The sequence below is a fragment of the Panthera pardus genome, unplaced genomic scaffold (genome assembly GCF_024362965.1).
Source record: "Panthera pardus isolate Hobbes unplaced genomic scaffold, ASM2436296v1 HiC_scaffold_15, whole genome shotgun sequence".
Classification (NCBI taxonomy): domain Eukaryota; kingdom Metazoa; phylum Chordata; class Mammalia; order Carnivora; family Felidae; genus Panthera; species Panthera pardus.
In genome coordinates, this window is record NW_026526710.1 from 61,535,074 (window position 1) to 61,679,252 (window position 144,179).

Here is a 144,179-nt window from a genome sequence, read left to right on the forward strand (position 1 = left end):
CTGAATATTTTTGTATCCTATGGGCAGAGGATGGAAGAAGAAACCCGAAGATAATGAAGAAGGGATGGTTTAGAATAGGATTAACAGGAAGGGAGACAGAAGGGAAAGATACCGAAGACACAAAGTAGCTATCACAAAGAAGAAAATGGAGCAGAGGAAAATGTCAAGTCCATGTTTGTCCACTTGGAGTGAGCTTAGGTCTGGTGTGGAGGGAGTTGGGGGAGGAAGGAAAGGTTGATGCACACTCTGCATCCCAGAAAGCCTCTGACAGCCAAAGTCCACAGCAGATTCTTCCAGTCTAAAAGGACCACTTGGAGGCATCTCAAAGTAAACCAGGAAGCTCCTTCCAAACCTTTACCTTAAAAGGGAGGGAGAAGGAGGCCTGGAAAAGATGGATGTTAAAGTGTAGTCTTGGGAACGCAAACATTGGGTCACAAAGAACTCAACAATTGCCGAAATCAAGGACAAGTACTCTGGTACACAAACCTGGTAACTTGCATTTTAGAGACAGAATTAAACCAGCTGAAACAATTTCAAGCCCCGCCCCAAGTCCTGTCAATCATCCCCTCTCCATTCTTGATTGGTCAGTGCAGTGCAAACGCTCTGGCTTAAACGGGCTTATTTTAGCATTGATTGGCATGAGAAAGAATCCAATGGTGCCCAGTGATTGGCTGACCTGTCTAGGCTCCGGCCAATCCTGAAAGGGGCGGGCTGGTTAAGCGTCAGGTTCCCCCAAGCAGCTTTCCTTGGAAGTACTGGTCAGCCCAGTGACTGGCCCTTTTCTCCTTTCCGGCCCTAATACAGTAGCCGATGGAGCTTTCATACCAGACCCTCAAATTCACGCACCAGGCACGGGAAGCGGTAAGGAAAGCATATACAAAAAAGAAAAAAAAGGAACCGTACCAGGAACTCCTCTCCCCTGTTGCTTCAGGCCGATTCGCGTGTCTCTGGTTGCTATGGCGACAGAGTCCCCAGCCGAGTGGCGCAAGCGCAGTGAGGGACGGTAGGCCCCACTGGTCAACTCCCGGGGCTGGGCTTGAGGTGGTGATGGGGATAGGATGGATCCGGGACAGGGGCGGGTTTGGGAGTGACTACGGGTTTGATGAAAGGGGCCGCAGTTTGTGATTGAGGAGACGGTTTGGTATTTATTAAACAGGCTGCCTTGATGGGTGAGCGGGTTTGGGGGAGTGGTCAAAATGAAGAGTGTTGAAAAGCAGGACAGCTCTGACCTGCGAGCTGGGACACTGGGTTCTGGTCCTGATCGGCTACTTACCGAGGCCGAGGGATCTTAGGTATTTAGTTCCCCCCTCGGGCTTGAGTTACCTTATTTGAAAGTAAAGTAAATGGACTATAATCCTTTTCACACGAAGATTACGTGAACTTTACAATACGTAAGTGGTTTCTGTTGTATCATCTGGTAAAAGGCCAGCAGTACTTTCCACAACAACGCACATGAATTGAGGACATAATGCCAGGCACTGGGGAGAAAACAATGTTTTGGTGGGGACAGAGGATAAATAAAATTAAGTTAAAAAAAATACTGATGGGGGTGCCTGCGTGGCTCAGTGGGTTAAGCGTGGGACTCTTGATCTCAGCTCACGTCATGATCTCACTGTTGGTGAGATCTAGCCCTGCTTAAGGCTCTGCACTCTTAGCGCCTGGGATTCTCTCTCTCTTCCTCTGTCTCTGCTCCCCCCGCTCCCCACAGCTAACTCTCTCTCAAAATAAATAAACTTAAAAAAAAAAACAAACAACTTATACCTGGGCCCCACCTCTAGAGATTCTGATTTACTGATTTGGGATGGATTCTGTGCATCGACATTTTTTTTTTAAGCCCAACAGGTGATTACAGTGTGTAGCCAAGGTTATGAATCTCTGCCCTAGTGTGTCCCACTTTTTAAAAATAATAACAATACAAAAGATGACGTAACCCTCTGTTTGGCCTCACATTCGCCTCTACCTACCAACCTCCATTCCATTCCAGCTTCTGGAAAAGATTGGTGACGCTTGGTGTTGCTACTGCCTCACGTCTGGATTGTGCTCAAGCCCATTTCAATCCAGCCCAAACTACCCACATCAGAGCCTTTTGTGTTGTCTTTTAATAAAGCGGATTCCTGGATCTCACCAAGATTTACTGAATCAGAAATAGTTTGGGATAGGGTCTTGAAAAGTGCCTTATAAACACATACCCAGGTTTAAAAACCACTGCCCTCCGATTAAGCTTCCCACTTCTGCTCAGGTCCCAGCCTCGCACAGGGTTCTGTGGTGACAGCTCGGAGCTTTGGAGCCTGCCTGGGATTCTGTGTCTCTCTCTCTGCCCCTCCCCTGCTTGTGCTCTGTCTCTCGGTCTCTCAAAAATAAATAACCATTAAACATAAATAAAACCCGTTGCCCTAAATAGTCTCATACATTTTCATGATTTCCAATGCCATCTATATGCCCACAACCCCCTACTACCCAAACTGACTCTAGACTGGATTACTTTGCTGGGCCCCAAGCCCACATAGCGTCCTAGAAGATGGAAATACAGAGAGGACAATGAATCAACAGACTACTTGACAAATCTTGTGTCATGTGTCTGCATCTTAATTTGTTCAATATCTGACTTTTTGCCTTCTCTTCTAAAACCTGTACCTTGGTCTACTTGGGAATGTGAAACCAACATCCACCCAATTGCTCAAATCAGAATTCTCGGAGTATCCTTAGCTCCTTCCTCCTAGTCCCTCCCTTCTGTCCTCTACATAAGACAGCAGCAAACCTTTTGTTCCACTTCTACAATAGGTCTTTAATCATCCCTCTCTCCACGGCTGAGAGCCTGACCCAACCACCATGATTTTTTACCTGAACCACTGCAACAACCTCCTAACTATTCTTCCCATTGGTTTTTGCCTCCCTCTAGTCCATTCTTCATCCAGTGATCTTCCTAAAATCGTGTCACTCCCTGGCTGGGGTCCTTTTATTGGCTTTTCATTACCCTTGGGATAAAACCCCCGAACTTTGACATAACCTACAGAGTACTGCAATGATGCGGCCCAACTTCCACATCCAGCCTCTTCCTCACCACTTTCCACTTTGCCTCCCACAGCTCCTTTGATCTGTGGCACGTTCTCTTTGATCTGACATGTCTCTGAACTCCATATACTCTGTACCATACAAGTTAGTATTTAATTGTGATTAACTTGTTCCTATCTGTTTCCTGCCTGTAACGAGGCCTCTCCAACAGAATTCATGTAACCTGAAGGCACACCCAGTTTTATTTTTTCGTTTTATTCCCTAGGTGGTGCTGAGAGACATATTTAGGTATGCCCATTGGTGTCTCGATTTTGCAGGGGGTGCAAGTGCAAGGAGTTGTGATTAGTTGTGTCTGCAGAAGGAATAAGGTGGAGGTGGGTGCGGCGATCTGGTGAACCGGATATAAAAAGGACTGTGTGTCCACAAGGAATTTTGATCATCTACATCATCTACTATATTAGGACTTCCAGAATACATGCTTTTTATCTGGCTGATTTTTATTGTTGTTTCAAATATATATATGTATGTATACATATGTATATATATATTTATACGTATATATGTTGTTCTGAGGTCTTCGATTTCTCCAAGAAGAAATCCTCTACACTTTCCTACAGGAATGAGGGCAAAATAAGCATGATTGCCATTGTTGTAGGAGTTAAGCAGGGAAAGGCAGCTATGTGGAAGGTGGGGGTTTCTCCTCACTTAATTACTTATTACTTATACTTAATTACTCCTTCCTTAATTACATAATTGGGTACTGGAGCACCTGGGTGGCTCAGTCAACTAAGTGTCCAACTCTTCTTGATCTGGGCTCAGGCCTTGATCTCAGGGTTGTGAGTTCAAACCCTGCTTTGGGCTCTGCACTGGGCATGAAGCCTACTTTAAAAAAATATATGTAATTGAATACTTAATTACTCTTTCCTTCCCAAAGTTTATCCGGCTGTGTTTCTCCTCAGGATAAATGTCCAATCTTTAGCCAGGGGAGGGGAGGGATTGTCACCTGACTGGGGTGAGGGAGGGAATCTCTTATACTGTGTTCAGCCTGCTCCTCATTACTTCTGTCCTTAGAGGTGCCTGGTGACTCCAGAAGTAGCCAGTGCCATGAGTTCCTGTAATTGTCTAGGGCTCTGTCATACTTATGTGCTTCTTGTTCACTACTTTCCCTACAGGTGTCGGTTTTCTTTGATTTTGGTTGTCTTTGCTTTTGTCTTTTTTTGCTCTTTTTAAAAAATGTTTATTTGTTTATTTGATGGCGGGGGAGGGCAGAGAGAGAGAGGAGAGGGAGAATCCCAAGCAGGCTCCATGCTGTCAGCACAGAGCCCAACATGGGGCTTGATCTCATGAACCGTGAGATCATGGTCTGAGGCAAAATCTAGTCGGATGCTCAACCGACTGAGTCACCCAGGTGCCCCTCTTTGCTCTCTTAAGTCAGCAGGCATTTATCTATTTGCTTTCCATATGTCAAATTTTTTTATTTTTTATTTTTTAAATAAATTTATTGTCAAATTGGCTTCCATACAACACCCAGTGCTCATCCCAACAAGTGCCCTCCTCAATGCCCATCACCCGCTTTCCCTCTCCCCCACCCCTATCAACCCTCAGTTTGTTCTCTGTATTTAAGAGTCTCTTATGGTTTGCCTCCCTCCTCTCTGTTTGTAACTTTTTTTTCCCCTTCCCTTCCCCCATGGTCTTCTGTTAAGTTTCTCAAGACCCACCAATGAGTGAAAACATATGGCACCTGTCTTTCTCTGACTTATTTCATTTAGCATAATGCCCTCCTGTTCCATCCACGTTGCTGCAAATGGCAGGATTTCATTCTTTCTCATTGCCAAGTAGTATTCCATTGTATATATAAAACACATCTTCTTTATCCATTCATCCATTGATGGACATTTAGGCTCTTTCCATAATTTGGCTGTAGTTGAAAGCGCTGCTATAAACATTGGGGTACATGTGCCCCTATGCATCAGCACTCCTGTATCCATATGTCAATTTTGTGGTCATAACTGCTTGCTGTCACTCTTCTAGGGTCTTTGTCCTTTTCCTTTTCACTCATTTCTGCTCTAATCTTTATTATTTCCCTCCTTCTACTGGCTTTTTGGACTTTGTTCTTCCAGATCCTTTAGATGTAAGGTTAGGTTGTTTATTTGAGATTGCGAGATTTTTCTTGCTTTTGAGGTAGGCCTGTATTGTTATAAACTTCACTCTTAGGACAGCTTTTGCTGCATCTCGCGGATTTTGGACCATTGTGTTTTCATTTTCATTTGTCTCCATGTCTTTTTTTGATTTCTTCTTTGGTTTCTTGGTTGACCCATTCATTGTTTAGTAACATGTTATTTAGCCTCCGTGTATTTGTATTCTTTGCAGATTTTTTCTTGTGATTGATATCTAGTTCCATAGTGTTGTAGTTGGAAAAGATGCATGATGTGATTTCGATCTTTTTTAATTTACTGAGATTTGTGGCCTACCGTGTGATCTATCCTGGAGAATGTTCCATGTGCACTTGAAAAGAATGTGTATTCCGCTGTTTTGGGATGGAATGTTCTGTATTTATCAGGTCCACCTGGTCTAATGTGTGGTTCAGAGCCACTGTTTTCTTGTTCATTTTCTCTCTGGATGATCAATCCATTGATTTAAGTGGGGTGTTAAAGTCCTCTATTATTACTGTGTCACTGTCAATTTCTTCCTTTATGTCTGTTAATAGTTGCTTTATGTATCTGGGTGCTCCCATGGTGGGTGGAGTCTTTGTTCTTGACGGATCATTGTGTTTTTATTTCTTTATCATAGTTTTAATGTGGTTTTGGGAGGAATAAAAGATAAATGGTCTCTAGAGCATTTTTTATTTTACAGATATTTATTGAATACCTACTGAGTACAATGAATCACAGTAGTTGCTTTTGCAGGGGTTCAGAGGAGTGAATATATAAAATCAACTAATATATGATTCATATCTAAAAGATAACTTAGGGGTGTCTGGGTGGCACAGTTGGTTAAACGTTGGACTCTTGATCTCAGCTTAAGTCATGATCTCACAGTTTGTGAGTCTGAGCCCCACATCAGGCTCTGCACTGATGGTAGAGCCTGCTTGGGATTCTGTCTCTCCTTCTCTCTGCCCCTCCCCTACTCATGCATGCTCTCTCTCTCTCTCTCTCTCTCTCTCAAAATAAATAATAAAAATAAACTTTAAAAATTTTTAAAAATAAAAAAAGATAACTTAATTTTTTTGTTGGTTTCAAGTTAGGCATTTGTCATACATATACTTACGTATTCAAATTTGGTTTTAAATACGGTTATTTCTTTGGAAATGGTAGGAGCTGATGGCTGAGCATAAGAGAGTTAGACATTTTTGAATTCATATCCTGGTTTTTACTTAACACTGAGGTAAATACTTAGTAAACACTTAGCGCCCAACATGTATCAAACATGGTACTGAGATATCCATAAATGGGAGTATTGACCGTTGATTACCCTTAGAACATGACTCTTCTCTTGGTTTGCATGATACTACTACTTGGTTTTCAGTCTCCTAGCGTTCTACTTTCCTTCTTGGCTTCCTCGATGAGCTTCTCTTTCTCTGCCCCTTAAAGTCTTGTGCTTTAGGATCTGAACTTGCCTTTCCTGGTCAGCCTGTTTCTCAGACTTGATGCCTCCTTGATGCAGTAAGCAGACATCACCACACCTCCTTTTTCCCTGGAAATCATAATTGAATTCTTCCTTGTTGACCCCTTTCTCCCACCCCAGGAGACAATAAGCTCCTTAAGGGCAAGGACTCTGGCAAGTTTCTTTCCTGACAAGCACACTGGTCATGCCTTTTCAGCGCTTCTCAGTCCTTAACATACACACTAAACACTGAGATGTTTTGAAAATGCTGCTTCGATCCAGTAGTTCTGGGGTGGGGTGTATGTCGTGAGCTCTCGTGTAATACTCTTACTGCTGGTGATCTTTGGGTAGCAAAGATCTGGGAATGGAGAATTTGCTCCGATTCCATTTTAAACGTAGTGTTTAATTGAAATAAGACTGTTTCCAATCTGTATGCCCCTGCCACTTTCTTCTTTCCGACTTGAATTTAAAGTCCTCTAAAATGTGCTAAGGGCAAGGCACCTCCAAGGAGCAATTGCTTCAGTGTTTTTAATTTGACCACACGTTCAAAACAAATAAACAGTAATTGGTATCAGTGCACAAGAATGCTTTTGGAAAGCCATAATTGATCCACACATTCATGTGTGACACAGAATAATCCTGAAGCAAAGTTAATTTTATTTATTCTCATGTGTCATCATATGTACTTTTCAAAAGTTGTGACTTTGCGTCTGTGAGCCTTTATATTAAAAATATCTACTCTAAGTGTTAGCTAATTAATGAGGTGGTTGACTAGGTTTGCAAATGAGTGTTGTTAAATGCCTTAGCTTTTATTAATTGCATGGGCCCCTAAAAAAAAAGAAGAGTAATTGAAAATTTAATTACATCAATGTTTTTCTTCAAAGAACTGAGGCGTATTAAACTTTAAATGTTTAAACATTTAAGCATCTATTGAAATACCAATAGCTATAAACAATGTGCAGTTCTAAATACTAATTAAACAAACTCTAAATCACCATAAAGCTAAGCTGAATTTTAAGTAACTTTTATGTTTTAAGTGCTCTTCTCTGCTCTTACATAAGGAAGATTAACCACTTCACTGCTGACCACTGCTGCAGCCTTGTGGGTATCCTGTAAAATGTGGTGGCTGCCGTGGGACCACGTTCTTTCTGAACTTGGGCCAACAAAGGGAGACTAATCAGACAACCTGGAACACTTTGCTGATGTCAGATGGCTACTCTTGGACACTTGTTTTTGTGTTTTATTTCTTTTTTTAACCACTAAAAGAGAACATGAGAGTATACAGATATGAATTTGTATATTTGATGTCTTGGGTTAAAAACACCCTTTCCTTTGGAAAAAATAACATTTATCAGGTTTTATTTTTAAATGTAAAAAGTATATATCTCACCACCCAGATAAAGCTTGTAGGCATTAAAACAATTGATATAGCCTTCTGCTTTCCACTGTGATAGCCTTCCTGCTGTACAAAGCTAGAAAACTGGCCTGCAGTTTATTTGTATTATAGATGAATAATCTGTTTTCAGACAGTGAACAATGTGCTCATGAGTAAAGGCCTTCCGCTTGAAAGAAGTAACTGGGTTCTGGCCCACACGGGAGTATCTATGCAGAGCACAGATGAGACAGAAAGGAGTTTGGGGAGAAAGGGGACCAGAGAGGAGGGTCTATGCAAACAAGTTGCTCCATATTTCTGAGTTTGGGGCTGAATACTAAGCTGTGCATCCATCGGGTAAAAATGTACAAAGCTGGGGGGAAACCAATTACCAGGGAACGATAAACTGAACACCTACCTACCGGTGCTCATAGAACCTCCTTATACCATTGAAAGCCATCTTAATGTCAACCAGCCTGAGTGGAGAAATGTTGTGGACCAGCAGAGCACTTAGCTGAGATTCCGGGATTCTGTGCTAAACCAGCCCTAGAGCAAGGCTACTTTAGATATATCTTTCCTAACAAAGCTTAAATACAAGACATGATAAGATCAGACTTACCTGTAAGTAACTGAACTATCTGCCAAAATAAAACTCAACACACTTAAAAGAAGACAATAAAATCCAGATATTCGCAAAGACTGACATCCAATAAAAAACTACTAGCAGTCATAAGAAACAGAAAAATATAATAAAACCGGGACAAGCATCAGTTAACAGAAATGGGTTTAGAAATAGTAGAGAAGACAGCATTAGCAGACAAGGACTTTGGGGACCTCAGGAAAACATAAAGAGGAAAAAACCAGAAGATACAAAAAGAATAAAACACAACTTACAGAGTTGAAAAAGATGGTAATTTTAATCTAAAAGACTCACTGGAAACTATCTAAACCACAGCACATGGAAAAAGTCTGAAGAAAAAAATGGACAAAGCCTCAGTGACCTGAAGGACAATGTCAAGTAGTCTAACATATGTGCAGTTCATAGCCCAGATTGGAGATGAAGATGAGGAAAAAATATGAAGAAACCATGGCCAAAATTTCCCCATAAACCCAAGAAACTCAAAAACTTGCAGGCAGGATACACATTTGTTGACTGTGACAAAGCCATCTGCTACATCATAAGCTGCCCTTGGAGACACCCATGTGGCAAGGAACTGAAGGAAGCTTCCAGCCACTAGCCGACAAGAAACTCAAGCTCAGAGTCCTACAACTCATAAGGGACTGAATTCTGCCAACAGCCATAGGGGCAGAAGGAACACATTTGGGTGACAGAAATGTTCTACGTCTGGGTTGGAGTTTTGATTACAGATGTGCACACATTCATGGGACTGGACACTTGAGATGGATGCATTGTACTATATTTAAAGGATACCTTAATAAAGTTGCTTTCAAAAATGGTATAAAAATGCAGGGGTGCCCAGTGGCTCAATTAGTTGAGCATCTGACTCTTGACTGCAGCTTAGGTCATGATTCCAGAGTTGTGGGATCAAGCCCCACGTCAAGCTCTGCACTGAGTATGGATCCTGTTAAAGATTCATTCTCTCTCTCTCTCTCTCTCTCTCTCTCTCTCTCTCTCTCTCCCCCTTTACTCCCTCCCCGACTTGCACTCTCTCTGTCTATCTCTCTCTCAAAAAAATACATAAATAAAGGGGTGCCTGGTTAGTTAAGTGGCCAACTTTGGCTCAGGTCATGATCTCACAGTTTGTGAGTTTGAGCCCCACGTCAGGCTCTGTGCTGGGAGCCTGGAGCCTGCTTCAGATTCTGTGTCTCCCTGTCTCTCTGCTCCTCCCCTGCTTTCGCTCTGTCTCTGTCTCTGTCTCTCAAAACTGAATAAACGTTACAAAATTTTTTTAAAAATTAAAAATGGTATAAAAATTCAAACAGTATTTAACCAAAAGGTATATAATGAAAAGTAAATGCCTTCTTCCCTACTCTCTACCCCCCTGCCCACTTCTGGTTTCTCACCCTGTAAGAAACTATCATCTATAGTTTCTTATATATCTATTTAGAAATATATTTACATGTCATACTGCATATATATTTATATCTTTTTCTTTTCACAGAAGAGATTATTTTCTTCATTCTGTATTTCCCCCTTACTTTATTACATATCTTGGAAGTCTTTCCACAAATATTTATGGAGAACCTGAATGAGATACGTTAAGTTCTGGGGATATAGTGGTGAAAAAAAAGACACTTCCTCTACCTTCATGGTGATTATATTTTAGTAGGGAAGGCAGCTAACTGGTAAACATAGGACCCCCAGGAAAGGAATTGCTGAAACATAGACTAGCCATACGTCCAACTTCCGTAGGTAATGCCAGACAACTTCCCACAGTGGTTATATCAGTTTATATTGCCCTTGCAGCGCATGAGAATTCCCATTGGTCCACACCCTTATCAATATGTGGTATTACCAATTATTTTTCCTTTATGTGTCCTTGATTACAAATGAGGTCAAGTACCTTTTGTTTATTAGCTATTTGGAGATGTCATTTTGCAAGGCACCTATTTTTCTTGTCCATTTTTCTATTGGGTTACTTTGTCTTTTTAATTGATTCTTCCGGGGAATTCACTATGTATTTGTATATTAATTCTTCCAAATGTTGATATTTTCAACATACCAAAATGTTCTCTTTTATGAACACAAATGCATATTTTAATAAAAGTCACTTTATTTATTTATTAAGTTTATTTATTTCTTTTGAGAAAGAGAGAGAGAGAGTGCTAGCAGGTTAGAGGCAGAGAGAAAAGGAGAGAGAGAGAATTCCAAGCAGGCTCTGCACTGTCAGGGTAGAGCCCAACACGGGGCTGGAACTCACGAACCGCGAGATCATGGCTTGAGCCAAAACCAAGAGCCGGTAGCTTAACTGACTGAGCTACCCAGGTGCTCCATAAAAATCACTTTATTAATCTTTTCTTCTACAGTTAATGTTTTTTTTTGTACCCTTAGAAAATCTTTTCCCTATTCCAAAATCATGAAAATATTCTTTTATATTATCTTCTAAAAATCATATTGTGCTCACATTTAGATCTGTAATCCATGTGAAACTGATTTGTGCGCGCACACACACACACACACACACGTCTGTGTATAAGGAAGGAGGTAGGACATACAATTTTTCCAAAAGCATTTACTGAAAAGATGTCCTTTCCAACACTGTTCTTCATCCGTGTATATGCAGAATTGTTTCTGGGCCCTCAAGTCTGTTCCACTGGTCTAGTTGTCTATTTCCTGGGCTAATACCACACTGTCTTAATACCTATAGTTGCATAATCTCCATATCTATTAAATCAAATACTTCTACTGGTTTTTTTTAATTAAATGGTTACTATTATCCACAAGACATATTTATATATTTTAGAATCAACTTGTCAAACTCCACAAAGATTGCTGGACTTTGATTGGGATGGAATTGAATCTGAAGATAAACGTGAGGAGAATTGACAATTTAAAAATAATGAGCCTTCTGGTCAATGCCTATCTTTTTTCTGACAACATTCGCAATTTTTTTTCAGGAGCAATATAGGGTTTTCCGTGTATTTGGTCCATCTTTTGTTAGATACGCTTTTAGTTTCTTGATACTATTGTAAGTGGTCACTGCAAATGGCTTCTTGTGTTTTTAAACTTCATTTTATGTTTATTATTGGTATGTAGAAACGTAATTGATTTTTGTATGTTGATTTTATTTGAGCAACATTGCTAAATTCATTCATTCATTCTAAGAATTGTTTGTGGATTCTTTTGACTTCTTTATTTACACAATCATATTATCCATGAATAAAGACAGAATTAATTCTTTTCAAATTCTTACGCCATTTGGTTTTCTTGCCTAAACTTCCTGGTTTAGACCTCTATTATAATGTTGACTAGAAGTGGGGATAGGAGGCATTATTGTACCTGAGGGGGGAGACACTAGCAATCCAGGAACATCTTAATCCAATTTCGGGGACTGAGATTTTTCTGAGCCACATAGACAATGGGAAACTGAGCTTGGGCAGCTTAACTTCTCCTTTGTCCTTAGCCCTGAGTCCTAGGACTGAGTCCTCCTTTATATTTTTTACCAGCGTCCCCTATTATGCTGTGTCCTAGATTCCAACTTTTGCACCTATAGCACCTTGAGGCTGTCAAACATACTACTCGGCATCTTAGTATCTTACAGGCAGGCAAATGTACTTGGGAAAAAGTGGCTTAAATGTCTTGGTTATGTCTGTGGATTAATGAATACACGTACATACGCAGGTAGATCTACAGGGTAATAAAATCCTATAAGTGAAGTTGTTATGTCCAAGAGTTTTTATATGTGTATATTTGGCATAGGTGCATCTGTAGAATAAAGTTCTTGTGGAACTCAATGAAAACCATCCAAATGAGAGCATTTTTTAACCATCCCCATTAAGCTTGCTGTAGCAAAGGAGTCGGGTACCGTCCCTTGCATGTATTTGGCAGAGAATCAAAGGCAGGCAAGGGAGTGGGAAAGCTTTGCAGTGAAAAAAAGGAAGGCTTCAGGTATTTTCTGATTGGAGGTTGTTGACTTGGGGAAAGCTGGAGGCAGGCTACCCAGAAGCAGGGTACCTTATGTACCTGATTTGGACAGCATATTTGGCTTTCTCTGCTCTGTCCTGATTTGGAAGCTGGGGGCAAAAATTGTGAGGCTGTCAGTTGTTGACCGAATCCTGACCGTTCTGGGCCAATTGCTACAAGAGGCTGTGATTTAGTTTCCTGGACTGCTTGCCGTGGAGGCTGTGGTTCGGTGTTCTGGGTTGGTTGCCGCAGAGGTTGTGGTTTGGCTTCCTGAGCTTATGTGGGTCTGACCATTACCCATTTATATATTCAGTCTCTTATTCTAAAAGTGATGTTTCTGTACCAAAGAATGTATGCTTTCAGCATTTTGCCTATTAACTCCAACAAACGTTGTATCAATTTACACGTCTACTAATAATGCATGATAATTTGTTCTAACACAGCAGGCTGTTCTTTTGAACTTGACTCATCTAATAGGTAAAATTTTGTATCACATTATGTTTTTCATTTGCATTTTTGTAAGATTGAGCATCTCTTCATAAAATTAAGAGTCATTTGTGTTTCCTTTCCAGTGAACCATCTTTTCCTATGTTTTGCTCATTTTTATAGCAAATTGTGGTCTTTTTTTCCCGCTGATTTGTGAGAGCTTATTATATATAAAGGAGGTTGGCCTTTGAATGTTTAAAAAAAAAATGTAAATCTTTCCCAGATTGCTGTCTTTTGACCTTGTTTTTGATTTCTAAAATTTTTATGTAGTTAAATTTATCAGTCTTTTTAATTAATGGTTTCTGGGTTTGTGTCCAAGAAAGCCTTATTTACTCTGAGATTAAAAAAAATAATCCCATGCCAAGTAGTTTTATGTATGTATGTATGAACAATCTGAGAATACTACTTATTAAAACAATGTCTTATTGTTTACAGAGGGGCTACTTGACAAAACTCTAATTGATCTTAAAATCCTCAGTAAAGGGGCGCCTGGGTGGCTCAGTCGGTTGAGTGTCTGGCTTCGGCTCAAGTCATGATGTCACAGTTTGTGGGTTCGAGCCCCGCATCGGGCTCTGTGCTGACAGCTCAGAGCCTGGAGCCTGCTTCGAATTCTGTGTCTCCCTCTCTCTCTGCTCCTCCCCCACTCATGCTCTGTCTCTCTCTCTCCGTCAAAAATAAACAAAAACATTTAAAAAAAAACTTTTTTTTTTTTTTAAATCCTCAGTAAAACTGAGGTTTCACGTGTTGGGAATTCTGGAGTATTCTCCAGGCGGGGAGGCAGTGGCTGTGGCACATAGGTTCTCAGGTACAACCTTTGCAAACTACAGGAGTGAGAGTCCCGAAGTTTCCGCAAAGCAAGAGCCTCTGGTCTCCCGGGGAAGTGCCATCTCAGAACCCCCGCCGCCCTTGTCTTCCCCACCCCAAATTCCGTGTCCAAGGCAAGTCTCAGCTTATGTGGGGAGAATGTGTTCTTGAAGTCTAACACTGGCTTGGCTGTCATCTGGGCACTTTTCCTGGCGGGTTTCCACGGCCCAGTGGGCACTGCGGGAGCTCGGGCGGTCGCAGGCCGTCTTCTCTGAGAAGAGGTTAAAGCTGTCCCTCCGTCACCGCCGCCGAGGGCATGGTGTGGTGCTAGCTTGATCAGCGGCTCCTCCGTGCAAACGTCTCCCGGCTCCTTAGAACATCAGTAGGGTGCTGGGCCACCGGCTTGAAAAGGACCAGCCTTGCTGGTCAGCCCTAGGGCTTATTGGCCCGTGCAGACCCCACGTTCATTGTCAGCCCCCACAGCCACCACCCTCGGGCCTCCTGAAGCTGCACGAACATCGCCCACCACGCCTCACGCTCTTCTGGATCTTCTCATTGGTGTCAATGAGTTTTCCATAATTTATCGATTTCTTCAACTAGCACATGACTGTATTTCTGTATGCCACATAGCTGATCGGCATAAAATCTCCAAAATGGGTTCAGGAACGGAATGTGTGGCTCCTCCCACTTCAAAGATCCATGTTGTTTTTAAGTATCCGGATGCACTGGTGGTACCAGGTCATCATTTCGTGGAGCTGGGCACACTTGGGACCACAAAACACCTGCATCTTTGAATTCATTCTGCGTCCGGTAAATCCAGCTTCTTCCTCTTCCTGGGGTGAAGACAGCGCTTCTTGCTTTGGTGGGAAGGAGCACATCAATGCAAAGACACGAGAGGCTGGTAACGGGCCTGTGCCCTGGGTAATGGGAGGTCTGTCAACACTGGTAGTGAGTCAGCAGGGACCTCTTTCAGCCTGGCCCGATGGGCTCCAGACGGCTGTGCCTTCCCTGACTTGTTTTGTTCACCTGAGGTCATTTCTGAACCGAGTCCAAGTTTTCACTAGTGCTTTTAGGGTCATTCTGAAGTCCTTTTTCTCAGAATGCAGTAGCTGAAGTTTTCAGTCTCCCCCTACCCCCACCCCCACCCCAGGGGCGGTCATAGTTGAAGCAGGACTCAAAAGACACAGTGGGTGGCTGCAATTCATCATCCAGATCTGCCTCCTCAACTTCAGGGAGGGAGCCCATTGGCTTTCTATCCAAATTAAAAGTTTTTATTTTCCCTTCCTGAATCCTTGGGTTGTTAGAACCTTCTCTTTCGCCTTGGGCAACAGGCCTCCTGCCCACTTTCCAAGTCTAAGCTGTCTAGACTTTGCTTGTTTTTGTCTGATTTGGTTTTCTCTGAGCCTTGCGCTCTTGCATCTTAAGGCGGTGCAGTCTGTAGCAACCACGATGGAGTGAACACTCGTGAAGGCAGTGGCCCCTCTTTCCTTCTTTCTGGACAGCCCTACAGAGGGCGTTTCTTCTTTGTGTTGTCTTGGGAGAGAGGCCTTGGGCTTTCCTCCCTGGAGGAGGCCTGGCGTGATTTCTGGCCGAGCAAAGCAGAGGACTTCTCATGTCCTTTGGCACCCACCAGGACTTTGTCCCTTTGGGAAGACCGGTGCCCCTTGCTTTGACTCACAGCCCCTTTCCCTTGGGGCCACCCAGGTGGCATTCTTGGCTGTGTCCCCGTCTGTCCTGAGAGGCACCAGAGTGGCCTGGAGAAGGCCACTGCAGCATGGGCCTCCGACAGGGATCTGTGCTGGGTCCGGACAACTGCTGAGGACCCGCAGACAGTGGACGGGACAGCGCGTAACCAGAAGATTCCTGTTCTCAGGGCTAAATTGGAGCAACGCTGTGGCTCTTCCCATCTCCTCTCACGACTGTGGGACACCGGGTGGGGCCTCTGGAGCTCGGAGGCTTTTCTGTGGTTTTTCTGTCTGTGCTCAGGGCCGTCTGATCGGCCGCTGGAGGCTTTTGCAGGGTTGTGGCCGGTCTCCCTCGGTTCCGGCCTCCTAAGGAGCGGTTCCAGGACGCTTTGGGGAATCCTCTTCTCCAAAGCAGGCTCAGTGTTTGATCCATGGGAGCCAGCCTCTGCCCCTGGGCCACGTCCCTGGCCAGGCCGCCGGATTGCTGGTATTTGTGCAGGCGACTGACTGTCCCGCCACCCTGGTCTCGGGGAGCACAGCTACTGAGTGGAGCCAGGCAGAGTCCCTTCAAATCTTGTTGCAGCTTCTTCGGGTCAGGGCCTGTGGCTGGCTCGCCTGCAGCTCCTGCACCACGGGGTGCCCCGACCTCTCTGCCCTTGCTCGGGCAGGGCTCGTGTGCCACCTCTGGCCCCATGCGGACCTGGCCCGGACCAGCGTGCCCTGGAGAGCTGGGCCTGCAGCCTGGGCGTGCCCGGCAGCCCGGCTTCTGGTCCTCGGGGTGCGGAGCCAGCGCAGTGGCCAGCCCAGCCCCGGACCCTGACCCTGGCCCTAGAAAGACCCACCCACGCTCTCTGTGTGGGCTGTGGACCTTTACCCCCAGGAAATTGACTCCTGTAGGGGGTCCCTGGGCCCCCTGCCCGGCTCTGGTCTGGTCCCTAGTGCCCTGCGCCTGCTGTTGACGACCTTTTCTAACCTCAGCTTAACCCAACAAAACGGGTAATACTTCCCCCATTTTATGAATGAGAGTACTGAGGTTTAGACAGATCAAATTAACTTGCATGTGGTTACATAACGGAAAGAGGTGAAGCTGGAACCTGAATCAAAGTAGTTTAGGTCCTGGGTGAACACACACCTCTGAGTAGGTGGAAGAATTGAGGCCTAGAGAGAGAACGGGAATAGTTCAAAGTCACACAGTTTAGCCCCGTGAGGGCGGTAATAGTTCCTACATCTGGCTTGTCCCCAAAGTGGTGTAGGACACAGGCATCGAATACATTCTTGAATGAATGAATAGCCATTTGCTCTGACCACCTGAACATCGGCAGTAAAGCCTGAGTCAGATGAGCCTGAGCCCGACTCCCCCTAATTATCCTTGAGGGCACTTACCCTTATCTTAGAAGGACTACATTTTATTTAGTTTTTATTTGTTTTTATTTATTTATTTGAGAGAGAGAGTGCAGGGGACAGGGGCAAAGGGAGAGAGAGAGAGAGAGAGAGAGAGAGAGAGAGAGAACGTAAGCAGGCTCCATGCTTAGTGCCAAAGCCTGATGTGAGTCTCCATCCCAGAACCCTGGGCTCATGACCTGAGCTGATATCAAGAGTCCAACACTTAAGAAACTGAGCCACTGAGGTGCCCCTGCACTTTATTATTACTACTATTACAACTAAAACTAATCACTTAATAGTCTTAACTTAAAATGGCAGCATTGATTATAGCTCCTTTGATTGGATTGGATCCAATTAGATCCTAGTCAGATCTCCAGGAATGCATCTGGCCAGACCCCTTGCCCAAATCAGGAAAGCTCGCTGGTTGCACTTCCTTTATCTTTTTATATTTAAGGTTTTTAATCGCTTGAACAATGCTATGGGTATATGTTTTATGTATTATTCAACTTTTCCTTCACTTTCCAGTTGTCTTAACATTATAAATAGTAGTTTATTTGTAGTCTAGATTTTCCCCATCATTTTAGGTTTAAAGATACCCCAAGTCTTAGAAGTTATTACATTTAAGAATTCCTGACAGTTTTTATATTTTCAATATTCTCAGTAGTATCAATTGGCAGTTCTAATGTTGCATGATTACTTCCATAATCATAAATCAAGTGTAAAGACATGATAGGTAATGAAGAGAATAAATAAAATAAAAACACCACATTCCCACAACCCAGAGACACTATGGTGGTAACCAAAGGTGAACCTTAGTGTATATCCACACACCCCTCCAGATCCTTTTCTATGTGTATACAGTTACACACACACACACACACACACACACACACACACACACACACACGTTTTATCAAAATGAAATCATATAGTAAGTACTGTTCTTTAACCAACTAGTTCTCTAACCAGAGAACTTAGACAGTTCTCTAACTAGTCATGCATTGTATCTGGTTGTCATAGCCCTTAAGTCTCTTTGCATTGCCACAGCCCCCACCCGTACTTTCTCTATTGTTCTCTTCTTTTCTTTTTTATTTTCAACGGCACTGACTTGTTCCAGAAACCACGAGAACCGTTCTGCAGAACATCTCCCCTCCTAGATTTGTCTGATTGCTTCCTGGAGATCTCTATCTCTGAGGCTCGATCCCTGGTGACAGAAAAGTTGGTTCTAAAGGCTTGATGGATTTACATCAAATCCTTTCATTTACCTCATAGGTGATACTGAGAACTTCACATCGCACATGTCAGGGGACTGATATCGCCTTACTGTGCCCGGCAGTCTGATCTCCCCATCGTGCAGCTCTGTTGCAAGCAGAAAGTAGCCTGTGTGAGCATGGGCTTCTGAAAAGAACACAAATATCATAATTCCGCAATCTGGTTCAGTGTTGAATAACAATGGCACCGTGTGGCATGGAAAGTCTTCTGTGTTTCAGTAGACTTTATACTTCTCTGAAATCCCAAATTCCATCACCAGTTCATACTCGGGATTAACAAGTGTCTCTTCTCATGGAACACACTGTTCCTGAGCATAGCTGACCAGTTCTGACTTTGTATTAAATATAATAAATGTCTCCCCTGGATCCGTAGACACTCTTTTGGTAGTTCTAGTGCTTTGTCAAGTTGTACAGTGTTTGAAACTTAGCAAGTTTCCTGGTACAAACAGGAGGTAATCAGGAAACAAACAAAAAACAAATTAGAACCTATGGGTATATATTCAAGCTTTTAAGTGAATATCAGATGCAGGGACTGTAAAATAGAACTATAATAAAAACATTTGAAAGAAGAAATGTGTCCTTTTTAACTGTTTGTTTTTGAGATGGAAAGCTTAATGCAAAATTTGGATCTTATTACAGAAATTGAAACGAGCCCATGCAAATTAATCTCCATTGCACCCGTAAAAAAGAAATTAAAAGCACTAATGTTGCATGTGGTGTATATACAGTAACATTTCCTAAATATCTTCTGGGTCTAAAACTAGGGATGATATTCAATGCTTCCTTTTCCTCAGGCTACAGTATCATAGGATTCAATTTTGAAACTGATAATGGAGGCATTTTTGTTGCACAATTGCCCACAAAGGAAATGAAGGAAGAAGAAAACAGCCAGATCATTGAAGCAGAGACAAATGAGATACCTCCCGTTCTATGTTCACTTCTGGTCCTCCTTTCTTTGGTAGACAGAAATTAATTGAGCATCTAATTGTGTCCATTTCAGGGGCACACCATCTTTTACAGTTTAAATTGGCCATTTGTTGATGGTCCATTCTTAGTTTTTTCATTCAGAAGACAACTTTCCATGCTAATTTGAATGGCCGGAGTATAAAGATGTTACAGATCTGGTAAACTTTACACTTTTAATTAATAACTTTATAAGACCACATTCTGTATTTCAAGTGATAGCACATCTTAAATATTTAGCATTAGGTATTTAAACAGTATTTTCTTATACCTTTTTTCTGTTCTTACTAAATTCTGAACTACCACCTAACTTGTTTCAAAGAAAAAGTTGAAGTATTATTTCCAGGCCCGGAGCCCCCAAATACAAGCCGTTTCACAATCTGCATAGTAGGAAAGCTCTCTGTGAAGCAGCTTCATTACCAAACAGAATTCTGAATCACTGAACCAAAGGATGCCCCTGAATCCCCATCATCTGCCATAGACATCAGGACTATCTGCCAAACTTTGTGATTCTGGCCAAAACCCCCCGGAAATACTCTCAACTAGTGCTGGGATGGCTACCATTTTCCAGGAATGAAATCAAACCCCTGAACAAGCCTCTCTGATAGGTTATTTATATTCTTTGAAGAATATGGCCAACGTTGCCCAGATCAGCCTAGGGTCCAGAAGTGCCTCCCTCTCAAGCATTAGACTTTTGTCCTCCAGTTCAGCCTGATCGCCCATGAGTTCACAGGTCAGTGGGTCCACTGTGTAAACAACACTCCAGGGAATCCAAGGGAGATAATTCTGACAAATCCTCCAGCTCAAGTTTTGTCGGGGTGGCTGTGAAACCAAAGGCCCTACTTATGGATGGAGGACGAGACGATTCCTAGGTTTTTCAGCCTCTGTGTATGTGAGGTGAAGTGAGGCAGGTGGGGTCTGTAGTCACAGGGGTGGGCAGCGTGGTGTGGAGGAGGAGGTGCCTCTGGGTGACTTTGTATGGATCTTCCCCTCCCTGTGAATGAAAACATAGCCCTGCACCCCATACCTACCAAGCCTGGGCAGGGAACCCGGATGTCAGAGTGGCTCTCTGCCAAGGTGGTGGATGTAATTCCTTGGCCTAGAAATTTTCTAATCTGTGAACAGTCCAACCCAAGTGTTTGCTTTTTACTTGCCCACGTATTAAATTTAAACAATTCATATGGATTGGCACTTAAGTAGCCGTGTCCCCATCCCATTCCTGTGCCCAGAGGTAATTACATATCTGGGTTTTATTCCTTACTTCTTCTACGAGTGAAGGATTGTAGGTGTGTATGTGATTTTCCCCTTTACAGCATGTCTTAGAATGAGGTAGATCTACAGATGCTGGAACTGGAAGGTTCACAAGATACATTATTAAGTGGTGGGAAGAGGCAGGATGCCCAACAGTGTAAATAAAACTATCCTGTTTTCATAAACTTTAAAAAAGTTGCACATAGGTATGTTGGTAGGTATGATATGATATTCTGAACGATTACACAAGAAATTAAAATAGTGGATAGAAGGAAGAGGGAATCTTTTATTTTTATTTTTTATTTTATTAAAACAAAATTTTTTTAAATTTATTCATTTTGAGAGAGGGCGACACACAGCGAGCAGGAGAGGGGCAGAGAGGGAGAGAGAGAATCCCAAGCCGGCTCTGCGCTGTCAGCGAGGAGCCCCATGTGGGGCGCCAACTCACAAACACAGGGATCATGACCCGAGAGGAAACCCGGAGTCAGAGGCTTAACCGACTGAGCCACCCAAGGTCCCCAAGAATCTTTTCTTTTTAAACCGTACTGTTTGAAGTTTTTTTGTTTATCAAATTTAATTCAGGCTTGTGTTTCAAGCTTTCTTGCCCCAAGCAACACAATATTTGGGGGCGGGGGGGTGGGGCAGTGGTGGGTGGAGCGAAAACACGACGGGCTCAGAATCTTTACTCAGCCGTGTAAATAGATCCGGCTCATTCTCCCCACCGGTGCCTTGCTTTCCACAGTGAGCTTGCGCCATGACTTATTTAACCACTGATGGATGTCTATAGCCTATTGCTATTTTTTTGCGAACACAAATAATGTTGTATTAAACATCCTTGAACATTAATCACTGTGCATACATGGACTATTTCTACGATATAATATAATTGATCTTCTACAATGGAAATTGCTAGGAGTGGAATTGCTGGGTCAACGAGGCTGTGCGTTTTTCATTTTGATAGATTTTGCCAATTTGCTCTATAAAAGGTTTGCACTAGTTTACATTTCCACCAGTCATATGTGAGAGCATATTCTTTCAGACCTTGCCAGATCTTTAAAAGATCTTTCTTTTAAAGAATTTTGAGGGGGGAGCGTGGGACTCTTGATTTCTGCCCAGGTCATGACCCCAGGGTCATGGGATTGAGCCCCACGTTTGGGCTTGGGGCTGGGCATGGAGCCTGCTTAAGATTCTCTCTCTCTCTCTCTCTCTCTCTCCCCCTCTCCCTGTCCCCCACTCATGGACATGCACACACATTCTCTCTGTAAAAAAAAAAAAAAAAAGGAATTTTTGTTTTACTGAAAGAGTCTTATTTTTGTCCAATGAACTGAAGAAATATTAACAATATTTAAGGTGATTTCTTCAACTTTTTTTTAAATACTTAAAAAAATTTTTTTAATCTTCATTTATTTTTGAGAGACAGAGAGACAGAGACAGAACATGAGCGGGCGTTGGGGCAGAGAGAGAGGGAGACACAGAATCCAAAGCAGGCTCCAGCCTCTGAGCTGTCAGCCCACATCCTGGCACGGGGCTCAAACTCACAAACCATGAGATCATGACCCGAGCTGAAGCCGGAGGCTTAACCAACCGAGCCACCCAGGTGCCCCTAAGGTGGTTTCTTCAACTTTTATGTGCATGGCCCATGATGACAAAACCAAAAAGTATACAGTAAAGGGAAATGTCTGCCCAGAGGGTTTTGTGTTTTCTTTTCTGTCCAGCACACCTACCCAGTGCTCACGCTGGGCTCGCTGGCTGGACATAGCTGATTGATCAGAGCACATAAAGGAGCGCCAGTGGTCGCCCCATCCCACGACGGGACCCGGGACCAGGACCGGCCCTGGCACTGCCGCCAGGGTGGGGAGCAGGCTCTCACAGCGATGTGGGTGATCGGCAGCTCTTTCTCCCCACCATTTCCATTTTGAATCACTTTAAAATGTTGCACAAAAGGATTTCTATTTTCAGTCAGACCATTTGTTTTGTGAATCAGGGTAAAAAAGTTACTCAAATTATTTACATTCATTTTAGTCTTTTTTTTCTCTACCTCTCTCCATTTTTTTTTTTTTTTTGCATTTTAAAACAGTCTTATTTGAGATATAATTCACATATCAGACAACTCACCCGAGGTATATTTACAGAGGTACACATACAACCATCACCACGGTAATTTCAGAACATCTTCACTACCCCAAAAAGAAACTCTACATCCCTTAACTGTTACCCACCCCATTCTTCCATCCTCCCCAGCGCTCCCATGTCCCACTTTTTTTCTTTCTTCCCTTCTTTCTTTCTTTCTTGCTTTCTTTGTGAGTTCTATGCCCAATGTGGGGCTTGAACTCACCACCCTAAGATCAAGAGTCGCATGCTCAGATCAACTGAGCCAGCCAGGCGCTCCCTCCCATCCCCTTTTAAAAACATCCCTCTCAAGATCTTTTTCTGTTCACCTAATGAGTTTTCTGGCTCTACCCAGACCTTCCTTTTTAGGAAATCTAGAGCTATCATCCAAACACAGTGCGGTGTGTGCAGTACTGAGGAACAGAAGCAAAACGCTCCTTAGCTAATTTTTCTCAGCATCCTACTCATAAGAGAACATGTGCACCTGTGCACGTTTAGATTAAGAAGTGCATGCTTCCAGAGTGAAGGATGGAGAGACTCTGAATTATACGAACAAGCAACTAACAGCTGTTGAGCACCCACCAATCACTGACCCTGATACGGGCACAGCACCCCACAGTCTGCAAAAACACTGCCCAGTTGGAAAGGGCACTAGCCAGTGTCCACTGAAGCGCCTCTGAGAACGTGCATGGCTTTCATGGCTCTTTAGCTCCAATCCTTTTTTTTCTCAAAGACCTTTACGTACATGTGAAATGGATTAGCTTCATTTACAGCAGGAATCTGACTATTCAGAAATTAAAAAGCATGATCATCCTACGAGACACAACGCTCCTGGTGCAGCAGGGAGACTGACTTTTTGAAGGAGGTCTAGCCAGTAATTGCTTCGAAATGGTCACTAAAATTGTGGGATTTTAGGTTTGAGGAATTGTAAGAGCCACCACTTGTGTGTTACCATGTGAGGTCAGCTAAGAAAGACTGTTTGGTGACCACAGTTGTTTGATTTTAGCAAATTTGGCAGTTTTTGGCAAATTAAAATAGCAGTTTCTCTCTAGTCTGTAGTCAAGGTGTAGGGGTGGGAGCAGAGATTGACGAGAAGGGGGTTAAACCGGGAGGAACTGATGGAAGAACACTGGGTTCTGAGCTCAAGTCTGCAGGCTTTGAGCAAATCCCTTACTTTATCTGGATCTTAGGTTCTTGAGACTCAATGATCTCCCAGTACCTTCTAGACTTCTAAAATTCTGAATCAAAACCCCAAGCCTGAACTTGAGAATTTTTCTACTTAGAAACATATCCTATCAATCTTATTACTGTTTCTCTAACATGTGGTTATATCTTTATTTGCAAACCTGATTTGGACTGAATTTTGCGATGATTGTCATTTTTTATGCGAATAATAATTTGGAACTAACCTAAATTTCATGAAGTGTTCCCCTCCTAATACACTAGATGGCACTACAAGCAAGTCAAATCAAATTACAAAAAAAGCAACAAAAAAACAAAAACAAACAAACAAAAATGGAGTGGGGGAGGGGGATAGATTTTGACTATCAGAGTCAAAGTTACTAAATATGGTAAATTAGAAAAGCTTCAGTCTTTATCAAGAGTGTTATGTCAACATCTTCAGAAAAATGAGCAAAAATGGCCAATGTTGAATGTCTTAAGATCAGGAAAATGTCATTTTGTGTAGTGACTTTCAATCTGTTACTGTGCCCCAACTGTAAGACATTTTAGGTTGGGTCCCAACCCATATACACACACGCTAAAGCAACGGAAGCTCCATAGGGCAATCCTAAGCCTTCTTCCCTGGCGTGCATTCTGAGACCATTTCTTTTGCACTGAAGGAAAATGCATTCCTTGGAAGAGTGGGGAAAGTGTATGTGACACATTATCTGATGTATTTGATGGTGAACAAAGTGATAGGAGGGGACTTTAGAGGTGTGTTGCTGTTTGAAAATTAGTAATATGTATACAGCCAAGCTAAAAAAATGAGGCAATTATTCATTCTAAGAAAAAATAATGTACAGAAATGGGTAAGTGCTTTCTGACTCAGCAGTGAACATTATTTACATGGTCATAATAATGTAAGCACTGAATATTGATATAAGTGTAGCGGGGAGGGGAGGGTGAGAAGTTGGATGGCAACGTAGTTCTCATCTACCTTAACAGGATGTGAACAGTTAATGCCTAGTGTTCACGTATCGCAAAACAGTGATGTATTTAGAAACATGGAGGTGAGTGTCAGAAGAAACGGCTAAGCTAATTAAGGTTGTTGCCTGTAGCGGGGAAGTGGGGAGTGAGGTAGTGGAGTGGGGGCACAGTCTATTGTTTTTTGTTAAAAATTTATGGGGGTGCCTGGCTGGCTCAGTCAGTGGAGCATGAGACTCTTGGTCTCGGGGTTACGAGGTTGGGCCCCACGTTGGAGGTAGAGATTACTTAAAAAAATACAATCCTAAGAAAATTATAAAAATAAAAATTTATAGTACTATATTATTCAGCCTTAAAAAGGAAGAAAATTTGGACACATATTACAACATGGATGAACCCTGACAACATTATGCTAAATGAAATAAGCCAGACACGAAAGGACAAATACTGTTGAAGTGAGTCCACTTACATGAGGTACGTAGTAAAGGCAAATTCTTAGAGACAGAAAGTAGACTGGTAGAATGGTAGGCGCCAGGGCTTAGGGGGAGGAGGTTAGGGCGTTATTGTTTAATGAATACAGAGTTTCAGTTGGGAGAGAGAAGAAAGTTCTAGAGATGGATGGCAGTGATGGCTTAACAACAATATGAATGTACTCAATGCCACTAAACTGTACTTATAAATGGCTTAAATGGTAAATTTTACATTATGTATATTTCATCATAAAAAAAGCGATGTAAGAAAAAATAATTTATAATACTGTTTGATTCTTTTTTTAATGTTTATTTATTTTTGAGAGAGAGATAGAGACAGAGTGTGAGCAGGGGAGGGGCAGAGAGAGAGGGAGACACAGAATCCAAGCAGGCTCCAGGCTCTGAGCTGTCAGCACAGAGCCCGAAGCGGGGCTCGAACTCACAGACCACAAGATCATGACCTGAGCCGAAGTCGGCTTGGATGCTCAGCCAACCAAGCCACCCAGGTGCCCCAATACTGTTTGATTTAAATAACTGCACACATGTTTTAATTGTATTACATTAATTTTTAGAAAGCTTCGGATGAATGTCTGAAAGTCTTTATACATGTCATGAGCGTGTTTATTTGGGCCACCGAGGGGCCTTTTTTGCTTTTATCCAGTTCCTACCTGTATGCTCCTTAGAAAAAGATGTCAGGTAAGTTATTCACAAATAAGGGAGGTATTACTGAAAGTAGGTGTCTTATGAATACATTTCAGGGGAATTTGAGATACCTGATACCTAAACACAGCACACGAATGCTGAATAAACGTACACATGCATCGAGTTTGAATAAGGACATTATTACGCAGGAATTTCCGTCTTCTGGCCTCTGCTGCTCTCAGTGGGTATGCTAAATGTTTGGCTGTGTAGTCACCCGCTGAGTGGCTTGTTGGAACTCAAGGCCACTTTGTGCTGGGACTGGGCGCGTCTCCGGGTGAACCAAAGATGCTGTGCTGTCAGAGCTGATTTCTAGCTCACAAGTTTCTCTTTACCATCACCTTCCTTAACCTGGCCCAAACAGGAGCGTGTATACTCATTTCTTTGCACTTATAAGCAATAAAATGCCAATTAGCTTGGCAGGAAGAAGTTGACTAGTAAAGTGCAATTCTAATTTAAATCACTGTACCTTCAGTGTACAATTGAGAAGGCAGCTCTAAGAAGAAAACGACAATGGAAAATAACTTTACATATCCTTAGAGACGTTGAACTGCCTTCCAGCCTTTAAGTCATGCTTCTTGGTTTTGACAGGTTACATTTACCTTCGAGGGTTTATTGCTATAAAAAGAGTGTTAGATCTCATTGTTGTCCCATCTAAATTCTCCTGTTTGTTCACAGTGTGAGAGGAGAACAGAAGCACGACGAAAAAATCTTCTTATTTTGATTCTGCATTATTTAACACAAGAAGGGTATGTTCTGTTTCAAAGATTTACAGACATGATTCCTCTCTTTGTCTGACCTCCACTTTTCTAGATATACACTTATAAAAATAGCTAATAGAATTTATTTTTTATAGCAGTTTTATATTTATAGAAAAACTGAGCTGAAAGTATTCAGAGTTCCCATATATTGGGAATCCCCCTATCCTAGCCAGTCTACCCTGTTACTGACATCTTACATTGGTGTGGTACGTGTGTTATAATTGGTGAACTAATCTTTATATATAAATATCTGTGTGTGTGTGCATGTGTGTATGTAGATGTACCTATATGCATATGTGTGTATATATACACATTATTTTAGAGAGAGGGTGTGAGCAAGGGAGAGGAGCAGAGAGAGAGAGAGAGAGAGAGAGAGACAGAGAGAGAGAATCTTAAGCAGGCTCCACACTCATTGTGGAGCCCAAGGCGGGGCTTGACCCTATGACCCTGGGATCGTAACCTGAGTTGAAACCAAGAGTCTCATGCTCAACGGACTGAGCAGCCCAGGTGCCCCCAATCTTGATATATTATTGTTAGCTAATGTCCATAGTTCACATCAGGGTTTACTCTTGTGTTGAATGGTTCCATGAGTTTTGACAAATTCATAATGTCATGCATCCAGCATTGTAGTATTACATTGAATAGCTTCACCCCTAAATATCCCCTGTGCTCTGCCTGTCCCTGTCCCCACCATCAGCAACCTAGATTCATAATTTTATGGCCTCATTGACACATATAGTTCCATTATGCATTTTGAAAACTCTAACAAAGCTACCCAGTCATGAGATACGTTCCCTTTCCCATTCAGGTTTCAGGCCTATCAAATCAGATTCCCAGGGCCCTACAGCAGGCTACATACACAGAGATCACACTCTTATTCCTCAATTCTCCTTCCCTCAAAATAAAGGTATTGCATTTACTGGATGACCTATGCCCCCCTTTCTTTTCTGGACAATGCCATTCAATAACTGGCAGGGGAGGAAATTTGGAAGCATCTGAGTTTGGCCACCTACCTGATCTGGAAACGTGCAAGCCTTTACAATGAAGGCTGCAGATGTGCTGGGTTTTATGAGGAAGAGAGCTCATCCACTATTTACTTTCCAGTTTCCTTTCTTTCCAGGTTTCATCTAGGAAGAAAATACTCAGGTTTCAGGCTTAGGGCTTGAACTTTCAAGTTAGAGCAGCAGTTCTCAACTGGGGTGATTTTGCCTCTTGGGGAGCATTTGGCAATGTCTGGGATGCTGCTAAACATCCTTCAATGCACAGGACAGCATCCCACAACAGAATTATCCAGCCCTAAGTGGTAACTGTGCCAAGAAACTATCTCAGAAAGGAGAACCACGAAAACAAAAGACAAAGAAAAGTCAGCATAGTTTATCCCTTCGACTGTGTATTTACAAAGCATGCACTTCCCCTGTCTGCCACGAGATGGCCCCTTGCATCTCAAATCAATGAAAATTCTAGTAAAATTGACCATTTTCCTGAGACCTGCTGGTAAAGGCACTTAGGAGTGTATGTCAAGATGAAAAGTAAACTGTAGGTATTTTTAAAAGACATATCAATGTTGGAAAAGCAGACCTGTCTTTAACAAAAGACCAAGGATTTATCCTCATCAAGAGGCTAGGTTACAGTGAATTGGATTAAACAACCAGAGAAAAGCTTTGTAGAGATGGCAAGGTGAGCTGGTCTAGAAAGATGTGGAGAAGATGGATAGACAGACATGATGCACAAGGACATCGCAGGCAGGCTCACGGAGAAAGAAGAGGCATAAGTGGAGAAAGACCAGAGTTGGGCTGTGTGTGGGAGAACAAGTGAGGTCCGACAGTGGAGGATCACAGCTGCTGCTTCGAGGACTACACACGCTGCTCTCTGGGTCTGAGCACCCGTTAACAGCCTCCCCATCTCTCCCACTATGTCATGCTCATTACTGCTCACTCTTCTTCCTGACGTCCCATCCTGTCACTCTGTTGGTTGAGAACCTCTAGTGGCTCCTCCAGCCAACCTCATTAAATTCAGATTTCATTCAAGCTCCAACAATGTAGGAGCAACACACAGAAGCAGTTTTGTTCCCCGATTAATTAGTTTGGGATCTATGAGGCCTACTATCATCTATTCTTATAATTTTTGTGTAAGTCAAAAGCCCATGATCCTGGAAAGAGTTCAATATAATGTGATGTGAGTAAAGACTACAAGCAATCTATAGTGTATCTTCTCACACACACACACACAAATAATATATATAACATACATATATATATATATGCATATATATGGGTGTGTATATACATATATAGAGCTTTACAAGTGTATGTATGTAAGTATATATGTATTTAGTCATTAAAAATGTTTGGAAAGATAGGCAAAGGTAGTGGAATTTTCTTTTGACTTACCTGTATTTTCTAGTTTTTTCTCAAATGAGCATGTATTACTTAATACTAAACAAAAATTATTCATAGGAAAGAGTTAGTTTTTCTCTCTGTAAAATGGGGATTAAGACACAGTATAGAAGCCTGATGAGCCATCAATGTATAGAGGCTGACTGACTACAGCCAATTGATGTTTTGCAGTTTCTTTAAAGTTTAGCAAGGTCACTGGAAATAATCATGGCAACCTTGTTTAAGAAAGTTCAGTGTTCCAACTGACCTGAATCTGGTGAAGGGAAGAGAGCATAATATAAAAGAAAGTTTTCTCCTACCTTCCCAGATTTGAATCAAACAGGAAGAAGTCTATCCTGAGGCAGAAATTCTTAATCCAATGTCCTTGGATGAAATTGTATGCTGATTTGGGCATATTTGCCCATTTTCCAGGAGAGTCTTTGGTTTCATAAGAAGTTGAGAACTAAGATTAAAATGTGGAAAGTCTTTCCACTTTCAGAGGATTGGGAGACAGAGCATTGCTGAGACCACAACAGGTTCAAAGTGACAGTGAAGAACCCCGGTGAAGATCATGCTTCCACCCACAGTCACCGGGTAGTGTAGATGTGTGACTGAAGAAAAATGACCAGAAATAACATGACCCAGCAATGACTTCTTCTTATACTCAATCTCCTTGATGATATTGATCAACATATTTCTGGAATTTCCTTCAGAACTCATGACCTATGCTTTTCAGTTGCCACAATCATGGCACATCTTGCCTCTTGGGCTTAAATTTGGGTTTAACAATTGCCAGATGTTATCTAAAATTAATGCTGGTGAATAAACAGGTAATCAAGTTGGGCAAATACTCAATTTTGGCTAGAAATGAGAAAACACAGGACATTTTCTTAGTCGATTTACTTATTTGACTTCTAAGCACTTCCAAAAATGTTTTGAACAACGATTGCATCATTAGAATAAGTATGTAGCTTCAACTGCTTTGAAAAACAGTACTTGGATATACTTAACATATGTGGGCTCCTTCTATAGGCAAACCTCGTATATTGTAATTGTCATTGAATGTACTGCTTAATATAAGCTTAATATTTGTATTGAGTCTCTGTGGACTTGTAATGCCTGTTTGCCTTTATTCTTTTTACCCAGAGTTAATTTCTGTTGTTGTTTTTTCTTCTGTGAAATGGCCAGATATATCGATGCAGCCAATGCTTTGGAGCAAGAAACTAAACTGGGGTTACGACGCTTTGAAGTCTGTGACAACATCGACCTTGAAACTATTTTGATGGAATACGAGAGCTATTATTTTGTAAAATTTCAGAAATACCCCAAAATTGTCAAAAAGGCATCAGACACAGGTACATGGCTATTTTCTAGAAATAAGGTTTTTTCTCATCTTTAAGATTAGTGTTTCTTCCTCATTTTATTCTCAGATAGATGCTACTCCCCCCCCCCCCCCCCCCCCACTGAAAGAATAGACCAGAAAGATTGTATAGCCTGCATCAGATCCTGTACAGAAATAGAAACATGATCGGTCAGGCAGTGATGTCCCTTTAGTCACGGTGGCATTTGTTTGAGGTATGTGTGTTTTAGGACAATGAAAGCAAAACCCCAGTGCATCACAGGTGCTTTTTAGAAGACCAACGTTACTTTCATTTCTTTAAAAATGGAAAGAGCTGTTGGAAGAGGATAAAAGACAGAAGACTTTTTGTTGTTGTTGTTAGGAAGACCTATTATCTATCTTGAAAATAACATGAAAATGAGTATTGGTGAAGCTAATAGCTCATGTATAGATAATGAAATGCTTTTGAAAGCCATCAATCCAGATAATGATCAATAGAATGCAAAGACCCAGTATAGGTTAGCAGTCAAGGAGGCTGGCTGGAGGAAAGATCTAAAGCGAGGGCCCTATGTTTTGTAGTAACATTGACTTGGAAGTCTGTAAGTGGGGGAAGTAATTATAAACCAAGGGAGATCATTGTCCTGTTTACAAGGCACTTGTTAAGCCACAGACTTTAACATTTCATGTGGGGACCAGGAAACCAAGAGGAATGTCAATTAAAAATAGCCGGGGGCGCATCTCTGAGCTGGAAGGGATATTTATCTGAGCTCCTTTCCAGGGCAGAGTTCAGAGCTCCCTGTCCTTGGCTGGTTGCTGGGTCTGGGTTTGGGCAGAGAAGCACTGACTCCTGGGCCACCAGGACTATTATTGACACGATCCAATTTCTAGATTGCTGGTTCTGATTTAGTCTGGAACCATATTCTCCTGGGATATTAGACACAATGTCTTTATTTTAAGGTAAACTGGCAGAGTACGACTGGTAAGTGTTCATGCAATCATCCTGGTGTCCCATGGACCACAGCAAAATGGTGTCAGGTTCATGAAAACTTAATGTAATGGTAACCGTAAAGTTGGCCCACACTGAAGTTGCCACCAGGTTCATGGTCTCCAATTCAATTAATATCTAAGGGCTCTGGGGTCTTTCTCCATGCAGAAATGCTTGGGAAACATGGGTTTCTTTCCTTCTGCTGGTAGTTTCACTTCTTTCTATATGAGAATAGCTTAGAGCTCCGGGACCCCACAAGGTTATAGCACAAATTTTGAGAACAATGTAAAAGGGCAAACATATCTGAAAAATCACTTTCTCTTAAGAATTAAATTCATTCCTTTTCCTCCAATATTTGTTTTGCTACAGCGGAAAATAATTTACCACAAAGAAGTGGAGGGAAGACCAGAAGGTAAAGTGAATGGTAATTCCTCTTGACCAACCCAACTCTAAGAGTTTGTGGGATCCCTTTCCAGAAGATTCTCCAGCTCGGTTCCCTATCTGTCTACCAGCAATTGCAGATTGTGATCATGTGACCTTAGTGGGCCCAGCAATGGGTTCCCCACACGTTACAGACGTCCAAGACATGAGCCAACATCTATGGGTTCTCCTGGTTTTACCACAGATAATTGCATTCACTAGTGCTCTTTGAAGGCTATGTGCTATGAAGAGTACGGACCTCAGAGATTGCAAGACCCAGGTTCAATTCCTGGCTCTGCTCCTCACAAGCTTGGAGCAAGTTTCTGACACACAGTGAGGTCCCCACACGTAGCAAGCACCCATGCATGCCTCATGATAATACTCTCAATAATGCTCTGCCTGAGGCTAACTTTGTTTTGTACTATTCTTTAGGAACAATTTTATCGTTTTGACCAAAGCATTATCCATTTATTTACAGTTTCCATAAAGCTAGTCAGACTCTGACAACAAATGATAACTACTTTTGAACCAAAAAAGCGAGGAGCATTTAAAGAAGCCAGCTTTAGCATGCATTTGGGTTCTGATTATGTTTCAGCCACGTATTCATGCCTGGAACTTCCCCAGCATTCCTTACCTAGGAGAACATTCCAGAAGTGAATGTCTTTCGAGCACTCTGCTTCTCTTCAGGGAGGCAGCTTGACAGCTTGGGTGTCCTCAGCTCGTCTCTAAGTAAACGTTTGTACGTGGCAGGCGTAAAGGTCAGACAGCAAATGGCTGGAGTCAGGAAGGATAATTAGGAAAGTAATGAATGCTGTTTGTTTACAATTTTGTAACTGAAGACAGCTATTGAAATGAAAGGTTGTGTCATGAGACTGGCTATTAACAAATGAAAGTGCCTTTTCCTAATGCTTGCATTTCACACCAGAGAGCAAGCTCCCAGTTTACAGATTTGCAGATAACTCAGTGGAGGAAAGTTTATTTAATGTGATGGATAACAGAATTAGGATGCCAAAAAATCTGGACAATTTGGAAGATGGGCCCAAAATAACACGATGAAATTTAATGAAATGAGGTGTAAGCTCCAACCAAAGACTAATGACAAATAGCTCCCTCATTACAAAATCAGGGACCTAGAAATCTGAGTTCACAACAGATAAGGTGTGAGGGTGATCACAACAGTGTGATGTGACTGCTAATGTGGTCTCGGGCCTCACAGATAGAAATACAGTGTCCCCAAAATAGGAGGTGACTCTGTTGTGGTCAGAAGACTGTGGACAAAGGAAAGGTGACCAGGATGAGGATGAATCTGGGAGCCAGGTAACCTTAGGAATGATTGGGGCAACTGGAGAGGGTTAGCTTGAAGACTGGAACCCATGGGGAGGCGGTGCCCCTAGAACAAGACGGCACCAGTCTTCACCCTCTAAAGAGGGACTGAGCCTTCTTTGTAGAATTCCACAGGGCATACTCAGGAGGGGCACCTAAAATTATAGCGGGGTGGATTTGGTCCCATATTAGGATGAATTTTACAATCATTAGAGCTGACTGGGAATGAATCACATTGCTTTGCACATTAGGAACTTGTCTCTGATCGTGTTGAAGCAGATCTGTGAACCACTTGCCTCCAAAGGGAAATAAAAGCAGGAAAACAGATTCCCTGTTCCCTGTCTGCCCTGCAATGACGTTAGGCAAGCTTCACTACATATGTATATATATGACCTCATTGCATTTAAATCAGTGCTATTCATAAGGGTTTGCACTTGTAACATGTTTGGTATTCATTTCATAGACACTTCATTTTTGTGCCAGCCAAAGGCCTGAGGGACAGACGTTTGTATTCCTAGTTTACAGATGAAAAACAATGTTCCGAGAAACTGTCAGCTGTCCACCTCTTATGATACCCACCCCAGTGGGCCAACACCGGGGTCATCATGTGTGGACGCTGGCGTTATTATTGGCATGGGTGGTCTTTTGCTGGCTAGGTGTTTATATTAGATACAACTCCTCCTTTCCCAAAAAGAAATGGAGAAATAGGTGCTCTCTGAGACCCCTTAGGACAGGGGAGAAATACTTCCAGCAAAACTCCTGCAAACACATCTTACACGTAAGGACAAAGGAATGGAGAAAACCCAAACAAGTTCAGATGTGGGACTTCACGGTCTGCCCCCTGAGCAGTCCTGCCTCTCTCTGATGTCATCTCCTATCTACTAATTTTCCAAAACTGAATTTCTCGTTCCAAGGACCTAGCGAACAACTTTATTTTACCTTTATATTGATGCATATGACACATATACAGTCAAATGTCCATATACTCTCGTAAGCGCCACCACCCCAGCCCCCCAGCAGTCTCTCTTCCCAATCAATGCATCCCATCTCCAAGAGAGGTAGCCACTGTCTGGCGTCCAGACCCATCAATATGTTTTGCCTTAAGTGAACAATATTTGGTGAAAATCTGTTTGGCAAATATGAAGATCTGTGACAACAGAGATGAGGTAAGGGTTGCTTCCCTTGCACAAGCCCCTTCGATGTTTCAGTATACGGGCTGCCGAAGTGAGCACCTTTCCATGTTGGCTTTATGCAGCCTGATGAGAACTATTTTAAGTACACCCAGCACACTGGATCAAAACTACAGGCAAATCCCTAGGCTTCCTCCTTCCTCCCCACAACGTGACCCCTGGGCTGCATACTGTTCTTTAAGGAAGGTGGGAAGAAACGTTGGAAAATGCTTGCAAAAGTCATGTGTTCTTAGGAATACAGAGCTATCTGCAGAAGAGCTGGAGCCAGGTGGCTTGAAGGGAAAATGAAGAGGGGGTTGGGGGCCTCCAGGAGGAGGTGGACCCTCTAGCTTGCTCTTGGAGGAACCCAAGGGGTAGAGTGGAGCAAGTCAGAGCCAGGACGGCCAGGGTGTCAGGACAGTGCAAATGGAAGGGCCCAATGGTGCCACATCTGCACATCTTTGTAGAACTCTTTTTAAGTCGGCTACACAGGTTGTTTAGTTACCTCAAATTAAATGGTTTGAATAATTTCCTCCAGGGTCTTTGTTCCCTCCCCTAGGGTGATGAGCGACAGTTGTCAAAATCTTCCCAAGATCAGTCAGCAGAGGCCGCGGTCCAGAATCACGGTGGGGAAGCCAGGGGATGCCAAATCCGTCCATAAGGAGCATCCTAAACAGGTCTGGATGGCTTTGCTGGTATTGGTAAAACTGCAGGTGGCTGAGAAATAGCCCTGAGAAAAGAGTCACATTTATTCATTTTTGTGTGATTTTGTTACATTGTAGATTTTCTTCCAGTATACTGAATTAAAACCACAAGCAAATCTCTAGCCTTCCTAATGTTTCTTAATTCGAGTGGAAAGTCTCCTTCCTTCCGCCAGCCTTCCCCCTGGTTGGAGTACTGGGAAACAGTCCTCGAGGGGTAAGCCCTGGGTCCAGTCAGAGCAGGGGGCTGGTTGCTACAGAGCTCAATCATCCCATTTGAGGTAATTATAGGTGGCACATCTTTCCTGTCCCAAAGCACATTCCTGGACTCTTAAGACTAAGTCAAGGACGGCCTCAGGAATGGCTGGGTTTCTCCAAAACACAAATGGTTGGTCTTCACTCCAGACCTCCCCGCAAAACAATCTTGGGGACAGGGTGGTCAGCAAGAGGACAGAGCCCAGCAGGCGGGGGAAATCAATGGCTTCTAACTCAGGGGATTCATACCTCCAACCTCTTGGGTCAGAACAAACATACCAGGTTTCAGAGGAAAGAGAACTAATGGAAATAGTGAAAAAGAATGGGAAGAAAGAGGGTCAGAGATCCCTGGCAGGGGAGAAAGGAGTCCTCGTGAAACTCAATTGTCAGAAGGAACCTCTCACTCTCGAGGAGGTTGTACACTTCTGGCCATTGCAGTCTGGCTCAGGTGGAAGGGAGCCGAAGGTGGTGCAGGGGAATCCGCAGGAAGCAGTTGACTGTTGACTCAGCTCCACCTCCAAACTCGGCCACCCCTGGCCTCAGATACCTCGTTATAGGAGAACAGGCAAGCCAGTGTGAACGGGGATGGGTTGAGGCACAACGGTTTCCTCCACCAGAAAAGCTGCTCAAAGCCTGTAGCTTCTGGTGACAGCTCTTCCCGTATGGCACAGGCAGACAGTGAATTCATCTTGTTGGGTCTGCACAGAAGTGGCCGAATGACACATGAGGTTCCCGTTTACTGAACTGATACCCAGTGTGTGATTCTGGATGCCGGAATAGGCATTTCCCACCAGCATGTGGAACTTGCTTCCCCAGCTGGCTTCTTGCTGTCTTCCTCTTTCCCCAGGAGCCTGTCAATAATACTCCCATGGAGGGCGCTGACTTTGGCTTGAGTATATCAGGAATCCCCAAAGGCAGCGGAGAAAACGTCCGCCCACAAAAAGTAAGTGGCATTCGTGAACCTAGAACCAAAAGGGGGCATCCCTTTTCTTTGTAAAAATGAAAGTAAAAAAGGCTATTTTTGTCAAAGAGGAAAGCTAATAGGTGACGGTCAAAGGCTGGCTGTGCGGTGAACTGAGAGGAGCACTGGATGAGGATTACAGCCCTGGTGTTCCAGTCTGGTCTTGAAGGATGTGCCCCACCTCGAAGAAGCTCAGTCTCCCTATTTGTAAACTCAGGAGTTTGGAAGAGATGGCTTCCAACGTCACTTTCAGCTTAAAAATCCCACGACTGAAATGATCAGCATGGGTGTTCTGTATTATTGAAGGGGTTATGATGGCCTACCCATTCTTTCTTCCCCCACTGGTGGTAACTGATGAGTGATGGCACTTTTTCTCCATGGAGATGTGGCTCTAGGCTTACATGTCATTCCATGTGAACCATGAAACCTCAGTTGAAATAGGGTGGGTCTTATCCATACTAAATATTTCTACCCCTTTCATAATGAACCTCATTTCTTGATTCAGAAATAACCGTTTCTCAAACAGAGAAGACCCAGATTGGGTGGCTGTAGGCAAAAGGTAGGTTAAAACCTGTCCTTTGGAAAGGTGAAGCAGTATCAACACCCAGCAGGTTTCTCTTGATTGTAACTTCTGGGGTTGGGTGTCTTTTTAAGAGTCATCTTTCTTCAAGCAAGTTCTCAAACTACAGGACTTCAGACTTACCCCTGGCTGGTTCTTCTGGGGCGAACTAAACTCTGACTGTGTGTGTGTTTGGAGGGGAGGCTGGAAGCATCTCCCTGGAAATTAAGGGAGCGCTCATTGGCTTGAACTGGCTCCTTTTAAGGTCCTCAAGTATATGGGTTCTCTGTCTCTCTCTCTCTCCCTCTCTCTCAAAAATAAATAAACATTAAAAAAATTTTAAAAAGGGGCGCCTGGGTGGCTCAGTAGGTTAAGTGCCAACTTCAGCTGAGGTCATGATCTTGCGGCTTATGAGTTCCAGCCCCACGTCGGGGTCTGTGCTGACAGCTTGGAGCCTGGAGCCTGAAGCCTGATTCGGATTCTGTGTCTCCCTCTTTCTCTGCCCCTCCCCTGCTCACACTCTGTCTCTGTCTCTCTCAAAAATGAATAAACATTAAAAAAATGTTTTTAATTAGAAAGATATCATAACGAGTGGAGAATGTTAGCATAGTGTCCAGCACATAATATACACTCGGTAAGTGCTGGCTACTGCTAATTACTTTTTTCTTGCATGCATCCTTCCTTTCTCCTTCTGCCTGCAGGGGAGATGAGGTGGCATTGGGAGGAGTACGGGAGGCAGATATCTGGGTTTAAACCTGGCCTTAAGTCACTTGTTAGCTGGGACTCTACTGAGTGGACAATGTACATGGTGGTTAATGGGAACTATCATCACTCTCCTGATGATGAGTTCTTCCTGTGTGTGAAATGTCGCAAAGGATGAGACAATATAGGGGAGCCAGACCTGTAAGGAAGCATATGGCATGGCGTCAGGAACTGAAAAATGCTTGTGAACTTTTATTCAAACCCACTTCATTCTAAGGAATTTATTTCAACTTATTTTTTCTTCTAGAGTGCCCAACTTGAGGAAATCATCTTGTTCATTATTAGTGCGGGTTCTTTTTATTTTATTAAAAAATATTTTTTATTTTAGAGACAGAGTGAGCACATGTGAGCAGGGGAGGGGGCGGAAGCAGAGAGAGAAAGGGGCAGAGAGAGAGAAAGAAAGAGAATCTTAAGGAGGTTCCATGGTTAGTGCAGAGCCTGACATAGGGCTCAGTCCCACGACCCCAGGATCATGACCTGAGCAGGACTCAAGTGACTGAGCCACCCAGGAGGCCCAGTGCAGGTTCTTTTCAAAGCTTCACTTTGTGTGTCCTACATACCAAAGTACATAAATGTGTCTTGATTTACAGAAGCTGAGCTATTGAGGATTGTCTTCTCTTATGTTTTAATGGTGTAAATAACCATTACTCCCTTTCAGAGCCAAATCATTGACTTCCGAGGGCTGCTCACAGATGCCATCAAAGGAGCAACCAGCGAAGTTGGCTTGAACAGCCTTGACTGTAACCCAGACCCCTCAGTAAGTGGCTAAGATGTGACATTCGTCTTGCAAACTACCAACATCAGGACGAACTTTAGAAATATAATTTTGAGTCCAGAGAAATTTTGAGATCAACTCAAAGGTCACAGCTATCTGCCACCGTTTATGTCACTGAGATCTGCATCCTGTTTTGCTTTCTAAGTCATGAACAATATTGTAACGTAAAACTTTCTGTTCCCATCATCAGGAACGATTGTTGAAACCTCTGAGTGCATTTATTGGCATGAATAGTGAGATGCGAGAATTGGCAGCCGTGGTGAGCCGGGTAAGATCTGATATTCAATTCACAAATTTACGGAGGCGGATCGGGGCTCCTGGAGCATTGTGGGCTGCTTCTTTTATTAATAACAATAAATATGATCATTTATTTATAAAGTGCCCCCACTTGCAAAGGCACTCATATTGTTTAGAGGCACAATAATGCATGATAAATAAATTATAGAATCATAAAATTACAATACAAAGAGCCCACCATCTCACTACAGAGGCCAAGAAAACCAAAAGGGAAACAGACTTGGAAGGCAAGGGACAGGTGAAAGGTTTTAGAGCAGAGCCAACAGTTAAGGAGAGAAAGCCTCTTAGAGAAGGAAAGAGCATGTCTGTGTCTTGTTTAAACAGTCAAAGTCTAGAAACAGAGATATTGGGAGTCTGATGATTTCATAATTGGAAATTTCCATGAAAAACAAGATTAGCAGGAAAGAGCTTATCATCCAGACTACTGAATTTCAAGCTTGCCCTTCAGAATTTAAAGGCAGTGGAGTCTCATGGTTAACGATACCGGCTCTGGAATCAGTTGACCTGGATTTGATTTCTACATCCTTCTTTTTCTAGCTGTGTGACTTTGGGCAAGTTCCTTGGGAAAGAATAGATTCCTGAGTTATAGGCTATTTATCTGATATCCAGCGATCTCATATTTAATGAAAGACTGCAACCTAGGCAGACTCGGAGAGATGTTTAATATGTTCCAAAAAATGCACAGCTATTCTGCAGTAATTAAGGGTTCCCCAGCTCTGGCTGTTCAGTTCCGCAGCTGTTACCACACCTATTAGGTGTCAAGCATGCGGTGGGGGCTGGAAACACAAAGATGAACAAATCGGACACAGTCCTTGCCTGAAAGAGTCTCTCATCCCATGGGTAAGGTGCACTTAGAGAACCCAAAGGAGGGGTATTTTGTGCCAAAGGGTGGGGAAAGCACTAGGGAAGAAGATACATAAGAAATAGGCACGTGAAAAAGTAGAAGAGGGAGGGTGGAGGGTTCTGGACCAAACACACCGTGAAATCGTACTGCTTTGAGCTGAATGAGCCCCAAGGAGTGGTGGGGAATGGGGTTGCAGAGAGAGGCCAGAGTTCCTGAGCTAGGGGCATGGTGAGCACTAGCCCGGAATTGGAAATTGTCTGGAGGACATGCGGAATCTTTGAAAGGTGTCCATCGGGAGAATGGGCTACTCAGATGTCCTGATGACAGTGTGGTGGATGGAGATCAAAGCAATAGAGATAAGGAGACCAGCTCTCAAGTTATTGCCAGTGAGAGAGGATGAGGATTGAGCCAGGCTGTGGTAATTCGGATGCACAAGAGAGCAGAGAAAAATATCCTTCTTGTTACTGTTTCTGCAAAAGGATACCATAACTAATGATAACGGACGTGTAGAGGAGACGTGGCCTGAAATGATTCCACCTGGCATCTTTCCTACAGTGCCCCGGGAAGTAGTCGTTCAGTCCCTGCTTGAATGCTTACAGTGTTGGGGAGCTCACCACCTCATGAGGCAGCCCTGTTGAGTTCTGACTGATAAGTTTTGCGGCTATGAGGAGGAACTTCCCATTGGGAAATTAAATACTGCTATGTGGAACTCACTGTCAGCTCTAGAAGAGGGCAAGGAATACTGCTTTTATCTATGGCTGCTTTGAATTCCAGGGTAGATCAATCCCCACTGTGTGCCAAGCTTCTTCTAAGAAAGTGTGGTAGTAAGAATGTGAGTGGCTGGTGGGCTAGCAGGCAGATACACTGTCTAAAGACAGGGAGGGTTCTCCCAAGATTTTGGAAGATAGATGTGCTTTCTCTGCCATCCCGTCCAGGAATGGATTACGCCTAAAATCACTTGAATGAATAGTTTCTCTAATAAAAGTTGTCACCCCTGGCAGAGGGATATGGGGAGACAGGCAACAGGGGTGGGGGCAAAACATGTCACCAGCATTGAAAACGTGTGTTTTTGAACCATGTGCGTGCATTGTTTATTTAAAAATTAAATACACATAAAACTAGTTTCCAGATTGTTCTGTAGTCACTCAGAATGACTTGAAAGAGGGAGCTTTTTCTTTTTTTTGATGTAACACACTAGTTACTCAGTTTGCCTGAAAGAGCTCCTACTGAGAAAGGCCCTGAGTGACTGTTCCGAGGTGGCGTGTGAAATTGACGTTTGGAAACTTTAAATGAATTATCAGTAAAACCGGCCTTAATTGATTGCCCCAGATGGTTGCTACAGGGCTCCACAAGGAGAGGGCAAACCGCACTTTTGCCTGGTTGTTGGCTTCCTTGAATTTTGTAGGAGCAATTGCTCCTGATGGAAAGTAGGGGTGATCACTAGGGAAAAAGAGAAATTGGTTTCAGAGGAGCATGATCTCTCTTAGGCCACAAATTAAGAAAGCGTTTGAGAGATCAAGGAGCAAGGGGAGCCAGGCACTGTCTAGGAACTATGTTTTGCAGTAAAAGCCAATGTAATTTGAAGGCATATTCTGTAGCCTCTTTGATTACAGCCGTAAATCAGCACGGTTTGCTATTAACTGAAGACAGGTATAGTCCATCGTTAGGAGATTTTTTTTTCCCTCTTAAAAGTACCATATTGTATCGCCAATATCTTCTTCAGGGAAAAATCACTGAATATGTTCATGGCATCCATTTAGTGAGCTAGCCCATAATTACAATATGTATATATACGTGTATCTAACATGAAAAGTTTTTATCACCTTTCCATCCTATTGTAAGTCAAGTATTCTGCTGCTCCTGTGTTTATTACAGCTGTGGAGGAAAACACTAGTTTTAACAAAATGATCAAATGTGCATTGCAGGACATTTATCTCCATAGTCCAAATGTAAAGTGGAATGACATTATTGGACTCGATGCAGCCAAGCAGTTAGTCAAAGAAGCTGTCGTGTACCCTATAAGGGTAAGGATGGGAAGCCTCGTGGGGGTATTTCTGTTCATTATCCATTGGACAAACTGTATGTCATGCACCCATCAGGAAGAGGACAGGATGTTTTTCTGCCATCAAGTTAACTTTTTGCCTGTGTCACAGTATTTGGTTAAACGCTGCAGTACCAAGGCCCAGTCCGTTGTAGGCAATTTGGAATCATGTTACATATCGGTTCAAGGCAGGTGTCTGTTCAAGTGATCATTTAAGATCTAAGACTCTAATATATATGACTTGCCAGTTGCTATAGATAGGTTCAAATTAGCCTGCCTCCCTAAAAATATACGTATTATAGCAGAAATACCTCCTGTAAGAGAGGGCCTCTCACTTTGCTTCTATACATCTTACCGCCTACCCTCCCCAATACCCACATCACCTGGGGTTTTGCTTTGACCGGTTGTAAGGACTAGACAGCCCCTTCCAGGGCACCAGCAGGAAAGCCATCATGTTGTGCTCATTGCTTATTCCTGACAAGTCTTTGTGCAGAGTGGTTCACTAAACAGGAAAGAAAATAGAAAACCAGGACTTTCCATGGTGGGTTTACAACTGTGGTACTGAGAAGGTCAGTGTACCACAGAGCTCTGGCTGTAAAACAGACCACCCCAAAACTTCACACCTTAGAAAACAACAATCACTTACTTATGTGCGCCTGAGGGGGTATGCCGTTTGGGCTGGGCCCAGCAGGGCCAGCTCATCCCTTTGCCACATGATACTGGCTGGGCTCACTCCCACATCTGGGGCATCAGCCAGGGTGGCTGGGAAAGCTGGAATAAACAGAACGACTGAGACTTCTCCACGTGCCTCTCATCCTCCGGCAGGCAGACCGAGTCTTGTTCCCATGGTGACAGAGGGTTCCCAGACAGAAGCAAGAAAGGGCAGGTCCCAATCCAACAGCATCTCCCACGTCTCTTCTACTTGCTGATGTCTCATTGGCCAAAGTCACAAGGCCAAGTCCAGATTCAAGTGGTGGGAGGAGCTGCAGATAATTTGCGGCCATTTTCTGTGATCTTCCCCAGTGAAGATAACAAATTTATTGTATTGAATAACCTACTTATTATTACCACTGAGCCCATGCAGCCCCTGATTTTTGGCTGCTTCTATTCTAATGAGACAAAAATCAATGAATTTGGAATGTCTTTCCCCTCTCTTTCTTTCTGTGTTCTGACATGGGAGTAAAAAATATGCTGGTATCCAGAACTAGTGGAAATTTATTCACCCTTTCCTCTGAATGGCTCTACAGTACAAGTCTTCTGGAAAGGATAGGACCTCTCATTGAAACTCTCTGGATGTGTTATCTCCATAGTATCATAAGCTCTGTGTGTGATGACATCGAGATTTTGACATTAGCATCAGCAAGAAACTAATAGCTAGTTATAATCATACTACTGTTTTTCCTTCTTCCTTGTTCTCTGTCAACTCTACCTATGCTCCAGATTGTCTGAATTTGAACTAACAGGAGAGAATCACTGAAGTTCATGTATGTCCTGTTTGGAGTCAGTGTCTCATAATGCATTCAGCACCAAGGTTCCCAGCTTCTAAATCAGGCTTCACCATAGCTTCATGCCTAATTCGCACACACCTTTGTCGGTTCTGGTGTTTATCTTAAAGGGCATTCCCTGTTCACAACATTCAAAAGATTGCCAAATACCCTGTATATAGACCCCTGGGGGAAATGATGTTATGTATGTAGGCAATAACTATTGTAATGGAGAAGAAAAGTACCCACGTATGCCTTTCTTTTCCTTAAAACAAAACAAAACAAAACAAAACAAAACAAAACAAAACTGCTCTTGTAAAAAGCCACAAATATTAAGCCACGCATTCCTATCAAGTGTGAAAGTCAACCTGGGATAAATATGATGTAAATAGAAGCAGCCAGCCTTAAAAAAAGGCTGACTCTCTGAATTGTGCTGTGTTTCACTCTGGCTTCATTCGATTGCGCTAAGGGTGTGTAGGCTGACATACGGATACCAAACCTCTTCTTTGTTCCTTGTTTCCATAGTACCCACAGCTGTTTACAGGAATTCTCTCCCCCTGGAAAGGACTGCTGCTCTATGGCCCTCCAGGTAAAGGAATCTTTCTGTTTGGGTCTTGATATTAAGTGTGTGTGTGGATGACGACTTGTCCTGTCCTCATTCAGCACTGGGGCTAATGACCGCTAGGTAACCATCTCCTTTTTCACCGACTTCTTGTGACACTGACTTCTATCTGTTAGCAGAGGAATGGAGTTCAAGTGTTGCTCACAATTCATCCCCATGTGTCTCTAGGTACAGGGAAGACTTTACTGGCCAAAGCTGTGGCCACGGAGTGCAAAACAACCTTCTTTAACATTTCTGCGTCTACCATTGTCAGCAAATGGAGAGGGGATTCAGAAAAACTTGTTCGGGTAGGAATTCCTGATTTTGTTTTTTCAGAATAAATGCCAGCGAATACAGTGGTACAAAATGATGTTAGAGCTTATTTGTTTTTAAGTGATTTATATGTTAGAATTTATCCCGGATCTTGATTACTAAAAACCCAGAAGATGGATTGATTGACTATTATAGGTGGATATTAATCCTGTCCCCGTGAGCAAAACATGATGTCCTTTCCTTTGGGAATTTGACCAATGGTCCTTTTGTGATTCATGTAGCTTAGGAATGGAATCTGGGGAAAAGGTTGTTTATGAAGTGGAATATTTTTTTCTTCATTCAAGAAGCATTTATTATTAAGCATGTGCGGTATATTCAGTTAACATTTGAGAGGCTGCTACTGTCTGCAAGTCCCTACACTACATACTCAAAGAATCAAGAAATTTAAGACAATTATTCTTTCAGATGGTCTCAGCAACTTTCCTCCACAGTGCCCCATAGCCTTAGAGTTTTTTCTCTCCTTAGGAGACAAATAGAAAGTATATTTTATAGAAAATATAATGTAACATTTTTTACTATACTTCCCAGTTATCTTATGAGAACACCTGTTTATGATTTACTCCTCAATGTAAAGTGGGTCCTTCTCAGAAATCCTGTTAAACTATTGAATTCTGTAGAATGACTGGCAAGTAATCGATACTAAGTAAATGTAAATACTATAAATTTTCTGAAAAGAAATTTACTCTAAAATATTTTGCTTAGGTTACATTCCCTTAGATGACTTATTTTCAAAATATTATGGCTTACTTGGAAGTCATAATAGAATATTTTTATAGGATTGATTTACCTAAAATGACCTATTATTTATTACTTTGATACTTTTCTCAAGTTACTTCAAATGTGTAAGTTTTTATAAATTCTTCCTTTGAATGAGCAGGGGAGGGGGCAGAGAGAGAGACGGAGAGAAAGAATCCCAAGCAGGCTCCATTCGGTAAGCACAGAGCCCGACGCAGCTTTGATCTCATAAACTGTGAGATCATGACCTGAGCCAAAATCCAGAGTCAGAGGCTCAACCGACTGAGGCACCTAGGGGCCCCTATGAATTCTTATCACCCCATCGAGATTGTAATTTGTGGAAATCCATGTTGACATCTGTTTCTTTGTTCTTTGAGTCTAACTTAGTGCCAGGTCCAAAGATAGGGTTTGAACTCACCTGTTCCTAAATTTTGGGGTTCCATGTGATTCTAGGTAGCTTGATTTCAATGAGCTGAAATCCAACTAACTATACAATCATCAGCCTGAAGATTTTTTTTTTTTTTTTTTTTTTTTTTTTTTGTCAGCTTATTTTGCCATCTCTGTTATTTCTAGACCTCTTTCTCTGGTCTGAATTTTCTCCTAAATAGTATTCTCATATATAATAGTTATTTTTTTTCAATGTTTATTTATTTTTGAGAGACAGAGAGAGACAGAGCTTGAGCAGGAGACAGAGAGGGAGACACAGAATCCAAAGCAGCCTCTGGGTCTGAGCTGTCAGCACAGAGCAGGACATGGGGCTCGAACTCATGAACCATGAGATCATGAGCTGAGCCGAAGTCAGATGCTAACCCAGGCGCCCCCGAAGATTTTTTTTTAACATTCCATTTCTATTTGCTGCGGAACACTAAAACTCTTAGGAGATGCCCCCAGACTCAGTTTAGATTCATCTCCTGTCATGAAAAAGTGGTGTTTACAGCTATGCGCACAAAACACTGCAAGATGCTCAAAGAAAGATTACATTATATTCTCTGGACAGGACTTCCTTAGACAGAAGAACAAATTCAAATATTTTGTGAATATCCTTAACAAAGATTGAAACTACTAAAAGAATCGTCTTGTTTCATGTGGGATAGCCAGAAAAGTCACTTAACAAGAACTCTCTATTCTGTGTGAGCATTTTATTTAACCTAAGTTTTATTCTGCTTCAGAATTATTTTGTTAAAATTCTAGGGGTGAGGAAATGATTCCTTCCTCAATTTCTCCCCCTCCTTTCCCATATATTTTAAAAATAATTCGTATTTTTGAAAAAAAAAAAAGATACAAAAGGGCATATAGACCCTTGAACCTTCTCCCCAGGGGCCACTGCTACAGTTGCTAGTGCAGCCTTCCAGAACATTTATCATATTTATATAAATACCAACAACTGCATCTCTATCTTCCTTCTTCACTAAATGTCAGTAGGAACGTACTACACATATCCTTCTATAACTTTTGTTTTTGTTCACACTTACCAATATAACTTGAATATTGTTCCACACTATTATAGACAGAACATGTTCTTTTATGAGTCTGTATCAGATTTCATTGCATGGAATGTTCATTGCAAAATGTATTTAACCAGTCTCTTCTTAATGGCTATTTCTAATGTAAACAACAGTTAGGTTGTTTCTAGCCTCCTGCTATCATGAACAAAGCTACAGCAGACAATTACCATATCCATGTCCTTGCGTATATAGTAGTGTAAGATGATTTCTCTTAAGTAGAAGTGTTAGGTCAGAGAGAATGAAAGATCACTGATTGCCAAATTGCCTGACAACAGGGTTGCACCAGCTTCTACACCCATAAATGGTGTGCGTGTTTGCTTCCCCCACCCTGGCCAACACTGTGTAGCACCCGAATTTAGAAATCTTTGGGGCACCTGGGTGGCTCAGTCAGTTAAGCGTCCGACTTCGGCTCGGGTCACGATCTCGTGTTTCGTGAGCCTGAGCCCCGAGTCGGACTCTGCTGACGGCAAGGAGCCTACTTTGGACCCTCTGTTCCCCTCTCTCTCTGCCCCTCCCCTGCTTGTGCTCTCTCTCAAAAATAAATTAGCATTTAAAAAAATCTTTAAAAATAATAAAAAAATCTTTGCCAATCTGATAGTGAAATTAATATTTCAGTGCTCAAATATGCATTTAACTCTGAATGAACTTGAGCATCTTTTTATAGGTTTAGAAGATATTTGTATTTCCTTTTTTTTCTGTGAAATGCACTTTTGGTTTTGGATATTTAAAAAAAATAATTCAAAGGGAAAACAGATAACCTCTCCTAACCTTGAGGGATCTCATCCTCTATCGTCTCAGAAATTCTTTTCTGAGCTCTTGGAAGGATCCTCACCTGGAAAATCTTGGTCATGCTGTCAAAATCTTTACTATGAAGCTTTCAGATAAAGAGAACCCTTCAGGACCTTCCTCTACATCAGAGAAGCTTTCCTACCATTTGTTGCTCTTCCTATTCCAATTAAAGAGTTATTTATAGGGAACCCTTGGGTTATGTTCCTCCCTCCCCTCCTAATGTTCATGCCTCCTAGGAATTGATGCTATTGAATAGTTGAGTGGTCTCTTTAGCAAATGCACACACCTGTTGGTGCTTACATCTTTCAACACCCTCCCCCACCCCCACCCCTAGTTGTATGATTTAACTTCCTCCAAGTACTTTTGAAAATTTTGGACTAATGCTTCCAGCGCACTTACCTGGAGTTCTATATATTCTTTGGCAGTGGGAAGAGCATTGGTATGGTCAATATGGAGACACAGGGTCCGGATGCGGTTCTCCTTCCAACTGGGCGTTTGGTCTCATAATGCCCCTTGGTCTCTCTGCACCTTGGGGAGCACCTTAAAAACATGTATGGTTCTATTAAAGAGTTCTGATATTCCACTTTTCATTGGGTAGATTGCTGCTATTGTAATCACCCTTAATATCAGCTGTATTGGGCTTTTCTTTTTGTGACAAGGAAAACAAGTTGCTTGCTTCTAATGAGCGCGTCGCTATCGTGTCTAAAAGGCATTCATGATGAGTGTCCCGGTGTTGACACTGTTCTCTCAGTTCATTAGGCTGAGCCAACTGTCTTGGCTGAATGAAACAGGATTCTGTGAAAGGAAAATACTTGCTCATGAGCATGGGTGCACCACACGTACAAGCAGTGATGAAAGTGAGGGACTTCCCACTCAGTGACGGGGAGACCGGCAAGGGGTAACCTGCCACTACCCAGGAAAACACAATCTGGCCTTTTCTGGGCTCTTCTCCTCTGATTTGTTCTGTGATACTTTGCTAGCGCTAAGTGACATGGAGAATAAATCCCCTTTGCCTATTAAAGAACCTCTATTCTTTTCTAAGTCTCTACTGCTTTCTCTGATCAACCAGTGAAGAATTGTATACGATGCTCAAGAGATCAGTTTCAAGGTTAAAAAAAAAAGCTCTAGTTTTTTATACTCTTTTCATCACTACCACATCTCCCTTTAGAGCTCTTTATTTTGTTTTTATATGTCTGTTCTTTTGCTGGCTGTTTTCCTGTTCTTGTTCAGTCTATAATATTTTATTCTGGAATGGAACATTTTATTCAATTGGGAATTGCCTTAAATTCCCTCAAAGTACCTGAACCTACCAAACAACAGTGTTTGGAGTGGTATAAGGACCCCGTGGAGTAATTTGGGGAGCAGAAAGGGGCAAAATTCTTCTTGTTACCCATAACTGGAACTGTATTCTTCCCCTACAATTCTTCCTTCTGAGAATGACCCTCTCTCATTGTCCTGAAAGGTTGAGGGAAAACCATTAAATGACTTTACATATTCCAAGGCTTTTTTGTCCATACGGAACATGTTATTGGCAGGGAGTCTCGGGGGCTAACTAACCAACTAGAGCTCAGGTATTGAGTTGTAGCTTAAGCTCTCCCATTTATGATTAGTAACCTTGAACTAACCACTAACTCTCTCTGGCTCTAATTTTGTCAAGTGATAAATGGAAATAATTGGACCGTCCAACCCCATGGGGTTGTGCTAAGGAGTAATGATTATAAAGTTATTAGGAAAGAACAGAGTGCAGCATAAATACTTAACATTACAGCCATTCTAAGCTCTTAATCTCTGGGAGCATCTGAGAACTTTAACTTAACTATATGAATTTGAACATGTGGTTGCTTCTCTCCCACCCAGGTGTTATTTGAACTCGCCCGCTATCACGCCCCCTCCACCATCTTCCTGGACGAGTTGGAGTCAGTGATGAGTCAGAGAGGCACGGCTCCTGGGTAACAGACAGGGTTTTTTTTTTCGGTCATCACTTCTCCCCTCTTGTAAGTGTGTTTGATGGTCGGAAGCCCATCGACATTTACCAGCAGAATGAGCCTATTAATAAGCCCACAAATTTTCTGCAGACACATGGAAAGGTCTTTAAATTAGATCCTGTTAACTGAATAGCTGATTTAAGTAGTTTTTATAACCGGAGGAAATGTCATCCTCCCTTCCCCCTTTCCCCACAGAGTGGTTTTCGGGCCTGAAGATCACCCAGCCCCACGATCCCAGGCTGCCATAACGGTCTTGCTGGCTCAAAATAGCTGCTCGTGACCACCTCCTCTGGAGCCAGAGGGGCTGCCTGTGGGGAATGGGGCTGCAAAGGCCAAGTCCCAAGAGGTAGCCCTCGACAAAGTGTGTGAGGCCAGGGAAGTCACCACTTTTCTGTGACATCAGGTGGTGGGTCAGCCTGTCTGATTTTAAATATGTCACATATGTTACCTCTAAAGATTAAGTGTCCACTAATGTCCCCAGCAGGAAAGAACACATCTCAGACTACAGTGAGCCGTGTGTGTGTGTGTGTGTGTGTGTGTGTGTGTGTGTGTGTGTGTTTTAAGAAACTCTTTCTGTCTTCATCAGAAGTATTCTTCTTTGAAACTTCTTACTAAACCTGGCTTGGAAAAACAGGTCTCTGGGAAATCTCAACACAGCGGCATTTACTAATGGCCTCTCATGGTCCATCATCAAGGCAGAACTAATAGTAATAAAAAGCAAATACTTAACTTCTTGGAAGTACAACTATAATTTATGAAATTTTACTTCTTGAAAATCATTTTCCTAACAGGGAAAAGCAACCATTAAGATACACCCAGGATGCATGGGATTGATGGCATTGAGGTCAATGGGACAATTTCCATGGCTTCATGGGTGCTTGTCAGCCTCAGGCTAGATGCTCTGCCTCTCTATACAGGACCTGACAGGGGCAGACATGCACCGGTACCTGGATAGGCACCCACCAGACCACCTTAGTGGTCATTCTGTCTGCAAAGACCCAGCCCACCTGGCCTGCCCTACCAGAGTGAACTGTGCACTCGTTCTTACATTCACTTTGTCAATCTCCGTCCCCGGGGTTTCCCACAGCTTTGAATGGCTAAATTGGAAGCTTTATCTCCTGCCTTTGACTGTACTCCGAGTTTTACACTGAATGGCAGCTTCCTTGCCTGGAACTTGACCCCTAAAACTAGAGTCAGGGAATAAAGGCAGGTGCTCTGAGAACTTCCTGGGTCATATGAAAAGAATAAGTATGGGTAAATGCTAAATAAATACATAACTATACTGTGAGACTGTCCTTTCTCTTGGGAAAAGGTAGTTTGACAGTGAGTGGTACAGTTCTTAACAAAAACACATACCTAACTGATGCTGCCACTACACATGCCCAGAGAGGAGAAGTTGAATGTCGTGTTGTCCAAGAAAGGCATTTTCTGTCCTTTTAACTCAGTCTATACAAGTGAAGAGGAAGGAGAGCCTGCTGAATATAGTCCGGATTCAGAGCCAGTTTAGATTGTTAGGTCCTGTAGTGAGCTCCTTCATGGCGGGAGGGTCTTTGGCTGCGGTGGAGGTGGGGCTTAGAGGGTGAATCTGCACAGCAGACAGCCCCAGCAGGCTGTGCAAGGAAAACATAGTCTCCGTGTCATTATCGTGCCTCTTATTAGAAGAGAATGAAACAGATTCAATGCAGTAGCTTATCTCTCTTCTTCAACAGATTATATCCATAAATTATATGAAAAGAACTATGGTGTATAAAAGCACTTTCATGCCTGCTGTATAAACGAAAGGATTATTCTCAATTATCTGTCTTTACAAAGGGCAAATAATACTACTACAGAGAGACCCAGCCCGGCTGCGTTCAATCGATTAGTAGTACTATCTGCCCTTTAGTTATTTTCTAGTTCACTGCCAATATTTGGTTTTCTTTTCAATGTCGTCATTATATTCATTTACTTCCTTTCTCTCACTCTCTATGTGAAAATAATACCAAACTACTCGTTTCCTTCAACTCTCCTACGAGTGGCTCCCGGGAATGAGGCAGGGAACCTGTTCTACAGGCACTGAATCAATGTTGTGAGTGCCACTCTTGTCCTGGAAGCAAAGACTCTGTCCTGGGAGAACCTCACCTCTGTGTCTCTCTGTAGGGGAGAACATGAAGGAAGCCTCCGGATGAAGACAGAGTTACTGGTGCAGATGGACGGGCTGGCTCGCTCAGAAGATCTCGTGTTTGTCTTAGCAGCTTCTAACCTGCCATGGTAAGAGATCTTAGTACATTTTATTTATTTTTTTTATTTTTTTATTTTTTATAATTTTTTTTAACGTTTATTTATTTTTGAGACAGAGACAGAGCATGAACAGGGGAGGGGCAGAGAGAGAGGGAGACACAGAATCTGAAACAGGCTCCAGGCTCTGAGCGGTCAGCACAGAGCCCGACGCGGGGCTTGAACTCACGGGCCGCGAGATCATGACCTGAGCTGAAGTCGGACGCTTAACCGACCAAGCCACCCAGGCGCCCCGATCTTAGTACATTTTAAATGCATTTCCATGAGACACTGAGTACAGATGAAGACGTTATATTGCCCAATTTGGGCAAAGTCTCAACGTTTGGTTCCAGCCCTGGAAGATTAATCTGAAGTCTTTCTTGGTCAAGGCCTCAGTCCTTGCTATCTGTACCATGAAAGAATCTGCCTTAAAAGAAGGAACATAAGCCAGGCCTACCACTAGCAATACTTAAAATGGACATTTTGAAGGGTGCCCGGGTGGCTCAGTTGGTTAAGTGTCCGACTTCAGCTCAGGTTATGATCTCATGGTTCGTGGGTTCATGACCCATGTCAGGCTCTGTGCTGACAGCTCAGAGCCTGGAGCCTGCTTCAGATTCTGTGTCTCCTTCTCTCTCTGCCTCTCCCCCACTCATGCTCTGTCTCTTTCTGTCCCTGTCTCAAAAAGAAATAAACATAAAAAAAATTTTCAATGGACATTTTGAGTTTAAAGCCAAATTATTTACTGTATTTATGCAGGGCTTTGGCAGAGAACTAATACAATGCTAAAATCTTTAGGACTCGGGAATATTCCAGAAATAATATGTTTATACTTTAACAGTATTAAAATCAAACTTTTTTTTAAATTAGGAGGAAAACCTTTAATGTTACATAGTAAATAGGAAGCTAAATAATCTCTAATTGAAAATATAATCTACTCTCTGAGTGTTTTATTCAAGCTGTATCCCAGAGTGGTTAAAGAACAATTCTAGAAGTAGAATTGGGAAATAAGAGATGTTGACTAGGGAAAAACTATCTACTTGGAGAGTATATTTAAAAAATAACTCTAATTCCTTTATAGTCCCAAGAATATTTTCACATACATTATCTCTTTTGAAGCAGGTAAAACAGGAGACAGATAAGGAAATGTTGTTCTTCCCATTTGCAGGTAGGGTCCAAGGTCAAGGAAGGTCAATCCACCCAAAGTCAACAGCAAATCTGCAACAGAGCTGGGACTTGTGACACTGTTCCCCCACCCCCACCCCATCCATTTGTGTTTCTACATTCAAAGATGAATGTTGTGCGTGCTGTTGTGCATGCTGGTCATCTAGGCTCCCAAAGAAGTCACTGAAAAGAGATGATGACATTCATGTGGAATCTGTTATTTTAAATATATTCCTAATTTCAGCCTGGCTCCACCTCCCCTCAAATTTATAAGACTGCCCTAATCCCTAATGTGTAAGGTGATCAGCATCTTATGTTTTCATGATAGAGGCATTTATATACAAATATTACAGTAGAGTCCAAACAGAGAACTATCATTCAAATAAACGATTGCGAAATGCCTCCGAGAAAGACCTCTGTTGCTTCAGCTGTTTGCAGTGGGGTTGGTCATAACCACATTCCTCATGTCCCAGGGTGACTGTGGAAGTCAGCTGGGGAGGGTGTGTGGAAACTGAAGCTTCGTGCATGACTCCGGGACCGTCTGTGCCCCCCAGGGAGACCTACACATTTTCTAGAGGGATAGAGAAACTTCTACTGCCAGTGAACATCTAGGGTTTTGTTGAGGAAGTTTCTGTGCTGCCACAGGTCCCCTGAGGTGATCATTTTCGTTAAACCCCACATAAAATGGTCTGAGAAGAGAAAAAAAAAAGACAATCAAAAATTAAAGAAGCTTAGAAGGGCTTTTCTAAAAGAATTGCCCCTCATTATGGCAAATGGCAAATACACACATGCTTTTGGGCTTTGCTTGCATCATTACAACGTACCTTTGGATCCAGGGGTGCCTGGTGGGCTCCGTCAGTTAAGGGTCAGGCTTCGGCTCAGGTCATGATCTCGCCCTTCCCAAGTTCCAGTGCCGCATCGGGCTCTATGCTGACAGCTTGGAGCCTAGAGCCCGCTTCACATTCTGTGTCTCCCTCTGTCTCTCTGCCTCTCTCCTGCTCACTCTGTCTCTCTCAAAAATAAATAAACATTAAAAATTTTTTTTAATTAAAAAAGATATGTTCTTTTGGATCTGTCCTTGAGCAATGCTGGGCTCTAAAAAAACTTTTTAGTATGAAAAACTCCAAACAGACACTAAAGAAGAGGAAAAAGCACCATTTCCCAGTTTCAGTAACTAACATCTTGCCTGATTGATATAATCTATTCTTGCCCCCTCCCTCATTTTGCTGCAATGTTTTAAAGTATATTCCAGATTGTCATGTTACTTCTCACAAATATATTTTACTATACATCTTTTTGAAAAGGACATTTTCGGCACGTCTGAGTGGCTCAGTCAGTTAAGTATCTGACTCTTGATTATTGGCTCAGGTTGTGATCTCACGGTTTGTGAGTTCAAGCACCACATCAGGCTCTGCATTGACAGTGCAGAGCCTGCTTGGGATTCTCCCTCTCTGTCTCTGTCCCTCTCCTATTCATGTGCTCTCTCTCTCTCTCCCCCCTCTCAAAATAAACACTGAAAGAGTAAAAATAAAAAAGGACATTTTCTTATATTACTGTACAATGCCATTATCACACCCAACAAAATTAACAGTGATTCTTCCATATCATCAAATACCCAGTTTATATTCAGATTTCCCATATTGACCCAAAATGTCTTTTTAGAATTGATTTGCTGAACTGGTATCCAAACAAGGTTTGCATTTTGTAATTGGTTGTTCTCATAAGTCTCCTTTAATCTAGAACAGACTCCCCCTCCTCCCCCCCCTTTTTTCCCTTAGTTACCACTGCCTTGATTGCTGCCAGGGAGACTGTCCTGTAATACATCTAAATTTTCTGAATTGTGCTCATCATATCCTTTAATGGGAAAAATAATATTTAGAGACTGAAACCTCACAATTAGGGGTGCTCCTTGCTAACTGGGTTATCATTGCTTCTTGGCCTTTTGACTGGGCAGAACTAGGGAAATACACAGGTTTGAAAAGCGGCAAATAATGAATCCATACCAGTATTGCTCATTCAAATGTGAGATTACAAGAGTTTTAGTGAAATTATTTGATTTTATAGCCATAGCTTTTCTCTAATTGGGAAAATCATAGTTCTTAACATTAATACAATTAATATTCACCTAATCCTAATATGTAGATAGATCTATTTTGTATTTGTGTGTGTAACAGAGTTTCTCTGTAATAATACCAATACTCTCAGGACAGCAACATTTTGATGAGGAAAATGGTACACACGTGGCCCAGGATGGAAGTGCTAATTTGGGATGTCTCAACGTCAGCACTATTGACATTTGAGGCCAGTTACTGACATAACTGTTGGCTGAGGGCGCCGCCCTGTGCATTGTATGAGGCCCCCAGCACCCCTGGGGTTTCCTCACTAGATGCCGGTAGCATGACTCCCCATTGTAACAGCCCAAATTTGTCTTCAGACATTGCCAAATGTTCCCTGGGGGGCAAAACTATCCCCGGTTGAGACTCACTCAACAGAAGTAAGTGACAGGCATTATATAGAGACCAACTGTCACATGCCCCACAGGTGAACTCATAAGGTTTTTTGTTTGTTCTTTCTAACACCATAAAATAAGTGAATTTGGTTTACACACACAAAAGGTGGCATATCGTATAAATTGGTCTGTATCTTGATTTTCTTTTTCTTAACCAAATATTCTGAACATAAAGTTCTTCCTTATTCCCTTTATAGCTGTGTACGTTCCATTCTGTACCTCTGATAATCTACCCCAATCACCTGACGATGGGCATTCGGGTTATTCCTATTCTTGCTATTATGAATAATGTTACAGTGAGTAATGGTGCACATATACCACTTTGTGTATTTGCCAGTATATCTTTGGGATAGGTTCCTGGAAATAGAATTGCTGGGTCAAAGGGTTAATGTGCATGAAATTATAGTAGAGATTGCCAAATTTCCCTCCATAGAGGTTGTACATTTTGTATTCCCACTAGTGTCCTGCTTTCATTACTTACCATTAGAGTGAGAACATTTCCAAAGTCATTAAATAATTCTTGAAAATTGGATTTTGTAATGGCTGTCCAAAATTCCCACATGTGAATATACCACAATTTAGTTAATCATTCCTTTCCTATTGAACATATATGATGCTCCCAACTTTTTCTCTATTATAAATAACACTGAAATGAACTTCCTTGAATCAAAATCTTTGACCAAAATTTGGTTATTTCCTTAGGGCAGATTTCTGGAATTAGGATTACTGTGTAAAAGGATAAGGATGTTTTGTAAGTCCCTTGCTACATGCTGCCCAGGTCCGTTTATGAGGAAATACTGCATTTTTATCAAGGCTTTGGGACAGACCTTTATCTTGGCTTTAGGGTCTTCCATGAGGGAATAAAATCATCTGATTAAAGCACACTGTCCTTCTGGGGGAAATAACTAAATCATACCAAACTATTTAAAACCCGATCTTAAAATCCCAGAAGAAATTCTTCATGGTTGGTTAGTGGTAATGCTCATCTGTAGCATCTTTCAGGGAACTAGGCTACTGTTTACTACTCGCTAACTTATCATTTTCCCTAGAGGAGTACATTCTGTCCCAAAGGGTTCGTCATTTTCTCCCTTCTCCGCAGTGAGATGGCGTGCCCCATCTTTTATTCAGTGCTTCTTCTCCGAGGAGCACCTTCGCTCATCTACACTCTCATAGGACAAGAAGGAAGCAAGAAATAATAGTACATCTGTGTCACTAAGCCAATGAGTGAATAAGCAATGTGAATAAGCATTGAGAAGAATAACAAATGTTGCATTTGTAATATTATCATTAAAATAACAGCCACGTAAGAAATATTTAGTGAGCACGATTGGGGCTAATTTGACCCGCCTCAGTTGTTAGGTATTCACAAACTCAGACCGAAGAGTCCAGAGGGAAACAAAATACTGAACAGGGCCATTAAGGCAAATGCTATCTTTAGATGTCTAGTTAACTTGATGATAGTTTATACAACTAAGGTGTGAAAATTTTATGTGTGAGGTATGATGAAACTCATCTCTTATTTACCATTGCAGAAGGGCTAGAAAATTCATTATCCCTCTTAAAAATCAAACACTGGGGGCGCCTGGGTGGCGCAGTCGGTTAAGCGTCCGACTTCAGCCAGGTCACGATCTCGCGGTCCGTGAGTTCGAGCCCCGCGTCAGGCTCTGGGCTGATGGCTCGGAGCCTGGAGCCTGTTTCCGATTCTGTGTCTCCCTCTCTCTCTGCCCCTCCCCCATTCATGCTCTGTCTCTCTCTGTCCCAAAAATAAATAAAAAACGTTGAAAAAAAAAAAATTAAAAAAAAAAAAAAAAATCAAACACTGAGTATGACCAAATTTTGGATTAAAAACAAACAAACCCAAATCCTAATATTCAGAGGAAAGCATAAGATCCAAGAGATTATTGCACTGGGGATGTGCAAGAACTTACCTATGTAAACTGATTTCTTCCTGTATGAACTGCCTCCTCTCTGGCGTGATATTTCTTTAAAGTGTGTGCATGTGATTGAAGAGCTCAGCATACAGAACCTCAGTTCCTTCCACAATATCTTCACGCATTTCATAGGCTCCAGGGGAAAGTCTCATGCCTTCACTATCATTACCCTCTGGATCAACATTTCTCTGAGACTGGTCTGCCACAGGTCAGCATTATCCCCCCCCCCCCCCAAAAAAAAATAGATTCTAGTGATCTAATAATTTCAAGAGATACTGAATTACAGACAGTTCAACTGGTTTCCCCCATGACAGGACTACTCAGTGTCTTTAAGACGTCATTGGGTATTGTGACTCTCCAAAAGTAGCTATGAGAAAGCAGGACTTTCCACACGTATATGATCCAAGAGTCCTTTCCTCAAGGAGCATCTTACAAGGCCAGTGTTCCATTTGAGAATGCTCTGGGAAACAGTGCTTTGCCTGAACTCACTCTGATCTGATGACTGCATCCTTCATTGTAACTGCATTCAGTCATGCTTGCAGGCTTTTTATCTTTCATTGTATTTTTGTGTCTACCAGTGGTCAAATTGTTTTGCTTGAAATTGCTTCTGTCCACACATAATATCACTATCCCATGCAATAATAGTAAGTCCATGATCCTCCACATGAGGTTGATGAGTGATTCCAACACAAGCAGGAAAGAAGTGTGTGGTGCAGGATTTGGTAGGTGCAATGGGGAAGGCATGGGACTGACTGAGCAGGAGATTGCTAGCAGTAACCTTGCCCTTGTCCCATTCACACCTTCCTTAGTTTGCTTGGTTCCATCAGACACAAATCTTTTTCAACCTGGCCTATTGGGCGTTACTTTTTCTTCTTAATGGCACAGGCTGACACATGAACTATATATATTTTTGAGTTTATTTTGAGAGAGAGCGAGTACGCACATGTGAGCTGGGGAGTTGCAGAGAGAGAAGGACAGAGAGAATCACAAGCAGGCTCCACGCTGTCAGCGCAGAGCCTGACGCGGGGCTCAATCTCATGAACTGTGAGATCATGACCTGAGCCAAAACCAAGAGTTGGACGTTTAACTGACTGAGTCACCCAGGCGCACCTGAAATATAGTTTTAAAACCAAATTTTATAAATTACTCAGTTGGTTAAGCCTCCGACTTCAGCTCAGGTCATGATCTCACGGCTCGTGAGTTTGAGCCCTGCGTCGGGCTCTGTGCTGACAGCTCAGAGCCTGGAGCCTGTTTCGGATTCTGTGTCTCCCTCTCTCTCTGCCCCTCCCCTGCTTGCACTCCGTCTCTGTCTCTTTTGCACTCCGTCTCTCCAAAATGAATGAACATTAAAAAAAAAAAATTTTAAACCAAATTTTACAAATTATAAAATTAATATAACTGTTTTATAGGAAATTTAAGTGCTAGGGAAAAAGTACTCATAATTTTACCACTGTGACACAAGTATTATCATCTTTGTATATACCCATCTGGTGAAAATGGTTTGGTTATTTGTTATCATTTATTGCCTGTGTAGCTTTCTGTGGGAATTTTTTTTTTTTCCCCAAAGGAGGAAAGGAGTTTTACTGTTTGGGCTATGCAGAAAAGTAATACAAATTCATAAAATATTTTATATGCCTCAGTATTGCTTCAGTGAATAGTCCCCTGTAACTGTACCTTGGAAAGATATCTTTCCAGAGTCTTGTGTGTGTACAGGATATACGCACATACACAAAATTAAAAATGTGATCATCCTATGGATGCATATTATTTTGTTAGATGGCCTGTTTTTCTTCTTTCTTTCACTTCATAGATTGTGGACCACTTTGAAAATCTACCCAATCCCATACAGAATTCCACCATATGGGTGGGCCATAATTTATTTGATTTTTCTTTTCTCTTGAGGGTTTTAATATGGCATCAGCCTGTTGAGCCATGCTCTTCCTACCATGACTCAGCTCCCAGCTCAGCCCCACAGACACACTTAGGTGGGGGGGCAGTTTTTTCTTTGGTGTTTGGCTGGAGTAGGGCAGGTATTATCAAAAAGGTTTTCTGCCCTGACAGACCTCCTATTCACGGTCCCTTGGAAAAAGAAAATGGCCTTTTGTCTGTGCATGTTAGCAGTGTTGGGGCCCAGGCTTCTCCAGCACCCCATCGGGGGTATACGAGAAGCAAAAAGAAAACCCAGAGAAGCCACTGCCACGTGATCCCTCAAGTCCTGAAGTGCCTAGCCTGTCCTCCCTCTTTCCACCGTTCAGTGTTTCCCAGTGTTTGTCTGCTGTATCATATCCAGAGATTTTTGGTTGTAAGAGGATGGGCTATTCCATCTTGGCCAGAAGTGAAAGTCTCTTCTCGTTGATTCCCTTTTATCTTTTCATACATCTCAAACACATCTATTTTATGCTCCAGATGAGTAGGGTCTAATTCTGTTGGATGGTGACCTTACATCGAACGAAGCGGACTCAATCTGTGGGTCTTTCATGTGCCCTTCCAGAGAAAATTTGTATTTGACTGTGTCAAGCTTTCGACCACTTGAAGCTAATTCCTCAGCTTTGGGTTTCTTTGATCACGCCAGCGAGGGTAGGTCTGTAGTTCTTAATTATATAGGCAGACTTCTTCCTACCCTCATGTGCAGATTTCCTGTTCCTTCCTTAGTAGTGGGCATGTTTTTCTAACCCACCCTTTCATAGAGGATGTGCCCTCGTTGTTTTATGTGATGGGCCTTGATTCCACCTCCCATCTTGAATGGGGCCAAGGCCTTCTGTGTTATCCCATGTGTAAACTTTCAAATCTAAACCTTTTTGTAACTAAGAGGCAAATACCTCAAGTAAGCCACAGCTTCAACTTCAACTGCTCAGTGTTGATTTTCAGCTTCCTCTTCATTTTTGGTCCTCAAGAATTTGGCCTTGCTTCCTTATGGGCTCATTCACTGTGTATTCAGAAAGTGTTTCCTATAATTCATCATTTTTAAAAAAATTTTTTTAATGTTTATTTATTTTTGACAGAGAGAGAGAGAGACAGACAGACAGACAGACAGACAGGGTACAAGCAGGGGAGGAACAGAGAGAGAGAGGAAGACACAGAATCCGAAGCAGACTCCAGGCTCTGAGCTTTCAGCGCGGAGCCCGATGTGGGGCTTGAACTCAGGAACCGTGAGATCATGACCTGAGCTGAAGTCAGATGCCCAACTGACTGAGCCACCCATGCGACTCTAATTCATCATTTTTAATGGGGCTTTATAACAAGAGATTTCTGGATATCTAGAGTTTTTCATTTTGTTGGAAACAGAATCTTCCCATTCCACCCCCCCTCAATTATTGATAATATATTTGTTGGCAAGAGTAATGGGAATATATCTTCTTCATTGGTCTTGTGGTAATTAGGAATACTTTTCATTCTTTATTATAAAGAAATGATGCTCTTAACCCAAATGTCAGTAGCGCATAAACTGAAACAATTGCTCTAGACTCTACCACTGGATCTTCTTGTGTCGGGCTTGTGAGCTCAGTCTTGAGAATGAGCAGCGGAGTCTCTGGAGATAAGAGGCCCCACATGGAGACTACATCTTTCAGTTCATCTTCAAAAGCATTGCCCAGCCAAGTGAGTTGGATGAACCATCCCCCAAAATCACTGTTTCCCTTATTTTCACTGGAGATGAAAATAGAAAATTTTATTCCCATTGCTCCAGTTGATGTTGATTTTCTCTATTAATTAGAACAAATGACTATGCAATGCTAATTTTCAACAAAGCATATAGACCTTCATAAATAAATGCTGGGCTTTAAGGAAGCAGATCATTTTAGATGAAGCCAGTAGCCCTGCACCAAGAGTTCATGCATTCATCCAAATAGTATTTATTGAGCATGTATTTTGTGTATTCTGCATGATGGATGGATGGGGAATTGAAGAAATATGGTCCATGATCGTTGGACTCTGGAAGTTGGCTATCTGATGGGACAATGAATGAGATATAAACACAAATAATGAGACGGGGATATAGCCAGTACTATGTGAATGGTACAAACAATAAGTAAAATAGAATTTTATAGGGAAGAGGCAATTTCTGATAACAGAAAATTAACATTTATTCATTTTTGAGAGAGAGAGACAGAGTGTGAGTGGGGGAGGGGCAGAGAGAGAGGGAGACACAGAATCCGAAGCAGGCTCCAGGCTCGGAGCTGTCAGCACAGAGGCCGATGCGGGGCTCGAACTCGCAAACCATGAGATCATGACCTGAACTGAAGTCGGACGCTTAACCAACTGAGCCACCCAGGCACCCCTGATAACAGAAATTTAAAAGAAAAGCAAAAGCCTTTATGGAATAGGGCACACTTGAACTGGGCTTGTAAAAATGACTTGGCTCTTGGTAGGCAAAGTGGAAGAAAATAGCTTGAGTAGCAGCTCAGGTAGGATGGCAAAAGGCGGATTCAGAGAACAGCAAACAGCCCAGTTTGGCCCCAGTGGGAAATGCAGATACAAGTCAGCTTATGTGGGGTTCTGGGAGGGAGGCAAAGTAACCTTTAATGCTTTATGCACTGGCTCCCCATTCTCCACTACAGAATACTGCATCCTTACCCTGCCCTTCGGGCCGCCATGATCACTCCACGTCGGTCATGGACGTTCTGCAAAGACTGCTTACAGAACTGAAGGTTCCTTTCCTCCTACCATGCTGAGACAGTTTGAACTTCGTATGTTTTAACTATTGAACGAGCGAAAAAGAACTAGGCTGTTTCCAAATTCTGTAAAATTTGGAATGATCTCTGTCCCAGGAACCACACGGTTTACCAGGGGAGGAAAAAAAGCAAAGAGCCGGGGAAAGGCCCTGAAGGTTTGGCACAGAAGCTGGGGTGCTCAGGTGCAAGGCCTTGGAGCCCAGGTAACTGTCTAGGAGGCCGGTGAGCAGAAGTCCAGCAGCCAGGGTCTGAGGCCTGTGAGGCTTTGCTGTGTCTCGCGTCACTCTTGCAGTTTGCTTTGGCCTTCTGAGGTGATGAAAGTACCAGATAATCCAAGTAAAGGAGACATGAGAACAGAATAGTCAAAAGTCAAAATGTAAGAGCTGAAGGGAGTGTTTTCTGCTTGCCACACGTTAAATTTCTTCATATAAATATATTGGCAGAAAGAATAATTCCTGGGTACATTCCATTTGTCCTTTGTTTCCTCCCTTGTATGATTATATTATTATTGATGTCATTAAAAGTGCATTCATCAGACCTGGCTGTCAGAGAGTTGCACTTATTTTGTGCCCACAAGTAGTTTTGAGGTAAATCTCTTGCTTTAGGGCATTAGCTGATCAATACAGACATCTATAGTGAGGTATTGTTTTCCCGCCTCCTGCGTGACTCCATTTTCCTAAGGCATTCTGGGGCTCTGGTCTTCCTTTCAATCAGAAGTCACTCTAGATGGGATGGGGAGACCCAGGAGGAGGTACCCGTACAAAAGAACCTTCCTTCTGCAGTCCCTGCCTTTGCAGAAGGGGCAGCTGGTCCAAGTAAAGGCCTTGAGAGAAATACGGCAACTGCTTATCACCCCCAGCCCTGTGATTTCCTTCAGTGTAGTCTCTGTTCCTTGTTGGGTTTTAGTCTGATCTCAAGTTCCAGCTTTATCTTTGAAGTTTACAGGACCAACATCCCTGAAGTCCACGGCCAGAAGCTCCCTTGTATTGCCTTTAGTTACTTATAAGTAGGGAGTCTGTCTTACTAACTTCTGTGTATCGGAGACCTAGCAGCGACAATACACTTACTTGTCAAATGGTCAGTGTTGCTGAACTGAATTCCTAAAATGTGAATGTCGTGGTTTCTCCCCTATTAAATTATCCCTCCCTCCCCTCCTTTCCTTTCCCATGCACTTCACCTGCTCCTCCGATTCGGCCACCACACTCTGCTGTCTGAATCCACTGTGGATTCGTTCAAACATGCCAGCTCTCCTATCAATTTCATCTTCTTGGAGACATGTCTGCCAGAACCTTCTTGCCAACACCACACTGCCCTGATGATCCTCTGTACCCAGTAGATCAGGAGACCCTGGGACCTCACCTCATCATCCTGGAGACTTCCTTCTGTTTCTTGAATCCCACGTAGCCCTTTGGTTTGGTTTACCCTCTCCCTTTGGTCTTCCAGCACTTTCCTGATAAAGGGTGCAATGGTAGGTAAATAGGCTTTTAAACACTTTTAGTGTTGAAAACATCTTTATTCTATCCTCTAACTTAATTGTTTGATCAAGATATAAACTCCTACATTGGAAAGTATTTTTCCTCAGAAGTTTGAAGGCATTGCTCTATTTTTTTTAGAAACACTTTTTAATTTTTTTCCAAATTTTTATTTAAATTCTAGTTAGTTACTCTATTTTCCTTTAGTATCTCACATTGCTGATGAGAAGTCTTATTACTGATCCTGTATATGGAACCTGTTTTTTTCTCCCTGGAAACTTTTATGCTCCTGTCTCTGTTCCCAAGGTTCTGAAATCTCACCTTGACATGAGCTGGCAGTCGACTTGCTGTTACTATACTGGCATCAGACAAGTCCCTTAGGTACAGGCTCTGGAGTCTCACTGTTTGGGTCCAAATCCACTGCTACCATTCACTAGCTTTCTGACCTCAAGCAAGCTACTCAATCTCTGTGCCTCAGTCTCCTCATCTTAAAATGGATATAAAAATAGTACCTACCGGCACCTGGGTGGCTCAGTCGGTTAAGTGTCCGATTTCAGCTCAAGGTCATGATCTTGCGGTTTGTGGGTTGGAGCCCCGAGTCAGAGCCCTCTGACGGCTCAGAGCCTGGAGCCTGCTTTGCATTCTGTGTCTTCTCCTCTCTCTGCCCCTCCCCTGCTCACACTTTGTCTCTCTCTCTCTCAAAAATAAACGTTAAAAAATTAAAAAAAAAAAAATAGTACCTACCTCATAGGGTTGTGTGAGAGTCTAAAGAGTTAGTATCTGTACAATGCTGAACCCAGTGCCCACCGCTTAGTAAGTACGACTGAAGCAACAGCCTATATTAATATCTCAAATGCAAAAAAACAATTTCCTAGAGTTTTCAAAGTTTCCTTGACCCTGTGCCTTAAATAGAAATGTTGGCCTTGAGAGGGGGAATGGCTGGGGGGTGGGGGTGGGGGGTGGAGAGGGGCTAAGTTTCTGACGTAAAATGAATTTCAACAGAGTGAGGCTGATAAAGAACAAAGCAAATACAAAAAAGAAATAGGTAATTGTTACTGCTGGTAAAGCACTCCCGGACTATAGATTCTCAGCTCAGGACTGGAGGAATAACAGGTAGAGGCAAGACAGAATCTTTAAAGAAATCTGGTCACCCCCCAAGTTAGGATTCACATATGCTCCCTGAAAGGGTATTTTCATTTTTCAATTTAAAAGGGCAGAGATTCACGATGAAGGTAAGAAGAATGCGAAGATGCACTGGAAATTCTGTGTTTTTATGAATGAGAAATATCTGGTGATGATGCTTTCACTGTTACTCTCTATTAATGGATAAACCAGAACAACGTGCAGGCATTTCCTAATTTTTATACCTAGGAAATCAAATAGATGTTTCCCTCAATTCTAGGAACCTGAAATGTTAACATATAGAGAGTTCACAAATTCACACTCAAAATGATGTGTTAATAGGAATGGTAATTCAAGGTAACCAAAGAGCCCCAATTAATGAGGGAAAGCTCAATTTTACATAATAGTGCCAAATAATACATTTGGAATGAAAAAAATTTTTAATCACTGTTTTGCACCACTCTCGTGAAATAACCAATTCAAAGATCATTAGCAGATGCTAAGGCCACTAGTTGAAAGGGGATAGGGAAAACGGTATTCACCTGGTGCCAAAGTATTGTACGTAGAATTCTTACTACTTGTGAAGAGATGTTTACAATGGAGCTGTCTATGGTCACGAGGTGATCCCAGTAATTAAACACCACACCACGACAAACATGTGGATCCCAAAGTAATGAATATGAACACATAACAACTGTGAAATACACTAGCCCAAAATCATTACCCTGATTCTAATTAAGCTTTTAGACCTAAATTCCATCTTAGAAGACAAAGAACAGACAACCAGTTACACGCTATGATGAGGAAAATATCAGCAGAGTCCAGAATGTGGGATATTCTACAACTAGCCTCACCGTGGTCAAGGCAAGGTCCAAAGCAAGGGCAAAAAGACTGGATTAGATTAGAGGAGATTTAAGGGAGATAACCAAATGTAATGCATAATTCTTGACTGGATTTTGGTTGGAAAAGCTCTAGAAGATATTTTGGGGATCACTGGAGAGATCTGAATATGGAATGAGCACTAGACATATTGTGTGATGTGTTAATTCTGTTGGGTGTCATAATGATATTATAGCTATGTAAAAAAAAAAATGTCCTTATTGGGGAAAATGCATGCTAAAGCATTTAGAGGTGGGGATCATGATGTAATCTACTTTGAAATAACTTGGCTGGATAGATATGAAGCAGATATGGCAAAATGTTAAATGTTGTTGAATCAAGATGGAAGGTATATGGATACCCATGTTTTATTCCACTTTTCTATTTGTTTGGAAATTTTATATTAAGAAGTTTAGGGTGGGGCACCTGTGTGACTGTTGGCTGGGCATCTGACTTTTGATTTTGGCTCAGGCCGTGATCTCATGGTTCATGAGATCAAGCCCCACGTTGGGCCCTGTGCTAATAGTGCAGAGACTGCTTGGGATTCTCTCTTTCTCCAAATAAATAAATAAACTTAAAAAAAAAGTCAAAACAAAAAGAAATTTAGGGAAATGGCCTGCAAATACAAAATTGCATAAACCTGGCCTGACAGTGTTTTGGGAGGAGCAGGCGTGAAGGACTCAAAGGGCCACATTTGCGTTGAGCACCCTGGAAGGACGCTCTTTGAGTTCAGCGGAGCAATGAAGTGAGACAGTCGTTCGCTCCAGAATGTAGGAGAGTTTGGGAAGAATTAATGTACTTCCCAGAGTGCCCAAGTTATTGTCAGGAATAACTCACTGGCAGGATCAGACTGAATAATTCATGGTACAACTACAATGGGAATATTCAAGTTCAGTTGTTAGCTGGATTTTTCCCCCACCTAAAATTATCTCCTTTACATGAGGTATTTCAGGGATGTATTTTCTTTTTTTTTAACCAATTCTTTCACCCAAACAACATGAATAATTGTCCGATCCATTCAGGTATAGATGTAGAGTAACAGTTAAAATGCGGAATTGCTTCCTACAATGCTACATTGCTCTTACAATATAGTTGTCACTTAAGAAGTGAGTTGAGGGGCGCCTGGGTGGCTCAGTCGGTTAAGTGTCCAAGTGTTGATTTCAGCTCAGGTCATGATCCCAGAGTCATGGGACTGAGGCCCTCGTAGGGTTTCATGCTGAGTGTGGGGCCTGTTTGGGATTCATTCTCTCTCTCTCTCTCTCTCTCTCTCTCTCTCTCTCTCTCCCTCTGCCCCTCTCCCCTAGTCACGTGCACTCTCTCTCTAAAATTTAAATAAATAAATAAATAAATAAATAAATAAATAAATAAAGTGAGTTGACTGCTCCAACTGGTCCTCTGTTTCCCACGTGATCTCAGGGAGCTCGACTGTGCCATGTTACGCCGCCTGGAGAAGAGGATTCTGGTTGATCTCCCCTGCCGGGAGGCCAGGCAGGCCATGATCCACCACTGGCTGCCCCCTGTGAGCAGGAGCAGAGCCCTGGAGCTGCGCACAGAGCTGGAGTACGGCGTGCTGAGCCAGGTAAGCTGCCCTGGAGGGAGCATCTGCAGGCCAAGCAGCCGCCACACGAATCTTCTGGGCAGGGTCTTCTCGTGAGCTGTTTGGGGCATATTCCTTGAGTCACTTAGAAAAGACCCACGCTGCCCCAGAAATGCAATGGACCTCTTGTTCATGAGAGTAAGCTCTCTGTCCCTTGGAAACATTCAAGCAAAGAGAAACAGTGTGATGTCGTGGGAACAGCATAGGGTTTCAACTCCGAGAATCAATGGTCAACTCCTGATCCTGCCCCTTATTAGCTATGTGGCCTCAGGGAAACCACTTACTCTCTAAGCCGGTTTCTTCTTCTGAAAAATGGGCAACCGATATGCCGCAAAGGATTACTGTGCTGATGAAACAGAAAACTTTTACAAATGGAAATGGGGGTACATGTCTGCTACCCCCACTGTCACTGGTATCACTGCCTCCTGAGTGGACACTTGAACACGATGTTCTCAGATTCCTCAAAGGCAGGTATGATCTTTTTTACCAGAACAAAAGCATCTACCAAGTTTGATCATGCTTGGATTTGAGCACAAGGGCCCATGAGGTTATCATGGGCAGGCTAGTCCGGCATCTTCGAGCACGCAGTGGATGGTGTTAGGAAGTTGTTAACTGCCCCGTTTCCCAGGTTACCCAAACATATAAGCAGCTTCTCTCCCTCCAGGCTTTATAGATCTGGGCATCTCTGTGTATGTTCGTGGGGGACAGAAAACAGATTCCAAACAGGGGCTCCGATACCGGGTCTTGCCTATTGAATGTAATCGCCACCAGTGTTCTGCCTGCTGACCCATGGCTGGTTTGCGGCTATTTCAGGAGACTGAGGGCTACTCGGGCTCAGACATTAAGCTTGTCTGCAGAGAAGCAGCCATGCGGCCTGTGAGGAAGATCTTCAGTGCACTTGAAAATCACCAGTCAGGTACGGTTGGGATCACAGCAAAGGTGATCTGGGAGAAAAAATTGTTTAAAAAAATCCAGCTTTCACCAGCAGATGGAGCCTTGCTCCTGTTCTCGGTGGCTCTTGGCACCTGCAAACATTCTTTGGTCAAATTGCCCTTCATGTACTCAACTCGTTTCTCCTCTGGTGTTCTTTTGGATCAACTTTGCCCCAGATAATAAACTCCTTAGGGCTGGGGCTTTTATTTCTCTGGCAAACTATGATGCTGGGCTGGATCCATCTGCAGCACTATATAACTATTAAACACTACTTTGATAGTGATACATTTAAGTCATATTTTTTCTCTGGGCTGCAGGAGCCGAGTCGCACATTAAAGAATTTCTTCCCCAGCTCTCTTTGGGTTTGCCTTTTGCTGCAGTAACCATTAGGCGTGCTGCATTATGCATTGTCTTGAAAAAAGGTCTATTAGCATCTCAAGAGCACTGATCACCTTAAGGTCATACGCTGTACTGTTACTGCTGTGTTTTTATCTAGAGAGCAGCAATTTACCTGGAATCCAGCTGGATACGGTGACCACTGCCGACTTCTTAGATGTGCTAGCTCACACCAAGCCTTCAGCAAAGAATCTGACTCAGAGATACTCAGCCTGGCAAAGTGAGTTCGAGTCCGTATGAAATCACATTTATCCCGACCCGGCCACAAAGACAACCAAAGAGGCTTCCTGATTTATTAGTGTAAGCGGGAGAAGAACATAATGATTGGAATAGAAAAACTTATCCTTGAAGACCGAATTACTTTGAACAACCGTACTATTTTGGAACTAGGATATATTTTTGTCAATTTTTCATGACTGATGCCAGCAGTATGTTGGAGTTTCAATTACAGGTGTATTTGCGATTAGTCACGCAGTGGAGACTTTTCTCACAGATGGACTCTGGACAATTTCTTAGTGTTCCTTGTTTGCGAATTGGTATTTTCATTTTGAAGACAAAGATGTAGCTTGGGAAGTTGTGTTGGAACGTACAGAGCGGCTCTGAGCTGGGGAGCCAATTAGAAGCTAAGCTTGACGGACCATCTGACCAGCAGATGGGCTCAAGGGTGGTTAAGAATGGGTGCAAGAAAGGAAATGTACAGTCTGTTTCCTCTGACAACATCCTGAATCTCCTCTGTTCTCCCTAACTCTGACCCCAATGAGTATTTTTTTTCATGCTTATTTATTTTGAGAGAGAGAGAGAGAGAGAGAGAGAGAGAATGCGCACACAAACACGGTGTGTAGGGGAGGTGCAAAGAGGGAGAGAGAGAACGAGAGAGGGAAAGAGAGAGAGAGGGAGAGAGAGAATCCCAAGCAGGCTCTGCGCTCAGGCCAGAGCCCAACATGGGGCTCGAGCTCATAAACCATGAGATCACGACCCGAGCATAAATCAAGTCGGACACTCAGCCGACTGAACCATCCAGATGCCCCAACCCCAACCGGTTTTTTCAGCAGCAAACCCCCTACCAGACGAGTTCCCACCCAGAGAAGCTGCTGATCCACTTTAGAACGGGAGCCTCTCTTTCCATTGCCACAGATCATCTTCAGTGGACCCAAAGCTTAGGATGGGGAACCCAAGATTCTAGAGGAGTTGTCCTGAGTCTCCCCTGCTCTTGGACTTCTCCACATCTCCTTACGGGGTTGTAAAGAGTTGGAAGCATCTCCCTCAGAATCTCACGATCTGAGGCATCTACTTCCAACTCCTGATGGCTGTCACTAAGTGACATGGCGCCACCCCTCTTGCCAACCAGAACTTACCTATGGTAGTCACCTTCCTCCGTTTCCCCTCCTTGCCTCATTTTCTTCATCCCTGCAAGGCAGACTCCTCCTTTGAAGAAAAACTTCCAGGAAAAGGGACATTCGGATAGCTAAATATTCCAAAGGACTTTACCCTAATTTGAAACAAAAACCAAGCATTTGGGGGGGGGGGGTACTGATTATTTTGGGCAGAATATTCTCAAATGCCTTTTACAATGTCATTTCATGGAAAATATAGTCAAACTGAAAACATACCATATGTGACGAATCAAAAATAAGCAAAAAGATCTTAGTATATGTGAAACTTTTAAACTTCTTAATGATCGTGAAGGTCTTACACGATGCAACACTAGTGATACCCCAGATGCAGAAGTCTTTAAACTAAATGGCCTCAGACTGCTGTACTGCTGAATTTCCAGCATCTGCTTTCCACGCTTCGGGTTGTCTTCCTTGTCGGGCTGTCAGCTGACATTTCTTACAGCTGTTAGTCCATTCGCTTGTGGCCGCTACCATTCTTTCTGATCTCCTAAAATCTCAACTGGTCGGGACCTCAAGTGTTGTTGCTGATTTGTCGTGGTTGGGAAGTAGATAGGTTTGGGTGTGTGGACTTAAGAGTCAACAGGTAAAGGGGGCGGAGGAGACGCCCCTGTGGACAGCATGCTTTGTGACAATGTTTGGCCCCTTTTAGCTCACTGCTCTTCCCTTACTCCATTCAGGGGAAGTGTGATTTTGCCACCCATCGCAGGAAATACACACAACCACCCCCCACAACAGCGGACCATGCACTTGACACACCTCTACATCCTTCCTCCGTCTCCAAGTTCATGCTTATTAATACCTCCATCGTATTCAATCCTCCTCTCCTCTTTTCCTTGGAAAGTTGGTCTCTAAATAATCATGCATGTGTGTTTTCAGGTCACGCTTTTATTTCAGTGGCTTTATCAGTTTTATATGCTACCTAATGACTTCTTGCTTTGGAGGAAGTGAAAGGTAGCTCTTTCATCACCCCGCTCTGTCCCTACCAATACATGTCTTTCCCTACCATCACCAAATAGTAATAATTTTAGGTTACTTCAGTGATCAGTACTCCTAGGAGAACTGTATACTGTTCATGCAGGCCCAACTAGTGAATCAAAATTACATTTCCTTTTTTGTGGAGTTTCGTCTTTTGGGAATTAGTAACTGCCTTGTTTTATCGTTTGCTTCATTTTTGAAGTACTTATTTTGATTTTTTGCAACACATGCTCCTATCTGTCTCATCTTGTCAGATACCTAGCAGTATTTGTTTCCAAATGGCCACATATCAGATCAACTTTTGATTCCACCCACATATGCTCTGGTCCTAGAGTTGTAAGGGGAAAAGAACCAGGGAACCATTATAGAATAAGCAGAGATGTACCTGGTCCCGTCGCTCACCCTGGCTCACCCCCACACCCAGCCCACTATCCTTAAGGCCTTAACTTTCCTCGGTCCACCCTTCCAGAGATAAACTTCCATTCTCCTGGCGTGGCTGGGGTTCTCATCTGGATGCTCAGAGTGGGGAGGCTTTCCTGGGGCTCCAATCACTTTGTTTACCAGCTTCAGACTAATTCCTTGCTTCTCAACCCTCACACCTCACCTCCTCTCTACCTAGTGTCTCCAAGCCTTGGATCTTTGAGGTTCTACAGGATGACTTTTGATTGCCTTTCTTTGCACTGATTTTAGTTATCAGCAACCCATCTATTTTCCATCCTTCAAATTACTATACCCTCTCATCCACTGGTATCTCTTCTTGTGGGCTGTCCTTGTGAGTTTATACCTTCCTTATCCCTTAACTTTCATTTTTAGTGGGGCTCTGAGATAGAGAGACCAACTAAGACACACGACTAATTTATGTTTAGAGTCTCTTATTATTTCAAAAGTATATTAGAAGTGTATCCAAGTTTATAAGGATATAGGAGCCTGGCCTGGGAGGAAAATTTAACTTAATCCGACATGTGGTATTTTCTCCCAACGCAGAAGTCACAATGCCTATAGGAACTCAGAACACAGTAACATATGGGTAAAGTAAGTTGGGTGGAAGATAAGGAAGAGGTGGGAACTGTAATGGAGAGAGTGAGACTATCTGAATGACACAGCAATGGTGCAGCTCCCACTGAACCCAGAAATCTGGACCCAACATTGCCACGTCTTCCAATCTTCCTAGGAAAACCAGTGGTCATCGATCTGCATTTGAGATCCCCTGATCTTCAGATGTCAGCAACTAAGGTTAACTATCTACCTTTAGAATTCATGGCTTGTCCCCACATTTCATTCGGGTCACCATCAGAAGCCTTCCCAGATGGGCTCTACTTATCTAAAATTACTCCCTCCCTCTTCTTCATCACTTAGCCATAGATGTATTGTATTACGTAGGTGTGTAGGTTTTATTGTGTTAGCCCTATGGTTGTGGTACTTTTTTCACTGTTATTGAATGAACAAAATGTTCTTTAAAATGAGTACTGTATCTGCTTTACAGGCTAGAAGCTGTGATTACTGTCCCAAGGCACTTAGCTCACTGCACATGACCTCTTCTACGAGAGGACTTCTACAAAATATCTTGAACTTGTCACAGCCCTTGGGACAGTTCAATGTATTTTTATATGCTTCCGTTTCCCAACTAGAAGACATGCATCTTAGGAATTGGGAGCTACATTCTACTCTGTCTTCCTCTGTACTTTATCCACAGTTGGCATTTAATAATTTGGTTTCCTCAGGCACATTAACCAAAGAGAAGTTGAGATGTGTAGGACATGAAGGTAAGCACTGACAAAAGGTATTTAAAATTGTTTGATTTTAACACATAATGTAAACGATAAATGATTTCTGGTGCTCTCGTGCTTGCTCTGGTTGTCCCCTAAAGAGAGCATGCTTTGGGGTACTAGGCCTTGATGGCTGACATAACAGAAGGTCAGCAAAGGTCCTATGTGTTTGTGCTGAAGAAGAGTTTTTATGACAAGTCAAAGGAAACTGATAATGCAAACATGGGTTTATGCAAGCAACTGCCAATATTAAAAAGGGATTTTTTTTATCCCTTTAAGGCAGGGTATTTCAGTGAAATAGAGGAGTGCAGTTTTAAAAATTCTTTACTGTAAGGGCCCAAGGATTTCAGTTCCATGCTACGCGAACAACCACTGAGTGCAAACTAAATGAACACAACCCATGTAAGGTGTGGTGACTTTCGGGTCTAACGCGGTACAACAATTTTTGAATGTGGGGTTAAGGGTGAGGTGATGGCACTATCCTTCCAAGGGCGTTCCTGACATCCAGGGCTACAGGTGTTTGGTGGCTCGGACAGATGTACAATGGTGGGCAGGAAGAGCTACGGTGAGACCAGCTGATTCTGGAGGTACGGAGAGAGGTAGTGGGGCAGCTGTCCGTGTCCACCACCAGACTGCTCTGCCCTCTTCCACACCTGGCATGCACCTGGCTGACAGCAGAAGCTCAGTAATCCTCCCCTGACAGTGGGTGTTCTCTACTACCTTTTCCAGTCCCCAAATAGGCCTAGGAGAGGATTACAGTAAAGCTGATGCAAACACTGTCTTTGAGGTCATATACCATGGGGTAGCTCTTTAAATGGGATGGCTGGAAAAAGAGGTCTTTTAGATACGTCAGTTATTACATCTCCTCCAAGGCAGACCACCCCGCTGTGCTGGGAATGTTTACAGTAACCCAGGTCTAAAATAAGAGTTTTATTTATCCTCACGAACCTCCCTATGGACAGGTCAGTCAACAAACCCTATATAATGTTTGTTAAATAAATAAAACATCAAACAAAGATTTTAATGGCCTATACGGCCAAACTAATATGGAAGAAGGAAGCCATTTCTCTTGGCTGGGGGCCTTATGCTCACATGGTCTTATCCATTCCTGTCATTCTGTTTGATCCCTGACCCATCAGTGATGTCTACTTCTTTGCTTTAGCTCTAGTCTGTCTCCAGAGCATCAGATCCACTATTTCCAAGTGTCTGATGGGACCTCCCCCATAGGCAATGAGTCTAAAATGAGACTTATTTTCTCCTCTCTACTCATAGCTGTATGTCCCAACATTAAATTCCTATAATATTTACAGCTGGTTTGTACTGGTTCCGTAACCATCTGAGTGCCCGTGTTGCAGGAGATACAATAAAGAATGAGACCCAGTCCTGTCTGGTGGGCAGAAGGGACATGTGAGGACCAACATATAATCTAACAAGTGGTATGAGGGCAAGGAGGAGGGAATGCCTCATTCCACCTGCAGTCAGGCGGACATCAGAGAGGAGGGCCACTGGAGTCCGAACAAGGTCTTGTATGTTCTCCCTAGCTCCTCCACGAGGAAGTTTCCTCAGGGCAAAATCCTTGTCTTATACACGTGATTATTTCCTAGCACGGCACTTAGCACGTAGCACCCAGCAAACACTCGATGGTGCCTGGGTCAACGAATCACTCACCCAGGGACCCAGGTAACAGGCCGAGGTTGAATACAGCACATCCCCCAGGTACCGGGCAGCACACTCTACCTGCTGCTGAGCGGCTCTCTCTGTGCCTCTGCGCGTGTGGTTTAGACGGAATAGAATGTCTCTCTCTTTTTGAATCCTCAGGAAGACTTTCCCCATTGAACCAACTGTAGAGGTGAATTCTATCAACCCTTACCAGATTACCCGGTGTGGACAGTCCTGCTACACCTGCGTCATCGTCAGTGCCGAAACCACACAGCACTCAGCATCTGTCCGATTCTACTCGATACACCGGTCAGGCGTTTCACCCCCACAACAAGCCTAAGTGGTGGGTGCTGGCACTGTCTCCACTTCACAGACAAGTCTAGGTGACTTGCCCACGGACCCAGCTCGTTAACTGCTGGCTAGGCCCCCGAACCTCTGCTCCTGGCCATTCCACTCACGCCTCCGATCTGGGGCGGCAGGCCCAGCACATGTGCTTTGCACTCTAGGACGTTTAAGTACTAGGTCGGGGCATCTGCAGAAACAAGAACAGAGTGATCGCCAAACCACCGAAAGGAGAGGGAGCTGCCATTTATTTAGCTTTGCTCCCTCCCATCCAAGACCAAGCTGATCTCTAAACAAGCATCAAAGCCCGAAACTCATTAACATCAGTGTGTGCTTCAATAAGGTGAACACCACAATGATGTACAATTACATGCTAATAATTCAATGCCCAAGAGTCCTGTAAAACAATTGCAAAGGCCCAGGATTATCACAGTATGCAAATGCACTAGGAAAATCATTACCTACTTAGTCCCCTTCATTTTGGTGGGCTTAACATGAAAAGAATAATCCATGCTACAAGACGAGATTTCATTTTACAGCTGTAGTAACCAAGTACATAAAAGCTTGAATCTGTCCCAATAGCTTCTAAAAGATTTTTCCCATAGTGTCAGAGGCAAAAATAATGAAATCTTGCAAATGTACAGTTAATAGGACCCTGGTGGACACTAACTTCAAAAATGCATGGTCTATAAGACATTAAAGGCTTGATTTTAGTTTCTGCACTGTTCCTGTTAATAACAATGTCTAATTAAAACATCTGTAAAATACTGATAGTTTTAATTTTACATAAAATTTCCAAAACAACTGTTACACAGTATAATAGGTATCTGCAATGAATAGGTTATTAATGGAAATATTATTTTAAATTAAAATCAGGTTCTAAATTTAAATTAGTCATCTCTGGCTAATGAAGAGAAAAAGAAGTCACCCGTGCTGGGAATAATACAGGAGATAATCTAGTTTTCAACATCCGTTAAAGCAAATTCACTTGATCACTTGGGCTAAAGGACAATTTATTTTGCTTCTTCTGACTTGTACTCCACTTGGCACTTCTGATGGATTTCGCAGCTGAGCTCAATGTTAAAACTATAGCCCGACACACTATTTTATAATTTAAAAAATGCCATTCACTTTTATTCACAATCTGAACACTCCCCCCTCCCAATGTGCCAGTGAGGAGACAGCAGAGAACACGACTCCCTGCAGGAGAGTCCCCCTCCCAGCCCTGCCTAGCCTGATGAATATTTTAAAAGGAATGACATAAAATCTCAGCTTTCCCTTTCTCTGGGTCTCATCTTCTTTTACAAAATAAAACAAAAGGGATAAGCAAGGTTCAGTGGCTGGCTGCAATTCAATACCTTTCTTTCTAATTAATGCACAATAGAGGAGGGTTGGTCCATGTCTATCTATGCGGGCGTGGAGCTGGGGAGGGATTCATTCCAGAGTTGCTTCTGATTCACATAAAGGATCACAGTAGATGCCGCAGGATGTGGTCCACAGCATGAGGGAAGCTCTCACAAGTTAAGTAAGGAGGTGGATTAATTTTTTCTTCATCTGCTGCTCGATATTTTCCTGAAATGAAAGTAAAGCCAGTGAGCAAAGGCTACTGTTAGGAGGCCATGTTAATCACATCCCATGAGCATCTGGGCGGCCACGGACCACCCTGGCAAGTACTAGAGAATCGGGCTCCACATCTCCCAAAGCATCTCCTACTGAAACGTCAGACGCAATGAGGCGATTCAAAGAAATATCACATCCAACATTTTCCCAGGACTCTGGTCTTTCACAATGGACACTCAAAGGGCCTGGGTCACCTGGCGGCTGAGGTTTCCTTCAGATCTCCACAGCTGGTAAAATCATTTTCTTCCCCACTAGCCCTAAAGAAAGGGATGATGGTGGAATCAATGCTTTTCACTGGAAGCCAGGACACCACAGAGCAGAGGCCCTGTCAGCTCCTGAGGATAACTGGAAATGGCCTGTGCTCCTGCCACACAGGGACCCTGTGAGCCTGACAAATGAATGCCCAGGGGTGGGGATGGAAAGTGACAGATATGCACAGGCCTGGGCCAGGCCGGATGGTCTGCCCAGCAGGGCACCGCGGGGCAGGTACACTGCCTGTGACTCCCCGTCCCTCCGGCTCTGGAATGCAGGACACACAACTGAACAGCCTTACAAGGAGAGGAACCTTCCACACAGCGGTCACAGAACTTTTATAAATGTCAACCAGATGATGCACGGTCCCTCTTTAAACATCCTTAATGGGTCCCAAATGCCCTTCAGGAAGAACCCAAATCCCTACTGCTGCCCACCAGGCCCTTTGTCATATGGCCCCGGCATCCCTCTGACCTTAGCATGTGCTGCTTTCACAAGACTGCAGTCCTAGACTGGACCTGGCTGTCTGAGGACCCTCACACCTGCCGTCCCCTCTGCCTGGAACACTCTTCTCACCTGGCTGTCTCCCTGATGCTTCAGGTTGAACACCATATTCCCATCCCAGTTAGACCTCCTCCTTGTTGTTCTCTCTCCGCACCCTGTTCCTTGCCTCCACAATATTTACAAGTTGAATTATACATTTATCTGTTTAATGTCTGTATCACTCCTAAGACGGAGTTCTCTGACAGCAGGGGCCATGTGTGTTACATTCCCCAGTGAGTTCATTCCCAGCACTGAGCACAGCAACCAGCACGTGGTGAGCATGCCACATTTTTTTTTCCTTAAAAATAAGAAGGAAGGAAGGAAGGAAATGCAGAACACTGCTTCAGCTGAGGCCCTGGAGACAAGGCCAAGTGTCCTGTAGCCACACTGGCTGCCTTGTTGCCTCCACACGTCCCCCTTCTCTTTGTTCTCTCATCCCTTTTTCTGTGATCTCTGCCATTCATCCTTCGGCACCTTCCGGGCAATTTTCCATAAATCCAGCTCCCCTAACAACAGACCCACCGTTTTCTACAATTCCTGCCATTTTCTACAACTACCTCTTCAAGAGGATTTGCCCAGCAAACACAAAGCCGAAAGATCCCTTGTTCCGCACCTCTGCACGGTGAAGACGCTTCCTGCCTTGTCTTACTGTGAATTCTTACAGAACAGAGGCAGCATCAAATGTAGAGGTAATGAAGATCTACCTCACTCACCTTAGTGTCCTCAAGGCACCTGTTCACAGCATGGGCCACACAGAAAATTCTGCTGCTAGTTTTTTCTCAAGCTTAAGTTCCATGAAGTATAAACTCTTGCCATGTTTCTACTTGGTCTCATCCATGAGTCAATGACCGACTACTGCTCATACCACCTACTTCCTGGATCCAGAGGCTAAGGGCAAATATGTGAAAGTCAAGTTTCTCAACCATGGAGATAAGCGCTTGCAGAATGCTTCTGCGGTCTGGCCCTGCAAGTGGGGTGTCTACAAAGTACAAATGGACACAGTGGCTTACACAGGTGTGAGAGTTCCAGCACCTCAAGTTGTGTCTGGCGTACAACACGTGCTCAATAATGTGGGCCGAGGGCGTGAAGCTGGCCATGTCACTCGAGCCTGCCACATTCACTGTGGCACTTGGTGCTCTCCTGGGTGGATAAATGACGAATGGAGGGAGAATACAGGAAGCCGTTTTGATGATGTTAGATAAAGACTGGCCCTGTCCTTTCTAGGTGATTGTTTTACATGCTAAACAAATCAATTTTGTGTAAGACCAGCCACAGACCTTTACTAACAAACCGCTGGGCAAACGTATCCTGAGTGTCTACCGTGTGCTACTCACTGAGAAACAAAACTGCTCAAGACTATCCACAAGAAGCCCTTCTAATCGAAGAGGTTAAAATCTTTATGATAATTTTCAACACCGGGAGGCCTACTGGTTGTTCACATGCATGGAGTTCAAGTTTATCAAGGGAGCCAGCTGTTTTGTCTGCTTTTACAACAGTGGGCTCACCTGGGATTTTTTCTGGCCAGAGATGAACAGCGCAGACGGGCCCGTTTCCCTGCACTGGACATAGCTGCTTTACTGGTTACACATTTTCAATCTGATTATGTCACGCTGCTGGCTTCTCTAAGCTAATTGGGTGCCTCTGTGATAGGCTGATCACAACCAACTGGCAGTCAGAAAAGAAGGGACAAGCTGCAGAGGCCAGCCAGGGGAAGGGGGAGCAGGGACTACGAGACACTGGTGTGGGACGGTTTTGACACTTCGTGTAAATCCTTAATTACGTGACCTAAAGAAAGAAAATGCTCACGGGACTAATACACAAGAGTAAAAATAGTTACCTGAAGATTTCCTCAGTGACCAGAAAATAAAACAGTGAATGGCAGGAATTTGGAAATTAAGATGTAGGGAGGGATCACAAGAGTGAGGACTCTTCTGGACTTGACCTTGATACCTCCTCTGTTTTGCTTACATCAAAGGGCAGTAATGTTCCCGGGACAGTGCTGATCATTTTGACTGAGAGATGTGAATTCTGGAGTGACCGGTGTCACCCTCTGCCAGGCTCCAATGCCTCCCTCCGGAGCCCTGGCACAGCCTGTGCTCTTTGTTCACGCGGGGCCCTGCCAAATGCTTCTTGTTCCTTGGGTGCTGCAGCTAGGTTTTCTTGCTTCTGTTTTTAAATTTAAAATAGCTTTCCTGTAGCCACATTTCCTTGAATAAATGTCAGTCAGGAGGAAATGTACTTTTTCAAAAAAAATTTCTGAGTTGCAGCTCTTTTGTTAAATATGACACCCGGCAGATGCACCTGCATGGCTGGTCAGGGCAGGCTGAGGCCAGGACCCAGGACACCGAGCGGGACCACTGTAGTCATAATTCTGTGTCAGCCGAGTCCTCCCCGTTAAGGTCTGCTTTTCCTTAAATTTACTTTGAGGGACCACAAACAGTATTTCTAATTTTGGTACAGGAAAAATAGTTCCTAAGACGGTAAGTTAAAGATAAAAACTTTTTGTGTAATTTTTAAAAAATGCAAACATTAACACAAAGTATCAGATCCCTCAGCTCACCTGTTCCTCAGGAAACCAACTTTATCATCTTCTAGCTGACACCAATAAAAAAAAAATTTTAAAAAGATACTTTCATAGAGCATCACCATCAGTGGTCTCTGGTCCGTTCCAATGTGGTGATTTGTATATCCAGAAAATCATATAAATGCTACCTGTCACCCAGCACGATAGTTACCTCTGGGTAAGTTGCAAAATGACCTCTCAACTCTCTCTGATCTTCTTAATTTTGTGCAGCATGGGCCCTCCCACACTGTCTTTTTCCCCTGAGACCCAGAGTCCATTTTATTTTTGCTTTGTGACAGAAAGACAATTACAGTGCCCCGTGGGCTTTCTCATTTCTGCAAAGACTGTTCTTTAAGCAAGTGTATTTTACCATCTGTTTTAGAGAAGGCTTATGTAGAGGATACATACCAGTTTTTACTAAGATACCCAGCATGCCGACATTCTGAGCCCCACCAACGTCATCCCTGCAATCCTAGAAAAGCATAAAGAAAGCATTTAGTTCACTGTCTTCAGTGAGCTCGACAACAAAACCCTACCAATTGGCTGATGGATTAGGCTGGGATGGCCAACCGTGAGCATTTTTTTCCTTAAAATACAAGAGAGGAAAAGGGGGAAATCCACATGGAACCAAGGGAAGTGTTACAGAGGTGGAAAATGTACAACAGAATACAGCAGTAATTCTAGGGACCAAACACAAACAGCACATCTATAGTTCATATTTTCTTTTCTTTTTTAAGTTTATCTTTTTTGAGAGTGAGTAAGCATGAGCGGGAAAGGGGGAGAGAGAGAGGCAGAGAGAGAATCCCAAGCAAGCTCCACGCTGTCAGCCCAAAGCCTGACGTGGGGCTCGATCCCATGAGCTGTGAGATGATGACCTGACCTAAAATCAAGAGTCAGATGTTTAACCACCTGAGCCACACAGGCACCCCACAAGTTCATGTTTTCCACATGGACATCTGTCTCCTCTTAAAACAGATCATAGGAGAAAACATTCTATCCATTTGGCAGCTTTGAAGGTAAATGATCCACCTGCAGATAGTGAATGGACTAGGCTCAGAAGTCAGCTTTTCTGCTGCCCATGTAGCACACTATGCTTACTTTCCAGCTGGCCCTCCCTCACAGGTGGATTCAAGCCAAACCAGAATACTGAGATTCTCGGTTATCTCCACCCTTGGGGCTAACAGATCAGTTAGAAAAGGGAGCTTTCTTTGCAATTCTTACCCAAGGTAGAGAGGAATATGCTTGGTTGACTGAGGATAAACGTCAGGAAATAAAAATCCAAGGGCTGGAAGATATATCAAGAAAATCAATCTTGCCATCTCATGTCTTTATGGGACTTTTTACAGACAGGATTCATTCAAGACCATGCCTGAAGAAAAGTTTTTTTCTCAAAAATCATTAATATTCAACAACAGACCTTGGAAACGAGTTCTAGAATGTCAAAATCTCTACTCAAGGTCTAATTTAAAACCTTCCGTTGCATCTAAACTTGCCATAGTGAAGCGGCAGAGAGAGGGGAGAGGAAGAGAAAGATGAAGGGAGGTGGGGAAAGTGGACAAGGAAAGGGAGGGAAACCCACCGCCTCTCAGGTAACAACAACCTGCACGCCGCTGAACAACGGCCATCACATGCCCTTGCCATCTCCCATCCTGTCCCAATACCGGAAACTCCTGGGATAGAGAATTCTGACATCACCACGTCTTCAGACACACATGTGCCTAGGAAAGTCGGCTACTGCTTTGCCAAGGGGGAAAGATGGGGCTGAAAAGATGGTTTCTCAAAGCTACATCGACTTTAACGACCACCCTATTCAGGTTCAGGTGAGTGAATAGGGAAGTGGAAGAGGAAATGAGGCCCACGATACACCTGCACCATCACAAGTCAAGAAAGCAAGGGATCTATGGTTTATTTTGGAGGGAGTCCAGAGCCTGCAGTTTACCTCCAGCTGGGCCACTAATTAGCTGTGGGAATTTAAGCTTGAAGCTTCACCTCTGGGCTTCAGCGTTCCAGTCTATCAAATGAGGGGATTTGGAACAGACAACCTCGATGGTCCCTTCTAGCCCCTAAAGCGTTTATTTAAAATTGAAATCTAATCCTTGCCACCGACTTGCCACAAGCCAATGTGCTTTCTGGCTCTTTCCTCCTCATAGCACACATAGAAAATAATGTTTTCCCAGGACACTGGGGAAAACTGACAAGGTGCTCTCCGGCCGGAGGTCACTGGCTAGAGCCTACGATCATCCAGGGTCAGCTCTACCACTCAGAGGGCTGAGGTAATCAATATCTGTAGCTATTTGTGGCACGCTGATTGGGAAGTTCGTCCATAAAGCATATACTAGGAAAAAAAAAATCAATAATGGTAGAATTCTTTAGGTATACGTTGTTCTCTGCGTAAGTAATACTCAAAAAAACTGAAATTTGTGTAGAGGTTTTCTTCAAAAAGACATACAAAGCATTTAATTGACTTGCATTAAATGGTCTTTTGGATCGCACACATCTCACCACACTGTGAACAATGTCAGAAATAATCAAAATTTCAGTTCTTTAGAAGAGCATCACTATGCATCTACGGACAAGCCTGTTTATAGGTAGGTACCACTTACTACCAGCTGGTATCAGCAGTAACAGAGTCTGTGTGGCTTTCAAAGCAGTGCTTTGGAGTTGGGTCTTCCCAGCATGATGGGTGAGCTCAGGGCATTTCCTGGCCTTTGCTACTTACGTCTCCTATCATCACGGCCTCCTCAGGTTCACAGCCAGTGCCCCGCAATGCTTCCAAAAAGAACGTTTTCTCTGGTTTTCCCACTACTGTGGCTTTGGTGTCTGTGGCATACTCTAAAGCCATCACGAACGGTCCAGGCCCCAGGGCCAGGCCATCTTTCCTCTTGTAATACCTGGCCTTGTGGATTGCGATCAGAGGTGCCCCGTCCAGGAGTAACCTGGGGAGACAGAGAAAATGGAAATTGGCTAAAAGCAAGGCTTTTATGACTGGAAAAGAATGTCAGACTCACAAAGTGGTTTTATTCACACTCACAGAAACAAATAGTTTCTTATTAACTTTTAATGACTTGCTGTCTTCTAATGAATTCGCTGAGAACTGCTGGGAATTACACTCAGATACGCACAAGAAAGGTGATAGATTATTAAATTTGGGATTGCTTCAACCTTTTACCTTTAGTGGTTTCAGACACTTTACCCAAATCACCAGGGAGAGAATGAAGAGAAGTAAAGCTAAATAAGACACTCGAGGGAAGAAGCTTAACTTAATGAGACAAGTTGTTTCAACCTTCCCTAACGGTAAGTGGGAGGCTCTTGAGCCTTTTACAATCTGACACAACTGTTGCCGCGCTGACACATTCTGGAAGTATCTGGATTTCTCTTTACTCCAGAATGTAAGTTTCCTTCTAATAAAGAAATTTAGAAGAGCACTTTACAAGGACTTTCTGCTTGTACCTTTACCTCTTCGTTGTACCTCTGACTGCTTGGGACATTACTTTGCAAATGAGGCCATGAACACTTTGCAAATGTGTTCCCTGAAGAACACACCAAGTGCCGAGTCCCTTCCTTTGTCCTGATTTAGGACAAATGCTCTCAGGCCAACGAAAAGGGCAGAAAGAGTTTTCCCAGTCTTTTGAGAACCAAACTCTACATAGAGCTAAGGAGCCTCATTAGTGACTCAGGCAAAACATAATCCAAGAAACCGCACCAGCTTCTTCGTACTTCCCTCCCAACCCCCTTCCCCAGACACCCGTCACCGTCCCGACAGTGCAGCCTGCAGTCAGGGACACAGCAGAGACTGTCACGCACACAGTCTCATCTAATGGGATGCGGGGCAAGATCTATTTCTTCAACTGCTTTTAACCAATGTAATAAATGATCTCACTGGCTTAATTTACTTTAAGCCATCTCCTTAGTTAAAATATTTAGTATGTCCATCGAGGAGGAATTCATCACGTCTTACCCTTCACAATTATGAGTAATTAAGCGCTCAACTATGAAACTGCTAAATTATTCTTGTCAGTGGGCACAGAAATGCCTTCCTGTGGGAGATGCAGAATTCAGACATTTATGATTAAATATTTTATTAAGTAAAACCAATACTGGACTATTACAGGGCTTTACTGTTAGTTACTATGAATTGTTCACAGCATAGGATAGATCCTCCAAATGTATTCGCTAAGTATTAATACAAATTTACTTCTTAAAGCTGATCTTGAAATCCAATGGTTAGGAAACCTGATAAAGCCACTATGTTGGCCTTAAAGAAACACTGCTGATAGTGAGATAATAACGGGTAATTTATCTATCCCCTCCTCTTGTCATCCTACCCCCAATCCCATTTATTTGCTACTCTACCACGGAACTGGAATTCTTTATGCAACAGACCTCAAAATTGCTTTCCACTGATATAGCTAAACTAAAAACTCATTTGATTTAGCTTTGTTAATATTTTATTATATATTAACTGGGGATAAGACTTATCAGCTTGATTGATGTGTGTACTTAATTCCCAGGCAGTACTTTAGTGCCTTCCCTGGAAGGGCTGAAACTGTGGGTTCGTCCACATCTCTCTAAATGGGAACTGGTTCTTCACCAGGCTGGAGAAGACAGGCATCTCGCAAGGAAGTGGTGCCTGCTTCTAGCGTCCTTCTCTGCACAACATGAGCTTTACTGAATCTCTGAAGAGCCCAGGTATATTCAGGATGGCCTGAAAGGTAAATGTTTTCTAGGACACAGATGAAAAGATATTTATAGTTAAACATTAAAAAAATATCAAAAATAGACACCCCAATACTTGTACACTTTCTAGACAGGGGAACAAATGGTTGGTTGCTTTTGTAACCACCAGGAATGCATCAGCAATAAATCTGAGAATTTTCTGTCTATATCTAACTGTAAAATTATTGAGGTTCAAGAAAAAAGGGAAAAAAGGCACAAGGAAGGCCGGATTTAAAAATCTCTGGCTGGGTCAGAGTGGCTAAAATGAACAACTCAGGAGATATAGATGCTGGAGAGGATGTGGAGAAACGGGAACCCTCTTGCACTGTTGATGAGAATGCAAACTGGTGTAGCCGCTCTGGAAGACAGTGTGGAGGTTCTTCAAAAAATTAAAAATAGATCTACGCTGTAACCCAGCAATAGCACTGCTGGGAATTTACCCAAGGGAAACAGGAGTGGTGATGCACAGGGGCACTTGTACCCCAATGTTTATAGCAGCACTTTTAACCATAGCCAAATTATGGAAAGAGCCTAATGTCCATCAACTGATGAATGGATAAAGAAATTGTGGTTTATATACACAATGGAATACTACTTGGCAATGAGAAAGAATGAAATCTGGCCATTTGTAGCAACATGGATGGAACTGGAGGGTATTATGCTAAGTGAAATGAGTCAGGCAGAGAAAGGCAGATACCGTATGTTTTCACTCATATGTGGATCCTGAGAAACTTAACAGAAATCCACCGGGGAGGAGAAAGGGGGAAAAAAAGTTAGAGAGAGGGAAGGAGGCAAACCATAAGAGACACTTAAATACTGAAAACAAACTGAGGGTTGATGGGGGGTGGGGGAGAGGGGAAAGTGGGTGATGGGCATTGAGGAGGGCACCTGTTGGGATGAGCACTGGGTGTTATATGGAAACCAATTTGACAATAAATTATATTTAATATAAAAAAATAAAAATCTCTGGCTGTTGGGGCACCTGGGTGGCTCAGTCAGTTAAGTGTCCAACTTTGGCTCAGGTCATGATCTCACGGTTCATGGGTTCAAGCCCCGCGTCGGGCTCTGTCCTGACAGCTCAGAGCCTGGAGCCCGCTTCAGATTCTATGTCTCCTTCTCCCTCTCTGCCCCTCCCCTGCTCATGTTCTGTCTCTCCATCTCTCTCTCTGAAATAAATAAACATTAAAAAAAAAAAATCTCTGGCTGTAGGGGCGCCTGAGTGGCTCAGTCGGTTAAGCATCCTACTCCTGATTTCAGCTCAGGTCATGGTCTTGAGGTTCATGCGTTCGAGCCCCGCACCGGGGTCTGCACTACATTGCGGAGCCTGCTTGGGATTCATTCTCTCCCTCTCTCTCTCCTCACCCCCTGCCACTCCCCCACCTACATGTGCTCTCTCACACCCTCTCTTTCTCTCTCTCAAAATAAATAAACTTAAAGAAAAAAAAAAGGAAAGATGGGATCATATCCCTTCCACATGCAGAATCCCTCAACAACTCTCACTTCAAACAGTATAAAGCCCAAAGTCCTCACTACAGCCTAAGTCCCTGCCTTGTCTGACCCCCCGTCTACATCTCCAGTCTTAAGTCACCTTCCCTATCCATGGTTGTGTACCAGACACAATCATCTTTTCTCACTTAAAAGAAAATGTCACTCTGTTGTGTTTCAACCCATATACCCAGTGTTCCCTCCTCCTGAAACAGTTCCCCATACTTTCACAAAGCTATCTTCTGCTCACTCGTCAGGTCTCAGCTTCAACGTCCACACATCAAGGAAACATTTCCAACCTCCATATGTAAAGTGGACTTCCTCCTTGCCTCCAATCTCTTCCCTCATCACCCTTTGTCCCCTGTATCACTTCCCGTATAAACTATAGTTTATAGTCCTTACTCAACTGTGACTAGTCTGTCTTCCTCACTAGAATATAATTTCCACCATGCCCATCAGTTTTGCTCATCATGGTATCTCTTACTTCCAAGACGCAAACAAAAAAAAGCTCCGGCACCTCTCACTAAATGGCTACTGAATAAATTCATGGATGAAGCCCTGTACGTCTGAGTGTCTTGATTTAATATGCAGAATAATGCCCACCATCTTGGGGAACAGAGATGATATATGCAAACCTTTTCAGAGTATCTGTCTGACAGTAATGGCAATTATTTTTCTTCATAAATACAGGAAGTGTGGTATCTATGCTATTTACAATAGGTAACAGCAAATCACGTCATGTTTGTGGGCCTCAGTTTCTTTTCAAATGAAGAGGCTGAAGTAGATCGGGGGGCTTTTCAATCTTGGCACTACTGACCTCTTGGACTGGAAAATGCTGTTGTCAGGCTGTCGGATACCCTGTAGGACATTTAGTGGCATCCCTGGCCTCTGCCCGCTAGGTACCAGCAGCACTGCTCATCCCCAGTTGTGACAACCAAGAATGTCTCCAAACATTGCCAAATGTCCTCTGGGAAGCAAAAATGTCTCTGGTTGAGACCCACTGGATTAGACGATCACCAAAGTACTGACACTCCCGACTGACCCGAGAAACACCAACTACCAAAAGCTCAAATTAAAACAATAGTAAATCGTGAAATATATCAAAGGAAAAGCTCATTAACAATTAACGGAAACCTTCAGAATATCTCCAATGTCATACTGCCACAGTAACTGTCTCATTAATAGCAGGTTACCTACCATCACCACTTCTGTTTAGTACCGCAGTTGGGGTCCCAGACGGAATAAAGCAAAAAAAAAAAAAAAAAAAAGAAATAAAAACATAAAGATTGGTAGGGGAGAAGGAATACTCTCATTATCTGCAGGTGCCACAATTGACTATGTAGAAAATCCAATCCAAAAGACTCTCCAAATAACTTATTTTCTTAGTAAGTAAATATAAGATCAGTAAATGCAAGGCTAACATACAAAAAGTCAATTATACCTCTGTATATTAGCAACACCACTTAAAAATGAAATTTAATAAAATGCCATTTATAACACCCTCAAAAAACAAGAAATAAAAGGATTAATTTAACAAAACATCTAAGGCCCATACTGTAAAAACACTGCTGAAAAAGCACAAAAATAAAACCTAAGTGGAGATACATTCCATTGTCATAGACTGTAAGAGACATCATTGTTCAGATACCATTGTAAATGCTACCCCAATTCATAGATTAAATAGAATCCAATCACACTCCCAGTAGGCTTTTTTTGTGTGTGGAAACTGACAAGCTAATTCCAAACTTTATATGGAAATTCAAAAGATGTAGAATGGCCAAGACAATTTTAAAAAATGTTAAAGTTGGAGAATGAACACTACTGGATATTAAGACTGATTAGAAAGCCAGAGCATTGAGACAGTATGGAACAACACAAGTGTAGATAAAGAATCTAGAAACAGAGCCGTACATCTATAGTCACCGAATTTATGTCAAAAGCACCAAAAGCACCACTGCAATTCTAGAATAGAAAGAATGGGTCTTTGCAATAAATGTTGCTGAAACAACTGGATATCCATATGGAGAAAAGTGAACTTTTACCTCACATAATTCACAAAAATTAATTAAAATAGACCCCAGATGTATTCGTTAAAGGTAGAATAACAAAGCTGGTAGAAAAAACCTCAGGAAAATATCTTCATGACTGTGGGGTAGGCAAAGATTTCTTCAGCAGAATAGAAGAAAATATTGACAAATGGGACTCCATCAAAATTAAGAACTTCATGTCCTCATGTGATTAGACTTCTCATACTACTAACAGAGGCAAACCACGACAGGGATAAGACAGCTGCAGTACATATGTCCAACCAAAGACCTGTATAAAGAGCTCCTATAAATCAGTAAGAAAAATACAATCCAGTCAGAAAAGGCCAAAGATTTGAACGGCACATCACAAAAGCTATCCAATGGCCAATAAGTACGTGAAAACGACATTACTCATATGGGAAATACAAACTGAAACTCAGTAAGATACCACCACCCACACCAAACAGAACAGCTACAATTACATAGACTAGCAAGACACTGATGAGAATGGGGAGCAAGCAGAGCTCCTGTTGATAGCTAGTGGGAACATATGACCCGGTACAATCACTGTGGAAAGCTGTTCGGCAATATTTACTAAATCTAAACAAGTGCTTATCCTATTACCCAGCAATTTCCTTCCTAGATAACAGACCCAAGAGAAATGAGCACATATGCCGCCCAAAAGACATGTAGAAGAATGTGCGTAGCAGCTTTATTCATAACAGCCAAAACTGGAAACAATCTACATGCCATTAATGGTAAAATAAATAAACAAATTGTGGCATATCCATACAATGGACAACTGTACAACATAACAATAAAAAAAAAAAAGAAGAAAACAAAACTAAGTACTGTTACATGCAACAACCTGGGTGATCTCACAAACACACAAACATGCTACAATTAGATGATTTCATTCATATGAGGATCAAGAACTGGTAATACTGACAGAAATCATGGTGGTTACCTTACGGAAGAGGTAGTGTTGACTGGGCTAGGGAGCCTTCTAGGGCGCTCTAAATGTTCTGGCTCTTGATCAGAGTGGAGGTTACACAGTTTGGTCTACGTGTAAAATTTTATTGAGGGGCACCTGGGTGGCTCAGTCGGTTGAGCATCTGACTTCTGCTCAGGTCACGATCTCGCAGTTTGTGAGTTTGAGCCCCGCGACGGGCTCTGTGCCGACAGCTTAGAGGCTGGAGCCCGCTTCGGATTCTGTGTCCCCCTCTCTCTCTGCCCCTCCCCCACTCATCCTCTGTCTCTCTCTGTCTCAGAAATAAATAAACATTAAGAAAAATTTTTTTTAATTTTATTGAGTTGTATACTGACAATCTGTGCACCTTACTGTGCCTGTTATACATCCAATTTAAAAAATCAGTAATATATTCATGTGATTTACTCACCTGAAGCTTTTATTTGGAGCAGCAAGAGCTGCCCTGACCATAAAAGAATCTCCCCAGTTGATTAAAAAAGAAGAGTAGTTAGTGACTCATATTCAACTCAGTTCTGTATTCTGATTTTCAAACTGGCATATAAAGTCCTCTTGCATATATATATATATATATATATATATATATGTATGTGTGTGTGTGTGTGTGTGTATATATATATATATATATAATGGAATGCTTTACATAACTCATGTTCATAAGTCTTAAACAATTTCTCACCTCCAAAGTGTTTTATTTTTATAATCTGGACTTCAATTTAAAAAACTGCATCATAGGGGCGCCTGGGTGGCTCAAGCGGTTAAGCGTCTGACTTCGGCTCAGGTCACGATCTCACTGTCTGTGAGTTTGAGCCCCGCATCGGGCTCTGGGCTGACGGCTCAGAGCCTGGAGCCTGTTTCAGATTCTGTGTCTCCCTCTCTCTCTGACCCTCCCCCATTCATGCTCTGTCTCTCTCTGTCTCAAAAATAAACGTTAAAAAAAAAAATGAAAAAAAAAACTGCATCATAATCGGCCCTTTCAAAGCAGAAAAAGCCCACAGAAATATTCCTACTTTACGCCCTGCTGCCACATCGTTTTGGAACTGCTCTTATCCAGGGCTCCAAACACCTAGAAAAAAATTCAGGAGTTACTGTCCAAATGCATTAATATCTGAGGCCAGTATTGTTCATTTTTTTCTTCCCTTTCTCTTCTTCTCTTTCTAAGGAACTGAATATACCGGAGTAAACGTCTTATTTCCTTTCTTAAGGAGATGGGGTGAAGAAAGCAATTCAATATTTAACAAAAACCGTTCACAGCAATAAGAATCTCCTCCTCCAAACCAAAAAAAACTAATTTCTACACCCCTTTAAGACTTTTTGGGGACTCATGTACCTTGCAACAATTATAGGAAAGAAGTCATTAACAAAGTCCTGAAACATTATCGTTAAGCAGCCTGCATCTCTGCATTTACCTGTGAAAGTTGTGATGTCACTTATCTCCAGTGATAAGGACATCTTAATAAGCTCCTCTAGAAGCTCCAGGGCAGCTGCGCTTCATTTAGGGGAAAAAAAAAAAAAAAAAAAACTTTAATTTTTCCTAGTTTAAGCTATTCTCTATAATTTTTTCCCCAAATTCCTTTGACCCAGCAACGATACTTCTGAAAACAATCTTAAGGAATGAACACGAATACTGCTTAGAAAACACGTTCTCATTTTTTCAAAACTAACTTTAAAATCCTGGAAATAACTAATGGGAAGCAGATGGCTACACAATTTATTGCACTTTTTAAACCGGGATATGCTGTGGGACTCAAACACATTTTGGAAGACTACTTAAGAATATAGAAAAACAGGGTGCCTGGGTGGCTCACTTGGTTAAGCATCTGACTCTTGCTTTCAGCTCAGGTTATGATTTCATGGTTCATGAGTTTGAGCCCTCCCCCAGGCTCTGCACTGAGAGCATGGAGCCTGCTTGGGATTCTCTCCCTCTCAAAATAAATAAATAAACATAAAAAAAAAAGAATACAGAAAAACATGTACAATACATCGTGGGGTGATTATTTTTTTTAATGTTTATTTTTTATTTATTTGTTTTTTTTACTGTTTTATTTTTTATTTTTTTTTTGAGACAGAGAGAGACAGAGCATGAACGGGGGAGGGGCAGAGAGAGAGGGAGACACAGAATTGGAAGCAGGCTCCAGGCTCTGAGCCATCAGCCCAGAGCCCGACGCGGGGCTCGAACTCACGGACCGCGAGATCGTGACCTGAGCTGAAGTCGGCCGCTTAACCGACTGAGCCACCCAGGCGCCCCAAATGTTTATTTATTTTTGAGTGAGACAGAGAGAGAGTGTGTGTGAGCAGGGGAGAGGCAGAGAGAGAGGGGAGGACAGAGGATCCGAAACAGGCTCTGAGCTGACAGCAGCAAGCCCGATGTGGGGCTCAAACTCAAGAACCCTGAGATCATGACTGGAGCCAAAGTTGGACGCTCAAAAGACTGAGCCACTCAGGTGCCCCCGTCGTGGAGCTTTTAAAAAGCAAGTTACCACACAGTGTCATACATTCTTATTTTTATCTAAATATTTATGTGCGTGGAAACAAACGGGCTATGTGCTAGCGTGTTAACTGGGGTTCTCTTTAGGTGGCAGGATTACAGGTAATTTTATTTATTCTTTTTTCTTTTTTGAACATTTAAACTTTTCTACAATGAAGACATATTACTTTTGTGCTTTTTTTTTTTTTTTTTTTAGTTTTGTCACTAACTTCAAGTTAGGTTATTAAGTGAGCTGCTTGCCCAGCAGCCTTTCTCCTCATAGAGATCATCAAATTTAATTATAATTGGTCCATTACTACAATGCTCAAGCTTTGGGTTTCTAACTCAGATCAGAAGATGAAAAAAAAACCTTGCTACAAGCTCATACTATGGCTGGGAAAATGAAGGAACTAGAGCTTTGGATATTTGCGTTGATGACTCATATAATACTACCAGAAGATGAAGAAAATTGATGATTATGTACCATATAAAACACGCAAAATACTACTACATACTGTCTACGGATACCTGTGTATGTGGTATAAGTATAAAGAAACGTATGACAACGATAAACACAAAATTCATAACCTTGGTTACTTTTGGGCCTTGGGCAATAAAATTGGGGAGGGATATGCAGAGGATATCAAATGTGTTGACAGTTTGCATTTCTTAAACTGGTTGACAGGCATATGAGTGTTCATTATATTATACTTTGTATCTTTTAGTAGGAGACAAAAGGGGGAAAGCCACCAACGGCTCTTAGGATTTGAATGTCTTACAGAATCCAAACCCAAATCATATCTACTCCTTATAGGTGGTTCCTATCCTTCCCCAAAATCAATTCTTTAAATTCAGTGTTCTCAATTTCATTCAGACATTTAACACACGTTTGTAGACAGACTGTACTGTGCATTTGTGGGGGGCGGGGAAGTACCCATTCAAAACACAGTAAATAAGAGGCAGTGTAATGTGGAAGGTTGATGTATCTGCCTGAGGGCAATATGCCCCTGAAGCTGTTATTCAAGGCAGCTATGCAATGGGGTTTAAAATCCAATGCTTATTCTCATTATCAACCTGAATAGTAATTTAGCTAATCGGTGGTTCATTTGAGATGTCTATATTTGCCACACACAATCCAAACAGCTGTAGTCACTGGTTGGGAGGCATAGTCTCGGTGGAGACATCAATATGCAAAGAAGGGCAAGACCTAAAATCCTTCTGTTAATTCTCCACCCAGCTGTTAAGTGCATTTGTGAAATTAGAGTTGACCTATAAGTGCACTGTAATGCTTTAAAACGTAGTGTTTAAAAAAATCAATATGGTTAGGGAAGTGTACTAATTAGACAGCATCCGAGCAATTACAAAGTCAGTATTATGTCAACGTACATTTTTATTACCCTGAGTCTAGTATTCATCTAAGACAGAGACCTCCCAACTTCCTATTAAATATGTCCTTCCCAAATTACCAGCTAAAATCGATCAATGCCTTCTCCTTGAATTCTGTGGTTAAAGAAATGGGTAAAGGGTAGTGGGATAAGTTCAGAAGTAAGAATTCATAGCAAGTTCTCTATTTTAAATGAAAACTGATTGTGGCACAGTTGTAAATTTTACTTAAGGAGTACGTCAGATAACCACCCGCCCCTTTCCCCAAGAAGCTAAAGGAGGATAACTGAAGTAGGCGAAGCAAAAGAAAGTTTAATACTATATACCCCAAAGTACATCTTCAAGCAACATGGCATAGCCATGGTTCTCCAGCAAATATAGTAAATGGATACTGAGCAGCTATAAAAAGTGGATTCATTCCTTTTAGACAAAGGCTTGACCATCACAGTGACTAAGAAAGTCACAAATAAAAGTGCATAAGTAGCCATAGGTTCCATTAACTGAGGTTCTAAAATTAATGCTCATACAGGGGAAAAAGGTGGATGTTCCCAAAGTGCTAGTTTTGGCCATAAAGACTGTCCATGAGAACATCCACTTCCAAGATCAACAGCAAAAAATGTGCCCAGATGTGTGAACCCTGTAGTGAATTTTAAAGTTTCTAAAAACATTCTGATTCTTAGACATCTACATCAAGAAATGAATTCTACATCAAGTATACATTATAATGATGCTTGCAGATCTCTGTACTAGAAAGAAAATGATGTTTTTATGGCATTCTTTGTAATTAAATACCAAAAATTTACCAAGCTATTAAAAGTTTTTTAACAAGTTCAGTGTAACCTGATGCAATATTTACAACTACTTAGCTCGTCATAAATTCAAAGGCAAATTACACTGTTTAATGGTTTGACAAGAAATAAAAGACAAGATGAAAAATGAAAAATCTATGTAAAATGAAAAATTCAAGGAAAAAGATCGATCTCACTCTAGAGCAGATTTGCGGGTAAATTCTGATACAATTTATCTTAGGAAGTATGAGAACCAGTATGCCGTCTTCTTTTTGAAGCAGCAGTGAAAAGTTCACGTAAAAAAATGGACACACAAGTGAAGGTTTATAACATTTTCCGTGTTGTTATGTCCCCCCATTTCTACCAACAGCCTTTGGAACACCGCCACCTAGATACCCCAAAGGCCCAATAGCCCCAACCTAAACTTATCACCTCCTGAACCCTAACTGGGAGTGTTCTGTCACATGTGCTCACATTAGAAATCTGGACATTTTCCTTGACTCACTGGTCTTCCTCACCCCCTTAACACAACCATCCATCAAGTCATGTCAACACTACCTAAATCTGCTTCTTCATTTCTATTGCCACCATCCCAGTTCAGACTACCATTATCGCTTATCAAATAATCTCTGAAAGTGTGGCCAAATGTGTCAACTTTTCTTGACAGCCTAGATTGTCATTGGAGGAAGAATCACATGTACTGTTTTTGGAGCGTTAGCCTGGATGATATCTTCCTCAGAGAATAGCATAGTCAATGGAGAATCACAGAAATGATAATAAAACATAAAACTGAAACTATGCCCCATGGGATTGACGAGGTTAAAACGAGCAGAAAGTTTAAATCTTGTTTTTCAGAGAACTGTTGCCCCTTAATCAGCTACTTTGTCTTTTCAGATCCCACTAACAAATCCACTAGCTGTCTCTGCAGAAGCTTGGACTCAAGGTCATCTGATATGGTTCCAGTCTATGGACAAGCAAAGCCCTGCACTCCTTACTTAAGATAATGAGCCCAAGACCCCATTCAGTTTATACCAGCTCTCAGAGCATGCCCATAGCCCCTTCTTCTCTTTGTCCTAAGATAACCTCCTGATGTCAGGGGCTGAATTTTGCCTTATTCTGGGGTTAAATCTCCACCCCAAAGTGAACATGGGATATGTCACATATATGTTTGCTCAGTGATCACGCTCCATCTTTCCTCATGAATACTCATGTAAGTTTCCCTGCCCTTTTCATCAATATTTATGTAATCTCAACCCCTATGATTACAAAACACTTGTTCTCTACCTCTCTGGGGAGGCAGATTTGAGGTTTGTCCTCTAGTCTCCTCCTCCGGCTGCCTCTCGAATAAGCTTTCCTTGCTGCAAACCTATATCTCAGTGATTGGCTTTGCTTCCCATCGAGCAGGTGGACTTGGGTTCCATTACAAAATTGCTAGCTTCAGAGTTGCAATTTTATTATGAATTTCTGCCCGAGGATATTGATTCTACAAACCAGAAAAACCCCAAAGATCATCACCACTTTTTAACATATTGATTATTTTTAAAAAACTAAGCAAGTAGTAAGCAATGTGATTTAATGTTGATCTTGAAGTGATCTTGAAGATATCTATCGTCATGTACAATTTGGGTGGCCAGAAAGTAAAATATATCTATAACCTGACATGACAGAGAATAAGGAAGGGAAGAGAGTAGTATATGATCAGATGAAAAATAAATAGCTGAAGACTTACCGGAATGCTTGATTCAGAATTTGATAATGGAAATGTTCTGGTGCCAGTCCTATGACCACAGCGTTAGGATCGCTTGTTTGTATTCCTGGGAAAGGAAAAATATGTAATTGTTGAAAAATGCAATTAACAGTAATGATACATTTTATAATAAAATAGCTTTAGTCAATCAAATACAAATTTTTACTGTAGCCATAATCTGAAATTTAAGAGATTATCCTGCCCAATGTACTTTGGAAGTATAAATAATACTTAAAGAAAAGGGTCTTCTAGTGTTTTTGCATATTCCTTTTGCATGGTGTTACAGCAGCTACTCAGTAACTAGAAGATCTCCACACAAACTTGTAACTTCATGTTCTCGAACAAGTGACAATTTCTAACTTTAAAAAGCTTTGCTGATTACAATCAACAAGAACAGTCATGAGTTCTCTATGAGCTATCAGATCAATAGCAACTGATGAGGAACTGAAAGTCTAAGAGGCAAGGGAAATTAGACTTTCTAATTGACACAGTTGAGGCTAACACATTCATGATAAATATGGAATGTAGATTCATTCTATAGTTTCCTACTGAAATGTCTAATTTAGTTTTAGTTCCACAAATATTAATGTATAATTAAAGCATGTTTAAGGCCTTGGTATCTGATAACAGAACTTCAGATATGAGAACCAAACGAGTACATTCACCATCGCAATTAGTAAAAGACTGATTAAAGGTCCTGTGGATTATCCACATACCAATTCCTATTCGCCTTTCTCATTCCCTGTCTTGAACCATGTGCATCATCGAGTCCACCAAAATGTGAGGGGAAGAAATAGAAAGAGCAGATACCCAAGGTTTCCAATTTCCTCCTTACTGGTAGCCCCGAATGTAGAGTAATTCAGAAATGGTAGTACAACATCCTCTGAGCATTGTTTGTCACTGCTTCTAGACCTTTGCGGTGGAAAAGCAAATAACGTGTATTTTTTAAGAGAACAAGGGAGTTGTTAATGATATTTTAAATTCAAAATTAGTAATACATAGCTTATTTGTTGTTATATTTGTATCTCTTTTCACTTACACATAAAATTTTGGGTACTACCAATATTAGCATGATTACTACTTTGCTTTAAACATAACAGTATTGGGGCGCCTGGGTGGCTCGGTCGGTTAAGCGTCTGACTTCGGCTCAGGTCACGATCTCACGGTCTGTGAGTTCGAGCCCCGCGTCGGGCTCTGTGCTGACAGCTCAGAGCCTGGAGCCTGCTTCCGATTCTGTGTCTCCCTCTCTCTCTGACCCTCCCCCATTCATGCTCTGTCTCTCTCTGTCTCAAAAATAAATAAACATTAAAATTAAAAAAAAAAAAGTATCAAAAAAAAATAAAAAAATAAAAAATAAAAAAAAAAAAAAAATAAACATAACAGTATCTGGGCGCCTGAGTGGCTCAGTCAGTTAAGCATCCGACTTTTGATTTCAGTTCAGGTCATGATCTCATGGTTGGTAAGTTCAAGCCCCTCAATGGACTCTGCAGGACAGCGCAGAGCCTTTCTGGGATTCTCTCTCCCCCTCCCTCTCTGCCCCCACGCATGCTCTTTCTCTCTCAAAATAAATAAATATTAAAAATAATAATAATAACAGGGGTGTCTGGGGGGTGCAGTTAGTTAAGCGTCCAACTCTTGGTTTCAGCTCAGGTCATGATCTCATGGTTTGGGAATTTGAGCCCCATACTGAGTTCTAAGCTGACCGCACGGAGCCTGCTTGGGATTCTCGCTCCGTCTCTCTCTGCCCCTTCCCCACTCTCTCTCTTTCTCAAAAATAAATAAAAATTAAAAAAAAAAAAATAATCGTAGGGGCACCTGGGTGGCTCAGTAGGTTAAGCATCCGACTTTGGCTCAGGTCATGATCTCACAGTTCATGAGTTCGAGCCCACATCAGGCTCTGTGCTGACAGGTCAGAGCCTGGAGCCTGCTTCAGATTCTCTCCTGCTCTTTCTGCCCCTCCCCCAATCATACTAGGTCTTTCTGATTCTCTCAAAAATAAACAAATATTAAAAACAACATAATACTAGCCAACATTACTAATAACACTAAGGCTACTAAATGCAGTTGACAATTTCTTTGCAGTTCTTTTACCCTTAGAATTTATCCCACTATGAACAAAGAGTAAAAATATTGTATTTTAAAGTCACTTGAAGTGCTTCTTTTCTCTAAGTGGGTATGAACTTGATTGCAGAGTTAAGTTTGTTTCTATTTGATTTTAGTTATCAGGGACTGGCTTCTTTTGAACTGTCTTTTAAATATACAAATATATATACAGTTCCAAAGGCAAAGCTATATAACAAGATACTTGTAGAGCAGTCTTGTCTCTTTTTTTTTTTTTTTTTAACGTTTATTTATTTTTGAGACAGAGAGAGACAGAGCATGAACGGGGGAGGGACAGAGAGAGAGGGAGACACAGAACCGGAAGCAGGCTCCAGGCTCTGAGCTGTCAGCCCAGAGCCCGACGCAGGGCTCGAACTCATGGACCGCGAGATCGTGACCTGAGCCGAAGTCGGACGCTCAGTCGACTGAGCCACCCAGGCGCCCCATGCAGTCTTGTCTCTTAATCCCTTTCTCCCTCCCTCCCCCTTTAGGTAACCAGTTTTCCATTTCCTATTTATCCTTCTTTAGCTTCCTTTCACAAATATGAAATATATATACATATATACATATGTATACATATATACACACATATATACATATATTTGTTTCATATATACATATGTGTGTGTGTGTGTATACATATATATCCATTTCCCTCTCATTTTCTTACACAGAAAATACATCAGATTTTCTATACCTTACTTTTTTCACTTAATATATCCTATGAAGGCCACTCCTTATCAGGAGATAGAATTTGCCCTTATTTTTTAGGCATTCCATTTTTTGTGGACATATCATAAATTTAACCAATGAGCCCCTTCTAATAACATTTGGGTTGTTTCCAATCTTTTGTTATTTCAAATAAGGCCAAAATGAACAACTTTGATTGTAGGTCATTGTGTATTTTTGTAACTATCTTTTAGGGGCAGATTCCTACAAAGGGCAGTTCTGCCTCAGATGTGATTTTGCTAGCTATTGCCAAATTCCTCTCCATAGAAGGTATACCATTTTATATTCCTGCCAGCATTCAGATCCTTTTAATAAATGTATTTTTAAAAAATGTTTACTTATGTATTTTGAGAGACAGAGAGAGAGGGAGAATCCCAAGAAGGCTCCACGCTGTCAGCACAGAGCCCAATGCAGGGCTCTAACTCATGAACCGTGAAATCACGACCTCAGCCGAAATCAAGAGTTGAACACTTCACTTGAGCCACCCAGGCGCCCCAATAAACGTATTTTCTATTTAATTCAGCCAAAGCTGGCTTCTGTTTCTTATAAATAATAATGTTTGATACACTGGTCTATCTCCTGATGGGACAAGTTTTGAGATTTGGCCTAACTATATATGCATGCTGAATTTCCCTAATCATTATCTGTAAAGCCATCATATGGTTTTATAATGAGGTATTTATATACCCATTTTTCTATACTGTGTCATTTCACTCTGAGTATCATTTATAAAAAGAAGGAATGTGACAAAGCTTCATAAAACCAGGATATTTTCCCAGAGTCTGTTAAGTTTTCCAACGAAAAAAGTTTAATCTTCTAAAAACTTCACTATACAGAATGAGATCAATTTTTTTCACAATATTATCAAGATTTATTCATCAGTCTCAAAAACCATGCCCATCATAAATATAAATTACCCATAATGAATCATTTTTAAGTGGAATCAGATTAGTTCTATTAACAAATTGAAATAAAATGTAAGATTCCAATATCTATCTTTAAGTAAGTAGATCTTGAGTTTATCTCATTTAATCAAATTAATAGGGTGGCTCCTGAATTGAGGATTATAATATGCAAAATGATTTTGACCTGTGGTTTTTCAAACTGTGGGCCATGATCCATTTAGCAGATTGTGAAACTAATCTGGAGGGTTCTAAGCAGCATCAAATTCAAACAAACAAGTAAGTAAACCAAACAGAAAACAAAGGACACCTTATAGAGTAAGCATTGTTTAACATACATAAACACAAACATAGATGTACTGGGTTACTACATATTGTATTATTGTGGAGTGTGTCAAAACAGGTTTGAGAAACATGAATTTAGATTCAAACTTTTGACCATTTCAATAATAATAATAAGAGGAAGTCTGGGGAAAAAACAAACACTTGTAAAAGTCCAGTTTTAAGACTGATTTATAAGCAAATATGAAGAACCAATTTCTGTATCTTTCCAAGTTTCCTGTACCTTTGAAATCAGGTAGTGCCCGGTCATCTACTAGCAGCATGGGTCGAACCTGTTTCTGCTCTACTAAATTTCTGGCTGCAGTCAGAGAAGTGAATATTTCATCTTCAGAGATATCAAACTCCAATTTTTTCAACCTTTCCAATAGGTCTTGCTTGCTCTCTTTGGTTGTATTGGTCACAAACCTAACCATTACAGAAGTACCACGTAACCTGGGAAAGCAAAATTCAGATGTCAATAGGCAGCTTTTACATTCTAGCCCCATACAACCTAATTTGGTAGCACTTGCCAAAGGTCAGAAAATGAACGGTAAGTCACCAAGTAAATGTTTTTATGGCAGATAAGCTTTTCTGTAATCTACCTAGATTTTTTTTTTTTGAGAGAGAGAGAGAGAGTGAGTGAGATGGGTGGAGGGGGGTGGATGGAATGGGGGGGAGAGAGAGAGAGAGAGACGGGGAGGAAGAGAGGAAGAGAGAGAGAGAGAGAAAGAGAGAATCTTAAGCAAGCTCCATGCTCAGCACAGGGCTCCATCCCACAACACTAGAATCATGACCTGAGCCAAAATCCAGAGTTCAACATTCAACCAACTGAGCCCGTCAGGCGCCCCTCTCCCCAGAGACGTCCTATGGACCGCTTAATCTCCAAAGGCTGCAAAGTCAAATTGTAAAAGCTGTGTTTACCTTTTTGAGGGCCTTCAATAACTAAGTTTTACCGCAGGGTTTTAGTAAAGAAGTGAAAAAAAAGACAAAGCTCCGTAACTACTATACTCTCAGATTATGAGAGATAAAGTTATTGTAGAGATTGTGTGCCAGGGCAAATTTCTCTCAAAGACGGGACAATAGAGGCCAGCAGAAGTTCGGTGACTGCTCTGCTTTGCACAGCTACCCAGCTGTGCCAGCGGAGCTCAGATGAGACGGAACTCTGATCCATGTTCTGGTACAGCTTCTGATCTACACTAAGAGAACAGGGGATACCTCAGAATGTTTTTTCCTCCTTCCTAGTCAATTAGAGACTGGTAGACCCCCATGTGTTACTAAGTTAAGAAACAGCAACTATCTAGAATGCTCAAAGACATATTCCAGTTTTACACACTGAAATGTGTTTTCCCCTTGAACTATCTACATACAGGATTGTTTTGATTCCATGATCTGCTTTTGGAACCTAAACTGGCAATCATGTACCAGAAAGAGAATTCATGAAAGCTTTCTTTAAAAATAAAAATTATTTTCTTGGTCCTACAGTATTCTATTTTATTTTTTAAAGTTTACTTGTTTATTTTGAGAGAGAAAGAGAGAAAGAGAGAACCCCAAGCAGGCTCTGCATTGTTAGCACAGAGCTTGACACAGGGCTTGAACTCACGACTGTGAGATCATGACCTGAGCAGAAATCAAGAGTCAGACCCTTAACTGACTAAGCCACCCAGGTGCCGCAGCTCTACAATATTTTAATCTAAAATCTAAAAATAATTTTATTTTAGCAAAATTTAAAATTTTATATTAATACCCTGTTGATTTTTATTTTATGCCTATCTTGAATGGACATAAAATGTAATAGCACTAACCACAATTAAAAAATTTTTTTAATGTTTATTTTTGAGAGAGAGAGAGCACAAGCAGGGGAGGGGCAGAGAGAGAAGGAGACACAGAATCTGAAGCAGGCTCCAGGCTCTGAGCTGTCAGCACAGAGCCCGACGCGGGGCTCGAATTCACAGACCGCAAGATCATGACCTGAGCCGAAGTCGGATGCTCAGCCAACCAAGCCACCCAGGCGCCCCAGCACTAACAATTTAAAAGAAGCAACCGTATAAGTCAGAAAAAATCCTTTTAAGTATTCACCCAAAGAACATTAAATAAATCTGCATGATTAAATGGTTCACTGTAATCATGATTAACTGTATAATATCTGTGTGATAGCTCTTCTGAAAAACATATTAAATTTATCTCTCAAAAGAAACTGATTACTTCAACACAACTATTATTAACATAATTAAAAATGAACAAGTTCAAGTTGTGAAATTACCACATCACTTTTAATGAGGATTTTTAAAAAACTTTTCTTTTTACTAGTCCCTCAACTTCCCTTAGTCTGTTTGTTTCCATAGAAACCAAAACCAGGGGTGTCTAGGTGGTTCAGTCAGTTGAGTGCCTGACTCTTGATTACGGCTCAGGTCATGATCCCAGGGTCATGGGACCAAACATGGAGCCTGCTTGGGATTCTCTCTCTCCCTCTGCCTCTCTCCCCAGCTCACCTTCTCTTTCTCTCTAAAATTGAAAGAAAGAAAGAAAGAAAGAAAGAAAGAAAGAAAGAAAGAAAGAAAGAAAGAAAGAAAGAAAGAAAGAAAGAAAAGAAGAAAAGGAGGGAGAGGAAAGGAGGGAGGGAGGGAGGAAGGAAGAAACCAAAACCAGAAGTGACACAGTATAGTGATTTCTTTGGGATGGAAACCCCCCAGTGCCTGTAAGAGAACAACTTGTAGGCTCCTGTCCCCCCAGACTGGCAGGCTCACAGTTTATGAGCTACTTAGAGATGTCACTCATTGTTCACCAGAAAGAAAAAGATTTTTGCTTTCAATCCAGAGTAGAAAGCTCATCATTATGGCAGTAAAAGCTCTTGGCTTTGATCATGTTGTCCATGTATAATGAACATCATGACTTTAACTAAACTGATAGATTCCAACTGAACCCTAGCAGATTATACCAGGCTCTTCATGTTTGGTGTTTCCCCAGATGGAAAATAAGCTCCTTGAGAATACAAAATCCGTGTCAATCTTTTGCTCTAATACCTGGCACTGTGACACTAGTCACTAGATTTTCTGAATAACAGCACATTCTTGAATATTTTAAGGTTGGAAAATGATAAGTACCACATGCTAAGTATTGCTGATTTTTGAAAACTTCCCTAAATTATTTTAAAAGGAAGGTACTTAGCATTATTAGCTCTGTCATATGGCGGAGTATTTTTTTTCAGAACTCAGAAGCAAACATTCACATTCAGTTCACTCTAACAAGCTTTTACCATAGCCTCAACTTGTATCTAGACTTGTGTTAAATACTGTGGTTGATACATCAGAAATAGAAGATAGTCTCCAACCTTCGAAAGCATTAAATTAGTTGATGGAAATAAATATAAAACTTCAAGTCTCAGGGCACTGGGTAGCTCAGTCGGTTAAGTGTCCGACTTCAGCTCAGGTGATGATCTCACAGTCCGTGGGTTCGAGCCCCGCGTTGGGCTCTGTGCTGATAGCTCAGAGCCTGGAGCCTGCTTCAGATTCTGTGTCTCCCTTTCTTTCTGCCCTCTCCTGCTCGTGCTCTGTCTCTGTCTCTCTCTCAAAAATAAGTAAATGGTAAAAAAAAATAATAATAAAATAAAAAAAAAACTTCAAGTCTCTTAACTAAATGTTACTTGATGAGCTGCACACTCAATGCAAGGTCTTGGGTGAAGGGGGAGAGGGCAGAACTACGCCTCTGTGTATGTGTGTGTGTTTCACTTTGTGATTCCAGAATTCATTTGTGATTTTTCCAATGCTATTTATTCCAGATTATTTAGAATCTTGAGTTTTCATTCCCAAATTTACATTACTGACTTAGATAAAGCCACACATACACAAAGAACAAAAAGACTAGACTGAAAGGCCAAACCTAATAAAGGTTTAGAACACAAGCGTTTGGAGGCTATTACAGTGCATACATCTTCTAGCTAAACCCAAGGCAGTTCCTGTATATCTGGTAAGCTGGGAAAGTGCCATCTTAAGGCCATCCATTTAGCTAATGATCTGCCTTGGTAAAATGGCACTTACAAACATATTTGTCAGCTGAACCTGGAGAATAGCTTGCCTTTTAAGAGCTTCCTGTGCGCCTGGCACAGCTGCATCTTCAATGTGAAGTGTGCCATTGAGATCCACCAAAACAGCTTTTAACGCACGGCGTGCTGCCATCTTTCATTCCCTAGGAGAGAGCAAATGAAATTAAAAATACAGTTTAGGAAACAATGGACAATTAAAAACTGGTAAGTCTTCAAAAATATCATTTATATCCAGAAAGATACGGCTTAGTGTTACGCTGCTGCTCTTCTGGAAGAAAATGTGTTTTTAAAAATCAAAAATCCAAAATTTGCTCCAGAGACTTTTACAATGGTTAGGTTTTTTGTTTTTTTTTTTAATCTTGAATTAAAACCATAGGAAGGGGAATGCTAAAAGAGAAGTTACCATTTACTTTCAGATTTCTTACATTAACTTTTTGGTGGAACAATTCATTCATTTATTTTTAAATATGAGCAAATGTACTCTGAGAATGAGTGGATGGAAGCCCTAAATCATTGGCAAAATCTTTCTCATCTTTTGTTATATACAATGAAAATGTTCTAATCGCCCATCTCCACCATTATATTCTGATACGGCCTATGTGGTCAAGGAGCCACCAGTATTAACAGATTACTGAAGAGGAAATTTCAAGTTAGTTTAGTAATTTTAGTCAGGGAATGTTTTCCTTACCTTAACCACATCCAACTTTCCTTTTGTGTATTTTCCCCTTTAATTTGTTTATTATGAGCTACATCATTTATACAGAGGAGCATGAAAGAGATGCATGGTTCAAAAATAACAGAGTAGAGGGGCACCTGGGTGGCTCAGTTAGCTGAGTGTCTGACTCTTGGTTTCAGCTCAGCTCATGATTCTTAGGTTCGAGCCCCATGTGAGGTTGTGCGCTGGCAGCACGGGGCCTGCTTGGGATTCTCTCTTCATCTTTCTCTGCCCCATCCCTGCTCATGCTCTCTCTCAAAATAAATAAAAAAAACTTAAAAAAATAAAAAAGAGGAAGCTAAAGAAAAGAGGATGGGACTTCATTTTTAGTTTTCTTAAGTGTATTCATTTTTTCTTCCATTTTTTGTTTTTATAATAAAACAATAATATAATATTTCACACATGCAAACAAGTATCAAAGATATCACCCTAAAAATTCCCTGTGGATCCCGTTTGTAGTCAACTGCTCTCCCCTCCACTAACTCCTGGCAACCACTAATGTTTTCTGTGGTTCTGTCTTTTTCAGAATGTCATATAAATACAATCATATAATATGCAGCCTTTTGGGGTGGGTTTCTTTTACTTAGCAAAATGCATTTCAGATCCATCCATGCCTTTGCCAGGATCAATACAGTTTATTCCTCATTGCTGAATAGCATCCCATAATGTGAATATACCACAACTTATCCATTCTCCTGCTGAATTCCACCTTGGTATTTCTGGTTTTCAGTGATCATGAATACAGCAGTTATAAACATTCAGGCACAGGTTTTTGTGTTAATGTAAGTTTCCAATTCATTTAGGTAAATAAATACCTAGGAGTGTGATGCTGGATTCTATGGTAAGCCCAAGTTTCATCTTTAAAGAATGTAGCCAATAAAGATATTTAAAAGAATATGCTACTGGCTCTGAAACCAATTCCAAAAAAAAAAAAAAAAGAGTTCCAAATATATCTTGAACAATGGCAGAAACTTGTAGTCCCCCACGTTGCCTACTTTGAAAAGTAAATACATATTTGTGGATGAATAAACTCTGGTATGCTTATTTAGAAAAAAATATTGTTGGACTTGGGTTTCCAATAACACAGCTGGCAACACTCCAAATGAAACCTAACAATACTAGATTAAAATATACACACACAACCCTTGAAAAACCTGGGGGTTAGGGATGCTGACTCCTGCACAGTCAGAAATACAGGTATAATTTTTGACTCCCCCCAAACTTAACTACTAATAGCCTACTGTCAACTGGAAGCCTTACTGACAACATAAAAATTGACTAATACACATTTTGTATGTTGTATGTATTATATGCTATATTTTTACAATAAACTAGAGAAAAGAAAATGTTAAGAAAAATCAAAAGGGGGGTGACTGGGTGGGTCAGTCAGTTAAGCATCTGACTCTTGATTTCAGCTCAGATCACGATCTCACGGTTTGTGAGATTGCGCCCCATGTCAGGCTCCGTGCTGAGTGTGGAGCCTGCTTAAGATTCTCTCTTCTTTCTCTGCTCTCCCACTTTGCTCGCACACATGTGTGTGCACGCTCTCTCTCAAAAATAAACATTTAAAAAATTTTAAAAAAGAAAGTCATATAGAAAATACTTTTCATTATACTATATTTATTGAAAAAAATCCCCATATAAGTAGACCAGCACAGTTCAAACCCGTGTTGTTCAAGAGTGTATACATGTATGTATATATATGTGTGTGTGTATATAAGCTTCAAGAAGCAAGGAAGAAAATAAGGAATTCTCAGATCTAAATAAAAGCAAGAAACCAGAAGGTGAGCAAAACACCATTTTGGCCCTAGAGCATCTGCCCACACTAGGCTACCTTGATTTCCTCCTCCCTTGGCTCCTTCAGGGTATAAAAGATAAAACTCAGAACCCACCTGAAGAGATAGACCCTCTCAATCTAAAAGCAGAGTCTTCACTATAAGGATGAACCAGAAGTAAACCATCACTGGCACTCCACCCCACATCGTCTCAGTCAGCTACAAGAATATCAGCTGCTATGAAACTTGGCCCAGAGAGTGAAAGGAAGAAAGTGCTACAGCCAGCCCTGGACCATCAGCCAGCCCTGGACCCAGCCTGCAGACCTTATCTAAAGACAAGTCCTCAGAGAACCTTCAAGATTTTAATTAGGATGACCTTGACTAGTAGGTGCCTGGCTGAAGCAAATGCAAAACCTCCCCAAATATTACTTTCAGCCCAAACAACAGAGAAATCCCATAAATAAAATAAAATAAAACTCTAAGCATAATGAGCAAGTTGCCTACAGAAACAAGGACCAGAAGGAAGAACGTCCAGAAACAACAATGCACAGAGCAGTCGTACAAGGACTCCTGTGATAATGTAATTATAAGTCACTGGATATGCCTATGTATTTAAAGAATAAAAGCCAAGATTGAAAATCTGTGCAAAAAACCACGAAGAATTACCAACGTACAGATTCAGAAAGCCCAAAGCATTCCCGCAAACCAAATACAAAGAAGTCCATACCTAAACCGCGTACACTGAAGGCAAAGAAAGGATGTTGAAGGCAGCCAAGGGAAAAGACACATTACTTTCAAAGGTGCAGCAGACTGACAGCTGACTTCACACTTGACACAATGCCAGCCAAAACACATTAGAATAAGATTTTCAATGTGCTGAGAGAAAGTAACTGTCAACATAGTAATGTATAAAACACCTCACGACTAAGTTGGGTTTATCCTACTACTGGCTTGGTTTAAATTAGAAAACTGATTCCTGTTGTTTACCACGTTAATAGATGACAGAAGTAAAATGATGTTTGATCATGTCAATTCTTGCAGAAAAAGCATTTGATAACATTCAGTACCTATACACACTAAAATACTCTAAGCAACATAAAAATGGAAGGGAACTTCTTTTAGCTGGTAAAGACTATCCACAAAAAGCCTATAGCCAACATTAGACTCACCAGTAACACACCGGAAACATTTTCTTTGAGATAGGAATAACACAAGGAATAACCACCACTTCCATTTAACAGTGTAAATAATACCCTAGATAGAGCAGTTAAAGCAAGAAAAACAAGGTATAAGAACTGGAAAAGAGCAAACTATTATTATTCAGATATGATTCTATACATAAAAATTCAAGATTTTAAAACAGTAGGAAAGTACAGCAATTAATATTAAAAATCATTATCATTTCTATGTCACCAACGAATAATTAGAAAACTGATTTAAAAATGTTACTTGCAATAGTAGCATAAAATATCAGGTTACCAGGAAAAGTCTAACCAAAGATGTCAACTTTCTTATGGCAAAATTTTAAAACTTCAGTGAAAGACACAAAGAAGACCTAAACATACAGAGACACCATTTTCATGGATTAGAACACCCAATGTTGTAAAGAGGTCAGTTTTCCCTATAATGATCTATAGACTCAGTGCAATTCGAATCATTATCTCAAAAGGTGTTTTGTGGAACTTGATAAGCTGGTTCTCAAAGCTATACATCAGTGCGAATGGCCAAAGATAGTCAAGATACTTCAGCCAAGACTGAAGAAGGAAAAGAGGCTGGGACCCTGCTTTACCTAACATCTGGATTTGATTAATATGGTCTTGTAACTAACTAAGATCTTGTGGTATTAGCACATAATGAGACAAACTGATCACTGGAACAGGAAAAGATTCCCCACTCCATGTGTAGAAACCTGATACAAAAGAGGTAATTTCAGATTAGTGAAGAAAGAATGAGGTATTAGAAAACTGAATAACCACAGGAGAAAAAATTAAATTGCACTCCCATATTACATCACACACAATTTTTTTCCCAGGTAGATTAAACAACCACATGTTAAAGGCAAAACTGTGAAACGTTTAGATAGGAGAATATCTTCATGACTTGAGGATAGGAAGGGCTTTTTTAAGATATAAAAAGCACAGACCATAAAGGAAAAGGCAGATAAATTCAATTACTGGAAGAGAGAATTTTTAAAAGTACTGGAAAGAGAGTAATAATATACAGAGTGAGTGAAAAACAAATTTCCAACACATGTGAAAAAGAACCAGAATCCAGGAAATATAAACTTTAAGTATTAAGACAAACAACCTAGTAGAAAAATGGCATAGAATCTCAATATATCCTTTACAAAAGAGCAAATCTGAATAGCAAACAAATGAAGATGTTCAAAGCTCATTAGTAATCAGGGAAATACAAATTTAAAGCAGAATGAGATCACTGCAAACAAGAGATTGGCAAGGTTTAAAAGTCTGAAGATATGAAAAGATTTTCAACAGAAACTCCCATATGCTGCTAGTGAGCCAATAAACCAGTATAATCATTTTGGAAACCAGTTTGGAATCACCATACTCTACCACCCAACAATTCCACTCCCAGGTATTATATCCTGGAAAGATTCTTTCCTTCTGTACCATTAGGCTTGAACAAAAATGTCCATAGCAGCACTGTTTGTTAGGAGCCAGAAACTGGAAACAAACAATTCAAATGTCTATCAATAGCAGAATGGGCAAAGAAATAGTGGTATATTCATACCCAGAATACAAGCGCTGGAAATGAACAAACTACAGTTATGCGAATCATCCTAGATAACTCTCAGAAATTTACTGGAGTGCAAGAAGCAAGTCACGGAAGAATATCTTCAGTATGGTTTCATATTTTAGCATTCAGAAATAGGTATGCATACAAAGGTGTAAAGAGAAGCAAAGGAATGATTATCACAAGAATCCGGAGAGTGATTTCTTCAGGGGACAGAGAGGAGCTGCAAACTAGGAGCACAAAGGGAGCCTCTAGAGTCTTCTTGACCTAGATGGTGAGTATGTGGGTGTTTTTAATTTTATTAGAACTCTTTAAAACTTACGTGTATGTTTGACAGACTCTTGTGTAGACATATTTCACAACAAAAACAGTCTGTTTATAGTTAATCAATCATTCCTTATGTATTTAATACAGCTGTAAACAACTAAATTAGTCCAGACAATTATTAATACACTCAGCATAACAACCCTCATCCACAAACTATTTTGATTTTAAACAAATCCCTGGTTCTGTCTTTTAAAAAGTATCTCTGGGGCGAAAAAAGGTGCAGAGACCAAAAAAAAAAAAAAAAAAAGAAAAAGAAAAAAGATATTAAGAGTTCTGGCTAATCAACATTATCTGTAATTTGTCTTTTTATAACAGTCTTATACATTATTCTACTTCTGAACTCGATTGTGACCTAAAATGGAGGATTACATCAACAATAGCATCCACTATTACCTACCTGCCAGGGCAAACTGCCAGTCAAAAGACCGGATTGTTCCTACTCTATTTGGATGAGTAAAAGTTAAAAGGATTCTTTAATTTAAAATACACTGCAGCACAAAAGGTAAGGCTACACAAAATGAAGACAAAACATTCTCTTTTTTATACACAGAGGAACCTAAAATTGCTTCTCAAAACTCACCTTTTATGGGAGACATGTAATACTTAATAAAAAATGTTAACTCTGAAGGAGATTATGGAAAAAAATATAAACAAGGCTAGATAAACAACAAAAGAATTGTATTGTTAAAAAAAAAAAAAAAAAAAAAACCTGTACAACTAGAGCCAGCAAATGGTCATAATAAATACCGATCATTTTAATCCTTATAGAAGCATCCACATAGGCTTAATGTTAACCACAGCATTTAAAAAGCCTATGTTTTCGCTTTCATCAGTTCCACAGAACATACCTTGTAAACTCTAAAATGCTCTCTCTGGAGCATTACGTATTTGACAATGATTGCCTGGGGCCTCGAAGAAAAATGCTGAGGTGACCCACTCAAACCTCAAAATATTCCAGCTCAGTTCACCCTGGTATAGGCCTTGACCACTTCTGCCATGATCTTGTCTGAAACTTCGTCATACTTGTTACTTGAACTATGAGGTAGTGTTTGCTAAAATATAATCGTAAAATAAATGTGTCGCCTCCAAAAGAACTGTAGAGGCTTCACAAGTAGTCCCATGTTTTTGTGTTTATCTTGGGGCCATATCCCACCATCTCCCATAGTTTGAACAGGTTATATATGCAGCATACCTTAGGAAGTCATCAACAACTGAGAACGAATGGCATATATTCAATGCGAGGAAGAAAAGTAAATTCTCTCTCGTGCCAAAAGGAACTCTGCAAGACACTTCAGAAGGACCGCCCCCCTTGAATATCGCGGCGCATCTCAATCTAACAAGCCCTGTTACCCTCAAAGCTGCTCTTTTCCCTGCAATTCTTGTGAGTGAGTGAATGGCAACCCCAGCAACCCTGATGCGGCCACCAGGCTCTCTCACTCCTTGCTCCCATCCAGTCAAATGCCAAACCATGTCAGTTCTACCTTCTTTGAACCCACTCGCTTTCCTTCATCATTGCTAAAACGATCTTCGTTTTGAAATCGCCTCTCACCTAGCCTATTTCAACAACTTCCTAGATGCCGTCTCTGCTTCAAATCTTATTTCCACCCCAAATCCATTCCCTGAAGCGAAGCAGTGCAGTGAATGTTTGAATAGCAGCTCACCAGCTGTGTGAACTTGGGCAATTTTCTTAACCTCTCAGCCTCAGTTTCTATCACTGCTTAAGTAGAAAGATTACACCCACCTGTAACGGTTGATAGGATGATTAAAGAAAGTAATACATGTATTGTGACCAGTGTTCCCCACATGGAAAGGCTGGGTTATGTATCTGGGGGAGGGTACATGATGGATTATCAAGAACTACAAAAATAGTAGTATGATATGATGCAAGGTTGTAAAGCATTAGAATAACTTGAGCATTTGGGAAAACATTTTATACCAAGCCAAGTACATACTTTGGTATGCCATTCAAATCTTGTGTAAATATTTAAACCAGACTTCAATAAACAATTTTCTCCTGGGAGGTTGTAGCTTTTCAATATACGCCTCCTAGACCCGCCAGCCCACCCCACCCCCCACCCCCCCCCCCCCCCCCCCGAGAACACAAATTCTCTTTTCTTCCCAATGTACTTCCGGTAGAAAAGTCTAGAACCACTGTATGCACTCAAAAAATGATACTATTAAATAGTCACTATCCACTTAATCTTCCAATTGATCTGCACTGTCCTCAGGATGAAGTCTGAACAATGAACACGGGTGTGCAGAGCCCTGGTTTACCTCTCCAACTTGTCTACTCCCACACCAAAGTTCCATGGCAATCAGGTCGGCCCCAAGGCCTACATTTGCCTCCCTCATCGCTGGACTTTTGTCTGGAACCACTTTTGTTCCCTGACTTCTACCACCCCTGGCCATCACCTACGTCCTCCTTTTCCCTGGCCAACTCCTGCGGTACATAGGTTTCAGATTAGCATTCTTTCCTCTGGCATTCCAGAGTCCAACTCCTCTCCCAGGGCTGGGCCAGGACCTCCCAGCGTGCTCCTTCCTGCTCGGTGCCAACTGTTACGCTCCGTGAGGAAAGGGGCTGTGTTCCTTTTCCGCTGCACTACTCATCGCTCAATACAGACCTGTGAATTAACTCATGCATGCTGGTCACTAACTGGAAGGATTCCAAAAACAAAGGTCTATCAGCACTAACAACTGCGATTCCATCCCCTGAGTGGGAAAGGGCCCCAAGACTGGCCACTGCACTCTGGCCCAGTGCAAACTCCAGGACCTGGCCAGACTGACCCACAGGGACGCCAGCTTCAAAATACAGTCCAGGGGCACATTCTGAAGAATGACTACCACACCTGACTCGCGATGTGTCCCAGGGCGACGGACTGCCCCACGCCCCCGGGGCCCGGCCTAAGCTCAAAGAACAGTGCTGCGCGCATGCGCGGTGCCGCCCCCACCCGGAGGGGTGGGGCCGTCCTCACTGAGTGCGCGCGTGGGTTGGTCCGCGGCCCAAGAGGGGGTGGTCTAGGGACGCAACCGGTGTATCCCCGAGCCCTCTCATAAAGAAATGCAGCCTCCATATGGGTGAGTGGTCGCTCGTCCCAGAGCGGCTCCTCACCCCTGCTCCGCACGCCGTCCTCACCAAAGGCCCCGCTACCAGGAAAGTCAGCACAGCCTCGCCGTCCGCAGCGTCCTCGAGACCAGCCCAGGGCGCCAGGCAAGCGGCCGCTGGACACCGGAAACTGGGCCGAGGGGCGCACCGGAAGTCCCTCCTCTCCCTATCTAACTCCGCCCCATCCGCCAGCAGCTCCCTAACCGTTTAGATTGTCCGCTCAGTTCTGCTCCTTCAGCACCTTCCAGAGGGAAAAGTTGTTCTTAACACTCTCACTCTCAAGGGCACGACCAGCCAGCCCCAAATGGAAGAGAAGAAACCAAAACCTCTGCCTTTGCTCAGCAGCTGTGTCCTACAGCACCACTGGTGAACCAAGTATTGAGTACCTTTCTTTGCCACACCCTACCTCGCTCCACTACTTCTTGCCTCTTCTGGAGGGATATCGGAAGTCATCTCCTTGATATTTTCCTTGAAATACTCAGTCTCCGGAGTCATTTCCTGCTTTGCAACCAGAATAGCGTCTGGCACTTGTAGCTGTCTATTAACCACTTCCTTAGGCAGCGAGGTTCCTCTTTTCCTGCATCAGCTATTACAAAACCTTAAGCTGTCAACTCTCGCACCCTGCCTCTCATCAGAGAGAGCTACCACAGGTCTTGCCTGTCGTCCCTAGGGGAGCAGTTCCCTGAGGTACATGGAACCATGTCCCTCACTGCTCCCCTCCCATGCACATGTTAGGAGGCTCTACTTTGATCCCATTGCTGCCTTTGATTCAAATTAAACTCCTTCAGTGCAGTTGATCATCCTATGCAATCTCTATGAAAAGGACTAAATGAAAGACGTTCTGGAGCAGTCTGACATAATAGGATCACACTCTGGGACCCCTTGACTGGGGACCCATTATGCCAGAACCCATCCCAACATCCCCTCTGTCCAGAGCTGCAGTTGGCCATGTTGTGGGCTAGAACACTTTGCTTTGGAAAGTGTTTTCCTCCACACAGGGTCTGAGAGTTGTTTTTGTCTTATTATTCATATTTGCTAAGTCTATTTTCTATGTGAGGACATACTTGAAGGAAAAGAAATTTCCTAGTTTACCCATGAGAACTAAGAGCCGCAACCAGATTAAAACAGCACTGAAGGCTTCTAAGCAAGTGGATAATATATCTATATATTTGTATATCTATGTCTATAATATCTATCTACCCAAGACAATCTATATGTTCAATGCAATCCCTACCAAAATAACACCAGCATTCTTCACAGAGTTAGAGCAAACAATCCTAAAATTTGTATGGAACCAGAAAAGACCCTGAATTGCCAAAGCAATCCTGAAAAAGAAAACCAAAGCTGGAGGCATCACAATTCCAGATTTCAAGCTGTATTACAAAGCTCTAATCAAGACAGTATGGTATTGGCACAAAAGCAGACACACAGATTAATGGAACAGAATAGAGAACCCAGAAATGGACCCACAAATGTGGGCCAACTAATCTTTGACAAAGCAAGAAAGAATATCCAATGGAAAAAAGATAGTCTCTTCAGCAAATGATATAGGGAAAACTGGACAGTGACATGCAGAAAAATGAACTTGGACCACTTTCTTACCCCATACACAAAAATAAACTCAAAATGGATGAAAGACCTAACTGTAACACAGGAAACCATCAAAATCCTCAAGGAGAAAACAGACAACTTCTCTGACCTCAGCTGCAGCAACTTCTTACTCCACACGTCTTTGGAGGTGAGGGAAACAAAAGCAAAAATGAATTATTGGGACCACATCAAGACAGAAAGCTTCTGCACGGTGAAGGAAACAATCAGCAAAACTAAAAGGCAACTGATGGAATGGGAGAAGATATTTGCAAATGACATATCAGATAAAGGGTTAGTATCCAAAACCTATAAAGAACTTATCAAACTCAACACCCAAAAACCAAACAATCCAGTGAAGAAATGGACAAAAGACATGAATAGACACTTTTCCGAAGAAGACATCCAGGTGGCTAACAGACACATGAAAAAGTCTCAACATCACTCATCATCAGGGAAATACAAATCAAAACCACCGTGAGATACCCCCTCACACCGGTCAGAATGGCTAAAATTAACTCAGACGACAGATGTTCACGAGGATGCAGAGAAAGGGGAACCCTTTTGCACTGTTGGTGGGAATGCAAACTGGTACAGCCACTCTGGAAAACAGTATGGAGGTTCCTCAAAAAGTTAAAAATAGAACTACCCTACGACCCAGCAATCGCACTACTAGGTATTTATCCAAAGAATACAGGAGTGCTGAGTCGAAGGGGCACATGCACTCCAATGTTTATAGCAGCACTCTTGACAACAACTAAAGTATGGAAAAAGCCCAGATGTCCATCGACAGATGAATGGATAAAGATGTGGTGTATATATATACAGTGGGATATTACTCAATGACCAAAAAGAAGAAAATCTTGCCATCTGCAACAACATGGATGGAGCTAGAGTGTATTATGCTAAGTGAAATTAGAGAAAGACAAATTTGATTTCACTCATATGTGGAATTTAAGATACAAAAGAGATGGACATAAGGAAGCAAAAATAATATAAAAACAGAGAGGGAGATAAACCATAAAAGACTCAAGTACAGAGAACAAACTGAGGGTTGCTGGCAGGTGTTGGGTGGAGGGATGGGCTAAATGGGTGAGGGGCATTAAGGAGGGCACTTGTTGGGATGAGCACTGAGTGTAATATATAAGAGATGAATCACTAAATTCTATTCCTGAAAAAATTTAACCCTGGTCTTTAGCAAACCAAAATATTGTGCTAACATTATTTTGGTATTGTAAATTAATTTTTTAAAACTCTGAATTATGAAAAAAATATTTTCTTACTAATGAATTATGAAATAACATGATAATCTGAACCAAATTTCCTAGTATTTCCTTCTATAAGCTTATGGAATCGTTTCCTAAAGATTAGTTAACTAAATTATTGTCTGTTTACTGTATTATGTAATAAACGTGTTCCAGATAAATATATATAGCCTCAGCAGGGAAAAAAAAAAAAACCTTGCATTTTTCTAAATGTTAACTCTGCCTGCAGTATGGACAGACGGGAGAGGGGCCAAAACATATGCAAGGTAAGAAGCTCCTACAGGGCTACAAAAGAGGTGCTTAAACTAAAATGTGGGGAAACAGACAAATTCAAGAGATCTTATGAGGTAAAATAGAAATTGTTGACAGATTAAATTGCTAAGGGAGAGGAAGGCATCAAGATAATTACTACGTTTCAGGCTTGGGCAATTCAGTAATACAAATAATGGTGTCATTCAAGAGAATGTGGAATTAAACAGGACTAATGGCTTCCTCCTTAAAAGAAAGGAAATAATTTTGCTTGCCAAAGGGCAAGAGGAGTAAAGAAGGGATGGGATATCTAAACAGATGGTAACTACACCTATGGAGGTGAGCACTGCATAATATATAGAACCGTTAAATCACTATGTTGTACACCTGAAAGTAGTAACATTGTATGTCAACTACAGTAATGAAAAACCATTTTCAAAGTTACTGACAAAAAAAAGTGAGGGACTGAATTTGGAAAAGAAAAAGATGGTGTGAAAACCCAATAGGGGAGTGAAGAAGGCAGTGACAGAATTGAAACAAAAACAGTAGGATTATAAAACTCACCTTGATCAATACCCTTAGACACTGCCCACTATGTGTCCCAGGTTCTTGCACAGAATGTTTTCACAATGACTGGCATCTAATGACCAATCAAGGGCCAAGGAAGAGGTTGGCAAAAAATAATTCCATTTTGCTTAGTATCAAAATTTTATTATTGGTAATAACTTTGAAACCATGAGGCACTCAGAAAGTGATTTATTTCACCAAAAACATTTACTTCAGGAGAATATCTCTTTGGCTGAGGTACATCTAGAGTCAAAGGTTAGTGATCTGGAAAAGGTATACATATATACATCACCTGGAGCAGATTTCTGTTCTGAAATAGTTATTGACCAAGTTTGCAGATGAAGCAACCGGAAACAACTGAGGTTGTAGGAAATTTGTCTTGTGATGAAAGGTTCTGCTTGGCGTATTAGAAATATCCTGCTTCCCACTCTTTTTACTATTCAAATATATATTGCTTTCAAGTCATTTCATAAGTACATATACACTCGTGACAGCATATACCTATAGACCGCAGATCACATTGCCTACTCTATATACTCTTTTTTAAAGATAACTTTTTTACCAGTGTCTTGATAACTTAAGAGTTTTGTGGAAGTGCCTTAGGAAGGGTGACAAGAGTAGGGTGGAGGTGAAACAATGGGCCTGGGACCCTAACTCTGCTTCAACTAGAAATAAATGGACTGCTCTTATCTGTTGTAGATAATGGAACATTACAGTTGTGTTCTCCCTTTTGCAATCTGGTTCTACCATTAACAAATTTGAAAACCACTGTACTTAATTAAGGTTTAGGGTATGGATTTGGTTAACATGTATATACTTGAGCCAAGATCCTTCATGACAGGTCAGAGGTGTACAGACACGGAATACATAAGGACCATAAACATGGATATGTGGAGTCTAGAACAATCACCAATTGCTAATACTGAGAATGGCTAAGGGAGAGGACGTAGGCAGGCAAGCAGACACTGAAGTTATTGTCAACTAAATGAGAGACTATGGTTACTGAATCACAGCTGCTCTGGGGAAATCGGGGCTAACCTGTGAACGCTTACAGACCTGCCTTCAAGGGCACTGAAGCTAGAATCGCATTAAGTGGCCTCCAGAGATGAAATATTTTGATGTTCAGTGCTTCACTTTCCTCAGAACCACTTTGCTACGGAATACTCTGATCCTGCCCTGCTGTGACTGCTCTCCAACAGACCGTGAACTCGGGCAGTGCCCTGCCACTAAATGAGCGTGAAGTTGTGCTGTAAAGTTTTACACGAGAAATGGCATCAGGTCAAGGTCTCTTTTTTTCTTTCCTTTAAAAATTCTGTACAGCCTCGGAGTGCTCTCAAACAACCGCATCTTTTGAATCTGTCCAGTGGATTAAACTTGGGCTCCTGCATCGGATCTTCGTAAGGCCAAAAGAACACTGCCTCTAACTTATGTTATATGTTAGTTACTCACATGAGCCGGATAATCAACTACGAATCCCAGGTACATCTTTTCAGTTCAGCTGCGAGCCTGCGGCCCAAAGATCATCTAATTCAGGCATGGCCAACAGGCATTCAATACCAGCTCCAAAGTTCTAGAAGTAACTTAAGTCATGGAATAAAAGTTGCTCATGAGTCTCTTTGATGCAATGAGCAATTCAGTTAATTCACCGAAGAAAAAAAGTGTGATGTTTACTTTCATTAAACCCATGCTCAGTGATTTTACAGCAAAGCAAGTATAAAACAAGTGTCACACACGAAACGGGATTCAGTTAACACTGACAGGTAAGGTACAAAAAACAAATGCTTGACTTGGAAATTTAACTTTATTTACAAATGTTGTCCTATAACAAAGATGGCATTCTATTCCTTTAAACTATCATAACTGATAATTTCCAGAAAAAAACCATTTACATAGTTTGAATCTTCCTGCATAAAACTGTATTAATGGATGAGCAAATACGGAATGGTCTAAGACATAAAAACAAAACGAAAAATTTATCTAGCATGACTCTCTATTGACAGACAGAATAAAGAATTATACCCCTTAATTTGCTACTCCAAAAAACGGAAATGTGATAATTTGGGGGAGAGGTAAATACTTCATAATAGTCTTATATAGTATAGTTTAATTGTGATCGTTCAGGATTGCTCTTGCAGCCTAATATTTATGCAGATTTTTAAAAAGTCATTATTGAAAAAAGGGCGTAGACTTTTTCACACAGATTTTTCTACCAATGGAAATATGTAGAGAGTGGTCTGTTCTCATCATTCAGGCCAATTAATAAAATAACAAACGCACGAAAAAAAAGCACAACTATCATGTGACTATCTGACTCACAAAATTAGAATTCTCCCTGAAATCAGAGAGTAGTGCTCAATAGTTCTATAAATTTGAATTTGTCACAGCCAAGATGATACATAGACAAAATAAAGAGTTCAAAGTAAAATTATCCAAATTACCTATTTATCATTTTATCTGTAGTAATCACTTTTAAAAAATCCTTTAAATTTTATGTAGGAAGATAAACACTCTCACATCATAGCCACGTCATGAGGAACTTCAAAACATTGAAAATTTATCCCTGAGAAGTGAGAGAGAAAAATCTCTATAAACGTGACAGTCCTGTACCCTTTTAACAATCTTTACCATAGCATGAACTTTTATTAATAGTTAGCAATCAAATGTATCCCAATCTTGGATTGTTACTGCCTCTGATGACCTAATTTTTTTTATAATGAAATTATAAATGCAACATTTGTAAAAAAATCAGATAAATAGGACTCTGGTTTTATTGTCAGGTTTACATTTTTGTCAAGTGCAAGGACGACCAGCGAAGACATGTATATTCCAATAATGACCAAAGTAATAACTTCTGCTGGCATCTCTTCTTCTGAGTCTCCATTTCCCCCACTGTTCTTCACCCAAATAATAAGAGTAATACAATTGCAATTGAGTTTATTATTATCAATGGCACTGCAAAGAAAAAAAAAAAGTTTGTTACTGTAAAGAAAATAGCAGAAAAAAAGTAATAGTTACTAGCATCCAGGAAGGATGAAAATCTCTACCAAGGTCATTCCTAATCATGTTGCAAACACTTGTAACAAAGGAACGTGCACTGGATCATACGATCCAAAACTTATTATAAAGAGGGCTTGTGTGACTGGGGTAAGCGTCACCTGGTACAACGAGATCAATACGAAGCATGTGTGAATGGTGCTGGTGCAATGCTGGGAACACAGCAGCACAGTGGACCCAGGCGGAAGTAGACCCACATGGCTGTGACACTTGATGTTACAAATGAAGAGCACAAGGCGCCTGGGTGGCTCAGCCAGTTAAGCATCCAGCTCTTGATTTCAGCTAAGGTCATAATCTCATGGGTTGTGAAATCAAGCCTCACCCTGAGTGGGGCTCCATGCTGGGTAGGGCTGGGCATGAAGCCTGCTTGAGATTCTCTCCCTCTCCTTCTGCTCCTCCCCGCCCCCAAACAACAAAAACAAAGAGCAAAGACTCCAGTTTCACCACTAAATTTCTTAACTTTTATTTATTTAAGTAATCTCTACACCCCACATGGGGCTCGAACTCACGACCCTGAGATCAAGAGCGGCACGCTCCTGAGCCAGCCAGGTAACCCATTTCACCACTAAATTGAGAGTGAACTTATTTACCATTCTATCCAAAGCTGTGATCAAAACAGCTAATAAAGAGGGAGAGAGAGAGGCCCTAATTTTAATTGTTTTAAATAAGTTTTGAACCCTTTTTTCTTCAGTTGCACTAAAATAATTTCCAATAGAATGGCAGACACAGGACTTTTGCTCTTCTCTCAAAAGCCTTGTAGGACTCTAGATGACTTTACTACTTGAAGCAACAGAAGTTCCAAAAGGCAAGAACACTGCTTTCAGGTCTGAGAACAGGTTTCCGGTCATGCGAACAGATTCTACCACTGAGCATTCCATTTGCTTCAAGTGGTTTAGACAGAAATGAGAGGTAAACTAAGAAAGAAACCAGTAGCTTCTGAACAGTAAAGCCAGGCTAAAGACAAAAAAAAATTGCCACAAAAACAGTATGTGATGATGTTCACCCTCAGAAGCTTTGCTACTTAAACCAACACCGCAAAATTAAAACTTTAAAGAGTGTTTCACTAGTTTTCCTTCTTACCTCTCATCACAGTTCTTACAGATCGAATAAGATTCATTAGCTGAGATTTAATTCCTGGCTCCTCTCCGAATCCACCAATTCCCTGGTCTGTTCCCCAGCCAACTGCAGGATATAAAAATGATTAGCTGTGTTAAAATTTATTATGCACTCACCTTGCTTCCTCATTAGTCATCTTCTGAAAAATTAGCTTGAGTCATTGTTAAAGACATAAAATATAAAGGCATCTGACTTCAAAGTTATACAGTACCGATTAAATATTGTATATTCTTTACTTTTTGATAACAGCAACAATCTTATTTCCAGTTTGATTTTATAAAGTACTATATTATATAGTACTTTATATATAAGGTCTAAATTATTCCACGGTGTTTAATTCAGTGAATAGGATTGTTGTGACATGCTGACTGGTTTTTTCCTCCTTTTAAAAATTTTTCTTTTAATATTTCTTTATTTTTGAGAGAGAGAGAGAGAGAGCACGAGCAGGGGATGGGCAGAGAGAGAGAGGGAGACACAGACTCCGAAGCAGGGTCCAGGCTCTGAGCTGTCAGCACAGAGTCCGACACGGGGCCGGAACCCACGAACCGTGAGATCGTGACCTGGGCCAAAGTCGGATGCCTAACTGACTGAGCCACTCAGGCGCCCCTTTCCTCCTTTTTTAAACAAAACATTTTCCAGGTCAAAACTGAAAAGCAAGGCATACTGTCAAACTCAATAATTAATTAGCTCAAATCAGAATTTCTAAGATCCAACACAATTATCAGTATGAAAATGTTGCAGCTGAGACATACCGGCTACATTACTTGAGGAAATGTTAAGGGAAACCTAGCTGGTGGCGCTTGCTTAGGCTTTCTGAGAGCTGTGCTCCATCCCACCAGCAAGGGCAGGTGACTTTCCCCTCCATCACTCTCCTCATTTCTCAATTGAGAGCTGAGCAACCGAGCCCGCTACCCCACTTATTCTCTGTAAATGAGTCTTTTACCTTCTTCTGCATCATTTTCCTGATATTATAAAACATTATTTTTTCCCCTTTACCTGCTAGTTCTTTCTTTATTGTCATACATTCTTCTGAAGACCTACAAGTCCTCATTTCTGCAGGCTGTCTCTTGTCCGCATTTCAGGCCCACATCTTCAATTATTTTGTATCTCCCATGACTGTAGGGCTTAATTCCTGACAGGTTGGGCCTTAATCTCGAAGACGGTCTTTATTTTATACACGAAAGAACCAAGTCTCAGGTAACAAGACTGTAACTCGTTTAGTCAACTTTTATTTGGTTGAAATAAAGGTTAAAAAATGGTTGTTTGCTTTTTTGTGTCACATCAACACCGAGATATGCTGTGGGATAAAAGTAAGTTAAAAATCAAGTTCACAACAGAGCTGATGTGTTCTGACTAGCACTCTCCCCTCAGGGCCTAGCTTGTGTTGTGCTGACGGCCTTCCCAGTCGGCAGGGGTGTCACTCTTTGTTGGGCTCCCACAGTACGGACACCATCACAGTCAGACCCTACACCATCTCTTGCAAGACTCTTTCACCAGATGCCTCTGTAATCTAGCTGTCTTAACCCTGTGAGTTTTCTCCCTTAAAGGGTCAGATCTTTCCACCTCACAATCATGTGATGATTCCCACTGCCTACTGAATAAAGTTCAAACTCCTTAAACTCACATTCTTGCCCTATATCCCACCACCACCCTCCACGTGTTCCTCATCACGCTCAATGCCCACTAACTGTGGTACATGTTAAAGACAGCTTCTGAGTCACTGCCTTCAGTGTCAGGGCCTTTCCTACATTCCTCTCATAGCATAATGAACCTTCTTTCTCTTTGTTCCCCAAATAGCTGACTGATTGTAGTGACTTTGTTCTCCTTCGCGGTTAGTTGTTTTCAAGTGTCTCTCATTAGACTGTATAAAACCCTGGAAGACAGGGACTAAATTTATACTTTCTTCACCTTCCCGCTCTCCCGTACCCCCACCCCACTGCAAGTACTTAGTGAATGTTTGTAGAATTGAAGTGAATTATCTGGGTTAATCTGGGACACGGGGAAATTAGGTAAATTCTAGGACCACAGACGCAGACTCCCAAAGAACTCTATTTCTTAATTTTTACGACACAGCAAGTTATAACATGAACAAATCAATCCATTGTAGCTTTAGGGGAGGGGGGCAGGTCCTCCAATATTAAATGTATACATCTATCCAAGCTAAAAATAATTTTAGAAAATATACTTGCATCTTGCCTGGGCAACGTTACCCTCCTACCTCCAGATGTACTCTCTCCAGCAAGCAAATGTACTTATGCTGCTTTCCCAGCATTTGCTTTTAATGTATGACGAATTTTACTACAATGTCTTTCCTCCAAATAACTGTCTGACTCTTCCAGCAGCTCAGCCAGCATTCGCCACTGAATGGCAATCCTCTTTTTGTAATTTAAGTTCAAACTGTGGCACCAGCCTTCACCTACTTACAGTGTGGCAACACGATTTCGTATCAGACTCCGCAGACACACAGGACACACAGAATGACGTCCCACCAGCAGCGGTGTCAGTGTCCAACCTGCATAACTGCTACAGGAAAACTTCTATGGGAAAGCAACATGGCTGGGATAACGGACTTACAGAAGCCTCTGTGACAGTTCTGCACAACGAAAATGCAGTGTGGTTCTGGTTCAACACGATGGGGTCGGGGAGGAAAAAGTTGACCCTGACCCTCCTGGGGTCCCTGGCTACGTCCGAAAATTAAACTGATAAAAACAGATAAACAGGAGAAAAGCATACAAACTCTATTAACTTTTTACATGTACCTGGGAGACTTCAGAGAAGGCTTCAGTCACTTCAAAGAAGTGACCAGAGCAGGAAACTTTTGAGACAAAGAAACAATACATTTGTGAAGAACTGATAAGACAAAGGAGTTTGAGCTGAGAATGGGGGGTAATAAATGGTGGGAAAGTAACAAGGTTTGTTTATACAGTCTTGCATTCTGGTGAGATCGGCAAGGGAGACTAAGCTCCTGCTTTGAGAAAGGAGGCAAGGCGGGAGCAGATGGGGAGGGTGACCTTCCTGCATCTGCCATTCTCTCAGACTCCTTCAGCTGAAAATACTCAATACTGCCAAGGTGTCATAGTTTGGGGCAGCATGTCCTGAACCTTGAACCTCATCAATGGATACACATTTTTATCTTAGCTTTCACCTGTGAAACCCTACTAAAAATGACAACAGAGAATACAGACTAACAAGAGACACGTTTCCAGGCCAGAGAAGTCAATCAAAATTTGAACAATAAGAAATAAATGAAGAAGAGTGACTGACTCTAAGAGAAAGCTAGACACCTGCACCTTGCAGGAAGTGCACAATGAAACACTGAGGTGAACGGTGCTGAGACTGAGACCCTGGGAAGGTGAGAGGAAGCTCAAAGCGTCGGTGTGGACAACAGGAAGGAAAAAGAGGACTCAATGAAAGTCTACAAATGAGCAGTGGGCTGCCCCCTGCCCTCCCATCTCCGTCCCCGGACTGACCTGACAGAAGGGCGTGCCACTCACACCATCAAAGGCAAGAGGTTCACTCTCAGCAGAGAACCAAAGAAGCTCCAGAGTGAGGAGTATCCAGTGTGAGCGGAGGGAGTGAAAATCTGCATACCGAAGTGTCAGGCTCTTGCCCATTTTCCCCGCGCACCTCTAAGTCTGATCACGGAACACTGACATTCTGCAGGCAAGAAGTCAGAAAATTACTCTGGTAATTGGCCAGCGGCCCAGGAAGAAAGACTTCAGATACTGATATCTGGGGGGGGGGGATCCTCAGCAAAACGGACAACTTTAAGCACCAGTGAGACCCACCAGCAAACAAGCCCCAACCACACCCATGGCTTCCAATGAGCCCCTCTGAGCCTTACACTTAAAAATGAAGTCAAGGGGCGCCTGGGGGGCTCAGTCGGTCAAGTGTCCGACTTCGGCTCAGGTCATGATCTCACAGTTTGTGAGTTCGAGCCCCGCGTCGGGCTCTGTGCTGACAGCTCAGAGCCTGGAGCCTGCTTCGGATTCTGTGTGTCCCTCGCTCTCTGCCCCTCCCCCGCTTGTGCTCTGTCTGTCTCAAAAATAAATAAAAACATTTTTAAAAATTAAAAAAAAAATGAAGTCAAAAAGAAATAATCTGTAACATGGAAAGAGAACAAAAACAGAAAAAGAGACTCGGAGGAAGAGACAATGCAAGAAGTAGAAGAAAAGATTTTTACTATTTATGTATTTACAGTGACTGGTTTAATTTTTTATTTCATTTTTTTAAGTAATCTCTATGCCCAACATGGGGCTCAAACTCACGACCTCAAGATCAAGAGTCGCATGCTCTGACTAAGCCAGCCAGGCACCCCACAACACATTTTTTAAAATGAACATCTATAGAGAGTAAAGCTATTGGACCTATGGAACAAGAACAGGATGCCATAAAAAGGAACATTAAGGAATCAAGATGGAGCTCTTGTTCTTGCTATGTTAGCATAACAAGTTCAAGAGGTTGACAGATTAAGTTGAGAAAACCTATTAGACAAGGCTAACAAAGGGTATATACCTGTCAAAATAACTGGAGTTCCAGAGAGAAGGAAAAACAGGAAGAAATTATCAAAGAAATATTAAGAGATAATATTACAGAACTGAAGGACATGAGCCTTTAGGCCAAAAGGGCCCAATCAGAGAAGAGCTTAATGGGGGGGGGGGGGGGGGGGGGGCAGAGGGAGGCACACATTATTGTACATTCTCAGACCTCTGAAGATAAGGAGAACACCCTAAAGCCTTTCAGAGAGACCAGTCAAGTTGCACAAAAAATCAGGAAACAGAATGGCATCAGACTTCTTAACATCAATACTGGAAATTAGAAAATTAAGTGAAACAATGTCTTCAAAAAAAGCTCTGAAGAAAAATTAGTTCCAATCTAGAATCCTATAACCAAACCACCAAAAAAAAGCTAGAAGAATGACAGCACGGTTTTTTTTTTTATTGTTCAGCTGTGAGCAATATTCAGTGATAGTAATGTTAAATATGGAATACAGATATCACCAATAATTGGCTGAAAATGGGAGAGATGGGGTAGGGGAAATGTGTGTGTACTTGTGCTCACACAAGAACAAATGTGCTGATGATGGTATAATTATACTAAAAACCCTTCCACAGCAGTAAGTCAGGGATTCGAAACTTGGAAGAGTTGAAAATAACTGCTTTTAAGAAATGAAGCTCAGGTTGAAGAGATGGGGCAGGAGGCTTCTATCTTTCTTTACAAACAGAAGAGCTTTTTGACTTTAAACACCACACACACACTATACATTATACTGATAAAGAAAAGTGAAATTTCAAAAGAAAGCCTGTAAAGATGTTCATCCACTGGAGAATCCCCTCTGCAATTAGAAGTTCCTCTGCAGAGCATGAACCCCCTGAGGGCAGAGACAAAGTCTACAAGTAGAGAGGTTTCATTCAGGAATCACTCTGAATATTTAAAATTACATTTTAAAACAAGCTTTAATGATGAATCACGGGAATCTACTCCCAAAACCAAGACCACACTGTATATATACACTGTATGTCAGCCAACTTGAGAATAAATTTTATATATATATATATATAAAAAAATCAAATCAAGTCAAACCAAAACAGCTTTAAATGGAATTGTTGGTTTCATTTCCTTCACTTGCTTTTCGGAAGTTATCATTACTAAAATCAATCCTTTCCACCCACAGCCACAATCTCTTAGATCTAGGTAAAAAGGACTTGTTTCTACACACCCAGTTTTTTATCAGAAAACATAATTTCTGGGGCACCTGGGAGGCTCAGTTGGTTAAGCATATGACTTTGGCTCAGGTCATGATCTTGCTGTTTGTGGGTTTGAGCCCCGTGTCGGGCTCTGTGCTGACAGCTCAGAGGCTGGAGACTGTCTCCCTCTCTGTCTGCCTGTCCCCTGCTCACAGTATGTCTCTCTCTGTCTCAAAAATAAACAGTAAGTTATCAGTTAACCTTAGCCTAGTCTCTATTCTCAAGTCCCTAGAATGAAAACTAAATTTTGGGTAGAGAGTAAATCATCTGTCTAGATATTCTATGGACAAACACAAGAGTGACAAGTAAAAGACCAGGTGCCATGGATTATTTTTTTATTCTAACAAATAGCTTTCCCTCCAACTGCTACTTAGGGAGTCTCCGTTGTTTTCCTAAGGAAACTGGCCAAAAGCTTTAAAGAGTTTTGTCTTTTTTTTTTTTTTAAAGGAGAAAGATTTAATTCTGCAGCTCTCTTGACACTTTCATAGCTAGAGGGCCTAGAAAAGAATAAATGATAAGACCTGCCAGCACTGGCCAGCTGCCATAATTTTAGGAATAGAATTAAATATAAAAGTTAGTTATTAGCAAACACCAAACATGTTCTTCTGCTGCCCAGACTTCAAAAAGTCATACACAAAATAGCAATCCATCCAGATTGAGCCAAAAACCTTCAGCTAAATACATTCTGAAGAAAAAGCATTAGCTACTGTTCTGAGGGCTGGCTGACCCTGGGCAAATCTCAGCCTCTCTAAGATCAGTTTCCATATCTGCAAAAGAGGTAAGTGTGCTTCACTTTGTCAATGTCACCAAGTTTGTATGTGAATCAAATGCCAATCACAGATGTGAAAGTACCTAATAAACTACACAAAGAACTCTAACATACGTTTTAAAAAATTACCTTGATTAAGGGGCGCCTGGGTGGCTCACTGGGTTGAGCATACAACTCGATTTCGGCTCAGGTCATGATCTATCTCATGGTTGATGGGATCAAGCCCTGCATCAGGCTCTGTGCTGACAGCGCGGAGCCTGTTGGGATTCTCTCACTCCCTCTCTCTCTCTGCCCCTCCCCCGTGCACGCGCATGCGAGAGAGAGAGAGAGAGAGAGAGAGAGAACTCTAGCGCTCTCTCTAAACAAACATTAAAAAAAAGAAAAAATTACTTTGATCAACAAGATCAATATTGAAGTAAACGATCTGGTACACTTGGACTAATCTCTCGTGGGTCCACGTAATTCTCAGCCCAATTTTATAATAATAATTTATAGTAATAGAAAATTATAGTAATAATTTCTGCTTAATCTGTGATGAAATTCAACAAATGCTTTTCAGGAGTATATATTTACAGACATATAGTTACAGATCTCACTACTCTAAACTCTAATATTACATTGGCTTTGGAGCAGTCACTTAAACCCTGAACCAAAATACCTTGTAATAATATTTTAATTACTTGCGATGGACTGAATTGTGTTCTCCCCACATTCCTGTGTTGAAGCTTACGTGGAGATGGGGTCTTAAGGAGCTACGTATGGTTACACGGGTCATAAGGGCAAGGCACTAATTTGATAGGACTGTGGCCTAACAAAAAAGAGGAAGAAAGAGATCTCGATTCCCCTCCTCACTTCCACCTAGCCATGTGAGGACGCAGTGAGAAGGCGGCCATCTGCAAGCCAGAATACCCCCACCAGAACTCAACCATGTTGGCACCCTTATCTCAGACTTCCAGCCTCTAGAACTGTGCGAAAATAAATTTCTGTTGTTTAAGCCACCCAGGCTATGATATTCTGTTATGGCAGCCAGAGTGGACTCATAATGTTTCATGTACGAAATGCTTCTTTTGTAGCACTCATAACTACTAGTGGACATGATCCTCGTCAAAGGGATACATACTGGGCACCATAAGCAAAAACTAGTAAGAATAATTTGGACGGGTATTAAAATTCACTATGTCTTTTTTTTTTTTCCTTGCACAAAAAGGGAATTTGTGTCATTGTGAAACACTAGAGGATACAACACATTCTCTGCACTGCAATCAAAGTACTGGTTCAACTATTTGATTAAACATACAGCTCTCAAATCAGGAATTGCAAGAATACGATAATGGTAACATTATTCAGTTACTTAGAAAATACTCACTGACTGATGGAATTGTAAAAATGAAAGAATCCCTGTCATCAGCCTACTGGAAAAGACGGAATGAAACTGCAGTGGTGCTACGGCCCATGGAATAGGTCAGTGATGGTTTCTGGGAGAGGCAAATGGCAAAGATATGCCTTAAAGGTCATCGTGACCTAAGTCAAAGTCACTGAAGGCGGAGAAGTATGTGTAGAGAAGAGAGAGAACCATGGTAAGAACGGCACATGGGGTAAACACTGCAGAAGGGTCAAAGAAGGGAAGGAAAGGGAGGAAGGGACACATCATAATGTGATGTGAGTTTATAAGTCACACGAGGAAGTCTGACTTTTATATTAAAGGCTATGGATGTTGGAAAATTCAAGAATTTCAAACCACTGAGGAACATGTTCAGCTTCTCATGGAGGGTAGAACAAAGAGAAACAAAATTGGAGGGAGGGGACCACTGAGGAGGTTACTATAAAAATCTAGGCAAGAGTTAAGAGCCTACATAAGCAATATTTAACAAATGCTTAAAATATTTTAAAATTCTATTTTAAAACATATTTAGTTTTGTTTTTTTTTTTTACTATTTAACTTTTTAAAATCTTGTCAAATTTTTATTCAAATTCCAGTTAGTTAACATACAGTACAGTATTGGTTTCAGGAGTATTCAAGTGCTTCATCACTTACAGACAATACCCAGTGCTCATCACAAGTGCCCCCCTTATACCCATCACCCATTTAACCCATCTCCCACCCACCTCCCTCCATCAACCCTTAGTTTGTTCTCTATCATTCAGAGTCTCTTATGGCTTGTTTCTTCCTCTTTCCCATATGTTTCTCTGTTTTGTTTCTTAACTTCCACATATGAGTGAAATCATATGGTATTTGTCTTTCTCTGACTTATTTTGTTTAGCACAATTACTCTAAGTCCATCCACATCATTGCAAATGACAAGATTTCATTCTTTTTGATGGCCAAGTAATATTCCATTGTGCATATATATCACATCTTCTTTATCCATTCACTAGCTGATGGACATTTGGGCTCTTTCCATAGTTCGGCTAGATATTTTGTTTATTATTATTATTATTTTTTTTTTTTTGTAGTAGTAATCACATGAGGGTCAAACTCACAACCGAGTCCTACCGTCCTCCAACTGAGCCAGCCAGGCACCCTTAAATAAAGGTGTTGTTGTTGTTATTTTTAAGTAGGCTCCATGCCCAATGTGGGGCTTGAACTCACAACCCTGAGATCAAGAGCTGTATGCTCTACTGACTTAGCCAGCCAGGCGTCCCTTAAATGTTTTAAAACAGCTTATCCACTTAAGGTATGACAATGTAGGTTTTTGCTTAGCTCTGGGACCATATTCAAAACACATGTTCAGATAAAATATCTGTGCTACTTCTGGAGAGAAGAGGAAATGAAGACAAAGTTCTAGGAGGCAAAGTATTAACATTTCCGGGGCATTCCAACGGTTTTGTAGCAGTGATTTTCATTTAGGGGCAAAAAGCTAAGTCACCTGCAGAAATTTTGGAAAAGACACTGGTGAACTTCACTTCTGGAAAATATTTTTTTTAATAAATTTTTTTTTTCCAACGTTTTTTATTTATTTTTGGGACAGAGAGAGACAGAGCATGAACGGGGGAGGGGCAGAGAGAGAGGGAGACACAGAATCGGAAACAGGCTCCAGGCTCCGAGCCATCAGCCCAGAGCCTGACGCGGGGCTCGAACTCACAGACCGCGAGATCGTGACCTGGCTGAAGTCGGACGCTTAACCGACTGCGCCACCCAGGCGCCCCTCACTTCTGGAAAATATTAATGCAGGTCTGGAGTAAGGTCTGGGCATTGTATTCTCTTTCAAGATCATTTTGGCAATACTGGGTCCATTTCCTTTAGAAGCAACGTGTCAGTTTCTGTAAAAAGCCAACTGGAATTTTGATAGACATTGCATTAAATCTGTACATCAATAATATTAAGTATTAATACTAAGTGTTAATATATTCATCTTTTTAAAAGTGTATTTATTTTGAGAGAAAGTGAGACAGAGAGAGAGAGAGAGAGAGAGAGAGAGGAATAGAGAGCGAGCAGGGGAGGGGCAGAAAAAGAGGGAGAGAGAGAATCCCAAGCTCTCTTGCAAAATAAAATTTTTAAAAAATGGGTAGAAGATTTGAATAGACATTTTTTAAAGACACAAAAATGGCCAACAAGTATATGAAAAGGTGTTCAATATCACTTATCATCAGAGAAATACAAATCAAAACCACAATGAGAAATCATTTCACACCTGTTAGAATGGCCATTATCAAAAAAACCCAAAAAACAAAAAACAAGAGATAGAGACACTTGGGTAGCTCAGATGGTTAAGTGTCTGACTCTGGATCTCCGCTCAGGTCATGATTTCATGGTTCGTGGGTTCGGGCCCCCCATCAGGCTCTGCGCTAACCACGCAGAGCCTGCTTGGGATTCTGTCTCTCCCTCTCTCTGCCCCTCCCCTGCTCGCGCTCACGTGCTCGCTCTCTCAAAATAAAAAACAAAAACAAACAAAAAACATCCAAACTGTAGATGCAGGGGGAGGGGGGAGAGACAAGAGATAATAAATGCTGGCAAGGATGTGGAAAAAGGGAACCCTTGCGCTTGGTTGAGGGAAATGTAAATGGGTACAGTCACGATGAAGAATAGTGTAGAGGTTCCTGAAAAAAATTAAAAACAGAACTACTACATGATCCAGCAATCTCACTTCTGAGAATTTATCCAAGAGATGAAATCACTATCTTGAGATATCTGCACGCCCATGTTCACTGCATTATTCACAATAGCCAAGAAACAACCTAGGTGCCCACTGATAGATGAGCGGAAAAAGGAAATGTGGTGTATATATAAAATGGAGTATTATTCAGCCACAAAAAAGAGAAAGCTGTCATTTGTGACAACGTGAGTATATCCTGACAGTATTACAGCAAGTGAAATTAAGTCAAAGACAAATATTGTATTATCTCACTTACATGTGGGATCTACAAACATCAAATTCACAGCAACAGAGTAATATGGTGGTTGCCAGGGGTTGAGCAGTGAGGCAAATGGGAAGTTCCTGGTCCAAAGGTACGAACTCAGTGATAAGACGAGTGAGTTCCAGGGATCTAACGTACCGCGTGGTGACCATGGTTAACGATACTGTACTGTATACCTGAGAGTTGCCTTGAGAGAAAATTTTAAATGTTCTCGCCCCCACAACCACAACAAAATTACAATTATGTGAGGTGAAGAACACTAACTGCGGTAATAAGCTTTCTGCAGTATACCTGTGTAGCCAACGATCCTTGTACACTTTCAACTTACGCAACGTTAGACAGGCACACCTTGCTTCATTGCTTCCCTTTATTTCACTTCCCCGATACTGTGTTTTTTACAAATTAGAGGTTTGTGGCAATCCTCTGTCAAGCAAGTCTAATGGTGCCATTTTCCCAACAGCTCACTTTGTGTCTCTAGAGGTGTCACATTTTGGTAATTCTCGCAGATCTCCGTCTTTTTCATTATTATCGTGTTTGCTATGGTGATCTCCATTTTATCACTTTCCACTCACTTCTCAACACATTCCAATTTGGATTTTAACCACAGTTACAGCCACCTGTGCAGAATCACCAATGACTGCTATTACTCTGAATGCTTAGGACACTTCTCCATCCTTATCTTACTCCTCAGAACGTTCCACTGTCGTACTACCTCTCCTTCTAACACCCCTTGGCTTCTGTGAAACCCACTGCTACGTGTTCCCTCTTCTCTTGTTTTGCTCACTCAGCAACTTCTCCTGTCAGTTCTCCCATCTCTACGTAAACATTAAATACTCAAAGAGATTCTGGGACTGTCCTGGTCACCAATTCTCTTTGTCATCTATTCTTTCCCTGAGAGATTTTCTCTCTTTACGTGGTGGCTTCATTCATCACCTGTGCTCGATAAACTCAAATGCAAGCTCTCCTGTGACTCTTGGTTCTGTTCTATAGACTTAACTCCAACAGACTATTCCACATCTGCACTTGCCTATCTCACAGAAATCTCAAACTCACCATGTCCAAAACTTATTTCGCTATCTTTTCACCTTCTTACCCACCACTGCTGCCCTCATTTTTCTTCCAGTACTCTCTACACCTTGGTAAAGGTACTATGTTTCACTCAGATGCTTAAGCCAGAAAACCAGGAGATCTTTGACTCTGACTTTTTCTTCCCTCCCTCATTCCCAACATCCAAACAGTAAATCCTGCTTTTTCTACTTTCGAAATATCTCCTGATCGGTATTAGTCTCCAGGACTACCATAACAAAGTGCCGCAAACTGGACGGCTTAACACGACAGAAATTTATTTTCTCACAGTTCTGGGGACCGGAAGTCCAAAATCAAGGCGTCAGCAGAGTTGGTTCCTTTTGGGGCCTCTGAGGAATGTTCTCATCTATGCCTCTCGCAGCTTCTGGTAGTTACCGGCAATTCCCGGCATTCTCCACTGTCTAGCTACATCCCTGCACTCTCTGCCTCTGTTGTCATTTGGCCTTCTTCCCCCTGTGTGTCTCTCTCTCTCCATATATGGACACCTCATTGGCCGTCCTCATCCAGTGTGACCTTCTCGATTACACCTGAAAGACCCTATTTCCAAATGATGTCATCTTCACAGGTACCAAGGGTTAGGACTTCAATGTATCTCGTGGGGGAGAAAAATCCAGCCCCCGTAAGATCTTTTCTACTTTTCTGCATAGTATACTAATGAGGAGACAGACTTCTGAGTCAGAATGCCTAAGGTGAATCCTAGCTCTGCCACTTTCTAGCTGTGTGATCATAGAAAAGTTACCTCCTCTCTTTTGTGCGTCAGGTTTCCCATCTTGTAAAGTGGGGATGAAAACAGTACCGATCTCACAGGGTGTTGTGAAGTTTACACGAGTTAATAATATAAGCAAAGCACTTGATACAGATCCTGGTACATGGTGTTCAGTGTTAGTTATTATTACACCCATTCAACTGATGTGATACCCACCATTTCTATTTGCCCTGTTTGAAATGGTGCCTCCCACATCCACTATTCTACCCTGTTCAGTCTGTTCTCCACTGCAGTGAGAAGGATCTTGCAAATAACACGAATCTGGTCATGTCACTACTCTGTTTAAGACCTTGTTTTCACCTGCCCCAGTTTTCACAGTTTTTTTTTTTTTTCAACGTTTATTTTATTTTTGGGACAGAGAGAGAGCATGAACGGGGGAGGGACAGAGAGAGAGGGAGACACAGAATCGGAAACAGGCTCCAGGCTCCGAGCCATCAGCCCAGAGCCTGACGCGGGGCTCGAACTCACGGACCGTGAGATCGTGACCTGGCTGAAGTCGGACGCTTAACCGACTGCGCCACCCAGGCGCCCCCAGTTTTCACAGTTTTACTCCTCACCCTCCCAACTTCTCCCAACCTTTAGCCTTCACCAAATTAACGTTTACTCACTTTTCAGATTTTGGGTTAGACCCGCTTCATCCACGAAGCTTTCAAAGATTCACACATCAGCGTTTCCCTGCACTTCTGTTTCACAATATTCTGCATACTTGTCATTATTCCTTGTTCATTTTTTAATTTAAATGAACTTCCATTAGAAGGGCAGGGGGACTGCTGTAACCCCACCTACTAATTACATGGGCCCAGCACACAGTTTGTGCTCAACAAATCTGAAGGAATAAATGAACCAATCTTGCTCATGGGTCTGAGTTTCAGTGATTCACACAGATATGTCTGGTACGCCTGCAGACAAATGATGGTATACTTTGTGTATCTGGCATACCTGTGCAGATAAATGACGTTACATCACAGACTATCCTGTCTTAATTTTGCCTCATACAGCAAAAAGTGGCCTGCCCGGGATGGCACGCAAATCGCTGTATTGTGAGTTACCAGCGGACATAATTGTGTCTTCATCTTGCTATTCTTAGATTCTAGCCTGGCACATCGTAGGCATCCAATAAGCTGTGCTGCATAAACTTTTCTAGGAACGTGGGTAGCTGGATGTCCTGATAATCCGAACACTGTCCTTTTCCTCCTATCCGCAAAGACCAGGAACCCTACGGCCCTCCATCAGTTCATTCTTCTAATTACCCACACTCCAAAATGAGCCACGCCCCTCCCTCTGTACCTAAAAACTCAGATCCCAGGTTTCTGACCATTAAAAACAGTCACAGACGAGTGCATTAAATTACTAACCTAAACAAACCGGAGGGGCAGGGGCGCCCCTGGGTCTTCTGTATCCCTCCCCATCCCGACCCCGGGGGTCCGGCACACAGGGCGCACCTGTTAAACAATCTTCACCCCGTTGTTGAGCTCAAACTCCGTGAGACGGAAGTGGCTCGGCTTCCTCCTGTCAAGGAAGGGCCCTAAGAGTAGAGCCCTCGGCCTCCCGTCGGTCCCGGCCCAGGCTGCCCCTCCCGCGGCCCGACCGGGCACCGCTCCCCCGGGGCTCCGCCGCCGCCTCCCCCCCCGCCCAGCCCGGCCCCGCGGCCTTACTCACTGTTCTTGAGGAAGCGTTCTTCGTGCAGCACGGCGATGGCATTGACGCAGAGCAGGGCCGCCTGCAGCAGCGAGTATAACGTAAAGGCCATAGCCTCCCGGAGCCGCCCGAGGCCCGACCGTTCTTTCTCCCGCCGCCGCAGGGGACGTGGCGCCGCCACGACCAGCGCTCTCCTACGGGAGCCGGGCAGGCCCCAAACGCGCTCTCCCAGAAGCTCCGCCCCCATCCGGCTAGGACCCGCCCCACGCTCACGTCAGCCAGGCGGGTCGGCTCCGCTGTCTAGACCTGTGAGGTCCAGTGCCGTGGCCAGCCACGCGTGGCTGCTCAAAGCTGGAAATGTGGCTGGTGGCCGTTGGGGTGCTGTAAAGTGGGAAAGACTGTACACACGGGATTTCAAAGGCTTAGGACGAAAACAAGAACGGCAAATCTTTCGTTAATTTTTAAATGTTGATTGCCTGTTGAAATATTTTAAATATATTAGGTAGATAAAGTGAATTGTTAACATTAACTTCTGCTTTTTTTTTTTTTTAATGTGGCTATGAGGACGTTGTTAATGACATGTGAGGCTTGCATTGTATTTCTTTTGAAATACACTGTACTTGACACTCCCCAGAGCTGTATGGGATGTTAATATTCCTATTTTACAGATGAAGAAACAGAGGCTTTGGCAAATACATTTGTTAAAAATTTAAAGTGAAAATGACATGTACTAAAATTACTCAGAAACAGTCTATCTTTGATCAAACTAGCCAGGCCTCTATTGAGCCCTCTTCTCCACTAGGCCTCAACCTCAGCCTATGGAAACTAGACTCTCAAGGCAAATGATTTCATCCACTTTCCTGCCCCTCCCTTAAACGGTAACATAGTTCCTAAAAGCTGAAGTCCACATCCTTAGGATGACCCCAGCCCCCCTTAAAGAAAGCTCAAGGCTGCCAAAAGTATTTACTGTTTGTTCTAGCCAACCTGAAAATAGGCCCCTGACCATCCTTTCTTGCAACATTTTCCTTAAAAAGGCCTACATTGTGACTCCTACCTCTGTGCCTTTGAGATGTATATGTATTTCCTGTAATTCAGGAGTGTCTTTCTGACCTGAAAGCCATTCCTTTAAAATGTAATCTTCAGAGAGAATAGGGCCTCTTGTTTCCCAGTGTCTGTGGGAGGGTAGAATCCTAACTTTGATAATTGCCAGCTAACAGTCCCAACTGGCCAGTCAACATTTATACTGACCACCCTTCTGTCATTTTCCCATCTTTTGACTTTACAGAGCCCCTGTTCACCTCCTTTTCTTCTCTCTCATTCTCCCTTTAAAATGCCCTGTCTCCTCTGTACAAATTAAAATTGAGTTCAGTTCACATTCGACTCTCTTTCCTATTCCTCTCAGTAGTCTCAGTATATTACTGATTAAAATCTATCTTTACCATTGTAACTGGTGTCTAGCTTTGTCTTTGACAAAGCAGTAAGAGGCTGAGTCTGATCATGTTGAATTTTAGATATTGAGGCCAAGTATGCAAATTAATCACCTCCTGAACTTCTCATGGTCCCCTAAAATAGAAAATAGAAAAGCAGCACATTAGTCCCAGAAAGGACTTTGGAGGCCCATGTGCTGCTGCTGGAAGAGACACTAGTCAAAAGAAAAAAAAAAAAAAAAAGAATAATTAATCTGCCAAGAAGAAATTAAGCTTAAATAGGCCAGCTAGTTAGTATCTATAGGGAAGAAGAAATGTATCATTTCCCACAGACACACATAAACACCATCTCCAAAATCGGCCCTAAATGCAAATCAGGTAGGGAGAGAACACAGGAGGATAAAGGAAATAAAAGAAACCACAGGATACCAACAAATCCTCCAGTTTCTGAAGGCCCACAAAACTTGACACTGGTGACAGAGAAGGAAGGTTGTTCCTGTAAGTGGACAGTGACCAATCCAGGATTTCTACCCTGGGCTGGGAGAGGGGAGACGGCATCCAGGGGGACTTGCCTGGAAGCTTTGCTTCTGCAGTGAATCATAGGTTTTACTAGATTGTATACTTAATGAGGAGGAGGGTCGTGGGCGATGCCTGGAGATTTGGGGGATAGATGCAGAGGAGGTGGGGTAAACCTCTCACAGTTACCTCTTTGTGTCACCCGCCCCTGGGTCACAACTCACGTGATCCAATTCTTTTATTTTCAAAAGAATCAGGTTAACCTCTCTGGGCCTCTGTTACTTCATCTATAAAATTAGGTGATTATGCTCTCTAAGGCTCCTTCAGCCCCCAAAATCTCCAGATCTAGCAAAAGCAGCTTAAAATATAAGATAATGTACAGGTGCTAGTACCACATTATCTGATCCACTATTTTTCAAAAATCCAGGCTTGTAGACTAAGCTGATAATGGCAGATGATACTTTTTGAAAGAATTGTTCCTCTGATGTTCCTACTTCCGACAAAATTTAAAGGCCTGGAATTTTTAAAATTTATTTATCAAACAGTTGTCTCGGCTTAGAAAAAAAAAATCTGCCTCCAAACAAAGAAATGGGTAAAATGCATATTCTGCAACTTAGTAGCTTGAAAAAACAAACAAACAAACAAAACCCAACTGGGTCAGGCCTATTTAAAATCAGAGCGTGGGGGGCATGGTGCTGAGCTGTTGATGTCCATGTGGTACATTTTCATGCGTTCACGTTAGACATTCTATCAGATACTGCTGCTGAGTAGTTTTCAATTTCAGATACAAATTTCTCCTTATCATTTGTGTCAAGTGTTGTTTGGTTTGGTTTGATTTTTTTTTAATATGAAATTTATTGTCAAACAGGTTTCCATACAACACCCAGTGCTCATCCCAACAGGTGCCCTCCTCCATGCCCGTCCCCTACTTTCCCCTCCCTCCCACCCCCCATCAACCCTCAGTTTATTCTCAGCTTTTAAGAGTCTCTTATGGTTTGCCTAAGTGTTGTTTGGTTTTTGTCTTCAGACCATTAGATGGCACACTTTGGCATCTTGGACCACCTTGCCACAGATTTTCTCTGTAGCACTATGGAGTCAATGTTTTCATTCCGTTGACACAAATCGAAGAATGAATGCCTTCAATAAAGTTCCTTTAGGTAAGGGGGAGAAATGATTAAGACGATGTCTAGGGTAATCTTTATGTTTGGCCCCGGATTAGATGTGGGGGCAGGGTAGATGTAGTATTCAAATTTACCTTTTAAAGTTAAATGCTCCAGGATGGACTCAGTCCTTGGACTTATGAGAAATTGCATTGTTGAACTCAAATTTGTGCCCTGTGGTGTTATTATCGATGCCTTTGCCTTATAATTTTCCTGATCCTTGACGTTGGGTTCAGCTACATGACTTGCTTTGGCTGGTAGAGTAAAGAGGAAGCAATGCTGTGCCAGCTCTGAACCTAAAGGCCTTATGTGTTTCTTTCTTGTGCCTCTGACATTGCCACGAAAAAAAACTCAAAAAACAAAAAACAAAAAAAGCATGCCAGAGCTGGGCCACTGGTTCCAGGAGAAGGATGAGAGACACTTAGAACAGAACCAATTCACCCTACTCAAGTCTAGCCTAGATAAGCAAATCCGTATCCAAGTACAGATCCATGAGAATAGACGATTGCTGTTTTAAGTCACTAAATATTGGGGTTGTTTGTCCACGGTATTTTTGAAGGAACAGATCTCTACTCATGGTCACTTCCTTGGTGATCTAATTTATTCTAACAGCTTGACATTTGTATACCCTGAAGACTCCCAAATTTATTTATTTTTTTATTTTTTAGGGGAAGGGGCAGAGGGAGAGAGAGAATCTTCTTTTTTTTTTTTAGTTTATTTATTTATTTTGGGAGAAAGCACACGCACAAGCGGGGGAGGGAAGGGGGAGAGGCAGAGGGAGAGGGAGAGGGAGAGAGAATCTTAAGCAGGCTCCATACTCAGCACAGAGCCCTAGGTGGGACTGGATCCCACGACTTTGGGATCATGACCTGAGCCGAAATCAAGTGAAGACTCCCAAATGTATATCTCCTACCCAGAACTCACCCATGGACTCTTAGCTGGTATTTCCAACTGACTACCACTTGGGCGTCTAATGGACATCTCAAACTTACCTTGCCCGAAGCTGAACTCCTGATTTCCCTCCAAAACTCACTTCTCTTGCAGTCATCCATGGCAATTCCATCCTTCCAGTGGTTCACAGAAAAATCCTTGGATTGTCTTTCACTCTCTCCCTTTGTCTCACACCCTATATACAATCTGTCATCAAACTCTTTTGACTTTAACTTCGATATATATCCAAATCTATTTCTCATCTTCTTACCACTAAAACCCTGGTGCAAGCCACCATCCACTCGTGCATAGATTTATACAATAGCTCCATGGTTTTCGCTCCTCTACCATTTATTCTCCCCAGAGCCGTCCATGTACTTCTTTCAAAGTTAAGTAAGGAAAGTAATTTATTTGTTGAGAGAACTGGGTCATTTGTTCTGTAAGACTTCCCACATTCTGGATTTTGCTGATTGTATCCCCACGGTCCTGGCTGACTTAAATACTATGCACAATACTCGAATCATCTATAACAAAATGAAAACACTTGCTGATTGAAGAAAATAGTTGCTATTTAAACTGATTTAAACTGACTGAAACTTTTCACTCACTCAGTGAAAAATACCAGGTACGTGGTAAAGAAAAAAAGTTTCCAAGTCAGATCTTAGAATAAGTCTACCATAAATGTGCTGGCTGCTCTCTTTCCATTCCTATTTTTAAATCTCAGCGTTTCTATTCCTGTGTTCATTAAAAACTAGTTCATTAAGGTAAGGATTATGTATGTTACTTATCAAAAATTTAGACTCACCTTGAAGAATGATAAAAAAGGATTATTCATTTTTAACGTTTTTGTCCTAATATATTTTGATATATATATATATATATATATATATATATATTTTATTGTTTAAGTCTGAGATATGAATCAATGATGACTGAGGTATGTTTGCTTTTAATCCTGTTATTTACAATGGCAATCTTGAGTTTAAGTGGGTTTATGGCAGCAGAATTCACCTAAATGGGTTCTATTTGAGGTAAGCATTGGACTAAAATAGGAAAATCCCACAAGAAGAGCCTCATTCATGTTTATGGATTCATACAAGCTATTCCTGGTACGAGACTCAAATGAAACCATTTGCAAGCTGAAAGCCTGTGCATTATGAAGTGTTTCTGGAAATAGGGCTCTTGAAAATGGAAAGTTTCTTTAAAAAATAAAAGTGAGTCACTGTATCTATTTTTAAAGGGAATTAATCCTGAATGGCTACGTATAGCTGACTAGTTTTATTTCAAAAACAAAAAACAAAAAACAAACTACTGAGTAAATAAAAGCAGAATAAAGAAAAAAAAACTAGAGAAACTACTTACTCAAATGCATATCATTCCTTCACTCACTCATCCATTTGTTCATTCTGTTACTCAAGGAGAGAATCTATTGAACTTTTAAGCCATGATTTATATTGTCCAAGGGGTTGGGTGAAGTGCAGTAGGCTAAGCACAAATAATAATCATACATGCTCCTGCTCTGATGACAGTGATCAACTAGTAAGAAGACCAAGGCACAGAATGCAAGGAGTTACAAAGCAGTAAATGCTCAGTGCTTAAAATAAAGGGAAAGTGGGGCGCCCGGGTGGCTCAGTCGGTTAGGCAGCCGACTTCGGCTCGGGTCATGATCTCGCGGTCCGTGAGTTCGAGCCCCGCGTCAGGCTCTGTGCTGACCGCTCAGAGCCTGGAGCCTGTTTCGGATTCTGTGTCTCCCTCTCTCTGACCCTCCCCCGTTCATGCTTTGTCTCTCTCTGTCTCAAAAAAAATAAAAACGTTAAAAAAAAAAATTAAAAAAAAAATAAATAAAATAAAGGGAAAGTAAGCATGAAAGATAGTTTAGGACAGTGTCTCCCAAACTTGGCTGATTATCAGAATCAGCTGGGGGCCTTTAAATATATATGCTTTTCTTCTAGTTCAAGATGGCATACCAAGTGCATGTATTTCTCATTACTACTTCTCGAGACTCCGTTAAATTACAAAGGAATAAAAAAGGGAAAGACATTTCTGATAGCAAGTATATAGTGGAACATAAGAAATTTCAACAACGTGTGGAAGATCGAAAGAAACAAAAAAGGGAAGGAAGCATATTGATGGATGACACTCAGTGGGTAAAACTGTAGCTTAGAATGAACCATGAATGGGTTGGAGTGGAGGTGGAAGTCGTTGTCCTGAAGAACTTTACAAAACCGGCTGATTCAGAGCTGGAAGTACAACAGAGACACAGAAGGAGAAGCAGGCCTGAAAACATGGGTTGATTAATGATCTTTATATGAAGTACTCAGCTTTCCCAGTCCTCACTCTCAAACTTCTTGGACAATACAGCAAACAGTCTGCATTTGCCCCTGGACAAGCCCAAAAGGACTTTCCTCTTAAGAAATTAGACAATCTGGGGCGCCTGGGTGGCTCAGTTGGTTGGGCGGCTGACTTCGGCTCAGGTCATGATCTCACGTTCCGTGAGTTCGAGCCCCGCGTCGGGCTCTGTGCTGATAGCTCAGAGCCTGGAACCTGTTTCAGATTCTGTGTCTCCCTCTCTCTGACCCTCCCCCGTTCATGCTCTGTCTCTCTTCGTCTCAAAAATAAATAAATGTTAAAAAAAAAATTTAAAAAAAAAAAAAAAAAAAAAGAAATTAGACAATCTGGGAGCGCCTGGGTGGCTCAGTCGGTTAAGTGGACAACTCTTGGTTTCAGCTCAGGTCATGGTCTTGTGGTTTGTTAGTTGGAGCCCTGCGTTGAGAATCCGCTTGGGATTCTCTCTCCCTCTTTCTCTGCCCCTTCCCGGATCATGCGCTCTCCCTCTCTCTTCCTCTCAAAATAAATAAACTTTTTTTTAAAAAAAGAAATGAAACAATCTGAGAAGAGCTAAGACTTTTAATGTGTGCATTGCTGCTCTAGAGTTGGGCTGTTCTTATTTTGTCATTTGGGAGGCTGTTAGCTTGACTACTGATTCCCTGCTAGTTCAGTCTACAGCTAACCTGCTGATTTTGTCCTTTTCCAAGTACACAGAGCTTCCAGTTAGACATTTCTCCCCATACTAATTATATAAATATCCACTCACATTCATTATTATTAAATATAAACAGGCAAACAGGACACATGATGAAAACCAGCAACATGAAAAGGAAAGACCAAGATGAAAAAAATCAGAAAACTGACCTGAGATGGAGACAGAGATAATTCAGAAAGAAAAAAAAAAAAAAAAGACTGTTTACCTGAAACTGATATAACACTGTATGTTAATTATACTTCAATTAAAAAAAATAAGGCTAATTAGTGATAATAAAAGTGATTTGACAGGCATTTAAGATAAGTTTTTTCTGGGCATCTGGGTGGCTCAGTTGGTTAAGCGTCTGAGTCTTGGTTTCATTTCAGGTCATGACCTTGTGGTTCATGAGATTGAGCCCCACGTCAGGCTCTGTGCTGAGCATGGAGGCTGCTTGGGATTCTTTCTCCCCCCCTCTCTCTGACCCTCCTTCACCTGCACATGTGCATGTGTGTGAGCACTCTCTCTCTCTCAAAATAAATAAACATTAAAAAAAACCTTTTTTCAGCTATTTATGTACAGAAGGCACAATCAGAGAAAAAGAATGAACTCTTAAGATTAAAACTATGATAGCCCTCCAAAACAGGTTCATTGGAAGATGAAGTCGAGAATATAGGGGGAAAGAATGAGATAAAAACATGAGACAGAAATATAGAAAGCATAGGGAAAATGAGAGTTTCGTAAGGACAGAAGATAGAACAAGAAATACTAGAAGTAAAAATTTCCAGAGATGAAAAGTACACGAGTGGTCAAACTGAAAAAAAAAAGACTGAGGACTTACTGGGTACAGAGTAGGTTAAATGGTAATAAATAAATAAATAAATTAATTAATTAATTACATAAAAATTTTAAAAAGCATTGGCTGGACCCATCATTATGAAATTTCAGAACTTACCACATCTTCGATTTAAAGTCCTATTAAAGATTCTAAAAGCTTCAAGGGAGGAAACATGTTACCTATAAAGACATAAGAAGTTGACTGGCACCAGATGTGGAAGACCATGGTGCACTTCTTTCAAGGTTTTGAAAGAAAATAATTTTAGGCCTAAAATTCTATACCCAACCAAACTATTCGTGGTGAGAGCAAAATAAAGATTTTTAAGACAAAAGCAAAACTAACATTTTTTAAGCAAAATTATTATTTTTTTTAAGGTGTATCTTTGAGGGAGAGAGAGCATGGGCATACTCATGAGCGGGGGGAGGGGCAGAGAGAGGGAGACGGAGGATCCTAAGTGGCTCCACACTGACAGCAGAGAGACCAACGCCAGGCTCGAACTCACAATCCGTGAGATCATGACCTGAGCTGAAGTCAGAGGCTTAACCGACTGAGCCACCCAAAATTATTTTTTAAACAAGTTATTTTTTAAAAAGACTTTTAAACATGGAAAACACTCAGTTTTTGCCTAGTTAACAAATACGTACTGTGTACCTATTTTGGCATTCTCTTAGGCAGTAGAGATACAACAATAAACACGACAGATGCCTTGACCTCAAGACACTTATATTCTAAAGGAGGTAAGTTGCAAGCATCTTTTTGGAGAAAGTTATTTGGAGATGTACTCCAGTAATAGGCTAATAAAAAACAAGAAGTTAAAGAAGTGATGGCACTAAACTAAGCAGGCAAAGAAAAATCTAAGATGAGAGGGACGCCATAGTCCTAAAAAACACTGATCCGAATTAGAACAAGAAGTCATTGTGCTCCATGAGGAACAAGATCTGGCCAATGTAATGTGAATTTGATTTTCAGGCCAGGGCAGTTGAGAAAGAGTGGATTTTCTGTTTGATCTCCCCCCCCCCCCCCGTGTTAATTGGTGGATAGACTGGATCCAATGGAGAGCTCCAAAGATCTCAGGATTGTTAGAGCCACAGCATGGAAGAAAACTTTCTCTTGAGCCACAGTGGACTGTGATCTGATTAAGAAATAAACTTTTATAATGTTAAGCCACTGACCAACTGAGATTTCAGGGTTTTATTTGTTACTGCAGCATTTCTTAATCTACCCTAACTACAAATACAGTAAAAGAGAAAGAGAGGGAGTAAGAGAGAGAGAGAGAGAGAGAGAGAGCAAGAGAGCGAGAGAGGCACCCTCTTCTCTCAATAAGAAATAAATATACTTAGGACTCAACAAAATAAAATGAAGAACAACAAAGTCATGATCCAATATAAAGGCAAACTAAATGTGGCCATCTGTCAGGGCAGAAGAAGCTGGGTTTGCAGGAGCAAATAAATCTGTGAAGAATTAAGAAGAAGGAATTGGCAGTGACGGGAAGGGGGCAGGCAGCAGCTTGAGGAGAAGGCAGAGTGCAAGAACAACTGTGCTAGGTTCATTTATTCTTAGAGCCACTGGCATCATACCAACTACCACCAGAGTCATCTGCTGGTGTTAGAGTGGAATTAACCTACTTTGGATCTGGAGCAAAGCTACATAATATATGAAAGTTTGAAAGTCAAGAAGCATCTGTATATGTATACGTATAGAGGATAAAGACTCTCAAGGGAACAGGTGGGGAAGTACAAGTAGTGATAGTAAATGAACCATGGCTCAGAAAGATTAGCTTGGGCAGCCACATTTCTGTACATCGGGTCGTCCCCAAGTTCTGATAATTCTCTACAAACTGCACACAAGTTTAGAGCATTTGAGACATCCAAGTCATCTGCCTTAGGAAACACTTACGGAGCAGCAGAGCTTATCCAGCTAAGAAGAGTGCAGTATGGGACCGGGGCTATTTGTTCCTTCCCTGAAGGAGTTTACAGTCTCACCAGGCCCACGTAAGATAGAGCAATAAGAAACCCAAGGCAGCACCTAAAAAGGGCCAAGTGACTGGTGCAGAAAACCCAATACCCTAATGGGATTTAGAGGAGGGAGATTTTTTTTTTTTTTTTTAAGAGAAGGAAGAAAATCTAAGGGTTTAGAGAGCCAGGGCCAGTGGTGGCCTTGAGCTGCTGAGTCTCGAGGGTTAGACAGAGCTTAAAAGGAAGGAGGGCCTTCCAAGTGGAGAAATGGTGCCGGCAAAGGCAAGAAGGTAGGAATTGGGGACCAATGGAGGAAGAGTCCAGCTATGAGATGGCAAATGTAAGTTGGGTCCAAATTGTATAGGGCCTTGAACAGCAGGTGGGATTTGAGATTTCTTTTGTAGAAAATAAGTAGCATCAAAAATTTTCAAGGTAAATGTGCTGGTACAAAACCTTAGACCGTATTTATTTTCCTTGTATTGGTTTCTGAGCCTTCATTGGTGTGAGAATATTCTCCCAAGTTAGTTTGGTTCTGGCGTAGCTGTAAAGGTCAATTAGCCTTGGCTTATTGAAAGTTAAGAATGAAAAGTTCTGCTCCAGAAGATGATACACCCACATCTGTTGTTGCCAAGATTTTTCTTTCCTTGTTACTTAATGTTAAAAACAAGGAAACCTCCCACGAGTTCTCAGAATTAAGTAGCATCTCCCCAGGGATTTTCTTATGTCTGTTGTTATTTATGCAGTTTATTAAAGGAAAGATGTCTTTTTTACAAACATTACCTTGTTAATCTTGGTTGAATTCACCTCACACACGCAGGAAAGATGGCGGGGGCCATGAGAAGGGGGTGCGGAGACCCAAGTGTAGCAGGAAGTCTGCCTATAGGTGTTAAG

At 41.8% G+C, this 144,179-nt stretch overlaps 3 protein-coding genes and 3 long non-coding RNA genes across 11 annotated transcripts; 1 reads left to right on the forward strand and 5 right to left on the reverse strand.

Moving 5' to 3' along the window:
- The first annotated feature begins 711 nt into the window (after positions 1-711).
- On the forward strand, positions 712-68,229 carry KATNAL2 (katanin catalytic subunit A1 like 2). 2 transcript variants are annotated; one of them, XM_019464134.2, is made up of 16 exons: positions 712-861; positions 26,517-26,587; positions 30,163-30,329; positions 31,668-31,710; positions 34,770-34,887; positions 36,014-36,109; positions 38,107-38,205; positions 38,414-38,491; positions 41,290-41,388; positions 43,415-43,478; positions 43,680-43,798; positions 48,710-48,801; positions 50,977-51,087; positions 66,254-66,416; positions 67,248-67,350; positions 67,864-68,229. In XM_019464134.2, exons 1-16 carry the CDS (start codon positions 811-813, stop codon positions 68,001-68,003), a joined length of 1,614 nt encoding a protein of 537 aa, XP_019319679.2. In that variant the 5' UTR covers positions 712-810; the 3' UTR covers positions 68,004-68,229. The 2 variants fall into 2 exon arrangements, with proteins under 2 accessions (XP_019319679.2, XP_019319681.2); XM_019464136.2 differs by lacking the exon at positions 38,107-38,205.
- On the reverse strand, positions 27,583-34,829 carry LOC109275760 (uncharacterized). The gene is made up of 3 exons (XR_002084355.2): positions 34,716-34,829; positions 32,353-32,492; positions 27,583-27,726 (listed from the first exon to the last, which is right to left on the reverse strand). It is a non-coding gene; the product is annotated as an uncharacterized LOC109275760 (long non-coding RNA).
- On the reverse strand, positions 38,811-53,698 carry LOC109275759 (uncharacterized). 2 transcript variants are annotated; one of them, XR_002084354.2, is made up of 6 exons: positions 53,079-53,698; positions 50,959-51,079; positions 47,252-47,392; positions 42,052-42,388; positions 41,789-41,907; positions 41,187-41,239 (listed from the first exon to the last, which is right to left on the reverse strand). It is a non-coding gene; the product is annotated as an uncharacterized LOC109275759 (long non-coding RNA). The 2 variants fall into 2 exon arrangements; XR_008422280.1 differs by having other exon boundaries at positions 38,811-41,907.
- LOC128777087 (uncharacterized) lies at positions 54,468-63,521 on the reverse strand. Its single transcript, XR_008422281.1, has 3 exons — positions 62,724-63,521; positions 56,692-56,893; positions 54,468-55,929 (listed from the first exon to the last, which is right to left on the reverse strand). It is a non-coding gene; the product is annotated as an uncharacterized LOC128777087 (long non-coding RNA).
- Positions 68,230-74,659: 6,430 nt separating the features above from the next.
- On the reverse strand, positions 74,660-111,396 carry HDHD2 (haloacid dehalogenase like hydrolase domain containing 2). Of its 4 annotated transcripts, none has more exons than XM_019464139.2 (7): positions 111,274-111,396; positions 102,602-102,712; positions 98,775-98,983; positions 94,461-94,545; positions 81,597-81,813; positions 79,286-79,349; positions 74,660-75,471 (listed from the first exon to the last, which is right to left on the reverse strand). In XM_019464139.2, the coding sequence occupies exons 2-7, from the start codon at positions 102,700-102,702 to the stop codon at positions 75,368-75,370; spliced, it is 780 nt and encodes a 259-aa protein (XP_019319684.2). In that variant the 5' UTR covers positions 102,703-102,712; positions 111,274-111,396; the 3' UTR covers positions 74,660-75,367. The 4 variants fall into 4 exon arrangements, with proteins under 4 accessions (XP_019319684.2, XP_019319682.2, XP_019319685.2 ...); XM_019464137.2 differs by having other exon boundaries at positions 111,250-111,383; XM_019464140.2 differs by lacking the exon at positions 111,274-111,396 and adding an exon at positions 111,113-111,221.
- A 5,297-nt stretch (positions 111,397-116,693) lies between these two features.
- IER3IP1 (immediate early response 3 interacting protein 1) lies at positions 116,694-133,652 on the reverse strand. Its single transcript, XM_019464141.2, has 3 exons — positions 133,465-133,652; positions 119,046-119,147; positions 116,694-117,863 (listed from the first exon to the last, which is right to left on the reverse strand). Exons 1-3 carry the CDS (start codon positions 133,553-133,555, stop codon positions 117,808-117,810), a joined length of 249 nt encoding a protein of 82 aa, XP_019319686.1. The 5' UTR covers positions 133,556-133,652; the 3' UTR covers positions 116,694-117,807.
- Positions 133,653-144,179: the final 10,527 nt, after the last annotated feature.

Excerpts from the sequence above, each read along its gene's own strand:
- KATNAL2 (XM_019464134.2), top strand. The coding sequence starts at position 811 with ATGGAGCTTTCATACCAGACCCTCAAATTCACGCACCAGGCACGGGAA. Across the intron at positions 862-26,516 it reads CGCACCAGGCACGGGAAGCG|TGTGAGAGGAGAACAGAAGC; the intron begins GTAAGGAAAGCA and ends GTTTGTTCACAG. Across the intron at positions 38,206-38,413 it reads ACTGTAACCCAGACCCCTCA|GAACGATTGTTGAAACCTCT; the intron begins GTAAGTGGCTAA and ends TCCCATCATCAG.
- HDHD2 (XM_019464139.2), bottom strand. The coding sequence starts at position 102,702 with ATGGCAGCACGCCGTGCGTTAAAAGCTGTTTTGGTGGATCTCAATGGC. Across the intron at positions 98,984-102,601 it reads GCACAGGAAGCTCTTAAAAG|GTTACGTGGTACTTCTGTAA; the intron begins GCAAGCTATTCT and ends TTGCTTTCCCAG. Across the intron at positions 79,350-81,596 it reads AGGCCGTGATGATAGGAGAC|GATTGCAGGGATGACGTTGG; the intron begins GTAAGTAGCAAA and ends ATGCTTTTCTAG.
- IER3IP1 (XM_019464141.2), bottom strand. The coding sequence starts at position 133,555 with ATGGCCTTTACGTTATACTCGCTGCTGCAGGCGGCCCTGCTCTGCGTC. Across the intron at positions 119,148-133,464 it reads AGAACGCTTCCTCAAGAACA|TTGGCTGGGGAACAGACCAG; the intron begins GTGAGTAAGGCC and ends TATATCCTGCAG. Across the intron at positions 117,864-119,045 it reads TGTAAGAACTGTGATGAGAG|TGCCATTGATAATAATAAAC; the intron begins GTAAGAAGGAAA and ends TTTTCTTTGCAG.